Source organism: Python bivittatus, unplaced genomic scaffold (assembly GCF_059951505.1).
Source record: "Python bivittatus isolate LINGU-HERP-01145 unplaced genomic scaffold, Pbiv_v1 ctg000320_np1212, whole genome shotgun sequence".
NCBI classification, from domain to species: Eukaryota; Metazoa; Chordata; class Lepidosauria; order Squamata; family Pythonidae; genus Python; species Python bivittatus.
The window spans coordinates 7,592,629-7,736,807 of record NW_028277052.1 but is presented as its reverse complement, the minus strand read 5'-3'; the positions used below and the strand labels follow the sequence as shown (position 1 = coordinate 7,736,807).

Below are 144,179 nucleotides of genomic sequence, written 5' to 3'. Positions count from 1 at the left end.
GTGCAACTACCAAAGAATGCCTAAATTCTGATTTGCAGATGGTTAGCACGGTAGAACTTTAGCACATTCTCATCAACACGTGGACAGAATAACATCCTTATTCCTAACTTTACTAGTATATTTTCTGCATTACCAAAGAAGAATTAGTCTAGGTAACTTTTAATACTACTCCAATACTATGATTCCATAAATTCTAAAAATGAAAAAGCTTAGCCACCTGTCCTTGCTCAGTTATCAGAGGAAGATTTTGTGTCAGCTGTATTTCAACTTCTAGGTTCCATGCCTTCCATCCCTACTACTGGACTGAGGAACTATTATTTTATTTTATTTATTCCATTTCTATACTGCCACAATCCAAACACAGTGAGGGCTCTCAGCATAAAGGCCCTTGGGACTGAGAGCATATTCTCTTGGTCTAGATCTAGGTTAGGCAGATTTTTAAAAATTTCTCCTTTTCAGGCTACAATTCTTTAGGGAAAGCTTTTGAATGCTGCATGGTCGATGCAGCTGAAATTTGGCTAGGTTTTTTACAATTTTGTCTGTTGTGCCTCTTTGCTTAGTTTATGATTCAGTGTATTGTGCAAGCTTCCACAAATGGGTTACTTCAATGATCAAATTAACTGTCTTGCACAAATGTTCTTTTGACATCTTTTCCCCTTTTCAGGTTGCAAACTGAACTTTGCAGCCTTAGCCTCTCTCCTGAAGAGTTAGGCCAATTAACCTAAACCCTGGAAAAGGCCAAATCAATAGCAAAAGAAAGAATTAGGTGCATTGATTGCCAAAATGATACTACCAATGCTCCTGAATTCTATCGCCAAATGTTAGATAGCCACAAGCCCCCTACTGCAGGATATCTACGTATATAATCTAGCCCTAAGCAAATATAGATGGGCCTTTTCCAGAGCCCGCTTTAGTGTCCTCCCTTCAGCACTGCTGGCAGGAAGATTTCCTGGGACTCTTTATTTACAGAGACTTTGCCCTTGTGGATCCAGGAAGGCAGAAACTCTTGCTCCTGTCCTCTTACGGTGTCCTTTTTATGATGCCCCAAGACGTGCTCTGATCTCCCCATTCATCTCTAAATTTGAGGGTCATACTGATAAATGTTATGTTTATGACTTTTTAAGGGATGCTGACTCGACACTCACATACCAGGTGGCCAAATAGCTTCATCGTGTTAGACAACTGTGCAAAACTTTTAATTAGTTATGTCGTTTTATTGTCTTATTGTTTTCTTCTTTCCCTGATAACAAATTGTTATATAGTTTATTTTTACAAAGACTGGTCAAAGACCGTAATAAAGATATTTGATTTGATCTGATTCAGGTTGCAGGCTGCTGATTGATTAGTCGATTGATTACATGGTGTCAAATCAGTGTCCACTTTTAGTGATCATACAGAGAGACTTTCTCCAGGATGATTAACTTGGCCTTTTAAGGTCTCTCAATGGTGCATTCATTGCAGTGGCAACTGGGTCTATCCATCTTGCTGCTGGTCATTCTTCTTTCCAGATTTCCTAGCATTATGGACATTTCAATGGAGTACGTCTTCACATAATGTCCAAAAAATGATCGTTTTAGACTGGGCACTGAGTGATAATTCTGAATTGATTTGTTCTGTGTTCCATTTGTTTCCTTTTTGGGCTATCCATATTATTCTCAAGAATCTTCAGTAACAAAGTTGAAAGGTGTCAATTCTCTTTCTATTCTGCTTCTTCAAAGTCAGATTTTTTGTATCCACAGAGTGTCAACAGGGTACAAACTGCTGGGAAAGAACAAATCATTTTAATGTGAACTTTGGCAGAGGGATTTTGAAATGAGGGAGAGGACCACATGGGATGGGAGCTACCCACCTCTGAACTAGATTAGGGACTCTTAAAAGGCATCTGCACTGATTTCTCTTGATTTCTCTTCCAGCCATGCCTATGGTTCTCTGTCTCGTGCATAGTTTCCCATTTAAGTGCATTTTACTCTTTAAATAAGATCCACTGGGATCCTTGGGTAATTACACTTTCCCATTCCTCTTCTCTGCACTAACCATTCTTGAGTAATATGCCCTGGCCAAGGTCCAAAGTTGAACTGAAGGCTCCTAAATCACATGGGTTTAATTTCATTATGCCCAGCCCTTGGGAAAAAAAAAGAAATGTAATTTCTTTCCTCTAAACAAACATCTTCTCCTAAGCACGTATGTGTGTGTGTGGTTGGTAATGAATTTATTTAGGAACCAGCAGAAGAAATAAACTTATTTATTTTTCTGCCACGAGCAATGAATTCTAGGAAAGGGGGAAAATATTTCTATTGTTTCTATATCTTTTTAACATTATTTATGTCTGGTAGGCTCTAATTATGCCTCCATTGCTATAATGACTCATTACCATATAACATAATCATGCCCACCACATTACAACCCAGCTGGACCACCACAATGCACTTTGCATGGAGTTGCCCTTAAATACTCCTTGGAAACTGCAGCTGGTCCAGAATGTGCAGCCTACATGCTTACCAGCTTCTGAAATGAGGAGCACATAACACCAGTTTTGCAGGTCCTGCACTGGTTGCCACCTGATTGACCCACATTCCTAAGCCTTGTCTGGAAGTTCACCAGTTAAATGCCCCTAATACTTTTATTTTCTCTCATTAATTTAAATAGGGTTGACAACTCTTATACTAAAGAAGCTGCTTCATAGGGCTATTTTCTTCTTTATCGCAATGTTCCTAGACCTTCAAGTTCAGTACAGTTTGTGCTTTTCTATCTGTGAGGACACTGAGTCTTTCTGCAGAATATTTTCTTTCGTAAGATGATCAGTCTGGGTTTCTGGTGAAGCGGTCCTTAAGCTGGAGTTTTTGCCATTGGAGAGTAATAGACTGTAGACGCTTGGAGACCTTTCTCTGCTTTGCAAGGTTAACAGTATGAGTGGAGATTTGGGACAAAGGGGACCTTTTTCCTCACAGACTTGCCTTTTCTCCTCATGGGAGTTGCCTTGCAGGATCTCACATGCTTATAAACCCCAAATGAGCATTCCCTATTTAAACTCCCTATTTAAAAAATGGCCTTCTAATAAATAATATCATCCTTATGGAAACAACCATAAATCATGCCAGGGAGTGAAAGTTTGATACAGAGTGTGGAGTATTGCTTGGTTTTTTTCTTCTTTAAATTATCCTTCCCTATTTAAATTCCTTCCCCTTTCTTTTGGCATAAGATTGCTGTTCCCAGCCTTTGGAGAGCAGAAAATGAAGCCCATTTTTGCCAGCCCTCCATTATCACTGCAAATATTCATTTGATACAGTATGAGCTTGGTGTGGGAACCCTCCTTGCTACCTTTTCTACAGCTACAGAAGCAAAGGAGGCAGGAACAGAAAGGAACTTGCTGTGAAAAATCACATTTGGACAATAATATGACAGCTGGATAAGAGATTTAGGATGCCCTCTTCCATATTTGAAGGAATTAAGAGGTGCATACAGTTTGGCAAACGTTATTTCTGTCTGAAATTACCAGTGTGCAAGGAAAAGATCTTGACAGATGTGACAGATAGGAATTTTCTGTCCTTTCCAGGAACAGGAATTTAATCCGTTACCAATTTACCCACATTACCATCCCAATCATTTACTACTTAGTTGGAAAGTCAGTGCCCCTTTTTTGAAGAATAAAAAAGGTTTTAGCTATTCAATTTATTTAAAGTAGGCTTGGAAGCTGATCAGAAATTACCTAACACAGTTGGGTCCAGTGAACATTTCTTGAGGAGGGGATTCACCGTCTCCTCCTTCAAGGCAGGTGGGACCATCCTTCCACCCAAGGATGAATTCATCACAGCTTGACATCTAGTAAGACATATGGAAAATAAAATGCTTTATCAACTTTGAGGCATGTTTTTGAAGAGAACATCTTCAGGGTTTTGCCAGTTTTTTATATTTTCTCATCATTTCACTCCAAAATTAATGAATCAGTACAACCAATTTTGGGGGTTGAGTGAAATGATGCTGACATGTTCATTGGCATTTTATGTCCCCCTGTAGTGTTTGTGGAGAAATTCCACTTCAAGTTGTACAAACATTGCTGCCTTTCCCACAAGAGCAGATTATTGTTACCTTTTGCTTCAATATATGAGCTGTGCTCCTATTGGGGGAGAATAAACTCACACCTTCCCAGTTCTTCTGTTACTGGTATGGTAGCTAAGAAAAAGTGGAATAGAAACAAAACTGCTTCCATACAAACACAAATAGTTTAGAAGGCAGTGGAGGCTAATTGTTATGAGGGGCACAGAAACAGCGTGCAAAGACTTTATGAAGGAGAGAAATGTGTTTTTCAAGATGAATGTGGTAGGTAGGATGAAGCTGACCAGTAACTGAGCACATAAAAAACAGGTGGAGTTTTGATCGTTCCATTGTGGTCACCATCTAGACATTTTTGACCACTTCCTGTGGACATCCCTCATCTGAATATTGATTAAATGACAATTCTCTCTGCTCAGCTATTAATCAAAAAGCACAGCTGTGTAAGCTTCTAGACCTTACATGTAAATATGCCCATCTTCATAATGATATCATACCAGAATAAATCTGGCAATGGTCAGAACTGCCCAGATCATTCTTGATTCAGTTTTAAGTGGATATGGAAGGATTGGGAATCTAAAAGGCTCCTTCCTTCCTTCCTTCCTTCCTTCCTTCCTTCCTTCCTTCCTTCCTTCCTTCCTTCCTTCCTTCCTTCCTTCCTTCCTTCCTTCCTTCCTTCCTTCCTTCCTTCCGAATACAGTACTTATTTGCCCCAACTGGAGAGATGGTGGTTGCTTTTCCCCCCCATAAGGATGGAGAGTTTTCAGACAAAATTCTGCAAAAGGACTTTTTTCTAAGGTTGATGGCCAGAAAAGGAAAACAATCTAAGACATTTGTAAAAAAATGTCTTTCGAGGAATGTCTGTTTCAATGGACAGAAATATATAGGAATGCATTACTGCGTGTATGTGTAAGATTCTATAGTTCGTTGCCATAAGAAAGCTTAGAAGCAGATCCTATTCTTTGCTAAGTGAGCCTAACACCTCTTCCTACTGGCTTAGTGGCTGCATGAAGGTGCCTTTATTTGAACGTTTTGAGACTGAAATGAATTCTCAGCTCCAGAATCTCTTGGCTTTAATGTCAATTGCTCCACTCATTTTATCAATGCCAGGAACATGAAGAGATAGCATAGGACATTTTTTAGGTTGAAGTGGAAGAAAACATTAATGGATCAAATGAAGGAATAAAATGTCATTTTATGGAACTCCAGTCTTCCCTCTGCATTGCCACAGTCTTAAGACTTTTGATGCAGATCTTCCTTTGAGACTTAAAGCTCTGGAGGTCTCCTGGCCCAGAGACTATTTGGGACCTGCTTTTTTCCTGAACTACCTCCTCTTTTCAAAAACTGTTCACATTAGATCCCTTTGGGGCAAAAACTTCTCCGTGTTTGGGCTGCAGCCAAGCGTATGCTTCTTTGTTTGAGAAAAATCAGTCCAGCCGTTCTAGAGTTATTTGCTTTATTTCATTTCATTAAAAAAAGTCCATACTGCATCTATTTCTTTCTGTTTCTGAACTCAGACACTGTTGTCATTTCTCAGCTGGGGTGGTTAAATAAGTAACTAACTAGCATAAAACAGTTTGACAATGGGAAAAACAGGGCTGATTTGTACAAATATGCACCTCAGCCATTGTATCTCACAGCTCAAAATGTGATGACTTGGCACTTCTTAAGGTGGAGGGCATGGACTGCTATTCTTATAAATATGTGGCTAAAGGTTGTGTAAGTGGAGGTTTCTCAGTGGCACGTGACTGCTTGTTATAGTGACCTGAGTGAGAACAGCCACTACCTCGTACTCCCCATCTTGAACTTCTACCTTGCTTGCCGAACATGCTCAAAGAAGCACTCAGGTTGCTGGAGAAATTCCACCAAAAGAGCAGTCCCCTGAATTACTTGTACTGGGGGTGATGACCCCATGGACTGATTCCATAAAGAAGAGTTTCAAATCAGGCAGGAACTAAGTGAGGAGAAGACTTTTGCCCTGGTTGCAGCTGCAGATGAAATGAGTTGAAGAGCAGACGATACAGGAGAAAGAGGCTATGAGTAGCAGTTGCACTGATGCCTGGACCATTGTCTTTCTGAACAACAGAGCTTCAGATGAGGATAGACCAGAAGTGGGTGTAGAGTTGTTGGCCAGTTCTCTGAGCTATAATTGCAGAACTTTTAAGGTTTAAAGAAAACTTAATCCATATACAGTAATACCTCGGTTCACGAACGCTTCTGTTCACGAACAATTTGGTTCACGAACAGCAGTGTTCGCAAAATTTTGCTTCCATTCGCAAACTCCACATTGGGTGATGAACACAACCCGCGGCCATCTTCCCTGCCCTGACACGTGGTCGTGGCTTCCTCTAGGCGAGATCGCGGTCGCAGACAGACACTTGCTGTGAAGCTTTTTGGTGTCGCCTCAAGCAAGGTTAGTGTTTTCTCTCTTCATACTGTACTGTACTGTACTTTGTTTCATATATTTGTGGTTAAAAAAAAATACATATGGTTCAGAACAGATTAACCTTATTTACATTGAACCTTATGGGGAAATTTGATTCGGTTGGCGACCAATTTGGTTGACGACCACGTTCGTAGGGGTCAGAATGGATTAACCTTATTTACATTGAACCTTATGGGGAAATTTGATTCGGTTCATGACAAGAATCGTGGAATGAATTTACTTCGTGAACCGAGGTACCACTGTATATAGATTAAGTTTTATTAAGAATTTTGATTATAATAGGAAAATCTAACACAAACTAAACTTAAAGAAAGAAAAGAAAATAGAAAGGAGTAAAAAGTGCACAAAAAAAGAAAACAGAAACAGAAAAGTAAGAATGTAATAAAAAAGGGGAAAAGAAATATATAAAGAAGTGACTTCCAACCTTCATCACAACAAGCATAAACAAATTTAGTGAATTTTCACCCCTCTAAGGTTACAAACATTTATTTCTTCATCCCATATCCCATCTCTTATCTATAAACAAATCCATAAAACATCATAGTTTTAGTCCTGGTGTCAGCAGAAATTCCATAAGGGGTTGCCAGAAGTAACAACATATCTTGTTTGAATCTTGATCAAATAACCCAACTTTATATTCCTTCCTTATACTTCTAACAGTTTTAATCTTTAGTTCATTCAAATATTGCCTTCATTTCTTCTTTGTCCCATGGCACAGAGTTCTTTAACAAGTCTCTTTTGTAAATCCAATAGGAAAAAAATTATCCAGGTCACTCTCTTGGTTTGTCATTTGTATTTCCCTTTTAAATTTTAATACCTTTTGAAAGAGCTGTCTTCAGTTTGCCATACCTCCCCTGGAAGTCCCGATCCATTTTAATTCTATATTTTAAAGTTAAGTGTAGGAGAGTTTATGGGAAGCACCCCACACTAGGGCTTTCCAGATGTATTAGAATACAATTTCCATGGTTCCCAAAGTATAGCCCTTATATCGTCTAGTGAGATGGCTGTTTGTATATTTATTTGCAACTGTGTTCACATGCCATCAGAACTGGCCCTGTCTTTAAGCAGAGTAAGAAGTGTCTCAGGCACACACTCTTGGCTATCCTGAAAAGGCAGCAATTTGTTAGTCAATTTATTAATGGTCTATTTTTACTTCTCCACAATGAATGAGAGATAAAATCACTAGATGACTTCAAGTACTATGCATTTTAATTTGGGTGAAGATGTCCAACACAACAAAATGTTGCCATTGTCCCCTTTGCACCAAGTGACAAAAATAGTTTGCAACTGCTTTGGTTGTATCTCTTCAATGTATGGAGATGATTTTAAGCTCTTGTAACAAACCAAACCAAAGATATGATTGAAATGCTCCCAACGAATATGCACAGCAGTTGTTGGAAACAAATGGCAGAAGAGGTCAATTGCTTTTACGTTTTCTTAATAAGCTTCCTGGGTATCTGACTGTCCACTGTTGCAGAATGCTGGGCGAGAGACCATTTGGTCCAGTCCAGTGAATCTCATTATGTTCAATTCGAGACAAATGTGCTTCTACCCTGAAGCCCTTGGGGCTATATAATGGCCCACTGTCCTAGGAACAGAGAGAGTTATTTTGTATTCATGCTCTGTACACCCATCATACAATGAAAATATTTGGCCTCAAAGGAGTCAGCTAATGGCTCTTGACTTGAGAAGGAACACTACCACCCCCAGCATGCCCCCTGAGTTCCCATCTCACTGTGACCCACCATCTATTTCTAATAAAGTAGAAGTCATACAGTTCAGGCCGCTACACATGTCACAAGACAAAGAAGACATCTTTGTCATTGTAGTGGGGAATAATCTAGCATGTTGTAATGTTGCCAATAGAATATGGTGTTTCTTATCCTACAAGGCTGATATATTCCATTGTACATTCTCTTTTTCCCCAAGTGGTATGAAGTTTCAGGGTCTGCTTTTTACCAAGTTGCCCTATTATGGGAAAAGTTCTGGAATCTTGAAATATCTCTTTGTTACACACACACACACACACACTAACACAGAGAGAAAGGCTGAGAGAGATTGTTTAAAAAATAGAGTGATTGCTGCCAAAGCAAACACCATTATTACGAATCCTCTCAGGTTCCTTCTTCTGAGCCAATGGCAAGACAAACACACACATAGACACAAACAAAACCAATATCAAAACCACAAAATTAGAACAAAAACAAAAACAAATACCTGGGAGCCATTGAATAAATTTCCTAGATTGAAGTGGTAAATAGAAAATCCAAGTACTATGCTATTTCAGACTGGGGAAGTCAGAAGGGAATCACTTACTATATTGTAGTACACCACCATCCTCGCCCTACAGGAAGATAATGATATTTTTGACCAGCATGAATACAACTAAAACCAAAACATGTAAAAGCTTAATCCAAACATATGTTTTTATGTATACATTTCTTTCTTTCTTTCTTTCTTTGGCCAAAACCTTGATCTGAAATCTATTGTACGATTTAGTCAGCGCACACATATTCTTAAATCTAATAGTAGTTTCCATCTGATACCTGCCCCAAATAAAATCTCCTAGGGTCAGACTCCTTGGTGGGGGATAATGGTTAATGCAAGGTTAGAAGCAGAGAGACTGTTCCAGTCCACCCTCAGATGTGAAAACTTATTGGGTAACTTGGGGACAATCAGGAAAAGGGAGGAGACATGAAATACTGGTCAATAGCTGAAAACTGATTGGTTGATGGTTCTCCACCAAGAAAGGCCAAGTCCTGGCTGTCAGATCTCTGTGAATCCTACAGATTTATGACAGTCACAATATTCCCAGCTCTCAAGTAGAATCTGAAGATTTGGATGATGGAAAACTTGGTCCATGGAAATGTCTGTGCAGCCTTCCACATTCAAAGCCCCAAATGTCTAAAACTTTATGAAGCAGGAGGTTCCATTAATTTGAGTTCTTGCACTGGACCCTGGGCTGGACTTCGTGGCTTAAATGGCCCCTTTTAACTCTGAGATTCCTTGACTTGCTAATTTCATGGCTCGTAATTCAGGAAAAAAAAAATGCTGTGAGATTTGCAAGGTTGCCAGATTGAAGATTGACATCCTATGCATACTTCTGGGAAAATGTACCTAGATTACAGTATATGTTAGGAATGGGGGATTAACACTGGCAGTGTTAGGCTGCAATCCTATGACCTCTTAAGGGAAATACATTCCATTGAATTCAGTATTCAGTATATTCTTATATATTAGGTAGTTAGTTAGTAAGTTAGCTGTTAGGTAGTCTCCATGCTCAGATGGGAATGAGTAGCACTGAATATAATATCATATGACATGTAGGAACAATTAGTTTGGGGCATTTGGAATAGATGAACTTTTTGTGAGATTTGCCCCGTTCGACAGAGAAACTCTCGTGACACGTGTGGTTCACAAAGAAGGTTTACTCATGCGTAACGTAGTAGTCACAAGCAAAGCCAGGACTGGCTTGGTACAATTGCATCACTTGTTATATTCCCCCCTTCCCGCGCTTTTTCCCGCCTCGTGATCGCGTTGCGGCTGTGGGCTATTAGGCCCCCCAATGTCCCCCCTGATCGTTCATGATGGCAGGGTCGGTCAGAGTCCATTGTCCTTGATTGCCAGTCCCCCTCCGGCTGGGTTGGTCCCTCCCTGCTACGTGCAGACCCGCGGGTTCTGTGCTGCGTTGCGATCTTGTTTCGCTGCCCTGCGGCCCCGTTCCTTGCTTGCTCGCGCCGTTATCAGTTCCTAGTTAAAAGCTTCCGCTGCGGTTTTCCTGTTTAGCTGGCCGCAGGTGGCTCGTTAATTAGCGGCGCTTTCGGTTCCTCTTTTCCCCGCTAGCTACCGCCGGTGGATTCCGCGTGGTCTGGTTGCGAGCTTCCCTGCAACCCCGTGCTTCCCTGAAGCCTCGTGCTGACCGAACCTGACATGCCGCCCCCCTGACGACAACTCCCCCCCCTCGGTCCTATTTCGGCTTCCCGGGGTATTTACTGTAAAAGTCCCGCACTAGGTCCGGCGCCCTTATGTGGGTTTTACTCACCCATTCGCTGTGGGACTTGGGGAAATGTTTCCATTGCACTAGGAGCTGGGTCTGCCCCTTGTGCCTCTGGGCGTCCAGTATCCGGTTGATTTCGAAATGCTGCTCTCCCCCGACCATGATGGGTGGTGGTACTCCCTCCGCCTTGTGCCAGGCGTTCCCCGGCTGGTGCAACTTTAGCAGGCTGCAATGGAACACCGGGTGGATCTTCCCGAGGCTTTTCGGGAGCGTCAGCCTGACGGTCACCGGATTGATGACCTCCGAAATGGGGAACGGCCCCACAAACCTCGGGCTGAGTTTTTTCGATGCCTGGTGCGTCTTTAGGTTTTTGGTTGACAGATACACCTGGTCCCCCACTTTCCACTTTTCCTCGGGGAGCCTCTTGCGGTCCGCGTGCTTCTTGTAGTCGGCTTTGGCTCTTTGCAATGCCGCGTGCGCCGCTCGCCGGGTCTCGTCGATTTGGGCGAACCAGGCGTCCAGGGAGTTGATCTGGGATTCCGGCTGAGGCAGCTCCGGCATGGGGACGAAATCTCTCCCGGTGGCTACTTTGAACGGAGAGAACCCGGTGCTCTTGTGGACGGCGTTGTTGTATGCCACCTCCGCGAATGGTAGTAGCTCCGCCCAATCGTCCTGTTGGTGCCCCACGTAGCAGCGCAGGTACTGTTCGAGCCCCCCGTTCAGGCGTTCCGTGGCTCCGTCCGTCTGCGGGTGCGCCGCGGAGGATAGGGCTTGTTTCGTCCCCACCCGCTTCAGGAACTCCCGCCAGAACCGCGCGATGAAGTTGCCGCCCCGATCGCTGACGATACGTCGAGGTGCGCCGTGGAGTCGGTAGACATGTTGCACGAACAGTCTCGCCAGCCCCTCGGCCGTGGGGACTCGCCGGCACGCTACAAAGTGCGCTTGTTTGGAGAATAAGTCCGTGACCACCCAAATGGCGGTCTTCCCCTTACTCTCCGGGAGCTCCACTATGAAGTCCATGGCGACCTCTTGCCAAGGGCCGTCAGGTTCCGCTACCGGCTGGAGTAGGCCTCTAGGTTTGCCTTTGGTTCCTTTCGCTGTTGCGCACACCGGGCAACCCCCCGAGTACGCCTCCATGTCCTTCCGGAGCGTGGGCCACCAAAACTGCCGCCGGATTAAGTGGAGTGTCTTTACGAAGCCGTAATGCCCCGCGCTCCGGCTGTCGTGGGCTCTCTCCATGACCTCCGTCGGCAGCCCTCGGGCACGTACAGCTTTCCTTCGTGCCACCACAACCCCTCTTGGCCGGTTAGCGCCTCTCGGTTCTGCTTGAGCCAATCGTCCCGCTCCGCCGCCTCCGCGAACCCTTGCCTTACTTCAGACGCCGCGTCCCGTCGCTCCCCCTTGGTCTGGCTTCGGGTCACCGCCTTTGCAGCCAGCCTGCTGGCGGGGATGACGGAGTCCACGATCTCCTCCCGTAGGCTGGCGTGTTGGGGCATGCGAGACAGTCCATCCGCTAAGAAGTTGCGCTTCCCGGGGATGTGTTTCAGTGTGAACCTGAACCTCCCGAAGTATTGGGACCACCGTGCCTGTTTGGGGGATAGCTTACGCGGGGTCTTCAGGGCCTCGAGGTTCTTATGGTCCGTCCACACCTCGAACGGTTCAGTTGCCCCCTCCAGTAGATGCCTCCACGTGGCCAGCGCCCACTTGACCGCGTACGCCTCTTTCTCCCACACCATCCACCTCCTCTCCGTCTCGGTGAATTTGCGGGAGGCGTAGGCGCACGGGTGGATGGCCCCCTCCGGGCTGGGTTGGAGCAGGACTGCTCCCGTTGCCACGTCTGATGCATCCACTTGGATTATAAACCGCCGGTCTGGGTCGGGATGGCGCAGGATCGGCTCCGCGGTGAACCGCTGTTTTAGTTCCTCAAACGCCCCCTGGCATTCTGCAGTCCACGCGAGTGCCATGCTGGGCTTGGGGGGTTTCCCAGTGCCATTGGTTTTTAGCAGGTCGGTTAGGGGAAGGGCGATTTGGGCGAAGTTCGGGATGAACTGATGATAGAAGTTCGCAAACCCTAGGAAGCTTTGGAGTTGCCTCCGGGTTCGCGGCGCTTCCCAGCCCAGGACATCCCTTACTTTCGCCGAGTCCATCTCAATTCCCCGGCTGGATATTCGGTAGCCGAGGTAGTCTAGTTGCTCTCGATGGAACTCGCATTTCGAGAGCTTTGCGTACAGCTGTGCCTTCAGCAGTCTCTGGAGCACCGTGCGCACCAGGCTCACGTGCTCCGCCAGGGTCTCGGTGTAGATGAGGATGTCGTCCAGGTAGACCAGGACGCCCCGGTAGAGTAGGTCGTGCAGCACCTCATTTATTAGCTGCATAAATACCCCCGGGGCCCCTTTTAATCCGAACGGCATCACGGAAAACTGGTAGCTTCCGAGCGGGGTGTTGAACGCCGTCTTCCACTCATCTTTTGCGCGGATCCTAACTCTGAAGTAGGCTTCGCGCAAGTCCAGTTTTGTGAACACCCTCCCCTTCGACAGATGCGACATCAAGTCCTTCATCAGGGGGAGGGGGTATTTGTACACCGTGCTGATTGCGTTCAGCCCCCGGTAGTCTACGCACATACGGAGCGAGCCGTCCTTCTTCTCCCGGAATAACACCGGGGCCGCTAATGGTGACTTCGCGAGTTGGATGAATCCCCGCGCTAGGTTCTTGTCTATGAACTCGCGCAGGGCCCCCATCTCCCTCCTTGACAGGGAGTACATTTTCGGCTTAGGCAGGGTCGCTCCTGGCTCTAGCTCGATGGCGCAATCACTGGGCCGGTGTGGTGGGAGCTGGTCGGACTCCTTCTCCCCGAACGCTGCCGCCAGGTCTCGATACTGCCTCGGGATTCCGCCGCCCGTCGGGGGTTCCCCGGGTCCGGCCCCTCGCTTTGCGGTCGCCTCGCCAGTCGCCGCTGCCTCCCCTCACCTCGGGATCGTGGCGGGTCTCCGGGGTCCCGGCGCTGCTGCTGCTGCTGTTGCCGCCCGGGTCTCGGGCCCCATCTGCTCTCGCCCCGTCTCCCGGTGTCCCGGACCCTCCGCTTGTCCGCCGGTGGTTGCGGCTGCCTCCGTCTCCACGGCTCGGTCCCCTCTGCTCTCGCCCCTCGCCGGTCTGTCGACCCCGAACCGCACTGCCTCCGCCGTCCAGTCGACTCGTGGGTTCCGCCGCCGCAGCCACGCCAAGCCGAGTACCACCGCGTAGTCGGCCACCGGGACCACCACGAACCTCAGTTCTTCCCGGTGACTCCCGATCGTCATCTGGACCGGCTCGGTGTAATACTGAGCTGGCCCCCCCCCTGCCAGCGTGCCATCTAACTGGCTGAATGAAATGGGCTCCCGGAGGCGCCTCAGCTGTAGCCCGAGCCCCGAGACCACCGCTGGGTGCATCAAGCAGTGGGTGCAGCCCGAGTCCAGTAGCGCCCGTAGCTGCGCCTCCCTCCGGATCTCACCCCCGGACGTGTATCCTCACCCGGAACGGTGGGCAGTCCTCGTCTCCTATTGGGTCCGCGCGCCTCGACTCCCCTGCTCGCACTGGGACGCCGTTCAGTGCGAGCGCGCCTCGTTTCCCGCCGGCTCCGAGTCCTCTCCGGAGGATGCTGTCTCCGGGGTCGACCACCCCCGCGTCCTTTCTCGGTCACCGCCGCCACTGCCCCCTTCCGCGGTCGGTCACCGGTCCTTTTCCCGTTCGCACGCGGGGTTTTGACTTCGGGCCGTGGTGGGGCGCCTTCCCGCTCCGTCGGGCACTGCGCCACTCGGTGGCCTCTGCCTCCGCATCGGAAGCACAGATTCGGGGCTCTGGTCGCCTCTCGCCTCCCGGTGGACTGCCGTCGACCGCTCCGTCTCTCCTCGGGGTCCTCTCCCTCGGCCGGTCCCTCGTCTGGTCCCGTCGTCTTGTGCTCTGTTGGATCTGCCGCCACGCCGATTCCGCCGTTCCGGCCAGCCAGATCCAATCCTTCACTGTGGACGGGTCGTCCCGCCCCAGTGCCCGTTCCAGGATCTCTGGGTTGAGTCCCCTCTTAAAATACTTCACCTTCAGGGACTCCGGCCAGTCCGCGAGCTTCTCGGCCAACCTCCGGAACTCCAGGGCATATTCCGATACCGATTTGCCCCGCTGTCTGAACTGTAGGATGTCGTCCTCCGCCCGCTTGGTGCTCAATGTGTCCTCGAATCTGTCCCGGAGCGCCTGCATGAAGTCCGGGAAACTCCGTAGTTCCGCCGCGTTGGCATCGTACAGCCCGATCACCCAGCTGGCTGCTTGGCCATCTAGCAGCTCGGCCACGTAGGATACCCTGTCCTCGTCTCTAGCGAATAGGTGACCACCCCTCTGCATGAACCCTGACGTGCGTCAGAAAGTGCGGCAGCTGTTCGGGGTCCCCTGAGAACTTCCCAGTGATACCTCGAAGTCTCAGGGCGTCTGCCGCCCGTTGGTCCTCCGACCGGGGCGCCGTGGGTGGTGCCGGCGGGGGTGTCGGACCGCCCCCCCTGTCGCTCGCCTCCTCGTTCACCGCCGGTGGCCCCACTCTCTGTAGTAGGGTCTGGAGCATCGCCTCCACGGCGTCTAGGCGTCGCTCGACTCTCTCCTCTAGTCGGGCGAATTCCTCGCTCCACTCACGGTTCCGGAACCCCGAACCCCGGGTCATCGTAACACCTGAATCGTCTGGTCCTTGGTTCACGCCCATCGACCACCGCTCGGATGGAGTGCGCCCGGCCCTGGCCGCTGCCCCGTCGCTCCCGGGCGGCTCCGACCGCCCTTCCGCGAGCCTGGATCCCTCGCGCTCCAGCTGACCCACGGATTCCTCGTCGCTGGTCATGCCTGTATTGAGAAAGAAAACGCTCCTCGGTGGTACCGGGTAGCGCTGACGGTGAGTCCTGGCTTTATGTGAGATTTGCCCCGTTCGACAGAGAAACTCTCGTGACACGTGTGGTTCACAAAGAAGGTTTACTCATGCGTAACGTAGTAGTCACAAGCAAAGCCAGGACTGGCTTGGTACAATTGCATCACTTGTTATATTCCCCCCTTCCCGCGCTTTTCCCGCCTCGTGATCGCGTTGCGGCTGTGGGCAATTAGGCCCCCCAATGTCCCCCCTGATCGTTCATGATGGCAGGGTCGGTCAGAGTCCATTGTCCTTGATTGCCAGTCCCCCTCCGGCTGGGTTGGTCCCTCCCTGCTACGTGCAGACCCGCGGGTTCTGTGCTGCGTTGCGATCTTGTTTCGCTGCCCTGCGGCCCCGTTCCTTGCTTGCTCGCGCCGTTATCAGTTCCTAGTTAAAAGCTTCCGCTGCGGTTTTCCTGTTTAGCTGGCCGCAGGTGGCTCGTTAATTAGCGGCGCTTTCGGTTCCTCTTTTCCCCGCTAGCTACCGCCGGTGGATTCCGCGTGGTCTGGTTGCGAGCTTCCCTGCAACCCCGTGCTTCCCTGAAGCCTCGTGCTGACCGAACCTGACACTTTTTACCATATGACTCAAGGTAAGATCCTTTTTGGGGGGGGGGGCAGAAGGAAAACAGACTTTTCCTGAATTGCTCCCAGGCTATAGCATGTTTTTTTAAAGATGGATGCATTTGGCCTTCATTCTCTTGGCATTTAGAAAATGTATAAAAACGCATCTCTTTTGCTAGGTGACAGTTGTTAATGGATTTTACTATTAATGCTCACTGGAACATTAATTTTAATTTGGGGGGGGATCCTTTTTTTTTTTTTTAACCTTTTAGGGTCTTTAAAATGATATGTTGTTGGGAACCTTGAGCCCCTGCTAAAGTAAAAGGTGGGTTATACCTAAATTAAATAAGTAAATGGCAACTCTTTACATGAAAGGTCATCCTGGAGATGTATAAACTGCTTTAAGGGAAGTATTGATTTAAAAGGATTGCATAATGGAGTCAGCACTTGCATTTTTTTCCCCCTAGCTTGGTATTTTTAAATGAAAATGGTCCTCTTGTGCATCTTCAACTAATACTCACTTAACTGGGTTAAGCCACCTGTTCTTCATGGAGTTCCTTTCCCCCTACACACACATCGACTCCTGGCTTGGTTACCCTTTACTTCCTGCAACATCTCCACAGATAATAAAGACTGCCTTAATCCCATCTCTTCCTTGCTGGAATGCGCAGACTCAGCAACAGAGAGACACAGAGATATTGTGAAGCCTTGGCCTAGGACTCTGTGAAAGGCTGCAGTTGTTCTCTAGCTCTGCCGTGAACTCTGCTGAGAGAGGATGAGATCAACAATAAGACAGAAGAATGTGGCCTTCTTAAATATTCTGCATAATTTAAAAAGGTGGGTCACAACCGAACTTCCAAATGCCAAAGCGCGTTTCTTTTTTTCCTTCCCCAGTCCACAACATTGGAGTACAATTCGTGTTTGCTTAAGTTTTAGATTCAAAGAATCCAAATGCCGTTACTAACAGCCTTAAACTTATTTATTTATTTACTTACTTACTTATTAAGTGTATATGCCGCCCATCTCTCCCAGGGTACACATTGTGAGATATATCCAAATTTACATTCTACCAAGGCATAATATAATATCTCACCTTCATTGCGGGATCCTTGATCAGCTTGATTTAGGCAGTGATAAAGAATGTTGACTACCTGTAGAAGTTTTTTTAAAAAGTCATTAGGCTGATTTGCAGGATACTTGCAGTAATGTGGGGATGAACACTATCACAGATAGTGTTCAACAGGGGCTATCAGGGTTTCTACATATCATAGCAGTAATAAACAGTTTCTGGGGAGACGGGCAGCATATAAATTTAATAAATAACAACAACAGTAACAACAGCACTGGAAAATAAACCAGTCATGAAAATGTGCATTTTTTAAAAAGCTAAAACCGTAAAAGCTTTGACAGAATGGTGCTGTATTTTTTGCTATCCATTCCCAATAGGGCATCACAGAACCACAGAAAAATCCTACCTGGGTACACACGATCATGGTGGAATCTTTCCATGGTAATTTCATGGAGTTTCTCAATGATGGATTTGTTTTAGCTACGTCTACTTCCCTTTCCATTTGGGCCAAAAATAAAAGAAAAAGAAACTCTAAACAAAAATCCATACATATTTTTGTATATGCATTTTCCCGAGTATTACTCCATAATATACAATGCATTTTTGTGTATTGTTCCTTTTATGGGCACTTTTCCTTATATATTAAGGAAATATAGTTGAATATACAGCAGCTTAAGCTCATGGTGTCGTTTCTCTACAATATTAGACAATTCCCCACACTTTGGGTCATCTGCCAATGGGATAATAATCCTTTCCATTCCATCTTCTAGGTCTGTAATAAAGATAGAATCAAATTTACTACTTTTAATAATTTAATTCAATTTAACTTATTAATAATGTACAATAAACTTAAATCAAATTTAATTCCGGTCCTAGCATCACCTATTTTGGGGGGAAGGCTGCTCAAAGGCCAAATTTGGGCCGAAAATATTATGCAGCCCTGCCCTAGATGCAAGGTGTCCTTTTGGCTTTCTGATATTTATCCAGATGATGAATTAATGTTTTCAACCATCTCTCTCCTTCTTCCTTCTCTAAATGGGCATTGAGAGATTAATGTGTATTAGAATTATCTGGCAAACAAGAAGAAAGAATAGGAGGGAAGAGGGAATCAGCTGTCTGGTTATTTTACATCAAAGCCATCTGTTTAATTTCCTAGACCTTCTGCTGGATTTCATCTGGGTGGAGTAGAGCTACTGACAGTGCAAAGGAAGAAATGAGAGTGAATGAGGTTCATGTTTCTGCAGCAGAGACAAGAGTTCCTTGATCTTGCATTTTTGGACAGTCTGCTTCCTCTCTGTCTCTTTTTGCCAGTAGGGATCAATCCTTCCTCTTCTTTCAGCAGAATGAATTGTGTTGCCTTAGTCATTTAGACAGTTCTGCCAGTAAATGGAGGAAGAAAGAGAATGAGAAACAATCACATGTCTTGATTAAGGTTATTATGTAGGTTTTCCAACATCAGAAGAAGGCCATTGATAGAGGATTTGAAGTCCTCGCTTTGGTTCCTTGCACAAACCGATCTTGACAAGTTGGATTTATATGGCTCACTATGCTTGTTTACCTACCTGTAAAAATCCAAACTACATCCACACATACACACAGTGAGATAATAGAGGACTGTGAATTTACAGATGGTCAACATACAACATGATGGACTACACTCTGGAAGGTAGGGTAGCATTTTGAAAATGTTTCCTTAAAAGTCCCTGCAAGTAGAAATAGTAACATAAAAAGAATATGGATCTAGGATCTTTCTCTTACATCTTCTTTCTTGCTGAGAAATTGTATTTTTTAATATGAAAGCATATTTTGCCATTGTTACCCTGCCTAATTTATGGAATCTAACAAAGGCTTCATAATGACATTTTCCATTTATTAAAAGTCTCCTTTTCACCACTACTTCTAATGATCTGTTTCTTTATAGAAGACAATCCATTTAGGAAAAAAAAGAAAAGATGGAATAGTTTCATAATGGTAGAACTAAGAACCCTCTGATTGGAGGAATCTTACTTGTACAGGCCTCTAGGACTCAGAGAGGTATCAAACTAAACTTATCCCAGGGCTGAGTGCAGCGGCTGTTGTCTTGAAAGAAATTTGAAAGGAGGTTTTTAAGAAGTTGACAATTTATTCAATGCGTTATAATAATATTTTTTCCTAAGAAAATTAGAAAACTGGGAACTAGCAGCAAGGAGGCCTGCGGTTATATACCAAAAAAAAAAAAAAAATCTGTCTTGAATCTTCAATTTGGAATTAGATCTGGAATGTCTAATTCTCTAAGCCAAGCATGATAAAGGATGCTGCGTCTTCATTTTCCAGAGAAATACCAGGCGCTATTTTGAAACACCAAATTATTTACTTGCCTTTTTTTTTCCTTTGCAAAAAAAAAAAATCTTGGTATTGTATGTCACATATTCTTCTAATGTGGGTGGTGGAAAGAAGACAGTTGTGACTCGTACACCAATACTATTGTAAACAGAAAAAAGCTACTGCTGCATGAGATAATAACCTTGCGTACATTCATTTTTTTTCTACAAGTGTCAAAAGTGTTTGTTAATTTCAGTGATGTTTGCCACGATATAATTTATTTTATTTATTTATTTATTTTATTTATCAAATTTGTCACCACCCATCTCATTAAAAAGTGGCTCTGGGCGGTTTACAGAAGAGAGAAAATCAATTAAAATACAATATAAAACCATCTTAAATAATTAATAAATTAATTCCAGGGGATGATAAAATTGGCAAACAGCTCGGGGAGTGTCATCAGGGCACCAGCCACCGCCAGGATTGATTATAACTCTTGTTGCTCCAGCAAGCTGACAGAGCCAGGACTTCAGTCCTTTCTGGAAAACTGGGAGGGTAGGGGCCCGCTTGGGAGAGAATATTTCAAAGGATGAGGGCAACGGCAGAGAAAACTCTCCTCCTGGGCCCCACCAGCCGACATTCTCTCACTGACGGGGTCTGCAACATGCCCTCTCTGCCTGACCAGGTGGGATGGGTTGATGTGATGGGAGTGAGATGGTCCCTTGGGTAATCTGGACCCATGCCATGTAGGGTTTTAAAGGTGATAACCAACACCTTGAATTGGACCTGGAAGCAACCTGGAACCCAATGCAGCTCCCACAGCAGAGATGTTATATGTGCCACCCTTGGGGTACCCAAGATTGTCTGCGTGGCCACATTTTGAACCAGCTGTAGCTGTAGTTCTTGGTAGAATGATTTTTTCCCCCCGATGCTTGGCGTTATGCTCACACTGACATTAATATGATTGGCTGTGTTGAGATATGATTTTGCTGATGGTAGCATAATATTATACATGATATGGATGTACCTTGTGGGTCAACAAAAAGCAGTGATGCTGCAATGAACAAAGGAGTTAAAGAAAAGGGATGGCAAAAAGAGAATTGTGGCTAAGAAACAGCATCAGAACATAGTTCATTTCTTGGTATTTTGTTTCTGTTTAGAGCAACAAATTGGGTGAATTGGGTCTGATTCAAGTTGAACTTCCAAGCCAATTCAGATGAATCTGTTCAGTTTGATCAGAACATTCAGACTGATTCAGAAAATCAACTTGATTTGGACATTTGAATCAGTTCAGACCGAATATTTGAATCAGACCTCATTCTGTCTGAACCAATTTAGACCACTGAAGTACATGTACGGTGTGCATCAGCAGAAAACACCCCAACTGGTCTGAATTGGTTCAAGGCTCTAAATCAATCCAAACAGATTCAGAGCATCAAATATTTGCACAAGTCTAGTGTATAGCCAAAGCGGAGTATACCTCTGGATAGACTGCTATTTTAATAGAGCGAAAGAAAAGAAAACATTTTTCATCTTTAAATTCTTGTGCTAATCAACATAACTCCATCTGGAAATACTTTGGGAGAGAAGATAACAGCCAAAGGTCCAGGGTTGGTTTGTTTTTATAAAACAAAACATTATATATATACGTACGTGTGTGTGTGTGTGTGTATACATACATGCATGTGCACACAGATGATATGATCGATGTAGAGATATAAAACTCTATTGCTTGTGATTATTATTGAATTAGCAATATGTTGAAACATAAGGGTGGTATAACTAAAACGAAGTCTTGCTCTCCTTATAAAGAATAACATGTAAGAAGGAATGGTTAAAGACTTGTCCACTTGGCATCTCCAGTTGGAAAGATGTCACCAGAAAAATCTCTTCCTACAACTAAGGAAGCCTGCTTCCAGACTTACATCATATCATCCTTGTACACGTGCATGCATGTATACACATGCACACACATAGAAAGTAGCATTGCCCAAGAAAGCTAACAATGGGTGAATCTAGTTATATTGGGCACATTCCATGAAGAAACAAACAAAATGGGTTCTATCTCCCCATATTGTTTTTAAAAAATTCCTGCTATACTCATGGTTTCTTTAAAAAGAAACTCTGTTTCCCCTCAAACCAAATGGGGTCTCCCAATCTTGTTCCCCGCTCCCCAGTTTTAATCAGAGAACAGCATGTAGGTCAAAACCCAGCAAATATTTGATGTCTTGTTTCCTTTTGCAGAGAGGGGTGCAGTTGATCACCCAGATCCTTGCCTGGGGAAGGAATGCTGCAGCCAATGTATCAAAGTCTTAGAAGGAGTCCTATTAATCTTGACAGCTCTGGGATTTCATGCTCCATCCAGCCTGTTTTGTCTTTTAGTTCCAGCAAAGCAAAGAACGAGTCTCAGTCCCAAATACCAACATTGCAAAGGAATTTACTCATGGGCAAGCAGGATGAAGTAACACATGTTATTCATCCCCACCAGTGACTTTATCCAAGTCCAGCCTATCCTCTCACAGCCTTATCATATTGAGCAGCAAGATCTGATTTGAAGTTCTGCTTGTGTTTGCTTGAACTCATTGTGCAACCAAAGATTCTTCTGCTAAAGCAGAATTCCTGACCATGCTGATGTCACCTTACATCTGAGCAGACTCAAATACAGCCTCCAACTGGATTTTTCTGTTCAACTGTGCAGGGCTAGGGAAGTGGGGGTGAACCCATTGGACCACTTGGATTAGGGCTCTGTCCCTCTTATACAGGATAAATCCCCTGCTTAGGTTCAACACTTTGTTGACCTCTTAGAGTCACCTTGTGTGAAATGGGCAGCTATATACAGTAAATATGATAGATAGAAAGATAGATAGATAGATAGATAGATAGATAGATAGATAGATAGATAGCCTTAACTAGACCAGCAGGGAATCTGGAAATGGGAAAGAATGAATGCAGGCTGGGCTTGTATAACACACTTAACAAAATCATAAAAGCCCTAGCAGCTGCATGTAGACAACATGTGAAACTTGGTGAATTTTAATTAATTTGGTTAGGGTTTTTCGTGGCTTAGTGTGTTCTGCAGACCCAGCCCTTCTGGTTAGTTTGTGGCTGAACATGTTGTGCAAACCTAGAAAAAGATAAATTCAGATAGCAGGTGAAGTGCATTGCAACCCCTTGGTATGTCCATCATTAAATGGGCCTTATGTCATTGTGAAGCTGCATATACAATGCTTATTTCATAGGACACAGGAAGCTGTTTTCTGGGTTCACTCCTGTGCCAAGCTATAAGATGGCCTGTTTGGTTTTGGCTGAGCAGGATGTGTGAATCCTGCCAATTATAGTTCAGCTAATGAACCAAGATTAAATATCTTGGCGGAGCAATACGTGTCCACCCCCTTGATGGTATCATTTAAGATGGTGCTGATTAGCTTGGTTTAGGGTCATATCCTGCTTCTGAATTGAAGTGTCCTTCTACTATCCTTGAATCAGCAGAAAACTGCTCACAACTGCACCATCTGGCTTTTTCCCAAGGTAAAGGTGACAAAACTTAACAGATTTTACACATCTTGAAGTTGCCTTGAGAGCTTAAAGGAGAAAAGACTGTTTTAACACTGGTAAGCTGAAGATGACTTATCTCACTCATGGAGTGGGGATGAATTGAAGGCAAACTCATGGGCCCATGAAAGAAAGACAATACTGCCAGGATACATTTGGGCTGTGGTTAGGTGCAACTGTGAAAAACCCAATCTTCTGATTTATAGTGGCTCCCCAGGGTTTAAATCAGAACTGAACCTAGGATTTTCTTCATTGAAAACATGTGTTCCACCACTGAAGCACAGCTCTAGAATGGAGGTGGAAGCAGAGGGAAACCATAAAAATAGTTTTTCCATATAAGCATTGCTTGGTCCTGAGCCTGACTTTGATTTTACATACTCCTGCACTGATGAAAAAAAGTTTGTTGCTATCACATGCAAACTGGCTTTCTCATGCCAAGTTGGACATTCTAGCTTTTAGATCACTTTCAATGTACATCTTCTCCGATAGGAATCGACCACTATAATCACCTTGTGGTTAGAAAAAGGCAGTTAAGGAAGCTAAGGTGAAGATATGGTGGCAGAGTTGTTGGAAAGAAGAATGTTGGCCAAGATTTCACCTGGCTTTGCCTGGACTAGTTTGAGACAAGAATGCCCAGTGCAACCTTCTGAGTAAGTACCTTTTTTTATCAGAGCCTCAAGAACTTTGTCTCCTTTATAATGGCCCTGCTTCAAAAAGCCAACCCCCCCCCCCCAAAAAAACCCCACCTTTCATAGAAGACTTGCAAAGAACCAGGCCAGCCTTGGGCTAAGAGGCTTTCATTTGCATTTTCAAAGAGAGGGAAATTATATATGTATATTATTTGGCCAAGAGGCCATGTTTAGCTTGGCTGCATAGTTTGATGTAGAATTAACACATATGACAAGAATCTCCCAGCTCGGCACAGGCATTCCATACAGGAAAAAAAAAATTGGGGGGTGGGAATCAAGAAGGAGGGAGAGGGGGAGGGAGAGGGGGAGGGAGAAAGGGGAATGTAACTATAGAGAAAAGGAGCTGAATTAGTGTCAGTGCTGGGATATCAGGAGTTCCGAACTCATGAAATGCAACTTTCTAGAACAGGGATTCTTAACTTTTTTTTTTGTGCCATAGACTCCTTTGATAGTCTGGTGAAATGAATGGGCTCCTGCTCAAAAAAATGTATTTAAATGCATAAAATAAACTATATAGATGTAGACTGTATTGTGAAGGAGACCAGTTATGCTCAAATGTAGTTATCAAAATATTACAAATATGCAATATAGTAACATATGTATTTCTTTATTAATGCACCAAGTGAATAATAAGACAATACCCCTTTTTAGCGTATAAATACTATATTGTAATAATTTTAGATAGTGGGGTTTATTGAAGTTAACAAACATTTTTGGAGTCCAGAGAATGTAAATTACCTTGTTGCCTATATTACTGAAGGAAAAGCTAAATTTCAGTTAGAGGTTAGAGAAAATAAGGTTGTGATTTTTTTCCCCATCCAAGGTCATGGACCCCACATAAAGAACCCCAATCTACAGAACTGGGAGAATTATTTGGAATACTGGGTCAGAGCTTCAGGTAGCCATCTCAAAGACCGAATGTGATGTGAGCCAAAATATGATGGTTTGAAAAACAGTAGGGATTAAGTGAGTGGGCCAAGGGAAGTTGTGGTTCTCCAGGTATTGCTGAACCACATCTCCTCACCATTGGTTGGGGTGAGTGGGAATTTTAGTTCAGCCACACCTGGAGGATGAGAAGTTTCCTACTTGTGATGAGCGAGACACAGGAGCAAGTCAGGTAACTTGTGAAGCAGAAAGGGAAAAGGTAGAGAGCTAGAGGAGGGACAAACAGGCCAAGGGATTAGGGACAAATTATTAAGACAGTGAAGGAGAGCTAATGACTAACTGTTGTCCGAGTCATGACTTAAGGCTGGTAAAAGCAAGATGTCACAGTTGGGACAAACCTGATGTGCTGGTCAAAAATAAGCATGAATTCTTCTCTGGGAAGTTATTACCATTAGCAGATGTATTATTCTGTTTGTTCAGATGAGAACAATTTTCTCTCACTCCTGCTTTTGTCAAGTTTTGATCGGGAGACCTCCACAGACTTCTTGCCAACAACAATACCTGGGAGGAGCTGACTGGACAAAGATGCATATTTAGGATTGACTGGCCCAAACCCTAAATTCACAGACTGTAGTTTAGAGCTATAGATTACAGATTTTTAAAATAAACACATCTAACAGGTCGTTAAAAAATTATTAGGTGGTCCACATCAGTATTTTTCTTGGAAATAGAAAAAAAGGGCAATCTCCCTATCAATTCATGTCGTGCTGAAGACCCTTCGGTTGACTCTGATGTTGACAAATGCTGCTGGGGGTCTCTGTTATAACATGAACCAGACTGGGTTTTGTGGACAGGTCAAGCAGCTGGAAATATTCTTTATTTATTGATGTACAGCAGATCTCCCCCTGCCAGAGCCATTAGTCAAAAGTATACCCCAAGTGGCTCACACCATCAACAGGACTGGAGAGATCCTGCTTGAAAGCTTGCAATCCAAAGGGAAGAAGAAGAATGCATATTATTCACAATGGCTAAGGCTAAATATACTGTTATAATGTCTAGCTGGGAAGGTTGTTAAAGAGAAGCATTTCAAGATGCTAGGACAGCAAATCTTAACTCTGCAAATAGAAAAAGAGGGCTCTTTCTCCTGGCTGAATTAAAGGGCTACCACAAATTCTTAACCCAGGAGAAATCAACATTGGCATAACAGTTGCTGCTCCATTGGCAGTCCTTATTCTGCCAGAGGCATAGTACCGACAAATGGTGCTGTCTTTATTTATAATGTATGGTGCACGTTAAGGACAGAGAATGAGGTATTATTCTGGCTCTGTTTCCCTCCCACCAACCAAATAACTCCGCAAGCTAGAAAACATCCACCGATTACCCTCCTTAAAGTGGAATGGGGATAGGACTGGGAGAGGAATTGAGTTTTGACAAATGGCTAGACTGACAGGTTTAGCCATCAGTCAAAACCTTTCTGGTTTGGCTCAAGGGTTTTGTGCAGATATGTTCAAATGGAGCCTAACAAGGACATGGGTTTAGTGCTGTTCGAAATAGTGCTACTATGGAATAGCGGTAAGCCTGTGTCCAGAAGTGCAACAATCAGCTGAGAAGAGCCATGTTGTGAAGCAGCAGAGAAGGAACCAACAGTCTCTGTCTCCCACTTCATTGTATACACCTCTGCCCTCTCTGCTGGTCAGGTGCTACTCAGAATGATCTAGACCTCCAAGCCAGAGATTGGTTTGGAGATCTGGAGGGTGTAAGAGAACAGCTTGGTTTTGAAGAGTTGGATACCTACTGCCCAAAGCAGAATGGTCCTGGAACACAATGCTCAGGGATCTGAGAGAGGGGGACAAGAAGTGCTGGGCACAAGCCATCCCTTGGGGTCACCTGACTGGCACCCACACCATGATTTGTGAGGCACATCAGATTGTATCCACAGCAAACCTGTGCTGGCATAAGAGGAAAATCATTACTTTAATGTACAGCTAAGAGCAACTTAAGGCTGCCTTAGGCATGGGCTGGGGATCAGATGAAGGCAACCTCATGAAGACATAGCAGAGAAGAAAAATGCTGCCAGGCACATTTCTGCCACAATTAGATTCAGGTAAGGAAACTTTCAGAGGCATGGAATGTTTTGTCTCCACTTGGAGAGCTAAATTTGTCTCATTATAAGGAACTGTGTTTAGAACAGGGACCTTTGGGGTTTTAAAAATTGCAGCTGGCTCTTTCTATCTTCCCAGAAGCCATAGTGTTATTTCACATTGTCAGTTCATGGAAAACTAGCTTCTAGGAGATTAGGGTATTTCGTCAGTGAGTCTGCCTTCCTCAATTTGATGCCATCAGTTCGGAGCTAGGGTAACCGTTAGCTGCCTTGGCAGAATTCTGGGCGCTGAAGTCTCCACCTATTTAGAAATAACCAGATTACAGGCAAAAGACTTCAGGCATTTTGCTGGATGAAAAACCGACCGATTTGCCCGGTATCTCATTCTGCATGGAATGTGGTTACAAGCAGGACATTCCAAGCCTGTTTTCTCACTGGCCATTAGTTAAGTGCCATGTGGAAAGGCACACGGCATGTTTACTGGTACTCTAACAAATTAGCTTCCCCTTGAGAGTTGTCATAATAGGCTTCCAAAGCTTTTCTGGCTAAATGACCCTATTCTAAGATTTACATATTTCCTGTGACCTCAGATAGGAGCAACATTTACAGGGTCATCCAAAAGCCACAGAATAGCTCATTAGGTCTCATTTAATGGACTTGCCATCTTCCTTAATGGATCCTGTGATTTTTTTAGGGGTGGGTGGTGGTTTCATTCAAACGCTAAGCCTGGATAGCAGGACCACCCTAGCTTCTGGATTCAGAAATTCCACCACGCTAGGGGGACAGCTGTCCAACACATGCTTCCAGCTTAAATCAAAATCTCCATACTCTTAGTTAAAACAGATCAGAAAAAAGATGCATAGCAGCAGATGTATGAGTAGCCATTAAGAGACCATTTTGTATACTTAAATGCTTGCTCATGATTACTTTATACATTTAAGTAACCTATTCTATCTTGACAGTTACTAGTAGCACTATTGGGTCCAAGATAATTATTCAGTGGGAGGGAAAGAAAAAAAAAAGAAGAATTCATGTTTAGCTTACAGGAGAAAGTGTTTTGGAGTTCAGTTATATGGAGGGGGGGGAGGGAGCCATGCTTCTGCTGCCAAAGATTAGATAACTCTAAAATATATATTCGTTAGTTAATAAACAGACACTACGAATTATATAACGAATACTTGCTGCTCTCATCAAAACAGAACCTAAATCTACTTCAGCAGCCTGCTATGATATTTGTTATGCCTGTCTAAGAAGGTGAACAGCAGGAACGATAGCTAGATATAGCACTGGGCTGAAATCTGTCCTGTAAATTTTCATCCTACCTCATTCTCAGGTTATACTAACATTTCTTTAGAATGTCACGAATGGTGTTTTGGAACTGGCATTATTTCTGCAGGATGGAGAAGAAGGGGTGTTGCTACTAGCATTTTGGGTTACGCACTTCTGAATCCCTTTGAAGCCTTCCCAGCTAACCTCTCTCTGTGATCTGAAACAGTTGCGTGGGAGGAATTCCATCATGATGCCTACCTTTGAGCATGAAAGGAGGCATCAGAAGCCAGGAGGCTGTGATTACTGGAGACACCGTTACACAATGGACAGTTTCATCTGGGCTGGCAATGTCTTTCTAAAGTTAGAGTTGGGGTTAGAGACCACAAGAAAGAGGTACACTTTGTCTATCCTTCTCATGTACTTCCTGAGCGAAATCATCTTTCGGTTATAGTTATAAAACCTGCTTCACTATCACTAATCATTCCACAGGTCAGATTCTTGTCCTCAGGAATACTTCAACCCCCTATAGTTAATTAGCTGCTAGTGATATCTGTTAATCAACTGTGCTGACCCACTCAGTTTTGAGATGCTGCAAGTGCCAAGGTGGAAGAAACATATCCCGAGTCACCTTGTCAAGTCAAACACAAGGATGGCAAATGCACGTAACATCATGCAAGTCAGCCAACAATTGCTTTATTGAGCTAAGGATTTGGGATGTGTTTCAGCACCAGAAAGCCATCTCTAGTCATTTCAAAGTTGGAACCCAGCCCAGAAATATAGAGAATTTGGCCAAGGCTCAAGTGTTAATACCATGCGCTTATGAGAATCTATATGCATTTCAATATACAAGGCATCAAAAACGTTCATACTCATATGTACATAGATATATATGCAAGAGGATGGGGATCAGAGAGACATTGGTGTGATTTAAAATACACATACAGATTCAGAATAATAAACAAAGGAAGGGTGACTTGGAGTGCCGGACCATTTTTACTGAAGCCAAACTACTTCTTCCCATGAGAAAGTTCTTGAATGAGACTTACAGAAAACTCCAAAATACTTGTGTTTCATTAGATGGGCTTTGTAGCGGGAAATGGAAAGGGAGCATGCACGGTTGCCCTCAGTCCAACTTCTTTCCGTAGGCATCAGGGAAGGGATAAACATAACTCTGAATGGAACTGAGGATGAACCGGGATAATTCCCAGAAGAGTCATCCAAAACTCTTGGGATGAGACAAATTGAGCCACTCACTTTGATTCCAAATCTCAATCCACAGAAGATATTTTGAAGTTAATGGATACAAATGCATTAATCCGCTTAATTGTGCTGTTACAGATTTGAAATGCGGATGGACATCCATGAAATCCAGTTGAGTTGTTGCTAAACAGAAACAATGTTCTAAATTTGTTAAGTAGGAACAATTTCCTTCACGGATCAACATAATCTAGGTTGTCCCACATTATGGATTAATGGACAGTTAAATATCATTGTTTCCCCAGAGCATGCTGGGAATGATCAGATTTCTGTCACTGAGTTCCACAGTCTCTTCCAGAACTGCTATTTTCTAGGGAAAGGAGAAGATTGTTGAACAGTTTAAACCAAACCAAAGGATATCACAAGCAGGAAGCAGCTGAGCAGCAAACAGATGCAAAAAAATGGCAAGTATGTGTTGGAACTCCATCTTCTATTTCCTATTATTCAGATGAGTTTTAGAGAAATGGGCCAGGACATCATTAAAATCAAAGGCAAATTCATTCATTCATTCATTCATTCATTCATTCATTCATTCATTCATTCATTCATTCATTTTATATAGCCACCCATCTCAGACCAGAAGTTCTCCACTCTGAAAGCTGCTCCTTGAGTCTTCTCCAAATTCCCTGCATGGATGCTTTGAAAATCCAAGGATAAGGCTGGTTGGGAAAGACGTAGTGCCTGAAGACTTCTGTATCTCTTTCTGTGGAGGAGATATTACATCTGCAGCAGGTCAAGTAATCCAAACTTCTCATATAGCAAAACATGATTGCTAGTGTTGCAGAAGCTAAGTGGAAAGAAAAATGTTGCCATTAATTAATCATTGAGTGGGAGGTAATATTAATTGCTATGAGCATCCACGAAAAGCACCTCAATTAATAGCCCAGGCAGATATTTCAGTCTGATTCAGATGGTAAGGACAAGAATGTAAAGAGTGCATGTGGTAGAGGAGGAGAATTACACTTCTTTGTGGGTCAATTATTTTCATTTCCAAATTTGTTTTTAATCATGCATGGTCCATTGACTCATAGATGGGGGCTGTTGCTTGTCCTTTGAAAGCAATAAATATTGTACCACCCAGTGTAGCCAACTCTGAGGGTCCATTCAAAATCCCTGGACTTTTTGATTGATGTGAACTTTTTGATTCATTTGATTCCTCTGGTGCTGGAGTTACAGAAGGACATATTTTCACCATAGCACTTGCCTCCCTCTGAAATTAACATTGCTGCTTGCCAGTCTCCTTCCTTTTGTATGTTTCAAAAAAAGAGGGAGATCCCCAGTGCTTCATAAAATCTAATGAGACCCAGGCCTGAAACTTTGCATCTGACTAGCTTTCCTACACCAGCCAGCCCTTGACTTATAGTCACTGAAAGGAGCTGGTAAAATTTTCTTCAGCTGATTAATTGCTCCCATTTCACAAGGCTGGTGGCCATAAGTGAAGTGAAGTGAGACTGAGATTTGCAACTGAGAACCTGAAAGGTTATGATCAATCACCACTTGAACAATTTATTAGGATGGTAGGAATGATTAGCATGTAGGATCTTGTGCTGGATGACCGTAGCTTAATAGTAGAGCATCTGCTTCACAAAAGGTTCCAAGATCAACTCCTAGTAATTCCAGGTACATCTAAGAAAGACTTTTATTGAAACTTTAGAGATATGATGCTAATGTCCATGTCTGGCTCAATGTATGGCTTCAACCCATCAGGCTAAAGAATGTTGATTTTTTTGGTGACTCACTACTGCTGAGAACCAGGATGGTGGAACAGTCCCCAAGAATTCTCAACAGGGAGAAGAGAAAACAAGTTAATTCAATTTATACTGGTTGTGGGGGGAAGGGGGGGGTTGTATGATACCCTCCCTCTCTTCCCTTGCTTTCTGCTTTGTGGGCCAGGTGACAAATCTGTGGTGTTCAGGGTCCTTGTTCCAGATACTGCTGCCATGTTCCATCAAATCCACATTAAACTGGGGATAAGGGGAGCTGTGGAACTCTGGGCTCAACATATGGAAAGAGGGTTTGTTGTTTCAGCTACATTAATTTAGGTAATGTAAATTCTTTTCTTTCTCAAAAGTTCCTTCTGCTCTAAGCAATAGGTTCTGGGAAATATCCTGTCATTTCAGGTTCTTGAAGCATGTCAGACGGAAGGCATTTTAGGAGCCAGTCTGGTTTATGTAGCTTAATTCCACCAGCTCAGGACTTGAGATGGGAACAGCCAAATTCCATAGAAATCAGGGCAGTTGCCTTCCATTGAGTTAAACCACAGGTCAAGACAGACTCACCCTAGTTTCCTAGACACCTAGACACTGACTAGATTCTCAGTGGTTTGCTTAATTTTGGTTCTGAGTGTTCAGTTAGACCAGAAGTGTGGGTAGTTGTTGGCATTCCTTGTTATGCCTGTGTAACGTCTCTACTTTGCAAGTTGCAATGGCTCTGGATAGGCTTCTGGGAACAATTCAAAGTGCTAGTTATCACCTGTAATGCCCTCCATGGCATAAGATTGGGTTGTTGCAAGGACTGTCTTCTGCCAAGAGTATTTGCCTGTCCCACACGCTCCAAGAGGGAAGCATACTCTGGGTCCCTGTACTAAAACCATGTCACCTTGTGGGACCCATGTCTTCTCAGTGGCATTCCCTGTCCTTAGGAACAATTTCTTCTCTGATATATGGTTGACTGTGACCCTGCAGACCTTTAGAAAGGCAATTAAGACCTGTCTCTTCTCCCATGTACTTGGGTTCAGATGAGTAGTGTTCTCAGTTGGTGAGATATAGTATATTTTAGACCTGATCACCATTTAAAACAATACAACACTACAATACAATACAATTTGCTCTAGGGGTATGTATTATTTTTCCTTTGTATTTTTGTTTAAGGAGTTTGTACACTGCCCAGAGTCACTTTGTTTGAGTTGGGTAGTCGTATAAATGTTCTAAATAAATAAATAAAATATCTCATGCTTCACATAGATTTCTGGGCTGAAGGCCAGCTAATTCAAAGAAGACATTTAATGCAGATTTTTTAAAAAAATGCTGAGAGAAAGTCAGAGGTTAAAAGATGAGACTGAGGCTGACCATTATTTACAACTGTTGCGGTTATCCCATCATTTCCAATCACGATGCCATTGAGATACTTTGTGCCAACCTTAGTGGCTAAATATAGGAGGTAGAAACCATAGTTTTGTCTTAAAATACATGCTGTGGAAGAGTTTATTTTCCATCTCAAAGGAAGCTATCTAGCCACCCAGCTTGCTTCTCATGAAACTTTGCTTTCCTCTCATGAAGGCAGCTGGCTTCTGCACTTTCTATGATTGTTTTGGAAAGGTGATTTCACCAAGTTCAATGTGACGTGATTGGGTGGTAGTGGCAAGGAGACAGCAAAAAAAGCTGGGGTCACGTAATCTTCCTGTGTCTGGTACATTTGTCATTCCCTTCAGTTGTGACACAGGATGCTCTCTCCTTATCAGCATCAAAAGTCTATTCCTTTTACATCTCCCTCCTGATGCAGCCTAAACACATGGATGTTTTTGCATGAAATCCTGCAATGCAAAATGGTCTTGGATTGAATAGAACATGGTCTAGTGTCCTTAATTAAAATGAACCTTCTCACTTCTTCCTTTTCATTCTTGTTTTGGTTAAACTGGTAGACTCTGCTAAGTATAAGCTTCAAGTGCATCTTAAAACTGGCTTTAAGCAAAGCACCATGGCTGCTTTACATCAGCATGTTATCAGGGCTACACATTTCATAGAGACATTTCTCCCTTATCTTTGACTATTCCACTGGAGACATCTAGTGCTATAAAGAAGCCAATGGTGTTGGCATTCCATGACAACTGAGATACTTGGTCCTCACTGAGATTCTTGGGGTCCTTTTCCTAAAATTGTCCCTTCCCCATCATTTTGGCATTTCTGCAAACCTGGGGCTCCCTTTGAGTCTTTTGGTTGCTTCCTTTTGAGCATGGGTAGATTTTTTTTGGCTGTGTAATGCTGCTGCTGGAACGATGGATAAACAAATGACTCAGAATCAGGAATAAGAATTTCTATAAATCAAATGAAATAGTAACAAAACTCCTGGTTTTAGCCATATCCACATTTCCCCTTGGTTGTTTGATAATGTTTTAAGGGCAAATAATTGAATTTTGCAGCTGATAGGTTAACCAATCTTGCTAGAAGCCCAGAATTTGAAGATGACTTAATCCAGCAAAGCAATGAAAGGGAAGTAACACTCTCCATTAAGTCTTGCTCAGTTCAAAGCAAGGCTAATAACATCTGAAAATGACGTGCCACCAAGCACCAGGAACAGAACTCAAAGGTGAAGATGATGTGGCCAAACCCCACTGACAATAACAATAAAGCCACTTCTTAATGTGAGTGCTAAATGGGGCCTGATGGAAATGATCTTAACCTTATAATCACAGCAATTCTTTTTATCGCTCTCCAAAAGCAACTGTGCCAAGATTCGTTTGGACATATCACTCACACTTGAAGGTGCAAACAGGGAAGGAAAAAATTCCCCCACAGAAAACCCAATCTTCCATTTTAAAGAAAAAAGAAAAATGACCCCATATATTATGCATTTTATTCTGATTCATTCTTTTAATATTTTGTTTGGACTCCTACGCTTCAGCACTCCTCTCTGAACACATTTTTGGGTGGCTTCCACCATTGTTCTGGGAACTGATTATTTTTTTATTTTAATACATTTTAGATATACAAGCAGGTCCTCCATATTATGGTAACACATTACTTAGCAAATGGCTGGCAGTTTGGCTCTTCAAAAGTCATAAGAATCAAGCATTGTTTTGTGGCTCAGCTGCATAATCCAGAATAAATACGAGTCTGAGAGTGTACACATTTATTCATTGCAAGCCTGCTCTGTTCATGAATGATGGCGGAGATGAAGGATCTCTTTTTCCTTCATGCACATATTCATTTAAAATACATATGAACTATATTTTATAAAGCATTCCATATTGCTTCTGTGATGGTTTGGAAAAATCTGGGCATCCTTCAGATGAGTGGATTTCAATTTCCAGAATCCCCCATCAGCATGCCTATGCCTGTCTATATTACCTAAATAGACAAATGAAGCATAAGACTTCTTTAAACAAATCAACAGATTAAAATGCACTAAAAACTTGGGATAATAAAGGAATCCTTACTGAGGGTGGAGTGGAATGTACAAATAATCATATTAGGACGGTTTCGTAGCTGAGACCTAGTAAGATGATTGATTGATTGTTTATGTGCCATCAAGTCGTTTTTGACTCCTAGCGATCTCATAGATTTTCTCCATGATGATCTAGCCCTAACCTTTCAAGTCTCCCAATGGTCCACTCATTGCTACTGTAACTGAGTCTGTCCCTCTTGCTGATGGTTGTCCTCTTCTTCTCTTTCCTTCCACCTTTCCCAACATTAGAGCCTTTTCCAGAGAGCTGGGTCTTTGTATAATGTGTCCGAAGTAAGATACTTTAAGTCTAGTCACTTGTGCCTTGAGTGAGAACTCTGGGTTGATTTGTTCAATGATCCATTAGTTTGTTTTCTTGGCTGTTTGTGGTATTTTCAGGAGTCTTCTCCAACACTAAAGTTCAAAGACATCAATACTTTTTCTACCTTGCTTCTTCAAAGTCCAACTTTCACTTCCATAAAGTGTCACAGGGAAGACCATGGCTTGCATGATTCTGATCTTTATAGGTACAGACACATCACAGCATTTGAATATCTTTTCCAAGGCCTTCATGGCTGCTCTACCAAGTGCTAGGCTACAGCATATTTTTTTTACTTCTTTTTCCTTTACTATTGATGGTTGATCCTAAAAGGCAGAAGCTCTCCACCACTTCTTTATCTTCATTGTCAGTTCTAAGGCTGGTTGTTCTACCTGTTGTCATTAGCTTGACAATTAAATTACATTTAATTTTAGTCCCATTTTTTCACTGTGCTCTTTGTCTTTTCATACTAGGACTTGCAGATCCTTTGCACTTTTGCCTATCAGGGTAGTGTCTTCATGACTTGAAATCAGAGCTTGTCTTACCACTAGGTGGATAAAGGTAATTGCTTCAATCACTACATATTGATTGCACTGTATTACAGTACATTTTGGAATACTGTAGTAGCTTCCAAAATGTTTCTCTGTTGGAGAATAGAGTTGTCTATTCCAGAGAACCTGCTCTGGGCAGCTTAACTAGCCTAATGGCACCATCAGTCTTGAAAGACCATCTAACAAGGAGTTGTACCTACGTAGGTACCGACTTTTCCTTCACCTCATTCAACAAATGTTATGGGACCCACCCTGCCAGAAATGCACAACATGGCTTCCTCAGGAGAGATACTTGACATCGTTAAACATCATGACATCATTGCACAAATGACACAAATTATGAAATTTGCACCCTATTTCCATCTAATGTAAGTTATGTAATTTGTGTCATTTGAGCAATGGCATTGTGAGCGATGTGACATCATTGTGGCCTGTATCAGATACTTATGAATTACAGATATTATAGACTTCTTCTTCTTCTGGACAGGAATTTTAAGCAAGCATAAAGACTTGAAACTTACTTGGCACAAAACAAATAGTTGGGATCCAAACCATATAGTTACACATAACCCCCATGTTGTTTAACAGTACAGCTGACTTTGGAAACCCCATAAACACATAATAGCCTAGTAATTTATGCCTTTTGCTTGGTTAAACTAAACTTTTAGAGCAATCAAAATGTATATTTTCTCACTGGATATCATCAGCCCTGCCTTTCCACTAAGTGTGTTCAGCATGGCTTACAATAAAAGAAATAAAATACAAAAAGCAATATGTCTGCTTTTTGAAACAAACAACAATGACCTTAAGCAAAAACCATAATTTTAACTTTTTGCAAATACCTTAGTACTGAATGTAAGCCAATAATTGGCTTGGTGGTGCAAAATACTGTAAATGGTGCTTGTGGAACACACACTTAGGATCAATTGAGAGTCCCTGCTCACTAAGAGAAAAGCAGTTGATTTCGTTCTGGCCTGATATCTGGTTGCACAGCCAAGATCTTTTTCTTTATTGTATCTCAGCTTCTAGTCCTGGTTCTGTTCGGAACTAGGTCTGTTGAGTTTTCCAGATTATAGATTATCCATGCTTGAACTGATACACTAGCAAGCACGTGACTCTTGAGAATTGAGGAACACCTGAACTTTCCCCAGAACAAATTGAATTACATGTTTCATGCCAGAGCATGGAAGCACTTTTTCCTTTAGGGTGTAAATGTAGAAAAGTCAGGTGGAATATGTTGGAACTTCATGATCCCTTTCTGCACTAGGATTTGATCACTGCCAGATGATGTTCCTACATCTAGAGATTATAGATGCACTGTTCTCCCTGTTCAGTTCTATGAACTCCTGGAGGGGTAATTCTTAAGAAGGTTCATACTTTTTAAAAAAAAAATACATTGGGGAAGGGTTGGTATGTGTCTCCTGCTACAACATCGTCCACCCTAGCAGTCTCTGTCTAAACTCTTGCTTGTCCTCCTGCACGTTTAGGAGATATACTTTGGTTGTTATGGCAATGTAGCGATACAGGACAGCTGACTGGGGCAGCTGAGGAGCTGTTCATGTGACCACATTTCTTATGATTTCTTGGCCCTGCTCCTTGCCTGGAATTGAAGCAGAGCTGGGCAATGTTCCTGAGGCAGACCACAAATTCACTTAGGTCAGCAAACAAGCATGTTTTGAACTCCTGCAGAGAAAGATGTTGCATTCCACGGGGTTTAATTTCTTATGTCTTCTGCTGTCAGACGTCACAGCGTCATTCAATTTCTCATCAGTTCTTTAGTAAGACTGCTGAAGACAGCTTTCTACTGCTAGACTAAAATATGCCACTTTTGCACAACAATGGGGCAGGCTAAAATGGGTTGGGTAGTTTGTGGTTCAGAGTGTTATGGAAAGACAGCCATTATCGGAAAATGCTGAATCTCACAGTTGAGTTAACACATGTGATAACTTCTTTCCCAGTTTATCACATGGGAGTTAACATCTGGACAAAGGAAGTGGATATTATGTACCTTATTTACAGCTACAAAACTTATTGTTCAGCATTAGAAAAACAAACATATGGCTCCAACTGTTCAGTGGTCTGCAGAATTGATCAATATAGATTAGCTATGGATGGCTGTAATGAATTAGGGCTTCCATTTATTGATACGTTTACTGTACAACTTTATATATGTCTCTGAATATATGTCCTGTATGTTTTTGGTTTTTTCAGCTTTATTTCTTGTTGCTTTTTCTTTTTATATTTTTGTGCATTCTCTTTCTTTTTTTCTTTTTTGCATTTAGTTAAATGAAAAAAAATACTTTGGGAGATTGGAACACAGCCATTATGTTAGCATGCTATATGAACATAGGAACTGTGTTTTATTAATCGAGGTCTGGTGTAAATCCACTCCTTTTAAGTTATCTGCTCCTTGAATTCCAGTTCCTTGCATTCACTCAGAACTTAACATCTATGGGAAGGATAGACAACTTGGTGTACCCCTGGCAAGCTGGGATTTATGGTTTTTTAGAAACCCAGATATCCAGATTTGTTTCTTCTTGATCCCTGATCAAAGGCTCCTAACATTGCAGTAGACAATTTCACTACTGTATCACTGAGCCTTAATTTGTACTACAGGTTATTATATAACTGAGAGCCTGTACCTAAATAAATTTGTTTTTCTATTACTTTCTTGTTCTTCCCTCCCTCCTTCTGTGTCTTTTGTAGCTGTCCCTATCCTCATACTTACAAACAACATTATTTAAAATCAAAATAGTGAATTTGGAAGAATGATAATAACCGTCAGTTTACATACCATCTCAGCACCACTAAAATATTTTCCAACCACTTCAGACTAAAAAAAAGAGACTCATACAGAAATAAAACCTCATAAAATTTTCCTCCAGATCAAGCAATGGTGATGAATGATAAATCATATGGAATTAGAAGTGAGTTATGAAGGGGGCAGATTTGGGGACCACCCCAAATTATGCAAAATGGTTAAAACACAAAGAGGCAGTGGAGAAATTCAAAAGCAGCTTTGCAAATCAGGGGAATGAACGTTGAAATAAGCAAGTGCTGGATCCACACGCTGGAACAGCAAAAAACTAACTTTACCTATATATTAATGGGTTTGATGGTTGTTGATAATTGCTACTGACTAGTAGGAGGCAACCAATTTTGCTTTTATTCAGACTCATCAGAGCTAGGTAGTCTCCATATGTTCAAACACCTTTACCAGGACTTGAATTTATTCAGCTATTGGTCAGGAGCTTGCAAGCAAGGATATCTATGGATGTTACTATCGATCTCCTTCCTTATATATAGGATTTGAGCCAGCAGACATTGGCCATATCTTTACCTGCACCTAACTATTATTTATTTATTGCAGTTATATCCCTCTGCAAACCAATGATGCTCAACTTACATGATATACGATGTAGAAAAACATTTAAACATCCAGAGTAGGATTATTAATGAAATATGGTAGCAATCCTAAAACCTCAAACCCAAAGACATAATAGTACTGAAATAAAATGCCAGAAAAATAAAATAAAATTAAAAAAAAAAGTTGGCACAATGCATGAACTCAATTAAAACACTCACCAAAATGGTTCCATTGTTAATGTCTTCCAAAAACAAACAAGGAGACACACCTCATCCCCATTAGGAGACCATGCCAATGGAAACATGTTTTCTGTTGGGCCCCGGTGATAACTACCTTCCTAGTCAATCACTACAAGCTAACAAAACCAGTTAAGAGTGAGGGAAATCATGGTTCAAATGGCTCTTGCAAAATTATTAGAAACCAAATTATGAAAAGAGGTGCTTCTCAGTTCTGTAAAGAATATTTCAGTCCATCCTTTTTTAAAAAAAAAATCCACCCAACCCTCTGACGTTCTCCTTAAAAATAGACTACACTCCTCACTGCTGGTCCTCATCTCAGTCTTTCAGGACCAAATACTCTCCTCAGGCCCCATGCTGAAATGGTAGTTCCTGCCAGGAAAATGATGTGTGCATAAGATAGATTTCATTAAATTAAAACAAACAAATATATGGATTTTTTGGTTCAAGCATCTGCCTCCACCTCTTGCCACACAGGCAAGTTCAAATGCCTATAAAAGGCAATTGTACTCAACGTGCACATTACTTGGCACAGTAGGATCATTTCAGCAGATCGATGGGAAAAAGATGGGGAAAAAGATGGGGTGGGGGTGGGGGGCAGTGGCTTTTTTTGGTGTTTAAAAGTGAGCTCCTCTTAGGCCGTTTTAGGCAGGGCAGGGCCATAAATTCCCCCTCCGACTGTAGATATCCTTGAGGGGTGTGCTTCCAGCTGATTGATTGTTTTCCACCAAACAACATAATTATCAGATTTCTGAGGTTGGCAGTAGAACCTTAGCTATGTTAACGTAGTGAAGGCCAAGACACTCCTGAAGAGTCCGAATTTAAATCAATTTGCCAGACTGGAAAGCCTTGCTTCTTTCCTGAAGTTGCAACTGCTTAGTAGCTTTTAAGGCCAGGTGATTCCTTTTCATCCTTTTTTTTCAGCATATAGGCTTCCTTGAGGCTCTGCAAGTTGTCAAGAGAGACCTCCATCCTTGTTTGCATTTCTTTGAGTCTGCGTTTCATTCTAATCTGCTTCTTGATCCCCCAGCCTGCCCCCCGAAAATGCAAACATGACAGAGTTTATTTTCAGATGTGAAAAATGGACTCTCTAGATTAAAACAGAAACAATGCAGTGATAGTGGGGAGGGGGGAGAGAGAGAGAATGAGATGGACATCTCAGATCTGGTGATTAAGCCCAGGAGGGCTTGTTAAATTAGGATTAACTGATCAGCCACAGAGGAGGAAAGGAAAATTTCAGCTGGACTTTTCTCTTGATGCCCACTCCCTGACTTCTTTTCCATCCCTAAACCCTTCCAGGCCTGAAAATATATACACTGTTGTCATAGTGACTGAGAGGAGATACACGCATGTGAGAAAATGAGGCAATATCTTTTCTCAGAAATTGCTTGAAAAATGTACACCTCTGTATTGCTCATAAAGACATATCCACCTTGGGTACAACCACAGGCAGAAGTCGTCTTTCCCATCACTCCAGTGAGTAGCATATGGCATGGTGCTTCTCGCTGGGGAGACCCTTTTCCCCTTTGCAAAATAATCAGATACGTTTTGAAGCTAAATTTGAAATTCTGTAATTGATTGCTGTCCTGTAAACTAGGCTTGAAAAGCCACTTTTGAGCATTTCCTGAGGATGTGGGCAGGATGGATATTAGCATAAATTTAACCAGTTAAAAACAAGTTTCAGCCAGCATGCCATCCTTGCAAAAGCAAAGCAAAATAAAACAAAACATGATAAGTTTGAGTAGGCAACCAATAGATCTCTTCTCCTTGAATGCTTAAAAAGCAATTACATTACAGGGCTCGGAGTTACTTTAACAAGTAGGTGCTACGGATCTGGTGCTTTTGGGGCCAATATTGAATGATTTGTGGGCAGTCTAGGAAGGGCTGGAAAAAAGACTGATCTCATCAAAGAGTTTGGTGCTGCTACAAGTGTGCACGAGCATGAAACTGAGCAAACAGGGGCAGTGGTTCATGGGGTCACGAAGAGTCGGACACGACTTAACGACTGAACGACAACAAGTGTGCAAAATCTAGATAGATGGACAAATAGGAAATGGACCACATCGCACCAGGCCTTCCTGTCCTTCACTGCCTCCCTGAGTTTGCTCAGTTTCATGCTCGTGCACACTTGTAGACAGACAGACAAACTGGATTAAGGCCAATGCCCAAGCACAGCCGAACAGTGGTGCCTCTTGGCTCTTCCATTGTTAAAGTGACAAGACATTAAGATTCAATAAGTGCTGAAAACTAAAGTTGAGTGTGGAAAGAGTTAAGGGCATGATAGCTAGGGGGAAAGAAACTCTGTGATGCCCCCCCTCCCCGTTCCCTTGGTGCCCTAAGCCAGTGCTTATTTTCTGAATGGTTAATCCAGGGTGGGCAGGATGGATGGATAGATAGATATAGATTTAAATCACCTCAAAAAGTTGTATAGAAAGTACAATTTCTACTGATCCTTTATTGTGACAAATTTCCACAGATTTTTCATTCAAGAATTGGACCAGAAATTTGCGGTATCATAAACCTTAGTTGGATATCATAGTGGGGGGGGAGGGAAGGAGCCTTCCTTCCTTCCTTCCTTCCTTCCTTCCTTCCTTCCTTCCTTCCTTCCTTCCTTCCTTCCTTCCTTCCTTCCTTCCTTCCTTCCTTCCTTCCTTCCTTCCTCAATGAAGTACAAAGACCAGTGGAATCCCCATTCAGTCCTGAAACTTATTGTGAATTATAAATTAGAGTGAACTTACTCTGGTCCACAATCCTTAGTTGGATATCATAGTAGGGGGGGAAAAAAAGGAGCCTGCCTGCCTGCCTGCCTGCCTGCCTTCCTTCCTTCCTTCCTTCCTTCCTTCCTTCCTTCCTTCCTTCCTTCCTTCCTTCCTTCCTTCCTTCCTTCCTTCCTTCCTTCCTTCCTTCCTTCCTCAATGAAGTACAAAGACCAGTGGAATCCCCAATAAGTCCTGAAACTTATTATATGACCTACAGAAGCACAGTTGTGAGTAGAAAGACAAGAGATGTCACTCCCCAATACCTGTAGTCTTTATACCTGAAAATGTCTTAAGAGCGAATCGATCAGAATTTGTATTTTACCATAACGTCTTCATCTGAACTATCTTCATTCTATCAACAAGAAGTTTATAAAAGCTCTCTCTGATTTGGAATTAGTTTCAACCTTACTTAAATCCTCCAACATAATTATATGTTCTGCTGCAGCACAGAAAATAGAGCCACGTACTTGACTGTAAGCATCCAGTGGGGTTATTCAAAGGCCCCTACTTTGGGTGCAGATAAAGAAGGGGACATTCTATCTTTGGCAGCCAAGCAGCAGGTTTTCCCACAGAAGAAAGTTCTGATTTCATTTGCTCCCTCTTTGCTTTTTTGCTTCCTCAATCTGGCATATGTATGTTTCTAATCTACTGCTAAGCATGTAAGTTCTGGATACAACATGGGTCTGGTGTTTGCACCAACATACAAATACTGCCGAGCCCCTTTCTGCCCATAATTTGACTGCGCTTTCTTTGATAGATACTGCTGATGGCTTAACAAAGAAAGTGGACTTTGCTGATCTCTTTGCGCTCTTCTCATTTCTGATCCTTGCAATCCGGAAAACAACAAATGATAATAATGTCTGCAATATGATCTACCTCAACTGTTTGGCTGTGGGACATTTGTGAACACAGATAATGAACAGATGTGGCGGGGCCATTGGGCATCTAGCAAGAGGAGTCTGGATAATCTTGCTTCATGGAACTGGGATGAAAACTGAGGCAGGGCCATTAAGTTTTTATGATTTCAAGCAGAGTGTCTGATCAACCTTTTATGCTTTTAATAATGGGGTGCAATTTTGGTCAACCCAACTCTCTTCCTAGTGGTCAGGTTTGACCAAGAAGCTCAGGCCACAAACCTTTTGGTGAGAAATTGGTTTCATTGCAGCAGAAGTCAAAACGCCAATACTAATCTTGACTTTGGACGCCCTGAATGGTTAGGACAAACTGTTAAAAATGACAAAGTCCACTGATTTGAGGTCAGCTTCTTGGTCCTTCTCTTACTGGTCTCACCCTTTGTTTGGACTGCATATAAATCAGTGTGCGAGAGATGGATTTTTTTTTATTTTTTATTTTTTTGCCAGTTCATGGGTATTGGGTAAGAAGATGGTCCTGGAAGACCTCAGCATTGAGGTTTACTTGACCTTTTGGAGATTCCAAATGTATTTGCTCAACTGGAAGAGCTACAATTTCTGTGGCTGCATTGGCAGATCGTGAAGCTGTCAGCGCCCAGTGGGAACAGAAAGTTGTTAATGCCTAGACACGTATAAAAGGGAAATTGAAGATAAGTAACAGACTGGGAGTGGTGTGTCTATGTAGTGGGAAGAGAGACGTCATCTTCTAGATTAACGGCTAATTAAAATACACTTTGTTCATATTTCAAAGGAAGCAAAAGGTCTTTGCCTTTGTAGCTCTGCTTATTAATCCCTGAGATTACAGGATCTGTTCCATGTAGTGGTACCAGGTCAATAGGTCAAGAAAACCAAAGATTTCCTCTTAAATTAACCTTTGCTTACAACAAGGAGACATCTACTCTACATGTCTCCCACCTCTGTTTCTTGACCCTTGGATTGTTAATGTTGAACCCACAAATGTCTGTCATGGAAAGGGATGGCTGTCTAAATAAAATTCATCACAGTCTGGTATTTGATGGGTGGTGATGAAGATGGCAGCAATAGCTTGATTAAAGGCCTTAATGCATCTATAAGAAATTCCTTTTCTCCCAGGTCAGTCTGAATGGAATACATCTGAGGAACTAATCCTCTAGTAAGATATGTAAAAACTGCTTCCCATTTTCATTTGCTTCTCAATGTCACCAGTTAGGGACCTCATTTCTTTGGTTAGCATCAAGGGCAGTTTCAACCCAGGCAAAAGTCTTTGTAGATGAAAGCTGTACCCAGGGGAATTTTCTTAAGAAACCAAGAGACCAGGGTTTGCTTCAGGTTTGGAAGATATGACTTATGGTTGTTAGTTCACATTAATTGAAACCTGCATAGATAGCTTTCCATGATTTTATTTCTTACCTTCTTTTTTACCCCTATACCAACAAGTCTTTTGAGACTGTAGAACTACCACTTCCTTCCTTATAGCAATATGCAGGAAATCTTTTTTGTTTTATTAGGAAATCTAAGCATCACCTTTCTGCTTATATAAATGCTCAAGATATTCCAAGCTTTTCTGAATTTAGGGTTTTCATTGGTAAAATTATCAGTGAAAACCCTGGTTCTCTGCTTCAAACAGCAAAATGCCATAGGGCAGCCCTGGTTGTCAGTACTGTGTTTATTAGTACTATGAATGGATCTCCATATGTTATTTTTTACAATACATGAACTCTTGGAAGCATAAATTGATTCTATTGTTCCTGCATATCCCTGTGAATATTTTGGTAAAAGGTTTTCACGGAAACTCACATGCCTTTATGTTTAAATTTCTCCAAATAATTCATTTATGTACGCCATTTCTCCTCATATACTGTATGTATTTTTGTGAGCCATTATCTCTAACATATCAGCCATTTCTATGAATTTTTCATAGTCTTTTTAAAATGCAAATTTATATGCATTTTTCTTCCAGCAGAGAACTGCATCACGACATTTGGAGAATTGCAAACCAAAGGATAATTGTGTTCTGCTTCAAGTATTAATTTGGAAAACGATCATGAGATTAAGATTAAAATGTAAAGCAAACCATGCGTAGTACCAGCCTGGCAACAGGTGCCCTATGACATAATAAATCAACAGTACTAATCATTGTGGATCACAGCATTAAAAATGCAGAAATGTGTATTTCAATACCATATTTGCTGTTCTCCCCTTCAGATGTTATTTTGGTCTGTGTCTCAACAGACCACCTGAAGAAACATTGTAGAAGATTTAAAGATTGCTTCTAATCGACAAGTAATTTTGCTTAGTTGGGGTCATCACTTCTGCACTGAAACAGAAAAGGCCATATCTTACGTAGCCTTTTCTCCCTCATAAAATAAAGTTAGGCTAGGTACCTTCAATATCTTCGCAAGTCAAGGTGAAGGTGGAGATGGGGTGAAGGGTGTGTCCATGTTCCTCTGAATATGAAGGAAGGAACCCTTTGTTCATTTTGTTAGAGGAGGAAGAATCTGGAGTATTAAGTGAAGATCTGTAATTTCCCAATGATTTTTGTGGGTAGCCATTGTTTTTACATCTGGCTGGACATCTGGAAGGAGGTTCAATTGCATTTTCATTTCAAATTTGCAAGATTTTCCCACCCTACTCGCCATCTCATTCCCTCCACCCTTTCTCCAGCCCTGTTACATTGCTGCTTTTTTTTTTTAGCCTTCCAGGGGGTGAGGGGAGAGGACGACTATATTTTTAGCTCAGCATGGTTTTTTTAGTGTGTGCGAAAAGCATCTCTCCTGATTTCACTTGTAATGCTTTCGTTTGCTTTGGCTGCTGGACTTTGGCAGCCTTTGGGGCTGAGTTTTGAGGCTAGTACTTACAAGAACACTTTGATTACCTGGGTGTTTCCCACCAAATTAGTTTCCTCTTAGGCATGATCCAGATCTGGGACTCGCAATTCTTGGCAAGCGAAGTAGACTCACATATGCTGTAGGTCCGGTTCCCACTCCAGACATTTGGAGTGTGACTACTTTTGTGTTCTAAACATGCTTTCAATATCCTGGCCTGTATCACTGTTTGCTTGTTTCCTATTTTATCCCAGACTGGCTAGAGCAGGGTTATCCAACCTGGGCAAGTTCCAGATGTGTGAACTTCAACTCCCAGAATTCTCAGCAATGCCCATGCTGACTGAGGATTTCTGGAAATTGAAGTGCAAAAGTCTGGAAGTTGACAAGATTCAGAAACATTGACCTAAAGCTGCAGGACAAAGTCTCCCAAGTGGTTTCATGTGGATGACAGGAAGGAAGTAATAAAGGTCAAGCACTGATGTCATGGCAAAGGTCTGTGGTCATGATTTGCTAATGAATAAATAAATAAAATTGACTGACTGATTTGCTAAATCGGTTGAGCCAATTAGGTTTGGTGTGGGCATACTTATTATCCAAAGCTACTTTCTTAGAAGTCTTCAGATTCTCTATATACGTATTATGGAACCACAGTGTATTTTTGTGTTGATTCAAAAGCAGCCCATTCTGAGCATTGAACGGCAAATGTTGATTTCTCCAGCATTTTCTGCTTTTCAGATTGGGATTATTTATAGGAATCACAGCCTACAGCTTGGGCAGAAGGACATAGTTGTTTGATGGTGTGTTTCTAATGTGGTTACCTGGACCCCACCCCAGCAGAGTCATAAAAAAGCACACCCTTTCATACCTTTTTGCAAATTGCCTATATTGGAAGCATTTTATGTTCTGTAAAGTTTAAATTACAGTGTTGATTAGTCTGTTTATATCTAAAACTTCCCTCCCCGCAAATGTCATTTCCTGGTGCAGTTGTTCTTTCTCATGAAGTTCATTAATACACCTGCTCATTCGTGATTTTTTTAATGAATAATCCTGAATTATCCATGAAATATTTAAGTGGCATCATGATCTCATCCAGCATTAACCGAGCATGAGACAAGCTTAGCAACCAGAAAAACATCAACAGCCAGGCTAAGGAAAACACGAGCATACAACACACACAGAGAGACACCACACACACAGACACTTTGCACATTCAGCAGATTGGGAAACAAAGGGATCATTTACCTGATAAGAAAGCCAATCTCAGAAGAGACAAAAGCTTATGTCTGCATTCTACTCCAGACAAGAACATTTGGCTGGAAATGGACATTTCCTTTCCATTTATTTTCTATCTGTCTAGAAATTCTCTCTTTTTCATGGCCTGTGCTTCCTGACAGAGAAAACAAGCCAGAATGTGTCACACTGATAGCCCTGAAGATGTTTAAGGATGCTTGCAAAAGTATCCTTACCTCAATTTACCTTCTGGTGTAGCCCTTTACATGAAGATTTCAGTAGGCCATCCTTCAGTTGCAAACATGAAAAAGGGTAGTAGAAAAGTGGAAAGGAAACGGAAAAAAGAAATCATGAAGCGGTCAACTGGAGCATATAGAACAGGAACTTGGGAAGTCCTGGGTTTTCACTGCAGCACTAGTTCAATTTGGTCTTTAGGTTCATTTTAAACCTGTCCACTGATTTTAGAGGAGGGAAGAAGCATTATTCTTCCTTTCGTCATCATCAGAAAAAAATGAAAAAGAACCAAATTAAGAGAAGTCACCCAAGGGAACCGAAAAGACTCCCCCAGCTGAATTCTTAACCTTTTTCTTAAAGCTTGTATGCATTTCCCCTAAAACGTTGTATAACTGAAGGAAGAGCAAAAGACATGCTTTTCACAAGCACGGAAGGAGTGAGCTGAAAATGAGAGGATGCTGTGTTTGCAAATGAAATTTAAAAATAGAGAATCAATGAGGCAGTGACATCCAAAGAAACTGTTCCAGATGGCAAGAGTACCAAAGGAGATGTTTTGGCACCAATGGTAGCGAGCAAGTTCGGTGCAGGACACATTCTTTATGGGAGGATCCACTGGAGAAACGCCAAAGATGGCTTGGAGGACTGAAGTGAGCAGGAAGAAAGATGTATGCTTCATTTTTTTTTTTTAAAGTACAATATTTGCCAGGCTATGAAGAGATGAGTGCTTGTTCAGTGTTGGCCACAGGACTTCAGCCTAAAAATTCAACTAGATTATTGCATGCAAATAATTCCTTTCTTCCAAAATGTTTACTAAGATAAAAATGACTGGCCTATCCAGCTGCTCTTCTCCCACCATAAATTTAATACACTTCAAAACCAGTTCTCCCAAATAAGATCAAGATGTTGTACTGCTTCCTCAACTGTAAAGAGAAGGGAGATGATGCAGACTTCAAATCTTCCACTGAAAGAACCATGGCTGCTGTATAGCCAATAGCCCGTCTTTGGGCTGCCTGCAGAGATGTGAGTTCAACTCCTGATGGCGATCACGTGCAGAGTGTCATCTATGCACTACATCAGTGGTGGGGAACCTCTGGTTTTCCTAATGAGGTTGACATAAAATCTCTCCTGGGCCATGCTGGCCGAAAGGCTGGGAATTGTAATTAGCAGCATTGGGCGACTCCTCAGCCCTGCATTATGGTGCTGGCAATTCAAATTGTATTCAAATTTGGGGAGGAGTTTGAGGGAGAAATCCAGCTCACCAGGGCTTGCAACGATTTGTTTTCAGTCTCTGGAAGATATGCTCTTCTGTATTCCATTACACAGCAGTGTCTCAAATTAACGCTGCCCACTGAAGCCTAATAAAGTGATTGCTGTCAGTTCATTCATAGATTTTCATTAGAACCATATGGCTTGCTTGGGATGCTAAAAGATCTTACCAAACATTTAGAGTAGGGACATTAGCTTCCATCTTTTTAATAAGAGAGATATGTGAACAGGACTGCTAATCCTCCAGCAATATGCTTCTAATAACCCCTTGTTGCTTGCTTAAGAAGGCCAATACGGGTTTGGAAATGCAAATGCAGGGTGAGTTTGGAAGGCATGCTGCATGGTGTTGCCAGTTGGTTGGAAATGGAAGATGCATTAAGGCATCTGCCAAACTTTTTTTTTTTTTTAGATTTTTGTCATCCTGCCTTTATTACTTTTATAAGTATTTCAAGGCAGCAAACATACCTAATACTCCTTCCTCCTTCTATTTTCCCCACAACAACAACCCTGAGAGGTGAGTTGGGCTGAAAGAGAAGGACTGGCCCAAAGTCACCCAGCCGGCTTTCATGCCTAAGGTAGGACTAGAACTCACTGTCTCCTGCTTTCTAGCTCTGTGCCTTAACCACTAGACCAAACCTTTCTAGGTTGTCTAACAATAACATGGTATGTATTGTCGAAGGCTTTCACGGCTGGCATACGAAGGCTGGTGTGGGTCTTCCGGGCTGTGTGGCCGTGTTCTGGAAGTTTCAATAAAAAAGAGGAGAGTCTAAAAATCAACAAAACCTGGCTACCAATCCTGAAAAATACAGCCTGCAAAAGGCCAACAAACTCAGCTCAACCACCAGGACGTGTGAACAGTTCACACAATGAACATGCTAATCACCCTCAGCAGCCCCTCGTTAACAACTCAATAGAAGAAAAACACCCTGCCTAATCCCCAGGAAGATACACACACATTTGACACCAAAACAAGCAGCCACTCGTTAACCCAACCCCCCCACCCCCTAACCCCCTAATCCCCCTCAGTCCCCCCCATTAGGAAACAAAACTTCCAGAACACGGCCACACAGCCCGGAAGACAATAACATGGTATTTTTCATCAAACGACTTAACTGCTGAGATCAGAATGCAAAATTAATCTACTGTAAGTAACTTGCATCATTTGTGTGATGATGTCATGGCATGCGTGACATCACTTGCCCCATTACTCCCCTTGCAGAAACCCATGTATGAAAATATGCAGACTATTCAAAGGGTGATCACCCCAGAGATTTATATAAAATCAGGAGTGTTTTGGTGGTAGTGAGAACCACTGCCTTATTTATCTTAAAAATAAGAAGAAAGGGTAGGAAAAAATCCATTTTCCTCATCTTTGCTTCTTTCAAAACTGAATAAATGAATACCATCCATCTTATTAATGGCTATCAGATATGATAGATGAATGTAGCTTCCAGATCTGATGGTAACGTACCAGTAAATAACAGAAGCTGGGGATAATGAACAGGCAAAAACTACTGTTATACTATCATCCACTAAGAGAATGGAAGAATGTAATTTAATTTATTACATTTATATGCTGCCTGACTCTCAGCAAACAGCTAGGGTTGAGCCAATGTTCCTGCTCCTGATCTTTGCTGGATTTTTTTTCCCTCTGCCAATAAATGTGATGATACGATCAAGGTATTTGGCTGGGGGAGAGGGGAGCTTCACGACCTTGAGCTCCATATTGAAAATATGAAGTGGAAGCTTGGATCAACAGTTGGTTGAAATACCTCTTACCTGTAAAGCCGATTTTAAAATAGCAGAAAAAAATGAATGCAAAGTCCTTGAGCCTCCTTGAAATCTTGCACCCCCTTCAATTCCAAGAGCATTGCTTGCCCTTGTTTTCAGCAAGGATTTCATTTCTTCCCACTCCGCCCAAACCTCCTAATGTTGGGATAAACCAGGTTGGATTAGTCAGAAGAAAAGCATTTTCTAAGCAGGGGCAGGAGTTCTCACTCACTTCCTTGGGCCATCCCTAGATCCAACACCAGCATCAGCAAGAATGAAACCAAGATTGCTGGGCTGGAAGAGTTTGCCTTGAGCTTCTGCTTGGAGCCACACCACTCCCCTGCCTTGTGTTGGCTTCCTCCATGCATTGTGAATGGTGGTGTCTTCCAGCATTTGAGAAAAGTTAAAAGTCTTAACCTGAGTTGGGGGTAGCATCAAGGGATGGGTAACACTGGGAACACTGCAAAGCCAGCAGCTCCTATTCTAATCTGTAATTTGGTCTTCTAACAAACAGTCTTATGATGGAGGGGCTAAGGGGGGGGGGGAGACAAGGAGGGGGAAAGGGGAAATCTGCCAGAAATATTCTTAATGATCCTCTGTGGGGAGTGAATTTATACACTCAGCTGTCCCTTGTAACCTAATCTCTGTGTGAGATTTTTCCCAAACCAGTCAGTCCCTTGTTTTCCTCACCCAGCAAGTATGCAAGAAATAGAGAATGGGAAGGGAAGGGTGGGGGAGAAGAGAAAATGTGTCTCTCATATTTTTCCCAGGATGCTGCTGAAAAGACTAAGGGGGGGGGGACACGGGGGGAGCCAAAGCAGCTGGGGAAAAAATGGGGGGAGGGAATAAGACCAAGTTTGTACTTATATATATATATATAAGTATAAAAATCTGCAACCTTTTCAGGTCTAGCCATTGATTGGTCAGCTTGCAATACGTATAACTTTTTGCCTAACTCCTTGTATTTTTTTTACCATGGCAACATCACAGTTGGCCTGTATGAACCCCTGAGGAGGTGGACCCATCCAAGCCAAGCTCCTTCATGTGCAAAGTTACCAACCCTTCTAAAATAAGGATGAGCGCTCTTATCCTTTTCTCATTCATACTGTTTCAAAATATTAAAGAAAATTAATTTAAAAGCAAAAGCTTGAGCAGCTTGAGCTTCTAGGCCTTGACTGGCCCCAAAGAACTTATTTTCATGGTCCCTTAAGCTTCCTCTAACCAAAAATCAGCCTGCCATTTTGAGAAAATGGCAGAAAAGAGTAATGTCAGCTGTAAGATAGGCTTAATGTAGATTTAGAATAAAGCTAACCCTGAAAACTGTCTCCCCAACCAAGCAGTGAGATTAAACAAGAAATCCTAGCCATACATGAAAGAGGTCCATCCAGTTTGCACCTCCATTTAATGAAGGAGGAGAAATATATGTCCCTTCAGATATTGCTAAACAACTCTCAGCATCTCATGTCTGCTGGGAGCTGCAATCCAACCATGTCTGGATGGCCACAGATTCCCTACCCATTTTAGCCCCCTCCAAAAGTGCCGAAGACAGGTTGGAAGCTTAAGTTATGTCCTTTTAAGTATAGACAAGTTGGCTGTTCCTCTGAAGTGAGTTATGTTGTACAGTAAAGGACAGAAAGCAGTGGTTGTCATAAATGTACTAACATGTAATTCTTCCCCCCTGCCCCCTGCCCTGGTATGGCTCTAATAAGCCAGTAAAAATGTGACCATTCAATGTCTGAAGCTACCATATGTAGTCTAGCCCTGCACTGTCTATTCAGACGTAGGGACGCAAAAGAAATTTCCCATGAATTTTCATGGGAACAAAATGATGCAATTGGCCATATTGGACTCCTTTCTAGGTGTCCCCATGGTATGATCAAAAAAAGTCAGGATTGCACCATGATGGTGCAACTGAAACTCAGGCTCTTGTTTATGTACATCACACAGACATGATACACATAAAAAACAGATGGATCTTTGATTGCACCATCATCTTGACTTTTTTGACCATACTTTGTGGACACCTCTGATTCCATTACAGCTTTGACTCATAGCAGTGAATGGAGTCCAAGAGAAATGATTAAGCATCAGTAAGAAATGGAAAAGCAGAATTTCCCGCATGAAATAAATGTCAACAGTACCCACTGGGTTGAGGCTCAGTTCTCCAAGGATTCAACCCAATGTCTTTCCCAGTCTTGCTTCTTAGCTAGAGATTAACTACTATGTAATGTTTATCTCCTGGCAACCAAACTTTTGGTAATGTTGGCAATCCAAGAATTTCTGGAAATGTATTCTTATGTTTTGCAGTTTATAATTGAATTATCTGTTGGGTGAGTTTTTAATCTCTGCTGGTTAATATTTCCATCCTTAATCCCTTCCGTTGAACTTCATTGGTCCTCAATGGCATTAACATAGCACCTCGATTTAACTGGTTGTTACAAAGCACCGCAGCACCATTGCAGTCCTGCCTTATCTCTGATCAGCTGGGAAGTTTTTGATGCAGAAAAAAGAAAATTAAACACACTGAAAACTAAGAGGAACTGGGGGAAAATCCTTGTACCGTTCTTTCTTAGCTTGGGTAGATGAAACTTGCCTTTCACTTTTAGTTCAAGAATTTACACCATCTTCTAAGAAAAAAAAAATAACATGTAGATAAGTATAAATACAGTTAGTTGGGCGTTTTTGTTTCCAAATGCTTACTTGCTCTCTGGAGCGATGCGGTCGCGTGAATGAATCATATGAGGATTGCAGCTGTATTCTCTGCATATACACCTTTTCCATAAACACACTGAATAAAAAAAGGGGGGAAAACCCAGATTTCATAACCAGTTGGGATCATTTCAGTTTAATTTTGAAACTGAGTCTGACCTCAGAATGTGATGAGTCTGCACAATTCAGTATTTGCAGGACTACAGTGAATTGAGGAGCTTCAATTGGGTTCTTCTCCTCAGACATTTCTGGGCAATATTTGGAAGGATGGCTTGAATTTCCACATCAATTTGGGGAGGGGGATTTTTGCACATACACAAAAGTTTGAATGCATCCCAATCTGGGTTTTGATTCAACATTCTGATTTGATTCAGTGTGGAACCCCTTCAGTTGAGCTGCGTGGGAATCAAATTTCTGATGTGTAACTTTGCCTGGTTCTAACTTTTTTGGAGCCAACAGACATATTTGGAATAGAGCCTGGATTCGGGAGGGCACCAAGTTGGAGAAAGCAGCCCTAGGTAGACTTCCAAATAAATCACAGTTGGTGATCCCTTGGGGGACCCCTCTAGTCATTCAGCAGCATCACTCACTATTGCTGAGCACACACAGGGGTGGTGTAAACATGGAGCTGTTGTCATTTGCTGAAGCTGGTGCTGACATCCAGGTGATGTATGAGGATCATTAGTTTCTCACTGGAACAGTTGCCCTCCTAGCCAGCCCTCCAGAGATGCCTGGGACCAAACCCAAGAACACTCTTCCTGAGCAAATGGAAACATTATATATGTGCTGTTGGATTTCCCCCAAAGTCACGCCTGTCACAAGCATTGAGGTGCTCGGTTTAGCAATCCGGGTAGAGATTACAGGCTTTGTGGGCTGGTCCTCTATTCACAGCATAGATTGACGTGAGTTGAGTAATCTCTTACTCTCCCTGAGAGCTCTAGTGCTATATGTGTTTTGGGAGGTATGTGTGGGAAGGGAAGAGGAATCTTTTGTTAAATTTTCAAAGTTGTCATCAAAGTACACTTGCCAGGGTAGAATGGGTGGGAAGGATATTATGACATTTAAACCCAAAGAGAATGATCATAATTTTTAAAAATTCTGCATCTGTATTAAGGATTTACTCAGGGCCACTTTTTAAAAAAATAACTCTAGGGTAAAACATAGCAACAAATGATTAGGAGGTTATAATTTAGGAATCCTGTTCCAAAATCCGCCTTGCAGTTTCTCAAATGTTTCCTTCCTCCCTTAAAACCAAAACTCAAATAGAGGCTTCTGTTTTTCTACCTTATTCTCAGGATGCTTGAAACTTTCTTTCAAATTTCTCTTGGTAGTATTTTGCAGCTGACTTAATTGTTGGAAGTGACGGAAGTTTCTAATCCTGGTGGTGTTTCCATGTTTCCATCCTTCTGAAATGCCTGGCTGTCTATACTGGCCAAAATCCATCAGGATTTCTCCCTTAAAGGGTTTTAAACCAGAAAATCTGGAGACAGGCTCTTAGGATGAAAGACCAAGTGTTTATACACCCTGCTCACCCACCACCAAACTAAGTAATTGCAGGAATATTGCCCTGCATCCATGAGAATTTCATGAAATTCTATTCTTCTTTAAAAGAAAGCAGTGCTCCTGTTTTGGTGGGGAAATGATGAATTTGAAGACCATGATCAGTGAGGCACTTAGGGTTGCAAACAAGGGAGGGGGGAAAAAATCACAAGCCACAGGTTGCTCACCCCTGTTTCTGAGCTCACCTTCCATGCTTCTCTGTACAACAAAATAATTCAGAACATTTATGTACCAAACTCTTTCCTCTTTATAAGCAAACAGAGAGAGTAAAAATAAGACTGGTTTGTGAGTGACACGACTCTTTTGGCACACTCCTCCTCACCTCCCAGAGGTCAATAACCTGAGTCATCCATGCACAACCCACAGCAAGAATGACATATACAAGCATAGGATAGCAACAATAACAACATAAGCAGATAAACAAATACAAAGGTGTTTTTTAAAGCCTCAGGAGCAGGTATTAAATCCTGACATTTTGGTGAGCAGTCTAGACAAAGGTCGCGGAGTGCAAACAGAGTCCGAAGAAAGCAGAAATGGATGTTTTCTTTAGCAGGGGATGGAGGGGAAGCAGGAGCTGTGAGGAAGCTAGAGGGTTGAAGCCATTTAGGAAAGTTCTCCTGACTGGCCTCAGCTACGCATAGCTGGGTTAACTGCCCTCTTTTAAAATAAAACACAGTACACGAAAGGTGACCTACTCAGTCGCAAGTTGGAAATATCACACGTGCCAGAAACAGCAATATTAGGGCAGGGCCCCTTTGCCTTGCAAATACTTTCCCAAGGGGGAAAAATGTGGCAATGCTAGGATAGAGAGAAGGCCCACAGGCAAAGCTTGATTCTAATAGGACAGTCTTCCAGATTTCTTTGATGATATCTCCCATAACTTCTGGCTGACTGGGAATCATCCCCAACTCATCTGGGGAGGACCATGATAAGGAATTCAGCAAATCAAGAAGGGAGGTTGCTGATAATGGCTAAAGCTCAGCCCTCTTTGGGAAAAGAGAGAAGCAAGGGGGAGTAATCACCAAGCCCTACCCATGGAAGGATCCACATCTAAAACCTGCTTTAGTATACTTTTCACCTGAGATAGTAAAATCAATGAGAATGTGGTTCCAAGTATTAGTTCTGTAAGATGGGCTTCAAGACACACAGTGTTACAGTGGGCCATGCCTTTTCCTGGGCAAAACCTGCTAGACCACTTTTTCTTGAGCCTCAGAGAGTCTTAATGATGTTTTGTGTAGGATTAGTGCCCTTTTTGTGGTGTCATGTTTAACGTGTGTGACAGGCAGAAGCTCCAGGCAAGCTGCTGGATGTGAGCCATTCTGCTTGTTCATCTAGCCTACCATTGCTTGCACTGGATAACAACTGTCCTCCAAGGACTCACACAGAGATCTTTTTCATTGCCCTCATTCTGATCATTTTCAGCTGAGGATGCCAGAGACCAAAACTGGAATCTTCTGCATGCAAAGGAGAGATTTCCCAATTTAGGGATCCCCAATTTATGGGATCTTGATTTCTCATGCCAGAAAATGAGTCCCATCCGAGGAGAAAATAGGGTCTTTGCATCTTTTCTGTTTTCTCACTTATTACAGACCCAATGCTTTCTGCAGTTTTTTTTTTTAGCTAGAACATAGAAGTAACTTTTTGGGGGTGGGGAAGGTATTGCTGAGGTCAATTTTCTATGAAAGGGGTGTCTCTGATCACAAACCGAGGAGGAGGAGGAGGAGGAGGAGGAGGAGGAGGAGGAGGAGGAGAAGGAGAAGGAGAAGGAGAAGGAGAAGGAGAAGGAGAAGGAGAAGGAGAAGGAGAAGGAGAAGGAGAAGGAGAAGGAGAAGAAATAGAAATAATCTGAGCCACATAATATGGTAAGCACTAGATGAATAGCTTGGAAACTGATGATTCCATGGATTTCCAAGCAATGTATAATTCTGCCAGGACCTTCACTTTTCATTTCCCATCAGAAGTCCAAATCCATTTTTTAAACCAGAGGAGTGAAAACAGAATTGTCTTCTATAAATGAGGATGGGCTCAGCGCAGCCATCTCCAAAGACCATGGGACAGCCTTGAACATATTAAACTTGGATGACTTGCAAGTTTGTGGCCTCTTAAGACTTGGCTCAGTTTGCAGGGTGTTGCCTGGTCATTTGCAAAACTGTGTGTGTGGGACCAGAATTGGCAGAGCTCTAGGACATTGCAAGCCAAGACGTGAGGTACCCTGGCAGGGCTGCAGAGGAGTTCAAAATTGGAAAAGCAGACCTGCTTCCAGGCCAAGACTGGATTGCATTCTTCAGAGATATAGCTGATGAAATCGGAACTGCAAAAGTTGGGGGTGGGAATGGGGAATGTTCATTGCTATGACAAGAGGGGGGACTTTGTTAGAGAGGCTCAAAAATTAGGGGAAAGAAAGACTCTGTATCTACACGCAGACACATAGAAGCCTACCAAGTGCTGTGGGATAAGGCTCCTGAGAATTCTGAGCAAATTCCCCCAGACATTAAAGTACCACAGGGGAGGGAGTACAAAGTGGGTGGGGTGGTTTGGGGAGAATTTGGGGAGTTTCCTTTTTTTTTAATTATGTGTCTATTTGGGGGGTTACACTACTGTTTTCATCTGCTCCCCTCCTCCAAGCAGCAGTAAACTTTGCTGTCAGTGGTCAGCAATTGCAGTGAGACCTTAGAAGAAGCTTGGAAGACCACAAGAAAGGAACATGGAGGCTCCTGACAGATCTGGGGGTGCAGGTTGGCCATCCCTGGTTTGCATGCCCACCTTGACATGCCCCATTGGGTGGGGTCTGTGGCCTTTGATTACACGGAAGGTGAATTAATGCATTAAACCATCAGCTTCATGGGAAAGATGGGTTCTGAAGAGATGCTGGCCCTGCAAAAAAAAAAAAAAAAGAGAGAGAGAGAGAGAGAGAGAGACACACACACACACACACGCACGCACACACACACACACGTGGCTGCAATGTTTATTGAACATATTACTGGAAGGAAGCAGGAAGACTGTGCTAGAGCCCTTCCTCATTTTGAGACTAATGTACCTATTTGCTTTGGGGAAAACTGAGACTATGTTGCACTGGGGAAAGAAGTAGGCAGAACTGAATTGGGAAAGCCCCATGAACCCTGGAACTGAACAAATGGAAAAGTGTGCAATCTAAATAAATAAATAAATAAATAAATGTTTTGGATGTTTAGAGCCCACTTCCTTTGAGGTAGTCCAGAGAGGAAGCCAAAACCATGAGTACTAATGCTACCTTTATTGTAAGGTTATAGTAACAGAATCTTGCAAACCTGAAAGCCCTTCTTGCCTCTCTTACTTTTACTTTCCAGAGAACCAGGGAGAGTCCCTTCTGAGATGCTTTCTCCACCTCCATCCTTCCTTTGGACTCAGATCTCTCTTATCGTTGTCTAGGCTGTGGCTCGTCCTCCCGTCTCCCAAAGTTATTCTCACAGCCCATTACATGCGGCCAGCCAGCCAATGTTGTGCCAAAACAATGGCAATGCGAACGGGTCTGCTATCTACAATGACTGTGTGGTGCAGTGAAGATGCTATAAGTCCCCAGTGGGTAAGTGACCGGAGTATGAGAATCCCCAGGGGCTGAGAGATTCTATGTATTAGGTATGACGGATTTGTTCCACACTGCAACTTGCATTTGCCAAAGCTGTGCCCACTCCCACTGAATGCAAGATGCAATGAGAGAACAGATACTTTGCATGGCAAAGGTTACAGATTCAGTTTTGGGGACTCCCATGTTGGACTGAGAAACATTCCTGTCCCCAGCTCTAGTGAGCTCAGAACAGACCAAACATAAGGAACCTCTCCTACAGGCTGAAATTCCATTTCAGCTCTTTCAGACCCCCTGGTAGTTTCATAGCCTAACTGTAAATGGGGCATTTAGGAAGGGAAGTAGCCTCACCCTGCACTCCATTTGATCTTTAGCCTAAAATAGGTTTTCCTTGGTGTAGACACTTGGGCAAAGCCCTCTCTTGGCTCCCACGTCTAGTAAGAGTTTGCTGTCTATGCCCTCCTCTGGATGGGCTTTGGATATGCCACCTACTGTGCCAAATTTCCCCTGGTTGCCTTGACAGTCAGGCAACCTGCCTTAATGAGCTGCGGGTAGCTTAACAAACATAAACCAGTCTTCAGCTGAGACAGAACAGTTCTTGTGCAGAGAAGGGAAGCACTGGCAGGGCTCCTCTGATTTTTTTCTTCTGAATCTTCTTTCTGCTATGGCACGGTGAATTTCAGTGTTGAAGGGTAGGCTGAATTGATTGCTGTTGACTGATGCTGCTCAGAGCAACCACCTGCCGCCAAGTATCTACTAAAAGTGTTGGGAGGGCAGTTCAGTTAGCACTTCCGGTCAAAATTCTAGAGTTGCCATCCCGTGATCTGTGAAGGGAGTCAGATTGTGGAAAGCTGATCTAGAATGTGGATGATTGTGGTCAAGCCCATAAGTGTAGGCCATCAATAATGAACTGAAGTACATTCATTCTGCTAGAAATGGCTCAGTACAGAGGACACAAGCATCTACAAGGGTTCAAGCTCTTCCCCTTTTGCGTGTACTTGTGCTATCACAATGTACATATGAAAGACCTAGAGCTTGTGTTTCAATATCATGCCACTGTCAAGCATCAACTCCTGCTGAAATGCCTTTGATAGAGGGCTATAGAGGCGATACAAAAATGGACATCTCATTAATGAAACCTTTCCTGATTTTTGCAAGTAACAATGAGTTAGAATGGATTCACTTTATGGATGGAAGGTGTGTCTGATTTTTATTGGAATAAGTGATGTGTTACACTCCCTCCAAAAATCAAGTAAAAAATTGGAAGCAAAGACATAGCTTAAAAATTCTTAAGGGAATTGATGAATAGCTTAGGACTTCTGAAGGGAAATGATGAATAAAACTTGAGAAACTGGTATTGTCACAGGAATCCTTGTGATGTGAAATGTTAACGAAGGGCTGTTGCAATCTGGTGTCTTTCCAACTCATTGAAATATAGCTGCTAGAATGCCAACAGCCACGGCTAGGTCCTATGCAAATTACTATTATGTGGATGAATTACTTTCATGTTTTATTCATATTTTTTTGTTCCATATTAATATACAACTTTGAAAAGCCCTCTTGAAGTGTGTTTTAAATGCATAACATGCCTATTTTATCTCAAAATACTTAATTAAATAGTTTGATACATTTGGACCACTGAAACATGTAGCCCAACACAGAAGATAGGAAGAAGGCAATGGCAAAAGTCTTCCATATTGTTGCCATGAAAACTGCATTGTTGTGTCCATGCAATCCCCAGGATGTGAGAGTCATCTGAGAGGGTCTTTATCATTTACTACTCAGAGGAGGTCCAATAGCAGGACTTATGCTACTTAGGTGGAAGTCAGATTTCAGCTTTCCATTTGGTGTTTATGGATGGGATAACAATCTGCTTTGCAATGGACTTATTCCTGGAAACAGTTACATCAAACCTATAAAAGTTTGGGATGTGTTGAACTCAAACACTGCTGCAATATATTTGTCAGTTTGTATTAACTGTGCAGCTTAAGCTATGTTCTGCTAATGGACCACCTCCTACTGTCTTAGGCATGTGCCAGTGATTTAGTGATCCCATGGAGATCTGTAATTCCAGCTTCACTTGGCCAATTTGAGGCTAGCATAGAATGACCTTTTCCTTTTTCCCTTTCCAGCCATTCTGCTGGTTTATCTCCCTCCATGCCCACATTGCTCTTATCTAGCTGAGACTCTTGGGGGGAAGGGGCAGTTTATTCATATTTATTCATTTTTTAATGCTTATGGGGCAACCTGGATCCTTTGCAGAAAGATGAAACAGAGGCTGATTTTACTGCAGGTCTATTTTATGCTAGATACCTTAGCCCTGAAAGCTGTAAACCACAGCTGTCACACACATTTATTCATTCAAGAATTGAATAAGCTTATTAAAACATTTACCTGGTTTTGAATGTTTTGTACCACAGTAGCCACACTTGGGAAAATTCAGAACTTAGAGAACAATTGATTCTCCTTCACATCAAAGAGCAAGAGTTTTCTTAGATCTGATTGACATGTTCGGTTTTTGATAAGAGCTCTGAATAAGACAAGATCTACCTTTACTGATAACTGGAAACCCCTTATACTTTTTGCATGAAACATAAAACTTGATTTATGGTTTTGCTGATTAAACAGAATAGATTATAGAAAGAAGAGAAGCATGTTGTAACCTTAGAGTAAGAGGTAAGTTTGAAAATTGGAAGCTACTTCTATATACTTTCTTTTCTATTCTTTCTTTCCTTTTTTCCATTTCTTTGACCAACTTCCTCCCTTCCCTTCCCTTCCCTTCCCTTCCCTTCCCTTCCCTTCCCTTCCCTTCCCTTCCCTTCCCTTCCCTTCCCTTCCCTTCCCTTCCCTTCCCTTCTTCTTATTTATATTAGTTTTAGTTTTTATATTTTCAAAAATCTTTGATAAAATTGTATTAGTGGGTGAATCTTGGTTTCACTTTGGTGAAGGAATGTTGAGTCCCTTCCTGCCATTTTTGCTTTCCTTGTTCTTTCTGGCATCAATGCTCCTACCAGTTGCAAACTGGTACAAGCCAGTGCCAGAAGGAAATTGAAGGCAAATAAGGAGGTACTGACTTCCTTTTTTTATATATGTTGTAAAACAAATCAATAGCAATGGCAGTTCCTTCCTTGCAGAAAACAAAAGGAAAACATAAGGAAGTCCTCTAACATCATGTGCTTGTAGCAGTGATCTACTGTAAACAAAGAAGATGCACTGAAATTTCACTGTATGTGGTACCTCAGACTAATATGAAGCTGAGATTTTCTAGAGAATACCTATTTTCATGGGTCCTCTTAAATGGATTTCCTCCAACAGAGATTGCACAGATATTCTTAGAAAATAAAACTAAGCCCCAATGCTGTGTTTTGAAATTGTATGGTAGAAGGGACAGTAGGAAGCAAATTCAAAAGTTTGTCATCTGCTAAAAGAGTATTTGGGGCTGAATACATCTACCATAGCAACCTTTTTTGAAAGCATTCATAACAGGCATTAAAAATTCCAGACAGTTCCAACCATACCCAGCTGGCCTATCCCTGATCTATTCAAGTCTTCTTTGGATTCTTCCACTAAATAGGAAGACAGACTTATTGACCTTTTCCAACTCTATGATTCTACACAAAATATCCTGATAGTGTCATGATTTTGAATGGCCTTGCTTCAAACAACCTAGAAATTCTGTCTCTTTTAAATAATCCGAATATTTAACGTAACAGCAAAGGACACTTTGGAGTTCAGCTGCAGCCATGTGTGAATGAACAAACACATGTTGGGCTATTTGGTTGCTCCATCTACCTGAATTCTCAGGGTTCACCTGAGGAAATGAAGGGAGACTGCTGGGCATGATCCTTTATCCAACACTTTTATTGAAAGGAAAATTCTGCAGACATCATCATGTAATCTAGCCACTGATTTTGTTGAAGGAACTGACTTCTTTCAAGGGGTGAGACTGAACTGAGAACTCCTGCTCCTCAAGGGAAGTGATCAAAATGAGGTGGAATCTCTGTCAGTATAACTGAAAATATTTGGTTTTGGCAAGGGTGCTCTGCTAAATATTAGGCTTAGTTCTGTGAAGTGTAAATCACACTGGCCTAGATAAGAATGGAATGTAAGTTACCCAAGAGACAACTTACAAACTTGCTATCACCAGAGATCAGTGTGTTAACTCAGAGGAGCTGGAGTCCTACAACAAACCACAAAAGGTTCAGATGCCAGCCTAGCGTACAACTTCCCATGAGGGAAGCATCATAACTTAGGGGAGGGGGAAGGGAGAATTGGACTGTTCTTGCTCCCATCTCAAGACTTTCCTTTGTTTTCCACCTTTTGTTTTATTTCTTTATGTTCCTGGGCTGGCTGTTTTATTCGCAGACTTAAAGGAAAATGTTGAGAGAAGCCATCCCATGACTTAATAAAAGATAAGTTTTACTGAATAAACATTAGTAAAAGAATCCTCCACTGAAGACAATAATTGGCACCTGTTTGATGACAACCCTAATCCAGAACTACTGCACCATGAAACACATAAGGCTTTAATGCCAGACTTTAAATAACTAACCTATCGGAATCGTCTGAAGGAATGAATCTGTCAGTTTTGTATTTTTGCCCATTTGATTTTTTAAAAATTACATACTTTCCATCTTGTACATTTTAAAAAATGGCAAGTTTGAATGAATTTTTAATTAAAAAATAAATTCAATGAATTGAACATTTTTTTTCATCCATTCTGTCTTGTGGGTAAGGCATTAGGTCTGAACATTAGAAGCATCTTTTCCTTTGTCTTTGCTTTGCTTCTGTCTTAGGTTGTGTTTTCCCCACAACCAGGATTAAAAATTGGAAGCATCAGTGAAAAGTTTCTAGACATTGGAGTGGCTCTACCCACTGGTTTCGAAACCATAGAGCATATAAGACCTTCCCTGGACAACATTTCTTAGTCATTTTCATTCTTGGCTGTAACATTCCTCTTCAATCTCAATATCTGGGTCCTGAGTTCTGTTTCCTGAAGCAGACATGCAGCCCTGACAATAGTTATTCCATATATAATTTGTTGAGGAGAAGGTCTCAGCCTTAATTAGAACTTTGCCCTTGAACAAATTTCACAGCAGACTGAAATGACTGTGAACAAGATCTGAGTACTAATAGTATGTGTCTTACCTTTTTAATTAATATGCCAAGGTCTGGTTGATTCTTGCAGCTTCACATATCTATAATAACAACTTATCTGTTAATTCAATGAACATACAATGATTCATCTTGGACATATTTTCCAACCACAGGCCACCCTGAATTCCTTGGAGGAAAGGTAGGATATAACTGTAATCAATAATTAAACTCATAAATTTTATAAATTATAAATAAACTTATTGGTCTTCCATTATTTGCATGGCTTCCAAGTACTTATTTTTTCCATAACACCTACGATTAAACAAATACGGTCTCCAAAATGCATGCCAAAAATAGTTAGATGCTAAATTGCATGCTTGAGGAAACTAAACTTTCTCCAACTTCAACTCTGTTGGACTTCAAGCCCCATAATTTCCACCAAACATGGCTAGTAGTCCAAGCATCTGAAAGGCAACATATTGGGGAAGGCTGGAGTAACTCACTATAGGCCAAACATAATAGATAAGTTCATCATCTCAAAACCAGTCCACAAGCCTATTCAGACACAGAATCCATAGCTCTACCACTCTATAAAAACTCTATAAAAGCAGTCAGAAAGTGCTGCTGCATCAGCTGAAGCTTGGGAGTTGGAAGTCTGGTTAGGCAAAAATTTCTCTGGCACTTCCATGAAAACCAGTTTCAGAGGGGTCCCTCTTTTGCAGTGCAGCTGAGCTAGAAGTAAATCAGTTCAGCTATTGAAGAGAGATGATGGTGTGCAACTGATTTGGAAGTTGTGAAAACACCTTGCACAGAAGTACCCTTAGATGTTGGACCATGAATGATGAGAAATCAAGTGAAATCACCGCAAATGAACTTATGTATTTATAATCTTTCCCTTTTGCAGGGAAGGGGGGAGGAGAGAAGAATTCCATTTAATTTGTCAACTTCAGCAGTGAGATCCTTTCCCCCCCTTAATTTAATAGGGAAGGGTGAGACATCATGCTTCTCTGACAACTACAAGCCAGCAGTGTTAATTTTGGAAAGCTCCCTGAGCTGTGTCAGGCTTTGCACTGGCACGTTCTTGTTATGCCAGCTGCTTTAAGTCAACACACCTGCCTGCAAGATGGGACTGGGGGGCTGTTGAGGCAACGGGGCAAGCATCCTCATGATTATGAGAGTGACACACGGGTTCTGGAATGACCTCATGGGTTTACTTTTGCTGAATGATCTATTATGAAAGAGACATTTGTTTTTGCAGCTTGTCAGAAACTTCCATTCAGGAGATAGAATATACCTGTGTCATACAGGACCATGCTCAAAAAGAGGAAGAAAAGGTTTTGTGCCCAGCTCGTTCTATGCCACGGATGTCTTTTTCTATTTTTTTTTAATTATCTTTACACCATTGTTTTCTTGCCCATCCACCACCACCCAAAAGTCAGTGGAAGTAAGCAAAAGTCTTGATGATTTACTTTTAACTACTTTTGGTACGGTTTCCTCTTCCCCCATCCTGCTTTCCCTTTCTTTTTTGAAACTGCTATGACATATTTGCATATTGTGAAAATGGTAATTTCAAAAATGGAGAAAAGTGACATGCTTTGAATCCATGAACTCCCAGGTCAATTCCAGCCATTTTGGTTAACAACAAATTGCGATAGCAATTGGCAGTGGGGGATGGGGGCAGGCTTTTTTTCATTTTGCATTTTAATGTGAGCTGAACCCCTTTCATACTTATGAACCTGCATGTGTGAATATGATTAACATATTCTTAGACTAACAATATCTTAATAAAATACAAGTGATCCTTGTTTAAGAACCACTTGTTCAGCGACCATTTGAACTTACAATAGTGCTGAATGAGTAATAGTTATGACCAGTCCTCATAATTATGTTGGTTGTAGCATCCCCATGGTCACATGATCGCGATCCGGGCACTTGGCAATCAGCTCACAATTACGATAGTTGCAGTGTCCCGCAGTCATGTGATTACCATTTGCAACCTTCATAGCCAGCTTCCTACAAGCAAAGTCAGTGGCAAAGCCAGCAGGAGATTGCAAATGGCCACCATGTGATGTTGTCGTTTAATGACCTGCGGTGATTCACTTAATGATGGCAATTGGAAGTGCTGGAATTTCCGTTGCTAAACAGCACAGTCATGTGACATCACGCTTTGTGACTGCATCGCTTAGTGATGGAAATTTTGGTCCCAATTACCATTGTTAAGTAAGTGAATACACATAACAGAGCTGTAGGAATTATATGCATTAATCTGATCCTACATAAAACATAAACATAAAACAATGAAACCTTGAAGTTAGAAAGCAGTATTTGGCAACTGCATATAAAAATCATACAGATGGCTAGGTATCTTTGTAAATAAGGTCCTTAATAGCCTTAAGCAGAGGTCAGTATAAAATTCGGAGTGTACCAGTTTCCCTAGCATGCCATAGATCACTTAATTCAGACTGGGGAGATCTGCAATGAGATTCCTTTTCAGTTATATCAGGAAAGTATCCCCTTACAGTTGTTGAAATGTTCAAGAATTAATTTGTAATGGAGCCACCAAAGATTGATGGGCAGAAATGGAAGACTTTAGCTTTTAAAGAAGAATTGTCTGCAGATAGGGAGGGGACAGACTTATAAAGAGATATTTTGGAATCAACAAATAAGCAGAAAAAGTGATGGAATGACAAATTGGGCTAGATGAAAATGCCACTCTCCTGTAATGGAAGAGGCAGAAACAGCTGAAAGAACAGAACATTTGAGTCTCATCCAACTGACTATTGACCAAGCAAAAGTAATTTCCACAGGAGTAAGTGATGGACTTACTCCTGGGTAAAAAGGCTATGAAATGAAATTTGAGTAAATTTTGGAATTAGGAGCAGAATTCATGAATCCTGGCTGTCAAGCATCTCTTCCAACTATATTATCCTCCCTGCATCTGTACTTACACTAGTTGGGATAAACATTATAAGGAGAATCAATCTTTAAACTTCAGGGAATAACTCGATCATCAGCTGAGGTCAGAAAGAAATCCTCCATTTCTTCCTCACCTTGACTTAATGTTGTACCATTTGCCAAAATCATGACACTTGTCTCTACAATACACAACACCAGCCAGCTCTAGAGGCAGGAAAACATAATTCCAGATATTAAAAATAGAGCTAACTGCAATCCTTTTCCAAACATTCAGTTCAAAACTATTTCCCTTTGACAAACATTAAGTTATAAGACCATGTTCTTTTGAAATGTGATGTCAGATCTCTTTGTGTGATGGAATGGAATTATGAAGGCCAGGCTCAGGGAGGTAAACATTTTCTTAGCTCGCCAGAACAGCGTGGGAGGAACAAGAGGATGAGACTGGCACCTCCCTGAGGAATTCACACTGTTGTGGCTGGATGACTTTGGGAGCTGGGGTTTTAGTCTGGGAAAGTTCTTATCCGCTCCACCTCACCTCCGTACTTCTCTGGCATGCTACCAGGTGAATGTAGCAACACCGGCAGCGGGGGAGGTGGTGGCTGGGCTACTGGTCCGAGCTGCTGTATTAATTGTCCCATAGCTGCTTGTAGGTTATTAATTTGTGCATCCACTTGCTGTTGATGCTGTAGCAGGGCTGCTGCCAATAACTCTGGTGTCAAATTAGCTCCCTGGGGATCCGTTACCATGATTCAAACTCCTTCGTCTTGAAGGTAGTTTGAGTCTGAGAAGATTGATGTCAGGCCTAGCCCAAGGAACTCCAAGAGACAATGCCAATTCAGTCCAGCTATGTTTATTAGCTACAACCTCTAGCAAGAATCTTCCCAGACTAAAACCCCAGCTCCCAAAGTCATCCAGCCACAACAGTGTGAATTCCTCAGGGAGGTGCCAGTCTCATCCTCTTGTTCCTCCCCCGCTCTTCTGGGGAGCTAAGAAAATGTTTATCTCCCTGAGCCTGGCCTTCATAATTCCATTCCATCACACTTTGGCTTTGAAGAATTTGATGTCATTGAATCTGCTTCCTTTCGGTTGTCCAGGGTGATATGTTACAGCTGACACTTGTCAGCCATTGAATATGACGTAATGACATCATAGTGTGATTTTCCCCATTCCTATAAACAGCAGCCAGTATTGTGGCATGCAAGGCTGCTGTTCATGGAGATGCTTTGATTTGCCTTCTGGAGCAGAATTAATCAACTATAGGTACCATAGGATCATATCTTCTCCTGCATGTCCTCATGGACATTCTAATATCAGATAATTACAAGAAATGCAACCTTCTCTGTATCTGTTCCTGTCATGTTGGGATAACTCCCCAAAGAGAGCTCTCTGACCCTTGTCTGTAACCTACCCTGGATTACGCATCACACTAAGCCAAGATGTGTTTGGTTTGGTTTCAGTTGAATGTGTTGTATGAATCCAACCATAGCACTTTGTAAGCCATGGTGCTTGGCTTAGCAGGCTGTGTAAACCCAGCTAATGGTGGTTTAATCAACAAACAATGGTTAAAGAATCCATGGATTAGCACCCATAACCATGATTGCTTGATTTAAGTGGCTTTGGGCTAGAGCAGTGTTGTCCAAACTTGGCCACTTTAAGATGAGTGGACTTCAAGTCCCAGAATTCCCCAGCCAGCCATGCTGGCTGGGGAATTCTGGGACTTGAAGTCCACTCATCTTAAAGTGGCCAAGTTTGGACAACACTGGGCTAGAGGTATACTCAAATAAATTGTACCTGTCTTCAGCAGTTCCTATGCCTTTAGATTCCCAAATACTGCAAGAACTAAATTCCAGATGCTATTTTCTAGCCTAGCTCCTTTAGAATTGCCATTTGCCAGTGCTTTGATAAGAGCCACAGATAAATGCAAGTTGACAAGGCAGAGAATAATTGTAATAATGAGAAAAATCACAAAGGTATAAGCCGAAAAAACATGTTTTCTACTTATTGGTGTCTATCCATCCTGGTCTTTAAAAGAGGCAGTCTCAGCTGCTTGATTTTTTCCAGAGCCCAAACTATGCATCACAGCTTGGCTTCAATGTATGCAATAATTTTTAATCAATAATGGCGCACCAGGCATATTCTGTGATTAAGAAAAGCTGTTTTACAATGAATTGTAATTACAGCATTATTGTTGGCTTAGTCTGAATTTTGGCGGCCAGTGAAGGAAAAAGTATGTCTGAAAATAAAACAAGGACAAGAATGTGTGATTTTCACTGCTGTCAAAAGGAGAGTGACTTGCCATCACAACTTCTCAAGAGCTGGTTAGGAACCTTCTCTGTACTTTGAGGCACAGATGTCAGAGTGATGTCGACAAGGGTCTTCTGGAAGAGAAAGCACTATTGTCTGGTCCACTACAACAGGCAAGGCACACACTTACAGCATGGGGAGAATGTCTCTCTCCATCAGCTTTCTAATAGATTTCTAAATGGGCACAGTTGTGTATTCCAAATTAATGGTACATCAGAGGAAAATAAGAGCCAACATGGTCTGTAGGGCATACTTGTGGCTTGGGTTCATTCAGTAGAAGAGAAATTAAGCAGTCCATTTGTAGTACTCACCATAGTCCAGCTTCCAAAACCATTCATGTATGTTAATGCTTTCAACTCTGCTTTCAAAGCTGAATTGCTTTACTTTGTCAAGAAACATTTTTCCATCGTAAGTCTTGGCTGTCAAGACACCCTACTTTTTTTTTTTTTAAGACATCATTTAAAAAATATATTTTTTTGTCCAGGGAATTGGCAAAGCAAGTTTTTTTCAGGGTGATAGTGCTCTCGTTGTTCTTGGGGATGGAAATTGTCACTGCAGCTCAGCTTCTTGGAGTAGTTCTTTGGAGAGATTTTCTTGGAAGCCTTGATTTCTTGTGTGCAGATTGTTAATTGTAGCCAATGATTAAAATGACATCCAACCAGTGACACTCAGGACAGCATTTAAACTGCTGAGAATAAGGGAGAACACTGCTTGGATAAGGCAGAAATCACAAAAACAGTTTACAAGTCATGTAAAGCTATACATTAGCTCAGGAAATGCTCCCAGCGTGGACACATATTCATGGACGCTGCACACTTATTATTCTGTTGAATGCCTCTTTTCTCATTGGTGATGAACTCCATATGTCTACTTCCCCCTCCGTTCTTTTGGCACTGCTATATCGTATCTCGATGTAACTGCTTATTCCCTTTTCATACTTGCTTATTCAGAGCTGCATATAATGAGAAAACAGGCTTCACAATCCAAATGCCAACCTAGAGACAATGAAGAAGAAAAACACAACCAGGGAGGGCCGTGGGATAGTGGGGTGGGAGAGAGGTTTCATGGCCAAGGATTGTGCACAGGAAGAAACTCTTCTACAAGGAGATGTTTATATTACTGGAATAGCTGAAACTTGTTTTGCAACTGTGTGATACATCAAAAACATAGAAATGTGTGGAAGGAAGGTGAAGAGAAACCTTTGACCTTGTTTCCACTGATGCACAGTTATGGATGGAGGTAAGAGATGGGAAGGGAATGAAGAAATAGAGTTCTGTGGAGGTAGAAAGGACTGTACCTCTTCCAGCCAGACCCTTCCACTTCTTGTTAAAAGTAAAAGAGAGAAATCTTGCCTTTTATGAACTATTCTTCTTCCTAAAGGGAAATTTGGGGACCATCTACATGGAGAACATTAAGAAATGGGCTACCGTACCTGAAATGTAAATTGGTGCAGTGCATAATCATCTGATAAACTAGAGGGGAGCCCAGTGGCACAGAACAGCTTTGCCAGGTTTGAGATTGGCTTCCTCAAATCTGGAACCAACCCTGAAATCCGCCACCCCTCAATATGTACTTTGAGGCAGCCTGCTAAGAAATCCCATCTATGATGTCATTTTCTCCCATGCAAGAGGTCAGAATATGAAGAATGTTCCTCAAATAATTGAGGGAGAAAAACAACTCCACCAGCCTGGCTGAAAAAATATCCCTTTTCATCCACTCCACTAACTTCCTTAGTTGCTATTTGAGGATGCTGACCCTGGTTCCAAGTTTGCTTTTTCCCTAACCCCCTATTAATTTTCCTCTAGATTTGTTGTTCTTCCTGTTTTTGAGCTTTCAATTCAAGGGCATCACTTGCATTTTTCACCCCTCTGGAATAACATTTGAGCTGAAGATCATCTCATTTCTTGCTTGTAAGTTTTTGTGCTGGCTCCCCCTGTCCATCTGATGAGCCATATCTAGAGTAGGTCTACTTTTGCCAGAGCTCACCATCAGGAAGGAAAAGGCAATGGTGGTTTATGGCCACAAAATCTTCCTTAATATCATCAGTGACCACTTCAGTCTCAAACAGAGCATTATGGTGTGTGGAAAGAAGGCACCGCCCCCACTGGCCAACTCCCTACTGTTGGCTAAGAAAAAGGAAATACATCCCTAATGTGATGTCTTCATCCTCCACTGCTAATCTAGTGAGAAACAATGTTTGCCGCCAACGAAAAGATTATTAAGCTGAAGAGAAAAGTGCATTGCTGCCTATTGTAGCAGGCCAAAGGCAACAGAAGAGAGATCTGCAACAGTGGACGAATAAGGAACATGGAACAGCGAGCCTGTGCATCATGTCATTGGTAAGAACAAGATTGCCCTCAATATCATTTAGCACAACAAAATCACCAGGTCAGGATGACTTGATTTCAAAAAGGAAAGGGCTGCAACTCACTGAGAAAGAATACACTTCACATCTTCCATCCTTGGCATCTCTGGGAAAGACAGATCTGCTAGAATGCTCTTGAGAGGCAGTGGCTGAGTTCATTTATGGTTTGTTTAACCATAATTTGTTTGATAACTCATGTTTTCTAAACCACAATAGCGGGGTTTGCGTATCAGGCGAGAAGCCAAACCTGAACAAAACTCAGTGTGGTTTAGATAATGTGATGTGTGACCCCATCAAAAATCTTCAATTTTGAGCTAGCTAGATCCAATCATCTGACTCCAGAGGAACTTCTTGTGTTTCTAGACGAGCAAGGATCTTGTAGGATAATGAGCTTACTGGATTTTGCAAGAGGAAAAAGCATCTAGGACTAGCTTGAGCAATTCTAATCACTGATGGGTGTATCCAGTCATAATAAGTCCTACATGAGCTAATCCCTGAACAAAAAGTATGTGGAATTAGGAACAATAATATGGATACATGCAAGTATGAAAATATGTCTTTCTTTTTGCTTTGATAAATCCAGGCAGATGTACGAATCTGAATTCTATTGCATTCAGTGGGAGAATTGGGTAACTTTCTCTTGCTGAAACTGCTAAATGATGATCTTCCTTTTAGGATTAGAGTGCAGGTAGCCAGATGCTGAATTCAGAGCATATATAAATACAATGAAAGTAGGAATTGTTATACAGAAATTCCCACAATGGAGGAGTGCATGGTGAAGATGGCAGAACTCGCAGAGATGGCAGAATTGTCCTGTTTGATTAGAGACAAAACAATACGGACTTTTATAAAAGACTGGAAACATTTTATGGGCTTTTTGCTGAAAACGGATAAAAATGAACAGGTGATTTTGAGGTCTGCTCATTAAAAGGGGTTGAATATGGGAAAAAGGGAACTGTATAATGGAGTTCTAAAGGGGGAGAAATGATAAAAGTTTGTTTGTAACTGCTGTGAAGAAGATCGGAAGCTGCTCCTTTAACTTTTCTTTTTCCTCTTTCTCTATTTCTAACACTTTTCTTTTTTTCTTTTTCTATTTTCTATTTTTCTTTTATAGATTTGTTCTTGTTTATCTTTTAATTACGTAACCACCTTCACTAAACATTATATCAAAAAGTTGGAACTGTTATATCTAATTGCCCTTCTTTCCAAATCCTCTGTTGTTACTCAGTGGCTTCATTACACTATTCTTCCACTGGAGAAATTTCTCTAGGTTTGGCCATGCTAGATATTAATTTTGCATCCCAGAAAAGAGAGATTTTGTATGTGATTGTGACCACAGATGTGTACATGTTTGTGGGTATATACATGTGCATGTATGCATTTATCCTAAACCCATCATTGGCATCACATGGAATCCTTGGAATGAGCCTAAATCAGAACTATCTGAGCTGATTTGATTTCACTCCCATCCACCATTTTCCTCCACCAACATCAACATGGCAGAACAACATTTCCATGATTACATCTTCCTGGCTATTTTTTAAAAAAATACGACAGATGATAACAGATGATGTTAATTTTTCTTCTCTTCCTTTATCTAAGTATATCCACCCACTGAGTAAAGCTACTTAAATTCATCCCCCTTGTCATTGTCTTCTGTCAGTGATTACAGAGATCTCAGAGCTATAGGAGCCAACTTATTTCTTGGCTGATTTATTTATTTTTCCAGGCTTTGGTATCAACTCCATTTGCTTCAGGGAAACATTTTCCTTCTCATAGCATGATGAGTAATTTCCTGTTTTCACTTCTTGTTCCAGAACAGGGCCACATATTATAAAATCCTTTTATACCTCAAACTCTAGGATCAGCTTGTCCTGGTGTAGTTTTAGAGCTGACAAGAGGCCTCCAGTCTAAGACATGGGTAGGAATTCATATTAGAAGCGCCACAGCTTTCCAAAAGCCTGGTTAGGAGACAGGACTTTAGTAAGACATCTCCTGCTTCAGCAGGCTGTAGACGGTGGGCTTACCTTTGGGTAATGGGTGGAAGTAGTGACCCACCCAAATATCACTAGCTCTTCCTCAGTGGAAATTTGACCCACCATTCCAGCATTTCAACACTTCAGGGAATGGCAGAAAGGTTGCCCAACAAGATTAGAGAGGATGAGTCAGAGGCAATGGATCTTTCTTGCCCAACTCTTATATCATACCGGCAGTTCAGTCAATCACTACAGGTATGCATACAAGCCACCTCTTTTTGAATCATGCAAAAATAAAGTATTGTGGTTGTGCATGCACACCCATGTAGAAGTGCTGGGAGCAGCTCCTGAGGCAGCTGCATAGGCCATGGCTGCTTGAACAAGTGGAGAAGATGTAATTTTTGTGCACTTGCTATGTTGCAAAGTACTTCTCTCAAAGGACTTGCACAGCCTAAATAGGCAATCTGATGGAACAACTTTCCCCCAGACTGCATATTCCACAAAACAAAGTTAAGATCCTAAACACTTTTTCCAGTCCATGGGAATTCTGGTAGGATCTTTATTGAGAAGATTAAATCAGAGTCAGGTTTACCCAAAAGATGATATTCTATCTTTTTCTGCAATTTGGGGGAAGTTCTGGGTATATTCTTAGAGACTTCAAGTAATTGATCTGGTTGTAACCTCTTGAAATGGCCTTCTTAGTGACACTTGTTAGAAATATACATGGTACATGACAGGCCTGTTCGTGCATGTTGCAGGAGGGAGAAAATGGTTGGATCTTGTCTATTTTTCCCTTCAGCTGTTTCTAGGAAGCACTCATGGTTTACCTGGCATGAGCTCAGATATTAGAGTTGAAGAAGATTTTGTAGACTATATATCTCAGCCCCATGCTTGGTGACAAACATGATGAGCTCCAGCATCTCCACCAGATAGACTCATCAGTTTTTGCATGAAGATCTCTAGGTTAGAACTGCTCTCTGCTCTTTTAAGAAGTGATGTAATTACGGAAGCGGTCATACTTACAAGTTTATCTCAACGGTCCAAACTATATCCCCTCCCTTCTGAGCAACCCATTATCTTTAAAACTGAACTTTAGAACTTCATCTGGGAAGCAGATTATGTCTTCCTGTCTTTGACAGCCCTTCAGATATTACGAAATGTACATCTTTTTGTTTCCCCTTGTTACGTTCCTTCAGCCTTCCCACATGGGATTTGGTTTTTGTACCACAGTTATTCTTCATTGCCCCCTTCTAAACTATTCTGATTTATCTGTGTTCTTCCTAAAGTGTGTTGTTTAAAACTAGAGACGTACTATAGGCTCTCCAAGAGCAGGAGACTTGAAAAGCACCACATTAAGACACTGGGCAACCTGTGGTGAGAGAAAGTTTTATTCCACATGGCATCTCTGAACTTAGGTTTTCCATGGAAATTGCATTATCTCCATTTAGGATTGAAGGGTAAACAGTCAATGCATATGCCCTATCATGTCCTATCATTTACTTATCTACATTTGAGGTCTTGGTGGTTTCTAAAATCCTCCTTATCTCATAAGAAGGCCCATCTAAATCCCAGAGAAAGTGCTCCAGAACTTTTCAGAAATACTTGTGGCAAATAGCACATCACTCACACTGAACCCTCGTTTATCATTTCTGCCTTTTTGCTAATGCTTGCACACAAGGTACTGCACATTGTCCAGCTCACATCATTAAAACCCTGTGAAGATTCTGAAATGATTATGCTGAAAATGGGAGGACATTTAATGTTTCCCAAGGCTGTTCAAAGATGGCTTACTTAAATAAGTCTGGTGAATGCTTTGCAATATTTCAAGTCATGCATTTCACTGTGTTGTGGGGTTTTCTTTGCTACCTACTACGTTTCCAGATCCCTTGTCTGCTCACCACATAGTACAGATGAATCAGAACTAGTGACTTCTCATCCTGAAGGCAACAACATTCTTGCGTTATAAATAAATAAATATTTGTGAAACAAATTAACCGGGTCTTTGCTATATTTTTAATTCACCATTCTTAGGGTGGGTTGCATAGGTACTCAATGAAATTATAGTTGCTTATGGTCAAAACTGATCGTGAATGGTAAATGTATTCCTAATACATTGTCATGTATGTAATTGGTCTGAAATTATATTCATTCATCTGTTCATATCTGTCTTATTTTTATATATGGATGAGGAGTGGGCAGAGGTCTTAGGTAGAGATGGGGGAATATGAAAATTTCTGTTTGAATCAGTTCGTTGGCTATACATTTCTGCCTCAGCTTGCAAACTGGGAGCACTTTCACAAGCCATCATCATAGCCTCCTAAACCTGCTGCAGCAATTCTGCACCATTGCATAAGTGTGTCTACACTGTTACTCTTTGTCTTCCCTCTGAGTTGGCCAGAACTTCTTCAATGAGAGGTTACAAAAAAAAAATAAAAGCCAGCTGGCACTATCCTTGTTCTCTTGCTGTTTGCTTTCAAAAAGTCACCTTTGGGAGTGGCTGGAGAGAATGAGAAGATGCTAGTGGAGTGTCACGGTGCCTTGAAGGATAGAAGAAAACCCCAGGATGAGGAGGGAATTTTTCCCTGGTGGGAAACTACCCATTCTACCACTCCAGAGGAAACACTATAAAATTTCCCAAGGCCATGCTATGTAATAAATATCTTCCATAAACACTGCCTACAACTTTAACCCCGACTTTCCTGAGTACGATAAGCTAAGGGCAGGATGTAAGGGGCATGGTTGAGACCCTCCTGCTTAGCAAGATAGTTTCCCAAAAGAAGCTCACCATCTTAACCTTTGGTTTGCCATCTGGATAATGTCAGAGAAGACATGGCTCTTTACTCTGGGAATATTAACCTGGAGATGTTCAAGCAGATACCCATCCTTTGTGGATGCTTTCATCTGAATTCCTGTATTGAGCAAGGGGCTGGACTCAGTGGGCTACATTACTGTTTCCAAATCTGATTCTGAGTTAGTGGGAAAAAGCAAGGGTGTGTGTGGGGGGGTCGATTTTCAAGAGGATATACAAACGCAAGTGTAACAGTTCCACGTGCTGGTGGAGAAAGTGATCCAAGCCCTTAATCTGTTCATCACAGGATGATTTCAGCAACTTCTGCAAACTCTGCCATCATAGTTGTTCCTATTTCAAAATTCCTACTGTATTAAAATTTTTTTCTGCAATGCATTTCCTTTCTTAGTTATTCTATGCACGGGTTTTATCCTTTGGATTTCTACTGAAGGAAGATGTGCTCAGCAAAGGATCTACTTGGTACTGGGAAGCATCAAGAGGCATGTGGATGCCAGCAATTGATGAGATTCATACACAGAGAGATTAGGGGATGAAACCGTGGGACATATTGTTTTCAGTTGTTAAGGAGGAGAGTTGAGAGCTGAGAAGAACACCCCTAGGCTAGAATGAGAACACTAGGTACTTATATTTCCTCAAAACAGAAACTTTCAGCAATATCAAGGGAAATACATCAACTTGATGATACACAGCTAATCACTGTAATCTTCATTTATAGAGACCTTCTCAGACCATTATTCTTTAACCTAGAATCATGGTCACTAGTTATGGAGGTAATGACCATTCTGTGGGATGGAGACCTAACACTGAATTAACACATTCTGCATGTGCATCCAAATACTTGCCCCGAAAGGTTTTGTGCAGATCTGGAAGCCCTTCCCATTGGCAAGGGCACCCTCCATTAATTCAATAGAAAGGGAGACTCTGGAAAATAACCATGGAAAAAGTGCTGGGTTTCACCACATTTTGGTAGCTGAATTCTGGCTCTGAACATAGGTTTCAGAGCTGATGTTAGGACCTGTCACTACTTTTACCTTGGGGAAGTTATGATATTATCTAAGTAGAGGGAACTCTATGCCTCCTTGGTTATTTTTTCTTGAACTCAGGCAACTACAGGTCTTTTCTTCCGATGTGACTTTTGCACAAGTCAAATATGTCTTGCTTTGCTTTCTTGTCCTTCTGTTTCAGTCTTTCACATGCAGTTCAGCTGTGGGTTCCCAAGCGTCTGGCTTTTCTGAGTTCCCATTGTCATCTTGTCAGTGGGCCTGGTAATACATCCTCCTTGCTGCTCTTTGAAATCGCTAGACAGATGCAAGGAAGAGGCCAGGTTATCACATAAGCAAGTATGATGAAGGAAATCCGGAAACACTCCACATTTCCCACTCCCTCATTGATAGAACCTCTTCCTCTGAAATCAATTAACTAAAATGACAGGTATTGGCATTCAGAAGAACCTAAGAGCCCTTCTGGATTAGACCGTGGATGCATGTGGTCCAACATACTGTTTTTCACACCATGTGGCCAGCTGGATGATGCTGGGAAACCCACACCCAACAACTCATACCTCGTGTGTCCCTTGTGCCATAAACCATCACAGTTTCCTTTAGCTCTAGCTGCTCCTGGACCTATCCTCTAGGGTGCAGAACAGCAGTGACACCAAGAAGGCTAGATTTAAGGGAGGAAGTCAGGAGTCCTGTCCACCCCAACCAAGGAAATATTAGGGACTGGCATTCAATGAGCTGGCAAGATTATATGAGCTTGGCATTAGCAAGCTCCATATTCAGGAAGTTGCTTGGGTCCATGAGAGTAATGCTGATGCTGATCACAATACCATCCCTTCCTGCCTTACTATGGCCATCCCCAGCATTACCTCTGGCACCCCTCTACTACAGCAAGCATTGGACAGAACCAACACCTTGAGGTTTTAGGGATGTTACTGGTAGTCCCACATCAAGTGGAAACATGTTAGCAGCAGGAGAGGGAAAAACCTGTAATTGAAGTCATAATGATTAAGATCATTGATGTAAATAATACACCAGGCAATAATATAATTCCCACCTTACACTGAATCTCCAAGCCCTGATGAAGACAGTCCATCAGGAGTCCACAAGGAGACAGTCTGAGATAGGCAGGCAGAGATCCTGGACCATATTTTTCAATCTTCTTGGATAGCTAAGATTTGAGCCTGCATTACTTCACTTCTTGTGTGTGTATGTGTGAGGGCATGCTTATATTTCCAAGGAAAGAATAACAGAGAAATGTCCAAGCCTTGTGGTTTTTCTGATGGGTGGGAATAAATTCCCTTACCATGACTTGCGTAGGTATTTCTTAAACCCCAGCACAGAGTGTGGGAGATATTGAGCAATATAGGACTATAAGGATGAGCCATGTATGCAAACTACAGCTCTAGAGCTGCCAAACTATAGCTGTTGTAAAACTGCTAGGTGGGGGGTCATTTGCACTCTGAACTTGATGCAAGGCTGAAAAAAACCCACATTCTGAATCAGAACAAGTCACATTCTATGACTCCAATTCCATGCCCTCTAGAATTTACGCAGTTCTTGCACCGATCCATGTAATTGTTTCTCAGATACTATGGAGGTTTGTAAAATTTGTAATTGCAGACGAACCATAAACAGAGTACAACTTGTGCTTTGCACAGAGAACTTCAAGAAGAAACATCTGGATGCTAAGAACAGTTTGGCAATTGTATCAATTTTGAGTTGAGAGGTAGGTACCCCCTTGTCCAGGCCTTTTGACAAATACTGGACAACCAACTTTTAGGAATACTGTAACTTTGGGTTTCTTGTGCTGGACAAAATTTGGACTTAAAGGCCTCCAAGATCCCAATCAATTCCGATTTTGGAGATGTGAATGAATAACGTGAAGCATTATTGCTACAATATTTGATGATTAAAAATACACATGTAGGAAAAATGCTAGGAATAAAAAAAAAATATGACTCAAAATACAAGAAAGAGAAGCGTGGGGGGGGCGGCGGAATATATTTCTTCAAAAAAGCAATGTAAAAGAAAAGGGAAAAGCCAATTTAAGATTATATAAGAGGAAAATTGAGGAACAAAATGACCTAAACTTTTAGGAATATATTTATATTTTCAATGCATGCTATATTATTTCCTCGTTTCCAAACTGCTTTCCCTAGGGTCTCCTATCAAATATCAGGTGGTATTAAATCACTGATCCCAGCAGTTCTCAGGAAAAAAAATTGTACTAATGTGTTGGCTTTCTTAACATAAGGGCCAGATCAAATCCACCAGGACTCAGGCAGGCAAGATTACTGACAGATGAAAAATACAAGGGAAAAGTGAAACAAAGAAAGGAAAGGAATCACATTTTTAATTAAAAGCCAGATCCTATTCTCAATAACACCATTTGGTAATTTGCTATACTGGCATGTATATAAACCAAATAAATAAATAACCTAACATAATGTTAATTTCTTCACTCACTGTTACCCAGACTGGAGGATTGGTGGCAGTCCATGGATGAAGTCAAGAGCATAAGGTGAGTGAAATTTTGGATATAAATGAGTTGAGTCACAGTTCCTTCTTGTTAGATGAAGAAACATCTTTCTGTCAATAGCCTTCAAGTAATTTTTGGCACCAAAGAAATCTTTCCAGAGTAGGAATGCTTTGGAAGGCCCTAATTCCAGGTGGTCACCTGCTATTACATTCTGGAAATTAGCCACAGACCTTTTGATATAAAATTCTTTGGCAGGCAGCCTTAGGGTGGAGATGTGTCCTACTCTATGGAGAACAGTTCTACTACTTGAAAGGACATTATTTTCCAGAGATAGACAGCATGGTCATCTTTCCCCATAATTAGCCAAGCAAGAAAAAATAGTCCTCTTAGGCTGTTGATCAATATTTCCCACTCTAGAAAGGTTGGACTGATATTTGGACATCAAGTCTCAGAATTCTTAGCAATGGATGCCCAAAGTTGAGAAATCTGGGAGTTGAAGTCCACACATCTGGCAGTTGCCCAGATTGAGGAACACTGCTGTAGATGAATATGATTGATATTTGTGTATTAAATATGCAACTTAGCATAATTCACATTTTTCTGCAACAAGAAGAAAAACTGCTTAGCTATACCACCAACCCAGTGCAATGTCCACTCCAGAAAAACCCAAGGTCCCTTTGTGAGTAATTGCTAATCCTTGAGAAGAAGTAGCTATCTTGGATGGCCTTTGGGGCAGGTTGAACACTGACTAATGCTCTGATGAATATTTTTCTTGCTTTAATAAAAGGCTGTCTTTCTGTTTGATGCTTCACTTATCTGCTGCTCTTCCATTTGGGGAGACGTGGTTATTTTATGACTTTGTTGTTAGCTGTTTTGGTTTCTTTTACAGAGAGCCTGGAATATTTTAAAACTATCCAAATTAATTAAACTAAATTCAAGAATAGGGAGGAAGGAAAATAGGAGAAAGCCAGGATGCTCCAGAAGAACAGGCACTGAATTTCTTCACTCTTCATCATATGCTTGCTCTGTTAGATGACCTTAAGAAATGGCTTCTAGCACTGAACAGAACTTAAGTTGCAATGAGAGCTAGATCTACTTTAACTTCATTCTTCCTTTGTGGCATTGCACCTACTCAAAAGATGAGCAACGTACCCATATTGGGATCCCTTCTGGCGTCAGAAAGGTCTGTCAGCACACATACCCAAGGCCAGGTTTTGCAAAGGTGTTTTGGCAAGTAAAGGGAAGTGTAACAGCCATGAATAATTAGCCCCTCATCACTCTAGGAGCAATGATCTATTTTCAGGCAGGGTGGAGGGAAAACATTTTTTGGAAATGAGAACAGCAACCGGACAGGAACAGACTGTACATAAGCAGTTCTTTAAGCTGGTTAGATCTCTAGCAAGGAGGGGTTGGGGGTGAAAGAAATGTTATTGAAGAGATTCAGCTAGCATTAGCAGAGGTGATGTTTACTCTGTGCCAGCTCATGAAAACGTTAGTCCACAAAGCTGTCCTCAATCTGCAACATCTGTTGGCTGATGTCACCTTGCATTTACCCTAACGACCTGAGTTCCTTGGGTGAGTCTTGTGATGTCATCTAGGTCCCTCAGCTCCCTTAGACTTGCAAAAGGAATGGACTCCACACCTACACAAACACCTAGCTGCCGAGGCATAAGCCTTCTTCTGTTTCTTCAAATCACAAATTATAAGAAAGTCAGTACAAAGCATACGTGGCACACAGAGAGGGAGAGACACCTCCCTCCCCAGTCCATGAAGTCTGCAAAGTGTTCACCATGTTCAAGATTTACAGACTTTCCCCATCCACTAACCATTGCTGCATTTTTCCCTTGGTTCTTATGGCTGCTGAACAGGCCCAGAAAGAAAGACAAAGGAAAGCACTTCTGCATACAAGGTTTTATTCACATTTAATTTTGGATAAAGCAATGAGAAAACTGTTTGATCACTGACCGGGGTATTTTGAGGAGTGCACCCAGACAGCCGTTCAGAAACCTTCAGTCTGAAATACATACATATATACGTACATACATACATATAATACTTGTGGACCTCTGTGTATAAAGAGATAAATAATGGGGATACTCAGGAAAAAAGTGGTCCTTCAGTTGCATAACTGCTAAAGCAGGATCATCCAGGATTTGTTTTCCTTTCTTTCAAGACATCTGAAATTGATTGTATAGTTTGTACAGTAAAACATTATCAACATCACAAGGAGTTCAGAATGACCGCATTGGAAATGAAAACACCCTCAAAGAGACACAAACAGAGGCCTGATATTTGGAACTGTTGGTCTGCAGAAACATTACCAACACATCATACATTACAAACAAAGATGTAGGGGAGAGAAAACACCTCTGTAGTCCTGACTGTTTCACATTCAGGTTTGGCCTAAATCTACCAGCCTTGCAATGGATGTTGTCAGAAGTGGGTTGGTTGGGTATGGTCTTGTTTAAATGCTTTGGAGCATTAGAGGAACAAATCCAAGTGGCTTTTCTGAAAACCCATCTGTTGTCGCTGGCCTGGAATGCTTACATTTTTAGAAAAAGAATCCTTGGTACAACAATGACTCAGGACTCCATTCTCTGCCAAGAACAATGAGTCCCAGACTAGAGCTATATTTTATTCCAACCCCCCAGCCCCCCAGTCCTGCAGTTATGTCCCCAAAACTAGGGATTGGTGCCACAACTTAGTGACAGGAACCATAGCTTTACAGCGCGTGACAACGAAGATGTCAGTGCATATTAAAAACTTTCGATGTCACTTGCTTTACAACTTGAGATACAGGTCTATTATAAAGCTACTTATTTTCCCAGAACACAGAAGATGATGGAATGAGTTGATTCAGATAGTACAGTCCCTGCCTTCAGATACTTTTAAGCATCACCCTGTGAGCATCCATCTTGTCAAGGAAGCAGGTCAGGAAGGTCTGACATCCCAGCCCTTGACTTCACCATTGCTCTTCTAAGTTGTGTTTCTTGACTGGAGGACTGGAATTGTGCTTTGAAGGAAGGTGACCTTAAGAGGATGCCACCTGAGGTTACAGTTGGGGGTGAATATAAAATTCCTAAAAACATTATTCCTTCTCAGTAAATCCTGAAATAAATTGCAACACCACAGGCAACATATTTTATGAATTATTATTTTTTAAAAAAACAATATATTAATATAGAGCAGTGTTATTGGCATGAATTAAGCATCAAACACATTTATGGGCCAGGGGATTAGTGTATTTTATTTTTTATTTATTTATTTTCAAATTTGTATACTGAAAGGATGGGTGTAGGACAGTCAGCTGAGCAGAACCTAGAAGGAGTCTTGAGGAATGGTCCCATTGAGCCTTCAAGGTGCCACATCAGTGATGCTGACATGTGTGCAGTGACATCATCATGCAAATGCTGCAATTCCATCCTTGTGGCTAAATCTTATCCAAGCTGCAGCACCTGTGTGATGGGTCAACACATCCATATCATCATTACCTTCCCCGCATTGTCTACCCCTGTGGACATGCCCAGGCTCAGAGGGTCCCCATGATCATGCATGGACTACAGAAAGTGGAGAGGAAGCATTTTTTTTCCTTCTCTGCAAATATTAGAACCAGAACTCATCCAATGAAGCTGATCAGAAGGAGAGTTAGAACAGTTAGAAGAAAGTAACTCTTCATATAACATATCATTGACCTTTGGAATCATTACCATAAGATGTGGTGATGGCCACTAACCTGCATGACTTTAAAAGGGGTATTGGATAAATTCATGGACTTCAGGCCTTCCAGGAGCTTTTGATCTTGAGACTCAATGTTGCTCTGGATTAGCGACACCATCTATCCATTATGTAGAGTCCTTTGGATTCAGGCAGTAAATAAATCCCATCAACCAATATCAATCCATATGTTTATGGTTGTGACCCCAGGTCATAGCAACATGACAGAATAAAAAAGGAATGAAATTAGCAGCAGCAGCAGCAACAATTATAATAGAAAAAAAGAAAAACCATGCAAGAGAATAAAATTGGAATGGAAAAAATGCTATAGTTTAAAGCTTAAAAAATTCCTTTCTACATTTAAAAGAAAGTATAGCAAAGGTACTGACCAGACTGCTAACAGTTGGAAACACATCTGCAAGAAGGTCGTTCAGTAGTTCAGCATCCTACCCCTTAAGTTTGTTTACCATCAGTGTTTCCCCCTGGTTTCATCATAGATAGAGCAGTAAAGGACGCAACGGATAAGGCCCTCAATAAATGCAATTGATCGATACCAAGTGCATAAGAGGCATGTGTCACCATGTCCTGTTGGAAACCGTCCCAGAAACATCCACTGTAAGAAATAAAAGGGTCCAAGGACATCTAAGGCAGGAAGGAAACATATGCCATGTACAGGTGGCTCTCTTCTTTCTTCCTAGCTTCTTTACTTCTCTGTCTTTCTTTTTGCTTACCTCCTTCCCATTTCCTATCTTCCTTTCTTAAAAAGCAATGCAAGGTAATTGAGTTAAATAAGCTGAGTTAATATTATCCCAGGTCATGTCTTTCCCCTTTGATCACATCCAAAAAGGCAATGGGCTAGTAACTTTGGCAGTTCTGCGAGCTGCACCCAAAGTTTCTGGAAGCCATATGCATCCCTGGGGCTTCAGTTGTGTACCTTTGCACAACTGAACTAGGGAAAAAAATGCATGAAGATGTGGTTTAGTGTGAGCATCTCTTAGACCTGCACATGTCCCATGACTGGATCTAATCAACGGTTTTGTGTAAGAAAGAAGGGGGGGAAAAAACCAGAATGAGTTCTATCCAAGTTTATTTTCCCCCCTCCACCTCGTTCTTCCCCATCTGAGCTCATTATGGTTCCGAGTCCAAAGCAACCGTTTGGTTGCCAAATCCATCCTTCCAACACCTCCCAATCAGCTCACTGTGAGCTGAAGCTCAGAGCAATATGATCAGGGTGATAGTTGGTGCAGCTGTTAGAAATCATTGCAAGACCTAAAACAATTAAAATTGGATGAAGGAGGAGTGACGGAAAGCTGCGTGCTCAGTTCCTTTGCTTGGTCTTCTGTGGTTCCATTTCCAGTAATGAGCAAGAAATCACTGCAGTCCAAAGAACATTTGCAATTGCAGATTACACACCCAGACACACGTATATGCATATAATTTTAAAAGAATCTGATGGAATATAGGAAAGGAATTTGTACTGGCATTCAGACTGATTAAAATATGCTTTAAATATATGCTTTTGTTTTTGAAACAAACACAAAAATCACTTTTCCAATTGGGCTTTAGTTCAGAAGTGACTCTATAGAACATAATAATCAGATTACCATCTAATTTGGAGATAACTGGCTTAAACTGGATCTTGGTAACAGCTCTGTGAAATATATTTGGGAAAATTAAACTGGTTTACAGAATTAGCATTAGGGGTTAAGGAAAATCAGAGAGAGAACTCCTGAAGTGCTTGCAGAAAACAGTTACAGCAACCTCTACATTTGACAGAAATAAGGGTTGTTTCCTATATCTATGTCTTAATTTCTATTAACACTGTATAAGTGTGCATTTATTTCATTATGGTGACAAATTTGGTAGTGTGCATTAGGACCCTGGATATATGAGTTTTGGCATAAGTCAAACCACTTTTGTGTTGAAGTCATGTTTCGTTTCTGCCTGGCAAATGCTGTCTGGATGGACAAATAGGCTGCATTCACACATCATGTTAAGCCATGATTTTAACCATGGTTGGTTGAACAAGCTATAATGACCATGTTCTCACAGAATGTTAAGCCAAAATGAGTGGATCCATGCATCACGTTAAGCCAAAAACCAACCAACCATATTATGGATTTGCAATATATGTGAACCCGGCCATAGTCCCATCTGTTAAATCTGATATGGTCTATATTCCTGGGTTGCTGAGGGATGAACATTGTGGGTTCACAATGCACTAAGGTTATAATGAGACTTTGTTCCTTTTGGCTTAGGGAAATGTGTCGTCCGACTATGTTGCTTGTAAAGCAGACCACCATGATTTAGTCAACAACCTAGGGTTGAAAGAAAGTATGGCTTATGAAGATACATGAAATTAGCCATATTCTCTGCTACCAAGCGATGACCTCCCAGGGTTCCCTTGCACAATGCATAAATTATGACCATGAGCTCAAACAGGAAATGTTGCAACAATACACAGTCTCCCAACACCTCCTACTGCGCTCTCTTCACAATTTAAAACAAGAAAATGACTTGATGGCACATAATAATAATAATTAAAAGATTTCTCAGATTTCCTTGTTCTTCTTTCCTTGATTTCATGCCTTCAGTAGCAACAACCCTTTTTAACATGGAGTTTTAACATGGAGTTAACATGAACCCAAGAGTTTCCTCTTTGTCATTAGTATTTTAGGACATCATAATGACCTCTGGGGTGTCCCCAGAAATTCTCTCTTGGTGAACCCCCAGAAAATCTAGAAAAGAATAAGTACATTTTTTTAAATGCCACCCAACTCATTTCTCTTCTTATGCAGTGCCTGAAAATCTTTCCTCCTGTTTTGGGCTATCTGGATTGCCTCATATTTTTCTTATAAGTACTGATAGGAGTGTAATATGTTCAGCAATTTTTTCCCTGGAAACCAGAGATTTCTGAGCCAGGAATATCCATCTGTTACTAGGAGGATGTGTGTAAGCAAGGTGTGGAAACGTGTTTTTTGCATACTGGAGTAATCTGGTTATTACAGCTGGAAAGGAAAGGATTCTCAAACTGTTCCTGAAACCTGCTCCCAACGTTAGAAAGAGGGACAAAGAAACATTAATTTGCTTAATCCCCACCCTTCCTAGCTCATGATCTAGGGGTAAATTAGGACCAGGACTAGTCTGGACTTGATTCTTAATGTTTTAATAGGATGTACCCACATGATTATTCCTTTCTATGCTGTAAAAAAGAAAGCCAGCTTGATTCTAGATTATTCACATGGGGGCGGGGGTGATCTATTGGGAGATTTTATTTTTGAACATGGATCAAGTGTATAACTTGCATCTTAATAATCACCACTAGTGTTGTGTTAGGAGAAAATTGTAGAGGTACTGGAAAGAAAGAAAGAAAGAAAGAAAGAAAGAAAGAAAGAAAGAAAGAAAGAAAGAAAGAAAGAAAGAAAGAAAGAAAGAAAGAAAGATGGGAGGGAGGGAGGGAGGGAGGGAGGAAGGAAGGAAGGAAGGAAGGAAGGAAGGAAGGAAGGAAGGAAGGAAGGAAGGAAGGAAGGAAGGAAGGAGATATTAATCTGGGAAAGTTCATGGGAAAGTTGGATTAGAAGTTAAGTTCTTCTTAGCATATCACCTTTTGGGAGCTTTGCAGCAGACACCCCCTTTCCAACTTTCCAAGCTCCATCATGCATCCAGAAATGCAGAGGCAAAAGCCCTGCAGCTGATTTCAGTTTCATCCCACCCTTTGGGAATTCTCACTGCGCTCTAGGACTTTCTCTCTCATCTCCTCCTTTTCTTTTAAAAAAAATATTGTTTTGTTTTGCTGCTGCCCTGGACCATATGAGCTCTGCTACCATAGCAACTCCACATCGCTGCCTCCCATCTCCTTCTGCCCAGCACCTGGTGAAAACCTTAGAAGTGAATGAAGGAAAAGCATAATCATTGGACGACAATTGTTGCCAAGTATACTATTGATCCATTCAAGAGCTCCATAATGCTAAAACCAAGGAAACCAAAAACACGCATTTAAATGTTCCTTATTAATCACAGACTCCCCCCTCTCCCTGGTATGTTGTTGTTGTAGCCAGGTGTCTCTCCAGGAACTTTCAAGCTCTACTTGTGAAGGGAAGGTGCTGGAAATATCTCTTTGCGGATGGTTATAAAGGATTAAGACAGTGGGCAACCTGCTGTTTCACCATTGAACACAATCTGCAGCTGCCTAGATACATTCTGAGTACTGATAAGCCAGACCATTCATCTAGAACTTAGCAGTCTATAACTAAAACAGAAACAAGGCCCTTTTGAGCAGTCCTTGAATAATAGAGAGGAAAGAGATGACTACGCTACAGATTTTCCCTGTGGTTAGCATCATCCAGGGAGGGTGGTCATTACTGGGAACACACCAAGGAGAAGAGGATGCCACTGCTTCCTCTCCTGATGGAAGCCTACGAAACTGCATCTTGCATTAAATGGAAATCTCATCCTGGCATCTTTGGATCCAAATGGGAGCATCAGTAGAAGAGTTTCCCCCTGAGAAGGGAAAGGATTGAATCCCCCTCCCACCTTGCAACAATCCTCAAACAAAATATCAAATATTTCCCCAGGGTGTTATTTGACCTTTGCAGGAAGAAAACCTGTGCCTGTGAAATGCAAAGGTTTGCCTTTATATTTATCGCTTGCTTTATGTAGAGCAATTTTTATCTTGCCTTGCAGCCAAAACGGTACCTTATGTAAGAACAACAAAAGCAAAACAGACCGAGTCTGACAGTCTGAGCAGTTTTTAGGAAGAATCTACCAGACTGAGTCTTATCCTGATCTGCTACCTCGGCATTCCTAAGTCATTTCGAAGAAAAAATAAACTTTGTGGAGGACATTGAAAGCTTGACTGTTCTAGCCCTGATTCCCATGATATCCAAGCCTTTATTTTCTTAAACTCTGGGCGTGTGTTTGTGACACAGGATGGAGTTTAGGCAAGCATAGGCAAAAGGCCAAATGCCTTAGGGACCCTTTTTCAAAGAACGATAAACAGCAGAAGGCTGCAAACCAAGTTCTTGAGAAGGTCTGCATAACATATCCTGCAAGGGGGACTGATGTGGCCTGAGCCAAATTGATTTGCAGGGATGTTTTGTTGCAAAACAGAGCCAGTCTTGTCTTCCTGCAGTCCTGGCAGAAATATTCTGGCAAGGACCCCGAGGAGAACAGAAAAAGGTGAGGACGGTAGAATATTGTTTGCTTATTTTCAATTATACAATGGAGGAAAACATTCTGAAATCTGACCGTACTCAGATCTGAAATCCCTGGATCTGCTTTCTGCTACTCTGGCGGTCAGACTCTGGTGGGGGCCATGGGGTTGCAGACTATAAGTTGCCTGGAAGATCTTACCATCCCAAAGAAGTTTCTCCTATTTGACAGAAGTACAGAAACTTACAGGTAAACCATTAAATCAGAGACGCACAATTATTTCTAGGCTGAAGGTTATATTCTGCCTGAGTGTAACATGCTACAAGCTGTAATGGTGGGACTCAGACCAAAACTAAATTAGATTCCATTTCATTTGTTCATAATTCAATAAAGTTAGTTAACATTATTCCCCAACTGTGGATTTCATAATTTTCCTCTTTTGTCACATGAAATGTGACAATTAAGTAAGAGATTTCTGAGCCATACCCAAGGCTTTGTGGGGTGTCTGTGTGCAATCATAAAAAACTCAAAAGCATCATGTAATTCACCTCTTGTGTAACCATTGGAAAACATTACTGCCTCTCCTAGAGCCACCATCAATCAGCACTACTTTTAAACAAACCATGTTTTTGTTTAGGTTGTGCTCTAAATTTTCTAGTTAACTGTTTTGCTTTGTTCTATCGTCTATTTATTTGTCTGTCTGTCTATCAATCTGTCTACCTACTTATAATCTCCTGTGAGAGTGTTAGGATAGAAGTTTCTTTTAGCTGCAAAGATGTAAAACCATTCTGAGTAAGGTCTTTATTTTTGTCCCCACCTCACTCCCCAGATTTGTACCAGGCCCTAACAACTTTCTTTACCTGTTTCCTTTTCCAATTCCTTGCAATGGGAAGTAAGCAAATAACTTTTTTTTATGACAGGCCACCTGTCCTTGACAAGTCATACTATGGACTCTTCTACAGTATCTTCAACCAACAACCTCTTACTTTCACTTTCTCCATATGCAATTTGTTGTTGTTGTTCAGTCGTTAAGTCGTGTCCGACTCTTCGCGACCCCATGAACCATATTGCGCCAGGCCTTCCTGTCCTTCACTGCCTCCCTGAGTTTGCTCAGTTTCATGCTCATTGCTTCAGGGATGCTATCTAACCATCTCATACTCTGCCGTCCTCTTCTCCTTTTGCCTTCAATCTTTCCCAGCATCAGGGTCTTTTCCAAAGAGTCCTCTCATCACACCATATGCAATACCTAGAGCTTATTAAGTACTGCATGAATATATCCCAAAAATTGCTTGCTTTTCTTTCATTATTTCCTCCTCCTCTCTATCATCCTCATCCTCAGTAATACTTATGATTTCCTTGGCCAGTAGTCCATCTAGTCAATCTGGCTGTAATTGCTGGCTTTTGTTCTTTGGTCCCCTAGATTCCCACAGCCTCCAGGCTCAGAGATTTGGCTTAGCAAGGAGACAATGTCTTCCGCTTCATTCATTTATTGTTTCTGGGTGAAATCCAGTGTCAAGTGAGTGGAAGACTGCTTACATGATGGAATGTTTCTTCCTCCTTCCCCTCCATCAGCGATACAGGGCCTCCAAATCTCCAGGGCAGATGCTGTAGGTGAACATATTAGCAGTGCGCATACATTTGTTGATGAAGCACAGCAAAAAAATAGAAATCAAGATGTGGTTCTATGATTGCTAACTTGGGTTCTTTCTGGGCAGATTGGTAAAATATCAAGCATATTGTGTGTGTGTGTGTGTGTGTTTACTAAGTATTTGTGTGTGCTTGGCTTTGAGGAGATCGAAATCACCAGATGAAGGTAATTTTATAATATCCTCCAGCTGAACTAAGATGCAGGGGATGCAAAAGCAATGATGGTGCAAAGCTGGAAAGGTAATTATGTAAATCTAGATCCTTGCACAGCCTGGTATATGCTTCAATTTATCCATGTGGTCGCAAGCATGCTTTTAATGGATAACAGGGCTGACTGATCACATGCCAAAGAGATCTCTTGAGTGATCATGTCCTGATGTGCACAGATGGACACAAACATGCTCATAAATAAGGACACATCCCCCCACCTTCAGGCGTGTGTGAGCACACATTATCTTTTTTCCTCTTCTCTTCTATTTGTTTTGGCTGTCCAGGGTTTTTGCTGTCTGCTCTGTCCAATAGATACCAGAGCTGCGATAACTGGAAGACAGCTGTTGAAGGCCAACATATATTTATTTTATTGTGGGGAACAGCTGTTTGGATCTGGGGAACAGGGGAACCATGTCATTGGATTCTGTCTTCGAACTCAGTGCAACTGGAGATTTTATTTGGAGAGTTTATTTCTTGGGTGACACTGGATAGATGTTTGCCAAAAAGCCCTATTCATCCCTTTTTTCCCTTAAAAAGAGGGAGGCCAAAGATTTCCATTGATTAGGCTTATAGTAGGAAAAAGAGATGTGAAAATAACTCTGCTTTTTTATTCATCTGGAAATGCTTTAATCTGAACAGTATGTCACTGAAGACATGTTACAATGCAATAGGGGATCTTTTTCCAATGGGATAATCCTGATTCAGCCACAGTTGAATGATCCTTTTTCCTATGGACCTTTCAGCATCAGACCTCATTTTCCCTGGCCTTCTAACAACCATTTATTTTTCCTTTCTCGAACTTCATTGCTATTTGCTATTACTATAGCAGCTTTTTTTTTTTAATCTCATACTGTGCTGTTCTCTGGATTGGGAGTTTATATGGTTTTTCTCTTTTTAAAACATTGCTTTAATTGATTTGTGCCACATCCAGGGAACCGAGGTTCTTAGAGATGATCCGCAAAAAACCTTCTTCAACCTGGGTGGGTTCCAGATGTGAGGATTAAACTCCCCCAATTCTCAGCGCTGGCTTTGCTGGATGGGGAATTCTTTGACTCGACACACATTTCACAGTTCACACATTTGGAGCGCATCCAGGTAGGGAAGGCTGGTTTTGAAATACAATCAATAAAAGAAGAGAAAAGCTAGCGAAGATGAGTTGCCATCGGAAGTTTTTGTGCCTTTCCTATGGTTAGCATGGCAAGAGTCCATTGCTTGTTCATGGATTTCTTCACTCTTGGTCAAGTGTGTATGAGAGAAGAAAAGTTCTCTAGTAGAGTTTCCTTGCCTATTAGAGTTTCTCTTCTCTCTTTTTCAAGGTAAGAGTTCTGATATGGGACATCCACCCAGACTCGGTAAGGCTGTATTCTTCATTAATGTAGTATATTTAAATGCTACAAAATGTAAAAAGAAGCACACTTTCTGTAGTCCAGGTCCTATTAATTGATCAGAAGATGCAAACTCAGTTCATGATTACTGTGGCAAGATTATTCTATGTACAAAGTTGGAAAGATTCAGCACTACCTGACAGGTCTTGCTGAGATGGATAAACTGACTTCTTTGATGAGAGAAAAGACAGTATCTACATTTATTGGTGACTGGAAACCTCTTATAGAATTTTTGCATAAAAACGAAAAAAAATGAACTTGTGATTTATAGTTTTGATGATTAGGCAGAATAGATTATAGAAAGAAGAGAGTCATGATGTAACTTTAGAGAGAGGTTAAAATAAAGTTGTACTTACAACTGCTGTGAAGAATATCGGAAACCACTTCTTTATGTCTTTATATTTTTCTTTATATCTTGCTCTTTCTTTTTCTATTTTCTTCTATTTTTGTTTCTTATTGCATTTTTAGCTTTTTATGTTATTTCTCTCTTTCCTTTTCACTTTTTTCTGTTTTAATTTGTTGTGGCTCTTGCTATTGTTCTTAAAACTTTCAATAATTGTCTGTCTGTCTGTCTGTCTGTCTGTCTATCATCTATCTATCTATCTATCTATCTATCTATCTATCTATCTATCTATCTATCTATCTATTTTTAGAATATATAAATATATGAAGATGCAAAGTGATTGTTTAAGGAGCAACCTGGAGCTTTCTTATAGCTCCAGAAATGAAATGGTTGAGGTTTTGTTTTGTTTTGTTTTAAAACCATAACTAATTAGACTAGTTTTGTGCTTTGGGTCTCATTCCTTGCAGCCCCTGGTCCTATTATTCCCATCAAGTCTGACAAAAACCCAGTAAAAGTTCAAATAGCATTTAGATGTGCATTTTAATTAAGGACTTCCATTTTATCCTGTATCACCTCTGTTGCTAGTTGGTTTCATCATCCTGGCTGAAGATTAGCCACTAACCTATGGACTGAGAAGAACAGATACAAAGAAAGTGACTCTGAAATACTAAAACTAGATTGTTGTTCAGTTTTACTAGCTGTGGGTCTGTTTTCCATGAAGCTCAACACGAAATCTCAAAGGGTCCACTAACCAAAAGAAAATTTTCCAGTTTCACAGTTGTGGCAAAATATGGGTGTGTTTGTAATACAGATGTGAGCTGTGAGTTGGAATATCTGTGCATCATGTGCATATGCATATATATTCTTGTATTGTTCATTTTACAACATTTGGCAAGCCTATTTTTACTTTTCTTTTTTTTTCTAGGCAAGCCATGCACTTGGGTCTAAGCCAATGGGAATAATTCCTGCTATGCTGGCTGGATCTTGCCTTTTTATTCCCCTTTTCTCCCACCCCATGTCTTAGCATCCCACTCATCTTTCCTGGCAGCATGCAAGATTAAATGTCTGGGCATGGAGTGGTGGGCAGTCTCTGGCACCGCATGAAAGCCTCAGAGAGTTTTGGAGATTGGAACCCAGCCTGTTCACACCAACCTCTCTGCTCAAGACACCCTTTCAAAGCAAATTCCAGCCCACCAAGGCTTACAACCTGCTAGCGAGATGACTGAAGCCCACTTCACCTTGCCACTAGCTGAATGGGTGGCTGCCATTTTTCTCCCAGCTACTCGATATGGCCTCTTGAAAGCATATTGGCACTGTATGATACAAGAGGCTAAAATGGTATCAGAGGCCCAGAGCTTAGGTTAACGGAACATGCCATGTGTTGAAACGCAAAAGTGTTCCTCCTGCCAGAAAACATTACATACTCTTCTCATAGGTTACATTCCCAGCTTAAAAATGAACTCTTGGCAGCAAACAAACAAACAAGCAAACACACCCTAGGACTTAAATAATGAAAGTTTCAGCTTTAATGTGTCCAATAACTTTGGGGTCGACGTGGCATGAAGGAAGCAACGGATTTTGTATATATAACGCTTGACGGAAAACTTACTTTGGTCAAAAAACCTCGCTCACATTTCACACGCCTCTCTTCTTTTTCCAGATTAGCAACATTTAAAATTCAGATGTAGCCAACAAGGGGTTTAAAAGCAAGATATGTCTCCTTTATGAAAGTGCTCTAAGGCTACAGCCCTGAGCCTACTTATCCAGGAAGGAGGTAAGTGAATCAGAATCAAAATGTCTTTCTGCAGGTGATTCAGAAATGCTTAGATGAATCGTGTCTGATGGTGGAGAAGAACTTCTTTTTCTAACTCCTAGGGTCTTGGAATTAAGATTGGGAAAACTGGGCTCTTGTGTTTTCTTCTAATGCAGCCTCCACGGATCTTGGATGAAATCAAATGTTGCTCTAACTCCATTCAACTTTCTTTCCCTAATAAGGATGTGGGCAGACCATTTCTAACGGTGCTTCCAAACCCTCCCTTTTCAAATTCTCTAAAGAATTCTGAAGTTCAGAAGTGCCTGATTGCATTTCTGAAACAGAACTAATGTGAAAGTCACAGATGTTGGAAGTGAATTCAGTGGCAGTGTTTCTACGGTACCTCATGACCTCATGACCCCAAGACAACTGGACTGCTAGGTTCCATATAGATAGAGAGTTAAGGATTCATTTTGTCTGTGTCCCCTCTTTGTCTATCACTCTGTTTGCATGTTGTCTAACAGATTGCTAACCTCTGGTCCCTCCCTTCTGCCTTTGTTCCAGGCAAACACGCATTAAATACACGCTGTCCGATTGTCCTACTGATAGAATGTAAGTAGTTAGGTGCTGGGCTTTGTCTGGTCCTAAATGTATTTCCTTTAGGTAAATCTCCTTTCTGTTATAGTGAAGTCTGCTTCACAATCATTGCCCAGGTCAGATCCCCATTCCCAGGAACACCCACAAGCACACACAGAACATTTCAACTTCTAACAACATATACAATCATATCAGTATTTTATGTTCTCTTTCCTTTTTCCTGCACTATTTTACCAAAGTATGTACCAGTGTGTGTATCAGTAACATATTAGGAGGGGAGAAACACAAAGAGAAAGATGGAATAAAAAACTCTGTCGCCTGGTCACACTGTATTTCCAGAATCCATGCTAGAAATTTTCTTAAAATAATCCAAGAAATCCTCAAGTGAGATTGCACGATGAATAAAAGTGGTTCATGGTTATGATTCAAACCATACACAGAACTGCCAATTAACCAAGCGAATTCCTATTTTATGAGAACTGGTATATTTACTGTACAGTTGAATACCTCATTATATCCCTAATTACTCCAGCACAAGCTCATAATTTGCCCAAATGGGTTAAATTACTCTATCTCCTGTTTTCCCCTCTCTCTCATTTTCTGCTTGTCATCTGGAGGGCAGCTAATTTATTAAAGTACAATTAAGCAATTCTCATTCTCTGCAACATCCAAAATCAATTTATTTGACTGCACAGAATTGCTCATGTTCGTGGTGAGCAACCCCATTTAATAGAGACTCACCTAGGATTTCATTTAGTGACTGCTACATGACCAAGCAAGCAAGCAATCCAATGGTTTAAGTTGTAAGAAAGAAATCTGGAACCTGAAATGGAGAAGATACTATTCTGTTGAACAGACCAGAATAGAAGACCAAGTTCCCATTATTTATATCTAACCTGGCCAATCCAGAAGCTTCATAGTGCTTACTAAGCCTCATTCGACCTTGAGGTAGGGCCTTAATCTGGACTATGGCAACAATCTATTAAAAAATTGAAGTGTTCCAACTTGAATTCAGCAAGCAAAGTGGGGATTTATCTGGCTGAGCCTGTCCTCTGCATATACTCCTTTTAGCATTTGGGTGGATGCTTCTACGTTTGTACAAGTGAATTCCCCTTCAAATTGTACAGATCAAAGCTGCAGTCATAAGGGACAAGGTTATATCTATTCCTTTTTTCACTGAATGAGAGTTCTAAAGCTTCTTTACAAGCACACCACAGTAATGATGTCTCAGCATCAATCTGTCATCAGACAGACCCTGATGGACACCTGTCTTCCACAGTACATTCACCAGCTGCTTTGTTCTCCCAACAGCCAACAGCTATTCACTGTGCAGGGAAAGCCAATGAGCACGCTGGCCGGTGCTGCTCTTTCCCATCCTGGCATAAATAAGAGCAACAGCACTGAAATAAATCAAGTAACACCACTGGAAACCAAGGAACACGAAGCAGAACAAAATCAGTGCCAGTGTGGTTGAGATCCCAATCTCAAAAGAGAAACTAGATACTCTAAGTTAAAAAAGTATTTTGGCTGGCCTTTAAGCATCGTGAAAAGAGGAGACTGGGAAGTGTTTATTAGCAGCCATAATCTTAGTCAAGTAACACTCAGGGAAATATAAAGAAACCTTCTTCTTCCCCAGTGCTGCCTCCAAAGCCAAATAAAGAAGGAAATGGAACTTCTTTCAAGATTATTCAAGGCAAGTGTTTGGGGTTCTAAAAATACCCCTAATTCTTGAGAAGCTGCCAAAAATTCCAAGTATGAAGTGAAAAGATTCATCTTAGGTTCTCTCTCACAACAGACAACATGTTACTGTAGAAAAGAAATTCCCATCATGCACCTGGCCACTTGCCCAGGGCTATAGGATTTGGAGGCTTTCAGAGATCATGTTTTAACCTCCCAGAACTGTGCTAGAAGAAAAAAAAAAGGCTTTACCTAATTTTGAGGTGATGGTTCTGGAGATCAAAGATGAATGTAGGATCTTGAGCTGGGTGCATTGTAGAAAAATCTGAAGCATGTGCAATTCCCCCTTGATCGTCCTTGAAGATCTTGAGGCTATGGTATCTCAAGGAATATCTCCGTCTAAGTATCATTGTCAAGGTATCTCAGTCCTCTTCAGACATGCTGCTCAAGATGTTTTCATCAAGTAAGCTTCTAATAGTAAGTGCAGTTCAAGGGAGCAGATTCCCGAAGAAACAGAGGAATCCCCTTCATTCTAGCCAAACATCTGTCTGGGATACTTTAACTTGGATTCCTGCTCTGAGGAAGGTGTTGACCCAGGGGTCTAAATGCCCCCTTCCAACTCCAGCATTCCATAAAGCGAGATAGGTGTCTTCAAGAAACACATCTTTCTCAGCTTGGAGGGCCTTTCCTCAGGAAATGCTTTCTCTGGAAAGAAACACCTGGAATCTAGTTGATGTCTTTTCAGTACTGGACTAAGGCCTGTTCTCTATGTTTTTTTTTAATAGTATTGCAGTCAGGTCAACTCCTAAGCACCTAGTGTTTTTATCTGATTTATGTCTTTGCTATTGATCAATTGCATGTTATTTTTTTTAATGTTTCCTGTCTTATTGTTGCATTGTTTTATTGTTAATTTTTTCTGTGCTTTTACATTTTGAACCACCCAGAGTCCCTGGGAGTTGGGCGGCATGCAAATAAAATAAATAAATAAATAAATAAATAAATAAATAAATAAGTTGAAACTCCCCTCTCTTTCTCTTACCATCTCTCCTCTGTTCTCCATAGCTTTTCTTTTAAAATTAAGCATTAAACAAAAACAGGAAATCAGGAAAGTAGAAGAGCATAAAATGTTGGTGGTTCCATCAGTGTCCCTCAGCTTTGGATGTGGGACAATATCTCCTCCTGTAAGTTAGCGTCAGAAGCTCTGGTTTGTTTGTATGTGTGTTATGGATATTTGCCTGATGGATGAATGTGTGAATCCAGTCTTCAGGTCCAGTTTACATCTCTCTTTCATTAATGGTAACACTGCAAACAATTGAGAGGCTCTGATTTGTACTTCTACTCTACCAGAATGCTCCACAGTCAATGACGAAAGGACTAGGAAAGGTTTTACTGTGGGATAAAATTGGCAAACTGCTCTCAATTGGCAGTGTCCCTCAACTGGCTCAGCATTCCAGATAGTTTCCCATCTGTGTCCAGGATGTGGGCCAGTCCCCGTAAAGTGCTGCCTGAACAAGCTATCTTGCAAAGATTGGGCTTCATAGTTAACCTCTGTGGAAATTATTTGTGCTTTCTAGTGTGAAAATTAATAATTACAATCCTTCTGATTTCATTCCACATTGCAAAGCTAAAACAAAGCAAGCCCTATCAGGAAATTCTTTTTTTTTCTTCTTCCTCCCACTGATCCTCTGACAGAACAACGCTTTATGTATATTCTGCAAAAGCACAACTGAAAGCAGAGAAGAAAAACAGAACCTGATCTGAGAGGTGTGGGCAACTAATCTCCAAGCTAATCTTTTCTGGCACTGAAAGATGTTGAGCCAGATAATTTTTTCAGGCTTGCAGTTGCATGGGTAATTTAAGCTTTGAGGAAACAGTCAAAAGGGGGTTCAGGTTCCCATACATGCCCTTTCCATTTTCAAAACATGGGGTTCCCCCAAGTCCAAATCCCAAACAGCCTTCCAGACATAACAGTCAAAACTCACTAGTCCACAATGGGAGTAGCTAAACTTAACTGTTGAGACAGGTTACCCACCAAACATCCAGGGGAGAAGCAAGTGTGGGCCACCAAACCAACAAGAATTTTAGAGCAAAATTTTGGAGAACTTGAATTAAATACCAGTGAAATGCCTGTTTTTATGATGGAGGTATGGTAGAGCCTTTCCAGGCAGAAGGTCTCAGGGTCCATTACATGGGTAGCAAGTGATAGATCACTTTTGATCCCAAAAGTTGTTGCCAATCAGGTAAACACTACTGGGTTAGGCACACTTCCTGTGGGCCAGTTTTTCCAATTCTTTAAATCTGCAAGGATCTCTAGGAGTATAACGTGTTTCTACGGCCTTACTTTTGGGCTATCTAATAGCAAGGCTGAAGAAAGCAAATTTTGGCCATCATGCAATAATGTCCTCAAATGCAGTATTACGTTCCTTGCCATGGCACAATTATATGAGAAACCAAAGGGGTGAGTTCAGGGATCTCACGCAGATGGAGAGGGTGAATCTTGCTGCATGCTTAGACACTAATGTATGGTCCACCTTTTCAGCTAAGAACCTCGTTAAGTCCCATTCATCTCCTCCCTTTTTATGTTTCTTAGGTTTATCTCTCCCTGAAGCAGCAAAACTAAGTCCAGATATTGATACCTCAAACTGTAAGTGAAAGCTACTCTGAATGAATGTTCCCTACATGTAGAAATCCCTGCTGATAGAAAAATAGTATACACGCTACTGCATGGACTGGAAGCATGCTCCTTTAGAAGTTTTGGATTACAACAATCGCAGTTCTTTGCTCTTTAGCCAAGAATTGATGGGACTGTTGAGATATGAAGTCCAGAGGTCTAAAGAGCTTCAGATACCCTATTCCTGATTTATTACTTATCATATTTCCTTTTCACCCTACCTATACTGGAGGTCAAGACAATTCAGTCTTCTGGGATGTTCCATTGTGATATGGAATATCAGTTCAAACAATGTGGTAAGCTTTAATGTGGTTTCCTTGGTTTAGACTTAGTGTGCTGTGTGAGCCTAGCCAATTGTGGTTAAGTCAACAAACAATCGTTAAACAAATAATGGCTTAGCTTGATGTGTAAGCCCATCCCATGTTTTGAAGGCTAAGAATTGTGGAAGTCAGAACTATCAAACCTAAGAAATATTAATTCCAGGATAGATAAACATGCAGATTACATGATTTTTTAAAAAAATGCTTGGAATAAATAGCCAAAAATAGAGCACTCTGTGTAAGGTTGGCCCATTCTCTAGCCAGAAACTGTTTCACTGGAAAAGCAAAGCCTGAAAACACGTGTCTGTGGACTTTTTTTTAAGACTAGAGTTTCAGCCTGAAGAAAGCAACACATGCTAAGGATGCAGGGATTTCAAGTTGATTTGTAAACTCTGCCAAAGTCACTAGAGATTATTATGGAGATTATGGCAACAAGAGTTGCAATCAATCCTGGGGGTGTCTGGGTGCCCTAATGACATTCCCTGAACTGTTTGCCAATTTTATCATCCCTTGTAATTTATTTATTATTTAAGATGGTTTTATATTGTATTTTAATTGATTTTATCTCTTCTGTAAACCTCCCAGAGTCACTTTTTAATGAGATGGGTGGTGACAAATTTGACAAATAAATAAACAAACAAATAAATAAATAATTTGTTCAAGGGCCTCCTCAAGGATGTTTAAAACCTGTTTTGGAGGGGATTGGCAGTGTATTGGGAATATAGGCAACAGAGATAGGATACGGATTGCCAATGGGGACAGACAATGCCATGCAGGGACAACTTTAATAACGGGTAGATAGCAATTCAATTCAGCCGTGGGAAAAATTTCTAAGTAGATCTTAAAACCATTTGAGAAAGGCTGGGTCATCAGGCTTTTCTGTGGAACCCTCCAAGGCCCACGTTGATATTTCTATCACAGCTTCCCTTATTTTGGTGGGGCGGGGTTCCTTTCCTTTCTCTCTCCCTATTTCCTGTTATGTTGAATCTTTTTATATTATAGACCAAGAACTAGGACTGTTCTGAAGTTATCTGGGGAGTTTTGTTTTTTTTCTACATTTTATGTGCCCCATACAGGAGATTTTTCTTCCTGGCCCAAATCAATGTGCTAACCCACTTTGGTGACAATAGGCAGACACATTAGTCTCCCTTATGAAAATTGCACCTGCGTATCCTCAGATACGGAGGTTGAAACTGTATCGTGTATGATTAAAATGCCCACTTTATGCACAATGGCGAATGGATCTTATACTACCTATTGTTAGAAAGCTGGTTCCTTTTGTGACCATGAGTTGACCATTCTTCTTCTTTGCCACCATTTTTCAGAGACCTCCAAGAAGGCTGCAAAAGTTTTATCAATAGCTATAGTTTATAGAAGCTGTCTGATGCCATCTTCATTTTACTAATTGTTCCAGGCCTGTCTTATACTGTTTTTTACAAAAACTATAAATATGTGTTTCATCAAAAGAGCCAGTTTGGTGTAGTGGTTAAGGCATCAGGCTAGATACTGGGAGATGGTGAGTTCTAGTCCCCTCTTAGGCACAAGCCAACTGGGTGATCTTGGGCCAGTCCCTCTGTCTCAGCCCTAGGAAGAAGAAGACAAGGTCAAACCACTTCCAAAATCTTGCCAAGAATACTGCAGGGACTTGTCCAGGCAGTCACCAGAAGTCAACACTGACTCGAAGGCAATGTGTATCATCTATCTATCTATCTATCTATCTATCTATCTATCTATCTATCTATCTATCTATCTATCTAATCTGCTATATTTAATGCATTAATTATTGGTCTTGAACTATAAATAAACTTCAAACGAACCTGGGGAGCCTTTCCAACAGAAAAGCAAGGAATTAATATTTTAAAGAAGGAAGTCATCAAGATGTGATTCTCTTTCATCCCTCAGCTTTACTCACAAGCAGAGTTAGCCCCAGTACAACAGTAGGCCCAGGCCAAAATATTCAGCATCTAGTCAAAGGGACAAACATCCTTAAAAAAAAGAAAGAAGAAGAGTTTGGCTGCTTTGCAATCTGAATTCCCAATCTACAAGGAAGTCAATAGAACGAATTCTGAGAAAGGAGCAACCTGTGAGGTCTAGCACTGACATCAAACGTGAACATCCCATCCCTGGAGGCTAGATTTGACAAGAAAAGCGAGAACAAGCAGAGATCAGCAACAACTGCCAACAGCTGAAGGCAGGTGCTACTTCTGCACTTGCAAGACTGTTTTGGAGAGGAATAATTGATGCATCATATATATATATATATATATATATATATATATATATATATATATATATACGCATGTGTATATTTCCAGGAAAGAAACACAAAATGCACGTGCTGCTGCTGATGCTAGAGTAAGGAAAAATAAATCCAACACCTCCATAAGCTTTAAAGTTTTAGATAGCTGTCAGTGCAGGTTTATTCTTCTCTTGATCTCAGGCAATGACATTTATTGAGACAGTTGGCTCATTTAGCTCTATAGATGCTAATCACAGCTTGGGTGTGATCACTAAAGACAAGACATAGCATAAAAGGAAAAATAAAAAGGGAGAGGGCATAGGTGTCCATACATAACTATGATGGTGTCAAAATGACAAAACGTGCATTGTGACATCATGGTCATGCTCTTTGAACTTGCACGGAGATGACACCGATAACTATATAAAGGGCAGAGTCTGTATCATAATGCATGTACAACCTTTAATATCTGTCAGCTCCATTACAGTATCTATCACCATTGACTATGCTCTCTGGGGCTACTGGGAATTGAAGTTTGGCAACAGCTGAAGGACAACATCTGTATTCATGGTTCTCATCCAAGAGCCAGTGTGGTGTAGAGGTTAAAGTATTGGTCTAGGACTGGGGACTCTGAACCCTCAGCCATGGAAATTACTGGGTAGCATTGGCCCAGTCTAAATCCAACCAACTTCTCAGCGTGGTTGATCTTGGGATAACATGAAGATCTCCCTGGAAGATCTTTGAGCTCCTGGAGCCATAAATCATCATCATTTGGCTGCTAACAATTTCCCAATTTTCAGTCTTTCAAACCATCTGCTACCTAACCCTCTGAAGCAGCGAGGCAGGGGTTTGGCCTAAGACACTTAAGTTGCATGTGTCTTGCAAGTGCTTTGTGGTCCCTTCCAACATTTAATTGCAAGATATCATAGTATCCCACCCCACTACTAAGAGATATATGTTCATACTTTTTGAACATATGTGATTTGCAATCTCACTTATCTAAAGTAAGCTACATAAAGTTTACCTATTTAGGGAAAAAATGAAACAGAACAAAAACTATGATGTGACTCTCCTAGGAGTGCGCCGCAATAAAGTAAAGACGTAGGACTGCATGAGCATTATAAATTAGCTTTATTCCACCTTTTCACATAGTAACCCTTTACAAAGATTTTGGACTGCATGTCTGGATTGCTGTAATTTCCCTTTTATGGAAAGCTGAACTAGCAAAAGAAAACAAATCTAACTTTTTTTTTTAATGGAATTAGGCATGCAACCTGAATAGTGGAATGGCATGGCCACTTATGCATCACTCCCCATACCTTTATTCGGTTTCTCTGATGGCTAATGAAGGAGAATTGTGTACAGGAACATCTGCACAGTGTATGGGCTAGACCCCCCCAAGTCCAGATGGGAGATTCCACAGAAGGTCGTGGAGAATAACAGGGCTAAGATCCCGTGGGACTTTCAGATCCAGACGGACAGGCAGGTACTGGCCAATCAACCAGACATCGTGGTAGTAGACAATTACCAGAAGACAGCAGTTGGTGATTGATGTAGTGGTGCCAAGTGACAGCAACATCAGGAAGAAGGAGCACGAGAAGCTGGAGAAGTACCAGGGCTGAAGGAGGAAATAGAGAGGATGTGGAAAGTCAAGGCCAAAGTGGTCCCAGCGGTGGTAGGAACACTCGGGGCTGTGACTCCTAAGCTGAGAGAGTGGCTCCAACAGATCCCAGGAACAACATCAGAGCTCTCTGTCCAGAAGAGTGCAGTGTTGGGAACAGCTGAGATACTGCACAGAACTCTCAAACTCCCAGACATACCACCCATAGGGGTGAAAGAGGATTTTTTTTTTTAATTTTGTTATAGTTCAAGGTGAGTATTACAGCACTTCGTCTCTTTCTCCAACTTTGGAGAAGTTGAAAGTTGGAGGTGGATCTTTGGAACAGCTGGAGGACCAGGTAGGGGAACAGAATGTCCTGGAGAAACTCTATCTATGTGGTCACCAAGAGTCAAAACCAGCTTGATGGTACATTAATCACAATCATAATCATAATGTGTAGACCCCCGGTGAGGCACTACCTTGATGTGGTTATGGGGCTTGAGTGCTCCAAGGCAGATGAGAGCTATGCCAGAGGTTCAACCATACTGGACAGGTCTCATCAGAGGAGCCAAATGAAGAGTGCCTCTCCCATAAACAATACCATGAGACATAATTTACAGAAATCTATACCAGATATTTTCTACAAAAGTGTAGAAAAGAGACATGGCAAGGCAAAGTTTTACATTCCCAGTTCATTAAAAACTAGGAGACAAAGCAGATAACAACAAGACCTGGCAATGGCTAAGAGCAGGAAAACTGAAGAAAGAGAAAGAGGGGCCAATTCTGGCTGCACAAGACCAAGCCTTAAGAACAAATGCATACAAAGCCAGAATTGAGAAGGCAGCAACAGACAGCAAATGCCGACTCTGCAAAGAAGCTGATGAAACAGTGGACCACCTAGTTAGCTGCTGCAAGGAGATTGCACAGACTGACTACAAACAATGGCATGACAAAATAGCAACAATGGTGCATTGGAATATGTGCAAGAAATACCATTTGCCTGCAAGCAAGAATTGGCGGGACCACAAAACAGACAAAGTAAGAGGAAATGAAGAAGCTAAAGTGCTCTGGGGCTTTAGAATTCAAACAGACAAGCACCTGCCACACAATACCCCATACTTAACAATTGTTGATAAGAAAGACAAAAAAGTCTGGATACTGGACACTGCAATACCTGGAGACAGCAGAATAGAAGAGAAAGAACTGGAGAAAATCACAAAATATAAAGACCTGCAAATAGAAGCAGAACAACTGTGGCAAAAGTAAGCAAAGATAGTAGCAATAGTAATAGCACCTTGGGTGCAATCCCAAAACATCTGGAGCACCACTTGAAGACCCTCAGCATTGACAAAATCACCATCAGTCAATTGCAAAAGGCAGCTTTACTTGGAACAGCTTCCATCCTGCGATGAAACCTTTAACACCATCAAACAACAACAACTACCTATTCCAGGTCCTTGGGAAGGACTCAATTGGTGGACAAAAATGCCAAATCCAGTCTAAACATCTGGCTGACTATGCAACCAACCATAATAATAGAGTGTCTGCAAAAAACGGCACTCAATATTGGAACTACTTAACATTATAGAAAACAAACCAACCTATTTCTGAAAGATCTGTGGCTGTGCTACCTTGTCCCCATTCTGTCGCTTTTGGGATTTCCCCCAAAGCTGCTTGCGATAAAGCAGAGCAATACTTTGATCTTTTCACTCTTGTTCCTTGTTATTTTTTTCCCCACTGTATTAAAAGTTTCGTTGTAATAGCTTCAGCCCAGTGAACAGCTGTGTGTTTTTCTTGGTTGTTTAGTACTCTTGAAAGACTTTTCTGTACTGATGGAGGATGCGAATAACAATACGGAGAATTATAATACATTGTGTAATTGTTCTGTTTATTTTGGACTAGTAAATTTCAAGATAAACCAGGATTAAGGCACAGAGAAGCCTATCATCATCAGAGGAGTCTGTAGGGTGTGGTAAAAAAAGATGGATACACATAAAAACCAGGAAGAGATGTGGCAGATGTCACCTTGATTGATGATGTTGATGAAGATGATGATGATGAAGATGGTTGCTAAGTGATGCTAAATCGGATGGCTGTTCTAATAGATGAGGAAACATTGCCACCCTGTGGTCATATCCACTGTTGGTGGAGCTTTTGTATAAGAAGTCAAAGTGCTCTCTCTAGTGGTTCATATCAGGAAGAGTTGAGAATGAATTCCCCCCCCCCCCCCCCAAGAGAAATGGTTTCTGTTCTACGCCTATTTCCATTTAACTTCCTGCAAACATCTTCAGGTCAACCCTATAAGGAGAAGATGCATCTCTGAAGCTGGCTTGATTTATTTTTGAAAGGTCTCACTTTGGACATTCAAAACATCAACGGACAGGGAACCTCGTACATTTTTGAAGGTGTGAGTCCTTTCGCAAGGAATTGAGGAAACAGGAATGTCCTCTGATGACTTGTTTCACTGGAAGAGCGGAGATTTATTTTTCTTTGTAGATATCGTTTACTATTTAAAAGGAGACCTTTCCCCATTCTGCTTTGTTTATTTGGTACCAGGTATTGCTCAACGGGATAGTAGACTGAGAAATTAAGTTCTACGGTTGATTTCAACTTTATTGTCTTGCTTCATTTGCAAGTTTGATTATTTTTCTAAAAATCCCCCCTCCCCCCAGCTTTTAAAACACTTTAGAGCTTTGCCTTTCTAAAGGGCCAAGATCTATGATCAATCACTGGAGGATTATCTCATGAGGCTAAAGCATTTTTAAGCATTGTTTGTTGACTAAAATACAATTGGTGGGATTCATGTATCACGCTAAGCCATTAACATGGTTTATAAACCACAAGGATTTTGTACAGTCTGTTAAGCCATAATCAAAACAATCTCTTGATGGATTAAGTATTATGTGTGAACACATCATTATGTAAACCATGATTTTGCCTTTAGATTTACTGTCTCCCTTTCTTTCTTTCTTTCTTTCTTTCTTTCTTTCTTTCTTTCTTTCTTTCTTTCTTTCTTTCTTTCTTTCTTTCCTCCTTCCACATGACTTTTTCTAGTCTCCTTTTTGTTCATCTTGGTCCAGTGAAATTGCTAAAATGTTCATCCAGTTGAAAAATAGTCTTACAAAACATTTCCTAGGATTGAACAAATAAATCCTGAAACCAACATGGTCAAGGCTGTGAAATGGTTTAGGAATAGCTTTACAACCATCTTATATAAGTATGTATGTATGTATGTGTGTATGTACTCTGTGTGTGTGTGTATATACATACACACGCACACACACACATATACATTTTCCTGGCCTTTTGGCCCCAGAATATGTGTATGTATGTATATGTGTGTGTTTATTCCTTATAACTAATTGTGTGTGTGTGGGGGGGGGGATGGTTTGGCCAGCTGGTAATAACACTGTTCATCTGATGGATGAGCTGTCAACCATGAAAGCATATGCCAGAGTAAATCAGATCACCTTTAAGATGGCACAAAACTTTTTTGCAATTGAGTAAGTTAATTAATCCTCTGGCATCTGATGAAGAAAAAAAAAAGCCCAAATAATTGAGCACAAATTGCTCATACAGGATTTTAAATCAAAAGGCCCTTTTTGATATCCCTTTGAGATGAAAACAGTAATGTCATACCATCCAAATGTGCGGGTCACTTGTTCCTGTCATCCTCTGCCAGCATGGTTAAGGAAAAAATAAAGCCCTGTAGAGCTTAGCATCTGCAACAAGGAAATGAACAATATTAAACCTTTAGTAGGCTTGATTTACCCTAAATAGCTATCATGTTTTACTACTTTAACTTAAGAATAGCAATTCCTTTTTTCCCCTATTGTAAATCATGGTAAACCACATTTATATTTTCCAATAGTCTGAGAAACACATCACAGAAAATTGCTTTTTGGGTGCATCAGAAAAAAAGAAAAAGATCTTGTGTTGCCCAAACATTTTAAACTAGTTCTATGGTTGATTTTTAAGCATTGTTTGTTGACTAAAATACAATTGGTGGGATTCATGTATCACGCTAAGCCATTAACATGGTTTATAAACCACAAGGATTTTGTACAGCCTGTTAAGCCATAATCATTAGGCATTTTAAACTAGGAGGAACACAACACTGCTGTATCATGCATCACATTACTGGTCCATTTAGTTCAGTGCTGTCTGCATGATAGGTAGAATCCTTCTGAGATTTCAAACAGTAAACTGTCTCAGATCTAATTGGGGTACTACGCTGAGCAGAGCTCAAGTAACTAGAATGCTCTAGTTTCTACCTTTGATCTAAAGTTTCCATGCAGGAAAGAGTTGACTGTTAGCTATTCTTCTTTTGGAGAACTCCAGTTAAGTCCTATGCAAGATACTTCATGCAAGTCTGAGTCAGCTCTAAATCTTGCAATAAGACCCAATAAAGTTTTACTGCTTAAAATGCCGGAGAAGCCCCAGCTCACTTGTAGAGACCGCAAACGTCGTGTTTAGGCTACGCAAAGATTTGATTCAGAGATTCAGTTCCAATGCTGTTTCATCAAATCCCTTACTCAAGTCGACTTTTGGAACTGGATCAACACTTCGGATTCAGGACGGAAGCATTCAAATTGGTTGGACTAGTCGGACGTCTTTTGTGCATGTGCAAAAAGCCGTTCTTTTCCAAATCCATCTGGACAGTCAAATCAATGTCAGGACATTGAATCTGTGTTCCAGAACCACTTTGATTCAGATTGAAGTGATAATCCACATCAAAATGATGAGGTGAGAGCTCACTCCATACCATGCTAATAAATGACCACAACTAAATAGCACAGCAGTCTTGGCAGACCTTGTCAGTGCTTGCAACCAAGCAGGACTGGCTCTGATTAATTTTTGAATGAGAGACTCCAAAGCTGTAGGCCAGACTGGAAAGTTGAAAAGCACATTGCAGAAGAAGGCAAGGACAAACCACTTCCATATTGCCGCTAAGAAAACTTCATGGACTTTATCATGAAGTCATCAGGAATCAAGCTTGACTCAAAGGAGACTTCCCTTTCTATTTCCCACAAAATTGACATTTCTAATCCCTCTTTGCTGCTTTCTCTTTTTACACACCATTAACTAAGGCCTTTCCCCACCAAGTGGGGTCTCCTCCCCCCACAATCTCTCCAGGCTTTGCTCTCCCTCCCATTTCAGGATTAGAATTAAAGACATAATATTGGGCCTTTTAACTAGAGGAGGGGAACAATGGAAACAAGGACAACAGAGAGAGGCCCTTGTTCCAGCCCAAACGTCATCCACCTCTTCCTGTGGAGAATCAGGAGGCCCTTGTACCCCAGCAACCAGAAGGTGCAAGCTGGTTATGTGTTTTCTAGGTAGGCCGTAGCGACTTATGGTGACATTTTGTATTTCAGATTAGACAGTGAGCCTCAAAACACATTAAAGACTTAGGCTCGGTGGTTGCTGGGGAGACAGGTACTTCATCCAGCCACAGTGTTGAAGGCAACCTGCTGTATCAATGAAAACAGCCCCTCAGTGGGGCTTTAATGGTTGATTTTTTTTTCCAGATTAAGGTTATTAAGGAGACTCCCCTACTACCTCTATAATATCCCAGTTTTCTCACACAGGACCCCAGACCTGACAGAGACTGAAATCTACCACTTCGATTATCTCTACTGGAGAGGGAACTCCTAGCTGGCTTTTGTGCTTGGTTTATTTTTCATTATAGATATCCCCCCTCATAATGTGAACATGTGAATGGGTACAAAGGGGTGGGGGTGGCTGAAGCCCACACAGTGAGGGAGAAAAGCCTTGTGGATTGTCAAAATCAATCATTGCAAGACCTTAGTTTCTATGGCTGATGTACCAAAAAGATGCACATCATTTTGGTCATCCTCTGTTTTATCCTCACCTTGATATTCTGGAAATCAGCTGAAAGGGAGCCTCATTTGATGAATCTTAGGGTAGGATGCAGTCAATCATGCAAAGAATAAGCACAAAGCAAAAGGCCACTTGGAAGCAATTTTAAAGGGTTTCGGCTGATCATGTGAACTTCCTTGGCAGGGTTTGAATATCCCCATAAGGCATAATTCTAAAGCGTTCTGGTTTACCATGAGCATAATTACTCCCACTTGATCATCTAGTGAATGAATCCACAAATTTTGGAAGTTCCTCCTGTGATACGTTCTGCATCATATGGAACCCAAGATTCTTTGTCTCTCCCAAATAAATCAAGGATTGGAAGCCAAAGCAAGTATGACTTGTAGTGTAGCACACATTCCTACCTATAAAATAGCTGAAAATATAGCTAGATTTGCCGTTCCTATTCTTTTTTTTTTTTTTAATTCAGATCTGAATAAGGGTTTCACCACAGTGGACAAATGATTTTTCCCAGCACAAAGTTCTAATACATATTGTGATTCGAGCCATTCTCCCCTGACATTCTAAGGACAAAATATGGTATTTGGCAGGCCAGATAGCCACAGTGTATAGATCAATGCAGAACAGTTCTTTAACTTTAATCATTACTCCTGATAGCCATCATCTGTATAAGTAGGCCACACAGCTAAGCACACAGCTCTTTTTTTCTCTTCTCTCTTTTCTATGGCATGAGTAGCTGAACTGTGAGTCAGTTCTTTCAGTTGTGAATGCTTTTTAAGGTCTCCACCCCCATCTAAAATCTGCTTTCATTCTGAGAAGATATCTGTTTTCCTGGTGTTTGGGGAAATGTGCTTCAGAGGCCCTGGCTGATGTTGGAACTTGATTTCTGGAAGTGAATATGAAATTCTGCACCATCAGTGTACTAGCAGAGAGAGAGGCACGTAAGCTTGTAAATATTAAACTTGAAGGCACGTTCACCAGCTGGGAGTTTTGAATAAAGAAAGAATCAATCACCTATTCTCCAAAAGTGATTCTGCAAAACGAGGAGGTAGAGAACAGCTGAGAAAAGACACACCCTTATGCTGACTGTTCTTAACATTGAAGATCCAATACTGTAGCAGCTTTCCCCCAAACTGGCACCACCAGATTTGTCAGACTGTGAAGCATCAGGCATTGTGTGAGACTAGAAATATATAAGAGAAAAGCTAGAAATATATATAATCTTCTAAATCCACAGATAGACAGATTCTGATGGAGGAAAGTTCTCCAGGCTTTTCCCACAAGGGATATAGAAAGTTGGCCTTCCCAAAAGATCAACATTCCTGATTTCTAATTTCATCAGCTATTAAGCTAGAAGTAATTGAAACATTTACCCTGGACCCTACAATTGCAGGCAGTCCTCAACAAGTAAACACTGGTCACATCCAGACCCTAGGGTTTGGGGGTACAGAATCTCAGCCTCCTCTGCTATTATTTCCAATCTTCTCCATCCTCCAATGCTTTCTTGTTCATTTGTACATGGCTCTTAACAGCTCTAGACTTAAGAATTGCATTATGAGGGTTCCCAACAATTATTTTGTGCTCCTCCTGAGCATAAAGCTCATATGGCTGTCAGCTGACAACCACAACGAAAAGCAGAAGCGAAGATATTAGATGGTTTTGGCTCTGACAAAACATCAGGGTCAGAACAGCTATAGCAGACTTAAGTGGCAGAGCTAGAGATTACTGATGTCTGTCTCCCAGGTCTAAACAAGTAAATAAAAGCAAAAAGGAGTTCATTTGGGATAGTGTGAATAGAGAATTTTAAAATGTCCTAAAATAAAGGAATATGGAATTGTGAGAACTGCGTGCTAACCTGCATTGAAGATGGTGTTGCACAGAAAAAAATGGTTCAGGAAGCAATTACTTTTCTTTTTTTCTTTTTTTGCCAAACGCACACACACACTTCTGTGATCTTTGGTTAAGATAACTTCCTGGGTTCACTAAAGGTCCAGGAGGCACTTCCAGCACTTGAAGTAAAAAAGTGTAGACTTCATTAAGCCTTTGTTTCGCAAAGGATCTTAAAGATCTTAAAGTTGAAGGTCTTTGATCCTGGCTGCTTCCGAATTCTTCAGAATTAATCACTGGGTACACCTTCTGGCCATCTGATGCACAAGTATCTTGGGAACGGGAAGAAAAACCCATCTGGTCAAGTGATACTTAACTACTTTTTTTTTTTTTTTTAACCTGGCTTTGAAAAGAAGAGAAAAACAAACGAACTTCTTCGAGGCCTCTTTTGTTCTAGTAATGCTCCGCTTCGGTTGCAGAAGTATATAAATGTCGAGGCTCAAGGTGGTTGCTGGGTTTGCACTTTATGAGAACCCTAGTTTGTTTTAAACCATAATGGCTGGGCTCACCGATTAATGATGAACCATTATCCGTAGTTTTAAAAATGACAGTATTTGGGCTGTACACCATGTTAACTCAAAAATCAAAGGAACTATATTTTGGTTTCATATGATGAATGGACAAACTCAAAACAACATAGGGATTGAATGTGTGGGCATTATAATCCGGCTCATTCTGTTTATACTAGTAGGGATGTTTGGTTTTTTTCCCCCCCCCAATTTAGCTGCCAAATACAGTGGTACCTCGGGTTATGAACTTAATCCGTTCCGTGACTCTGGTCGCAACCCGAAGCAAATTTCCCCATAAGGTTCAATGTAAATACGGTTAATCCGTTCCACCCTCTGAATTTGGTCACAACCTGAAGCAAATTTCCCCATAAGGTTCAGGCCGGATCAGTCACACGAATACCACGATCGTGCTTTTCTGTAATGTCCTTCTTCAGTTCAATCGTCACTTTTTTCTTCAAAGCCTTATTCTTGCCAAGCCTGCTCTGCATTTTCTTTGGAGCCATGCTGACAAGCACACCAAAAACCTTCCAAAACGCCACAAAACACACCACAAACCTCACCGAATGTCTCCTAGCTACCGCGATCTCGCCCACAGGAAGCCGCGACCGTGTGGCAGCAGGGAAAATGGCCGCGGATCCAGTTCGTAACCCGAGGCGGAGTTCGCAAACCGAGGTAAATTTTTGCGGCCGGAGCTGGTTGTAACCCGAAAAGTTCGTTAACAGAGGCGTTCGTAACCCGAGGTACCACTGTATGTTATTCCAGTGCTTCATCCCAGTTCTAACTTCCACCTAAATGAGATGCTGTGATTGGAGGACAGATCACAGATGCCACCTTTAATTCCTTGAAGGCAGGGCCAATAAAAAATGTGCACACGTATCATCTCCCCATGGAGATGTGGATGCAATCGTCATCATCCACTTTAACTTTCTTCTGGACAACTACACCTCTCCACATCTCTCATTCTTGTCCATGTTGACTGCAGCTTGTACCTGGAGAGTTCTAGGTTCTCCACCGTGAGCCCAACAGCACAACTGCCAGTGCCATTAAAAGACTGACAAAAGCAAAAACACAGAAGCAGAAGACACCTAATGAAGAGACAATTGATATTATTAAGGATAATTGAAAGAAGGGAGTGGAGATGCTGGGAGATCCCATTAAAACCACAGCTCCATGATCCTTGAACTAGAGCAATGGCGCCTACCCGGCTGTTTAGTGCAAAGTTCCCCATTTGGCCTGATACTGATTACTCTGCATCGGATTCCTTCACAATCCTCGAGAGAGTAAGTGCTTAATTGCAGAACTGTTGACACAGGAAACGGCTCCGTCTAGCCTGTGGTGGATATTTGGGAAAGGAACGGCTTTTGCGGCTTTCCTCCCATCATGGGTTATGCAAATGTTCCCTTTAAGGGTAGGTAATGGATTTTCAGTGGCATCTGGGATCTTTCTCTGGCGTGCCTAATCTGGAATTATGTACGACCCAAGGATTTTGCAGTGTAGGATTTCCTCTCATTTTAAAACAAAGTGAGTTGGGTTTTTTGGTTTTGTTTTCTAAATTGTGGCCAGGACATTTTAGTACCCCAGATAAACCCCTTCTTGGCTTATAGTGCTTGCCTGATCCTGCCTCGGGAAAGACTGGAACCTGGACCCAGTTCCCTCTGGAAATGTGTATATATAACACATTGCCATTGTTAATCGGTAAGGGACTTGTAATGTGCATCTGTATAACCAACTTCCCCCACACCTCCTCCCAGTTTCAATCCTATATCAGTCTAGTTACTCTAGGCATCTGATGAGGTGAGCTACAGCTCACCAAAGCTTATGGCTTTTGACATTTGTTAATCAGAAAAGGTACTTTTTGGGGGGGGGGGTTGCCTTTGAGTCAGTGTTGACTCCTGGCAACTGCCTGGACAAGTCCCTGGCGTTTTCTTGGCAAGGTTTTTCAGAAGGGGTTTGCCCTTGCCTCCTTCCTAGGGCTGAGAGAGGGGGACTGGCCCAAGGTCACCCAGCTGGCTTTGTGCCTAAGGCCGGACTAGAACTCATGGCCTCCCGGTTTCTAACCTGGTGCCTTTAACCACTACACCAAGCCGGTTCAAAAAAGGTACCACCAGACCTTATAATAATAGGTTACACTAGGTAATTTACAGATGGAACCTGTAAGGACAAATCAGAAGCTTCAGAACACTAACTTTGGCTGCTGAAGTTCAGAACTTCTGGAAGATAGCAGGTGGGGATGGAAGTATTACCTCTGCCATCCATTATTGTGCAAATTGATTTTAACACAAGTGTGGAAGTCCTGATTTTTCACCTGGACCTTGGCTGGGGAGGAGGAAAAAGCTACAGCTGAAGGCACAGAGTTAGGGCCATTGTACTATTATTTATGTTAAGAAGGTTGCTTACAAAAAGACTATTTGGGAGCAACCAAGAAGGAAAGCAGTGGGGACCAAAGGTTTAAAGCCACCCAATCTGATTCCAACATGTAATTACAGTTATAGCACATATGCAAATAGTGTATGCCAGCGTTTCTCAACCTTGGCAACTTTAGGAGGGGTGGACTTCAACTCCCAGGATTCCCCAGCCAGCCATGCTGGCTGGGGAATCCTGGGAGTTGAAGTCCACCCCTCCTAAAGCTGCCAAGGTTGAGAAGCACTGGTGTGTGGTATGTTTATCTAAATAACAGCTATCATATTAAGGAACAGTGTACATCAGCTAATTCTTTTCTGATAAAAGAATGACAGTTCCTGAATGTGATAGTCTATACATGTTTTGGGATGCTGTATGGAGAAAGAAAAAGAGAAACTCTGAAAAACCTGTTTCCTACTGTGGTGGCGACCCATTTAGACAGAGAGAGGAGCAGACGTACGGTTGCTGGAGTCAAAAAAGCAAATGCTGAACACCAAAGAGAAGGGAGCTTGACTCAATGTATTCACTCCTGCCTTTAAGCCCCTAGGAACATGGTTTAAAACAAAACCAGACTCTTCAAAAGTTTCAGTTGTTCAAACTATTCTCTGTTCAAACTATTCACTCAAATTATAATATCCTACTAAGCAGATAAGCCATCTTAGCAGAGGCAGGTCATACGGCAGTGATTCTTGTTCTTCTCCTAACAGGCATGTTAGGTTTGCCAGCATCTGTTGACAGGGTTTAGGTAGTCTTTCCCTTTTACAGTATCCAGCCCCCTTTCTTCCCTCCTGGCATTCCAGCTTGAGGGAATACCTCTGCCTGGGCAGCAAGCTGTTCAAGGCCAAGCTGTAATGAAGAACTTTGATGCGACTCAACAAAGAAATCCAGCCCTTTCTTCAGCTTTCTCATCTGGTGTCCACCATCACCCATCTCTTTCTTCCTCATCAGCACAGCCTTTAAACTCAGTAGGCACTGAGTCTGAAAATACCCATTACCTGAAGCTTACTCTCAAGGAGGCAGGTGTTTTCCCTATGTTGGGTAATCTTTGGCCCTTTCCAAAGATGTCAAGAGAAAACTCACACAAGACGTAGACAAACACCAACTTTAATGTTGACAGGTATTCAATTCAGAGAGTCCCTCCACTGCAAATACACTTGAATCTAGGCTGACAAAGACAACAGGAAACGCTCCACATTTGGGAATCCATGGACATTTCTTCCACATTGGACTGGATGCATCTATATATGACTAATCCAGATTCATCCAGTTTGGTTTGGCTTTTGCAGCCATCCATCACAAAAGAAGGTAAATCATCCCAATTAGCCAAATGAATATTAGCATCATAGATGATTTAAAAAATACCAATAAACTTGTTCAAACCCACTTGATGAGCTACAAATTGGTTGAGTTGGGTTCTGTTTTCTCTCTAGACACAAGTGACTTGAGCCAATCCCATCAATTTTGGAAAGCAGTCGAACTTTCACTTGGTAGTTCTAAGCTTCCAGAGACACTACAGATCTCAAGGACAAATACAGGATGCACTGAATAAAAAGCAAAAAAGAGAGTAATTGCTGCTTGCTGCTCATTGCAATGGTTTTGTTGGGAAGAAAAATCGAAGAGAGGTCATACCATGGAATGCCCATATAAATACAGATAACACTGGGGGCACCAAAACTTCCTGCAAATTAAACAAAAAAAAAAAAAACTTGCAGAAAGTAAAATTACATCTATCCAAGAATGTAGATAAAGTCTTATCCTATTCTCTAGATTATTCACCTCTACAAGAAGAGGTTACTTCCTCTCATTCAGAACTGCTTTGCAATTCCTCCAGCTTATGGAACTGATATTGTTTTATTATGCAGCTAAACAGCTCTGGAACATTCATTGTAGAGTCACTGGTCTCTATCAGAATTCCATTGACTGGTCCTTCTTCAACAGGTCCTGGATCAGTCCAAAGGCAATGCATCATCTAAGATCATGCCTACGGGTTCTCTTTGCATTCACAGTATGAATTAGTGTGTTGAGGTACTAGCTCTTCCAGGTGCTCCACAGACTGGAGTTGGTTGGGCTTCCTCCACTGAAGAACCAGGGATCAAAAATTCCAACAGGATGTCTGTGAGACAGTAAATCATGTGCCTGAAAAAAAGGAAGGATCTTTAGATAATGCAACAGTAGATTCCAAGTGTGAATATCCAAGTAGATGAAAACTCTAGTGTTAGAAATGGCTTAACAGTGCGGTCTGTTGAATAATAAGGTCAAGACACCCTCACTTATATTGATTATATGGATAAACCCATGTAGTTTTCTTGGCAACAGTATGGAGGTTGCCACTGCCTTTTTCCATGAATTTTTTTTTCCTTCTGAGATGTTCTCCTATCCAAAGACTAAACAGATCTCAATCTGCTTTGCTTTTTCAAGACCAGCCAACACCGGCTAGATACGGCCAACTATTTATATTAGCTCCATTAATCTCATGCTCCAAGAGACATTAGAATTTGATGCATCATATTAACAGCCAGTATCAAGCTGGGGAATGGCATTTCATAGTGTCACTTCATTTACATTGAGCAGAACCATTACGGGGAAAGACCTTACTGGTGGGAGAAAAAAAAAATGGAATGGCTTAAACTGCAAGCCCTCCATTTGTAGGTCTTGTCTACCCTATCAAAGCTAGCGTTCCATTTTATCTCTCAAGAACCTATGCTATTTTATTCAATGGCTCTGCCCATTGTAGATGTTGACTCAATTACCTGTACTGATACCGTATGGCCAAGTTACCTGTTGATGCTCGGATGCTGCATGGATTCCAGGACAAGGTTCCAGCTCTGCTGACATTTACTGGTACCTAGAATTTCTTGCAGTGACTCTGCAGGAATCAGAGACTAGTATGAATTCACAAGGAAAAAACTGGTAACCGTACAATACAACACACGGCATATTTACGGAATATCAGTGTTTTGAGTTTGACATCAAGGATTAATTCTGCTTCCTCCAGAGCAGAGCCCGTGTTATGGAACAAGCTGTCTCTTGTTTATTGAGGGTTCTAGGAGGAGATTCAAAATGTACTTTTTTACCAATCCATTTAATGTTTTGGAACACTGATGTTTTATTTGTTTCTTGTGATTTTTTAAAAATGTTTTAAAGGAACGTGTGGCATGTACACTATGTCTTTTCAACATGGAAATAAATAAAATGTCTTTAAAAATGTTTGGAGCTGAAGAAATTGACAAGACACCTTTTGTATGGGGGTATATATTTTTCAAGCCAAGAGCCCCATTAGCTTTTGATGGGCATGCTTATGGTTTATTACTATTAGCATGCTGAATTAAAAAAAAAATTGATGGGAACAAAATGTGGCCAAGAAAGATGCCCATTTGGGAGCAATTTTGCATGCTCATGGGTGATAGGTTTCCTATCACTTTGTTCAGCTCTTGTTTCTCTTGCATGGCAAGGACTGTTAGCTCTTCAAGGTTGTCTAGATCAGGAAACAGACTCCAGAAGACTAGAACTAAGCTTTGTTGAGTTAGCTCTATTAACAGAATCTTGCAAGGCTGATTATGTTTTTTTCCCCTCCCCAATGAGTCAGGAAGGAGCCAGACTGAGTCTCTTCCTAATACTACCTCCTCTCTCAGGGATCAAGGAACATTTCTGCCCTTTTTGTTTTTGTAACGGCTTTAGGATTTTCCCTCAAGGCCATCTCCATGGCTCTCTACAAGGAGGAAACCCCTTACGTCTGGGCTTTACCCACCGGGCAGTATTCCCATTAGAATCTGCATGGCCTGCTTCTTAGTTACAGCCTTCTGCTCTTCCGTCCTGAGTGGTTTGGGTGCTCCGCGCAAGACTCCTCCAGGCCAAATGGATTCCTGGAGCAGCCGAAGATATTGCACCCAGTGCTGGGTGCAGGTCAGGTTGTCCACTTGGACTTCCACCCACCTGTAGGGGAACAAAATACAGATATGGGAACTGTGTTAACGAGTGGATGCTTTTAGGTACAAGAGACCAAAGCTGTAGAACAATTGCCTTTGGCTCTACTGCTGCTTGAACACCCCCCCCCCCCAGCTTTTCTCAATATGTCTCTCACCCACCCCTGATGCATTAAGCTAGAACAGTTGCCTTTGTACTTGATAACAGGCATATCACAGACAGTAAACAAACCCAAATGAAGAACGCTGATGACCCAGACGTAGGAGGACTGACTTTAGAGGTACTTGAGAAGGTATTTTCACAGCATTCAGGCAAGCAAAAATACACTGATCGTGCCTATAAAAAGACAAGCAAGCTCCCATTGAGCCACGTCTCATCCTTCAAAAGAGAACATGACTACACTGGATCTCAGCAATTTTGAACGAGACGGCATTTAAATAAAAACAAAGAGCAGAAAAGAAAAGTCTTGAACTTCTGGCTGCATGCCATTAATCAGTCAATTAATTTCTGTACACTAAATCTACCAAAAATTTATGGCGTGTTGACAACTGCTCTTTAAAGCATTCATAATACAAATAGTTAAAACATGGGCAGTAAGTAACCAAATTAAAATAATCAATCCTAAGTATAACGATACTAAGAGATAAAACATTAACAAACAAAAAGCCATAACAATGAAATAACAATGATGGCCAAGTTAGTCCCCAAAGGATCTCTAGAAAGACATTAGAAACAGAACCAATCATAATTGTAAGGGGACTCTATTCCACCAAACTGGGCCATTCAGCAATGCTGAGTATCTGTCACAGCCCACACTACAGCAGGAGAGCCCATGTGGGGTAGTGGTGAAGGTGTTGGACTAGGAGCAGAGAGATCCAGGTTCTAGTCCATCCTCAGCTTTGAAAGTTGACCAAGTGACTTTGGGCCAGTCCCTTTCTCTTAGTCCAACCTAACTCAAAGGGATGTCGGTAGGGGCATAACATGAAGAGAGATTTCCTAAGCAATTGGAGAAAAGGTATGATACAGGCTGAATCAACAAACATATAAATAAATAGAATACTGATCCCCCATCACGCTGTCCATGGAAACAATGACACAACTAAGAAAAAGTAATAGAAGCATCTTTGGACAAATGTTTCAGTGTCCACACTGCAGCAGTAAATAGGAGCTACAACAATTCTGTGATTCATCTGGAGGCAGAGCTCCACGTGCACAGGTGTAGAGGAAAACAGAGATAAAGTTGGTGAAGAAAAGCTAGAACTGATAAAAGAGACAATAAATAGTATCTCAGCCTTGGGGAAAGGGTAGCACAAGAAAGAGACTCAAATGAGCCCACCTTGATTCTGCATGGTATAAGAGATGACGGAGGGAAACTCTCTCAGGCTTTCAAGATTTTGTTATTATACCCCACATCAACAAACTAAAGTTGCCCTTGTTCTTGCAGTGTCTGTTTCCTGACCTGGATTTCCTCCAAGGGCCAACAACATCTCGTTCTCATATATGTCTCTTCCTTTCTCCTCCTCCTTGTATAGTCTGCCCTTTTTGTAAAACCAGAATCGGTGTGAAACAAGTGAATTTGTGAGTGTGGATCAGAACATTTGGGGGAAAATCATCAAATCAAAACTTTATTACGGTCATTGACCAGCCTAAGGAGAGTGGGGTACAGTCAATTAAAAGGCATAGAAGATACATCAGAGTCTAAAACTATATGAAAATCTAGAAGATATAAAAGATATACTGTATGTAAAAAAAACAAGAGTCTAAAAGAATCTAAAAGAAGGGGTAGGAGCATTAGATGGACATAGGGGGAGGATTAATTTTTCTCTCCATAACAGTGTTTCCCCAGAGTCAGTGGATTTTCAAAAAACTTCCATAGGTAGAAATGACAGCCTTTCCAAATAGGACTGCAAGTCTCAAAGGTCAGAGAATATTCCATGGCCACTAACCACAATCAGAACCTCACTGGATTCTTTTAGGCATATGGACCCCCAATCCCCCCACTTTTAGAGCGGCAGAGGACCCTATAACTGACCAAACCTGTAATCTGTTAGTTCTCCTCTAAAGACTTCTGTAAACAACAGGGTTTCTCCAATCCTGCTAATATGCCTCTCCATTGAATATGCTGCTTGAGCTACAAAACAATTGTACTCCTACAGGGAATGATGAAGACTCCCATTTCTATAGCTATTAACTTCCTTTCCTTTGCATTTGTCAAAAGACTGTTTTATTAAGCAAGATCACCACACTTGGCATCTGATTGTGCTACAGTTTCCTGATATTCATTCCTGCCTTTTCACTTGTGCTGCAAAAGTTTGGAACTAGCAGCAATGCACAGAGTAATAAAACTCAGCCGAACAAGTTATTAAGTAATATGCAAGGGAGACTAGTACAACCATCCCCAAATTAAGCTGCTTATAAATCAGCACATATGAAGCACACTGAACTTTTCAAGACAGTTAGCCAAGACTTGAAGAGAACTGCTCAATACTTTACGTGAAATGTTCCCTTCCTCTGCCCTGTAAAAGTTTACAATGGTATAAACCATGAACAAAGTGTCCTGTACCCCTGGCTGGAGGACAGGGCAATGAAGTGTTTGTTTAGCAGACCCTCAACCTTTTCTGACCCCAAGAGTTGGGAGAGAAATGTATTAAGCTTGTGATGGCTTTGCCAGCTTACATCTGGAAGAAGGAATCCAAGTCTTAAGCCTGACTCCGCTTTTCCCTTAGGTTAGTAAAGAGAACCCACAGAGCCGAAGGCAATTTACTCCAACGTGCTGATGGGACCCTCATGCCCTGCTGGAGGCATCTAGAGTGCATTCTTGCAAAACAGAATGATGAGATAGGTGTGGCGCTATGGAACCCCAGGCCCTTCAGATGTTTCAAGATTCATCAGCCACAGCTAGAATTGGCAATAGGTTGATATGTTCAATAATATGAGGGGGTTCTTTATCTTAGATCATCTTTAATTTGATTCATAGGTCTCTTATGGAGCAAGCCCACCATCTCAGGGTGACAGTAAACTATATGCACCTAAGTTTGGCCTCTGTTAAGAAGAATTGATCTCCTGGCTCCATTTGGTCAATCTGCAGCCCCTTCTTTTCTCAAACAGCATTGCCCAATTTTGGAAGCATGTACGGGGAAAACTGCTATCGTGGTTTCCTGCCATTTTGTCACAGGAGATGCATGAGAATTGCGGGTCTGAGTCTATAATAATATAATTCAAAATGGAGAAGCCCTGAACTCTCCCATTAAAATGCACATGCTTGGCGTAATCTAGTCTTTTCTGTTTCATCGTTTGATCCACTTTGCCTTTCTCCTCCACCCCCAGCCCTCCCAGATTATGCAACCCAGCTTTGTTTGCAAGAGTTCAACATAACACAAACATCATAACAACAAATCAAATTTATAATAAGCAAACTTAAAACAAGAGCCCAAGGCAGATGGACAATTTAGACTTTCTCTCCACATTTAGCAAACTATGAGTGCATATGAGGCCAAGGGAACAAAGTAATACCTTTTTAGCCATGACCCCATCATGCTATGAAGTCTCTTACAAGTTTACATTGTTTTGAAAGCTATGCATAAGTCACTTAGAAAGGCTTTTAGATGCCTTGGCTTATGTTTATGAGCACATTCCTTAATCTCCTATTTGACTGATTCTGAAACTCATGTTTTTATTTTAACTGAGTGACAACCTACATTTAATAGCTTACGGGTTTTATTTATTTTTTTTAAATCACATGCATGTGTATATCTTAAAGACTTCTTTCATGAGTCAAGGAGTGCTTCTAGTAAACTAAAGGACCACTCACTAATTTGGTTCAAATCAAAAGCTCCACAGGATGAAAGGCATAACTAAAGAGGAGCAGAACCAGCTTGTTCTAACCCTAGCTAACCAGAGAGGTGCTCTGGTTTTTAATTTAAGTTAGAATAAAAGAAGATCTTACAGATGACTGTGAATTCATTCCTCCATACTAGTGGTCAATTAGTATTTATTGATCGTTTTTAGCTTTGTTGTACACCGCCCAGAGTTGCCTGCGGTAAGATGGGCGGCTATATAAATTGGTTTGATAATTAATTAATTAACTAACTAACTAACTTTACAGACTAGTTCACCCCAGAGAAGAGGTTTTCCTTTTGTAGCATCAGATTCCTGTGTTATACATTAACAGAGAGGAACTGATAAGTCTGCTAGCTGCGCGTGGGAAATCAAATGTTGCAGAACTTTGCATGAGAAGGCCACTGCTTTCGAAACATTTGTTTTAAAATCCTAGTGATTTCGATTAATTTAACGAATGCATTTAAAATAGCAATGAAACCAAAGCCTGCAATGAACGGTTGACAAGCAATGTATGAATACTATGCTAGTGGTGTTTATTTTACACTGGAATGATTTATCTATTACCAAAAGGAGCATAACGCAAATTGCATTTGGGATTTCAAGAAATTCAATCGGCTTGCTTGACGGATTTCCTCCTTTTTTCTCACTCTGATTACAGACAACACACCCATATTCCAGGTCTCTTACATCTGGGCTAAACAAAGGAAGAGCCAACTGGCCTGTTTTGGAAAGTGAGATGTGTTTGGTTTTGGACCTGCGTGCTGCCAACTCCCTAAAGAAATGATTTAAGGGAAAACAAGCAGATAAAGCTCAATACGGCTGTTTACGTGTGGGGCTACTCATCTGTCTTAAATAAAGCTCTTCCTTTTTACTATGGTTTCACAACCCACCCCATCTGTGGCAAGCAGGAACACCTCTGGCTATTGCTTGTGGTCCACCTGCCAACGTGACGCAGGCTGATCGTAATATCACGTAACTTGAAGTAAGGGAGCCAAGGCAGCTGTTCTTATACACAGTGCAGAGAATCCTCTTTGCCCAGAACATTAGAGCTTCTGGAATAAAGGCAGAAAGTTTTTGGCCAGGACAGTGGACAGGTTACATCTGGCACTGCACAGGAGCCAGGCTGACCCAAATGAGTTTGAGCACTGACGTCGTTGGCTTGTGGTCACTGGAAGACGCAGCTGGAGGTGCCAACAGCTCTAGGGACTTGAACACAAGGTGTCCAAAGTTCAGATTTCAAGATGTTTCACCTCCTTTCACCTTCCCTTAATCCCAAGCAGAGGATGATGCTCAGAAGAGAACAAAGGCCCTGCTCCATACAATCCAGGCTTTTGGGAAGACGTTCTGTGAAAACTCCAGTTCAGAACAGGATTGCAAACAAGGATCAGTAGGGATCGCTTATGGAGTTTCCTCAAACTAAAGCTTGCCAGTTTAGACCTGTTGGTCAACAGGCATTTGATCTAACCACAAAAGAGGCTATTAAACCGAGTGCATGGATGATAGAAGACACGGCTTAAATGATGGAGAGTGCTGGATCTCTGTATTTCATTTGTTTGTTTGTTTGGGCAATCTGCATCTCCCTAAGTCCTTTTTGTTTTTTTGCAATCCTCAGAGCTTGCTTCATTGCTAAATTTACAGGTTAAGCTTTGTCACCATGTCCCTCGCTTTGGTTAAATCATGCTCTTCATAGCTTCCAGCATCTAGGGAGATTTGGACAAAAGTTCAATAACAAATACAACTATGGCTGGAAAGAGGACAAGCACCTTGCATGCTTGGTATAGTTTGAGAAATGACAGAGAGAAGGGGGAGGAACACCCAGGTATTTTCCAGTCCTCCCACTCAGGGTCTGGCCAACTGGAAAAGAGGCATCCATCAGGAGCCAGAATGGTGCCATTGATCTGAATGAGTCACTCTCAAGTCCAACCTCACTGCCTCAGGCATCTGCGCAACAGGAGCCCCAAGAAAAGCCTAGGGATGGCCCAGGTGTACTGGCAGGTGATGCTGTGTCAAAAGCTTGCCAGCATCTTCAATGGTATCAAAGTCTTTTTCTTTCTTTCTTTCTTTTTTTGGCCAGTGCCTTTGGCACAAGTCCACAAGCTGCTTTTGCAACTGCAGAGGAATCTTCTGCTTCAGAGGGGCACTTCAGTCTTTCCCACTCACTTTCTTCCCCATAGCAAATAGGAAGAAGGTAAACATCCACTCTGGGGCATACTTGGAGAAATATCTGGGCTAAAGGTGCTCCCTCTGAGATGGCTGCTCACAGATCAGAGCATCGGGTCATTCCTCTCCATGGTTTCCATATTATAAACTACTATTGGATCCCTTTGCTTTAAAGCAGGGATGTGCAGGTTTTTTTTGGGGGGGGGGAGGAAGAGGGCCATATTCAGTCATTGAATGAGCACTGTAGTCTACGATCTCACCCTTTTCCTCTCCTTGATTAATCCCCTACAGAGTCTCTTTTAAGAAGGCATACAGACTTAGAACCTAATCACTGAAAGCAACAGCAAGGCATAAGGTTCCTTCAATGTTTACAAGCTAACTTTCATTCTTCCAGAAGGCACCCTCACAATCCAAACCTAGACGGACCAATATGGTGGACAGCTGGACATCCTAGTGGAATGTAACACGAACAAAAGTAGTTGTTTATGGAACTCATGTGTCTTTCCCTTTGCTTCACAGACTGCAATCCTACGTATCAGCACATAAAATTTCTTGAAAACAGTAAGACTTGCTCCAGAGTAAATGTGCAGAAGATCCTACCATTGAGCACGGAAACACTGCCTCCCCTCCCCTCTGGTTTCAGTGTGAAAAGCTTCCTGCTCATATTCTCATTCAACAAGTATTAGCAGGCTACCAACCCTGCCTTCCTCAGCACAGAGTTCCTGGGTTGAGAGCTAATTAAACTGGCCACCCAACTTGGCTTAACCAGCCCCACCAGTCCTTCCCCCTCCAAACAATCTGAGACTCGGCAAGGAGTTGGGGGTGTGCAATCGGACAGGGTGGAACAGCAGCCATGGCGATGTAATAGTTGTCGTGGTAACTGGGAGCCCAATTGTCCTCAGTGACTTTACCTCAGTGGGAAATGACCTCCATTGTAGCAAGGCCAAAAAACGGATTACAGAGGTGCTGGGAATGAACAGCTGCAAAGGAAAGAGCTTGAATGGAGTAGCTGGGGAGGGGAAGAAGTTGGGGTGGAGGGGTGCCCAACCCAACATCTTAGGACTGATGAAATTACTGGATAATGCAAGCTTGGCCCAACCATGAGAAACTGTTCTGAACATCTCGCGCAGAAAAAAAATGAGATAAACATCAGTGGCCAATACATTTGAGAGACATTGCCCCAACTGAGCTAGTTTCACCTGTGCACAGGGGAGATCAGCAACATTACGCAAAGCTGAGACATGGGCCAGGTTACATCTGTTAACATGCATGTGCAATTTAAACCTTATACTCTTGCACTGACAATTAGATGTAAACAGTGCAAAACAAATAGATAAAAGTTAGGAATAACAACTGCAACTCTCCTCGCTTAAACAATCTGGTATCACATCTGTCCATGACCAAAAACAGACAGATGGCCTATTGCATTTTTTGGGGAGGGAGAAAGAGCTGCAAGAATATGAATTTGGAGTTCTCTGTAAAGACTGCTTTTGATATACAGCAGTCTCTGGAATTCTTTCATAATGGCTTCTTAACTTTTCTAACAATAAATTATGTATCAGAAGTTCTTGAATTCTGGTGTGCCTATTTTGTTGATTTTAGCCCAGCGTTCCTGAGGAGAAACCTGCCAGAGAAAAAGTGGTGGTAAAAAAAAGAAAGCAAAAGAGATGAGAATGCAAAAAGACAAGCGTAGTTCTCCCCGTGGGGGGCCCTTTGCTACTCTTTACATAGCCTCCACTGAGTTTTCTAATTAATGAGAAGCCCTTAATAGGAAAAAAAAAATCTGCTAGGACTGAACATTTGTCCTGGTATTAATGAGCTTACTGAATTATACCCTTATAGCTCAACGCAAGGGCCATTTGTAGAACTTCCACTGTAATCTTGCACAAGGACCAAACTACCATAGAAGGAATACATCCAATATGGCGGACGATTTTTGCTAGCCATCTTGGAAAGCAGTCGTTCAGTTCCTTTTGCTACATTTTTGTGATGTAGTTAGAACTATAGGAGAGACTACGACATCGCCTATGTCAAAACCAAAACAGGTAACTACACAATTTGAGAACTCAGGTTCATAGGCAGCAGCCAGCAACGTTGCAAAGAGCTCCCAGACAATTCCAGAAACTGAAACGTGTGAAAAGGAGGAAAACTACAGAAATTACTATTCTCTAACTACAGAATAGTCATAGTAACTATATTTAAGTCGAATTCAACATAAATGAAATGGAATCTAATTTGGCTATAGACCTGGCCTCTTCCACAACTGGAGTGCACCTCTGGCACGCCATCCAAGGACCACAAGTGGCCCCCAGTCCAGAAACAGCTGTGCTCCCCTCTCTATCCCACTGCCTACATCCACAGCCTGCAGTTATCCCTGAATCGTCTTCTTTCCTTCCTTGTGGAGAGTCCCAGAGCTGCGCTATTGTGTATTAGAATATCTGTCTTAGCATCAGCAGCAGTCTTGAACAAATGGTTCTCGGTTTCCTGCCAATTATCTGCAAAATGTGTGCCTATAATCTAATAAAAATTACCCTATAAAATTACAGTGTAACTTGACACACTTCCCCTCTAGCAATCCACTTAATTATTAGGAGTAAGTAAATTGGACTGATTTATTAGGCTATGTTCAATCTGAATACTATCGTATGGTTTGGATCAATTGACATAACACTTTCCACCTGCAAGAAGCATTCAAGCCAAATCCTGGGATTTTAAGTTTCTCCTTGAAAGTAGCAGAGCTCCTTGGGAACCATCAGTTTTGGCTCATCAACTTTGGGTTTCTGCGTCAGATATAATGTTCCCTTTCAAGTTGTCTTGCAGAGTCCCCATGCTGGAACTATTTTATTTCCTGTGACACTCATTTTCTCATTCCCTGCTGAACTCTGTGCTCTGATGGTTGTATCGAGAATGAAACCCTGTCTGTCACATCTTATGTCAGTCAGGACACCTTTCATCAACCCAGTGTTTTTGAAGGTTGGCTGTACATACAACCAACCTAGAACAGTGGCTTAAGCATCATTACTATAACATGAGATCAGTTATCTTTTGTAACTAAGAGCCCAATCCACCTTTAAATTACACACCTAACCTACCTTCCCTTTTTTTCAGGAGGACTGTGAGAGCAACCCTCTAAGAATTCCCCAGCCGGCATGAAGCCCACACATCTTAAGCATTTGTTCCATAGATTCTTCCCATCCCCTCTAAATATAAGAAATTATAGTCCACTGCAAGTTTCGGTGTTGAAAACAAGTTTGGGCCACACTAGAAAGAGAGAGACATTTTTTCCTTCCTGGAGATGGCTGATGGAATATACCAGCAGCTCACTTTGAAGGCTACATTTGTGCTTAAGTTCTCCTGTCTGAATTGCACCGCTGGTACATATGCCAACTTGTTCTGATTTACGGCCAAGAGGACAAGCTGCGCCCTCTTGTGTCTGCAAGCACAAATTTCTATACCAGTGGAAAACAAAAGGCTAAAACCATTTTTACTTCTTCCCCACAAGCCTGGGCCCTTTTCTTAATTTCTTTTATGAACCATGGAGATCTAAAACAGCAAATTCTACCTCCCGAAGCATGAAGATCTAAAATGGCAAATGCTGTCTACTGACTTGGAAATAACACCTTCATAATTCCCCAAAATGCAAGAGCAGTTAAATTCAGGTATTGCACTCAGTAACCTTAATTTTATTTGGGGTGGTGGTCACATTTCTTTTGTGGCCTACGGGTACTACATTATGGATCCTGGCTCATACACTGCTCTTTAAAAGGTGTCAGTGATGATGTATGGCTACATAAAATAAAAGGTTGGGAACAGTTGCTAGAATCTTTCTCCATGGTACATTAGTCTTGTGCACTGAGATAGATCTTTGGGATATAGGAGCATTAAAACCAAATTGAGCTTTTATTGGCAACCTGAAATAGAATTGTTGGTGGGGAGCGTTATTTTCTAAACTTACTTGCCCACTGGAAGAACCAACTTTACTGCAAGATGATTCTGCTTTTTTTTTTTTTTAATTGATTGGTATCAGATTTAAAGGTGAAAATGATCATTTCTACAAGCAGGTCTATAAAGAGAAGATGTGGTCATGGATGGCTATGGGGAGGGACCGGGCTACGTAATACCCAGACTTATTTTATTGCTGTCTGAGGGGGGGAGGGTGGCGCTGGGCAGCGTTTGTAAGCCAACAATGACAACTTTGTCTGCAAAACTACATATCCATGTCACATCAAATGGTCTGGGAGAAAGCAAGACCAATTCAGCCACCGGATCAAGTGATGTTCAGCTTCCTATCTCAAGTTAAGGATGTTTCTGGTTTATTTTAAATCCTGTTTGGAAATGGACACTGACCCTTTAAAACACACCCTTCAAAGATCCCATTCCTGCCCCCGCAAAGAGGCTTCTCTGCTTGAACCCTGCTCAGATTTCCAAGTGCAGACAGCTAGGATGTGACCAGACATACTCTCTTTATCTCTGGATTAACAGTTTGCATAGTTCCGGGATCTCAGATGTCACTTGGGAAGACTAGGGAAGGGAATGGGCAAAGGGGTATTGTGTATTAAAAAGTGGAGCCCAGATTGGAATAGCTCAGACCTGGATCCAAGAGTCCCCACACTGGCACCATTCAGATATGCTGGACTACAGTCCCCATCATTCTCAGTCAACAGGACTCCAGGCTGGGGGAGGCTGATGTAGCCTGCTTAGGAAGGAAAGACTGTGTTGTCCCCTTTGTTTGTGTTATGTGCTTTATTAATGTATTTATTTGACTCTGTTGACACTGTTTCAGACAGCGACTAGTATCAACACCACTCATGTTAACATAATCATTACACCCAGGCATGTCAATTTCCTCTCGTTTGCAAGCAGGAAATTGGCAAAAAGAGAAGATCAGAATGAATCCAGGACATCTGCAAGGAGGAAGAAAGAATTAGGAATGTCCACTTTTACTTCTGGAAACCATCAACACATCCCTGGAATGTCATGCTCCAGAGGGAAGCAGAACATTCTGGAGTTTTCTAAAAGTTCTCTTCCAAGATCAACACATTTTGCATATTCCTAAAAGTCTACACATTGCATGGACACTCCCTCCTGCAAAATGATGATAGAACCCCAAGACCTTTGCGGCCATAACTACATCTATTTGTTCTTCTCCCTCTTGGAACTGGCAGTGGAGATTGCCATTTTCATGGCTACACAGAAAAGGTTAAGGTGAAAGATGATAAAATTGAAGACTGTTGGCCTACATCTCTGATTTTCAAACCTTCATTTATTTTCATACTCCCATATGTAAATGCCACCCTCTCCCTCCCTCCTCCCCGGTTCTTCATCATCAATGGGACCATGAGCAAAGTCTCCAAAAATGGGATTAACTCTAGCTGGCCTGGAATTTTTTTGCTTCCAGGAAGTCTATTTTAAGGGACGAGTTCTCAGCAGCAGTCGCCTCCTAAGACTGAGAAGGTGCCTAGCCAAAGGATGGAGATGCCTTTCCTCTTGCAGAAGAAGTCAAAGGCTGGGACTCTCAGCTCCCAACCCTGCCTCCCGCCATCAAACAAGCAGTGTCCTGTTTCTCCCAGGCTTACACATTATCTTGTCCTGTACCTCTTCTTTCCAAATCAGATCTCACCATTCTATCAGATGAAACCTTTTCGCTGTTCCTCGAAATCCATCAGGGGTTTGCTTGGCGAGCCTGGAACCTACAAATCTGGTTTCGTTGGTGTTAGAACTGGAAGCTGCCCTACTGTGTTAAGGAGCAGAATCCAAGAACATTATGTTCTCCTTGTGCACACACCAATTGATGCATTGCTATTATTCCCTTTTAGGTGCTGTCCCATCTCCTAGAATCATGGAGTTGGAAGGTATCACTAGGTTGGTCATCAGGCCAAGCCCTCTGCAATGTGCGGAAAACCAGTTAAGCCTTCTTTAAAAGGTGACTGTCCACCCTCTTCTCAAAAACGTCCAAGAACCAAAAACCCATCTACCTGCCAAAGAGGAGAGTTTTAGGGCAGAACACAGAGAGAAAGGGCAGACACCCCATGCTGTGGCTGGCGGGACCTATATTTTTATCTCACAGCTGACTCACAGGCTTAGAGAGAGTGGCTGAGATGGTTGGGATGCTTACAGCTTGCTCACCTGATGGGGTCCAAAGGCCATTAATAGCCAGGAAATGCTATGGCTCGTCTTTTGCAAACAAGTATCCAAAGATTCTGATACGCCTTCCCCAAAGGCCTAGATTTTTCACTGTCTGTAAAACGACAGTGGTGGGCAAAGATCTTCATCTATGCACAGACAGACGTTCATTCCCTACATTCCATCAAACTGCAGTGTGACCCAGAAACAGAACCCGGGGTGAAGCTGTGCAGATGTAAGAGATGGGAGGATCTTGGCTTGGTTTTTCATAGCTGCAATCTCCAACAGACTTAGCGCATATCTCCATAGTGCCCCTACAACAGCTACTCTCATGCTAAAAAGTAAAGAGGTACAGTAAAAGTTCCAAGGGGAGGAAGGGTTGTACCTTCTCTTTCCACCACTCCTCTTCTAAAGACAGGCATTTTGCTAGCAACGAAAGCAGAATGTCTAGATTGGACCAAACGGGATTGTTTACAGATCGAGCAGAGAGCCCACCCAAGCTGAAAATCTTTTCTTAGCTGCAGATGATCTCATTTCTTGGCTGGCTGCTCAAACCATCTCTTTACCATCGTTAGCCACCAAAAAAAGGATCACTCTGTGTTACGTAAGGGGACAGGCCTGCCTTTTCAGAGAAGGGGATACGCCTTCCTTCCTAGCAAGACCTTTTTCGGTCATCTGCTTTTTCTCTCCTGGACGTTGCCACAGAATCAGATCATTGGGAGAGATTTAGAACAGGCTCAATCAGCCAGTTGACTTTCCCAGCCATGGAAATGAGGCTTAAGGCCACCATTTTGCTGGCAGGGCGATTTTAAGGTGAAGGACACCCTTGTTTGATAGATGTCGAAGGAACGGCCATTGGTGCAGAACAAGGGCTCCCTTTGGGGGTGGACTTTCTATATGCAAAGGGAGTTTTATACTCACATAGAAAGACCTCATTCTTTACAAACTCCTTCTTGCTAGGAGTTTTTGCAAGAAGCTGTTCCAACTCTTGTCATCTTGCGTGGAATGCAAGCCTATTGTAATTTGGCTATAAATTTATTTCCTCATATTCTTCTGCAGCCTTTGAATGTAAAGATCCAGGACAGCACTTGCTTTCTTAAAATCTGACATTACTGCCAGGGTCTTGAATTCAAGGCATTTGATAAATAATAGCAATAAAGAAGAGGAGCAGCAATCATTATTGCTACTAGAATGTGGCCAAATGACCAAAACCAAGATGCTTGATTCTTGTTGAGTTAGAACTCCTCCCAGAGAAAAGAGATGCTTTGGTTAAGGTCTAACCATACCCTATAGAACTCACTGTGCAAAAAGGAAAGGTGAGTTCAATTCTTGGTAACGCCATAGCCAGAGCATTTTCTTGGAAGGAGCACCGAAGTACTTTACCACTACTTTCTTTCTTTTGTGTAACCTTCACACCTTGCTCAGTTGAGATCAGCTGTCATCAGCCAGAATCTCTATCAACTCAGATGGGGAGAGGAGTACAGAATTAGCCAAAAAAGAACGTTCAAATCTAAGCCAGAATGCCACATGCCTACTTACACATGATTTTTTTCAGGGGGGGGGGGGAGACATAAGGAAGTAATTTTTCAGGAGTTGTCAAAAGTCAAGCTTGTCTAGTAACTTGCTCTCTGTGGCCATTTCTCCTCCCATATTGTCTATCAAGGCGATGTTGGCCCAACAGAGTGAAAAAAGTAGAATGCAGTATGGTTGACCAAAGACTTTCCTTATTATTTATTTATTAAACCAATTTATATAGCCGCTCATGTCACCACAGGCGACTCTGGGCGACATACCACAAAGTTTCCCTTATTATCTGCTAGGATCTAGTAAATGACACACATATTCCTTGTGAATTCCTGATTTATTTCCCACTGTGCTGTGTTGTGCCTAACCATGGCTAAACCTGGATGGGGGAATTTGCTCAAAAGAGCAGAAAGATGTGGGGTCCTGATTACCCCACTTTTTCTCTGAGTCCAGAGAGACTCACCCCATAGTAAATCTGGATCGCCTTCTCCAGGCCATATCAGCTGAGCCTGTTTTAAACTCATCCCTCTCCCTTTAAATAGTCTAATTCACAAGACAGATCAATAGAAATCAGCAACCAGGATCCCATCATTTCCTGAAAGTTCATACCACAGACGCTTTGAAGGCCCAGCGAACACAATCCAAAATTTTGCAAACTGCGATGAAGCATTCATGCAAGAGCTTAAGTTTGCTTCAGAGAGCCAATGTTGGCAGAGATTCAATGCTCCCCCATTACTTTCTGCCCTGCAGCCATATTGCCCTACTGGGATTCTAGAAGCACTTTGGCCCCACGGCCAAGGGGGAAAAAAACAAGCAAAGGAGGCAAAAAAATATTGGGAGAGGATGTTAAGCCCCTCCATTTTGCAGGCTACTTTTCCTAGCCTTGTGATCTACAACAGCTGAGCCCTGACCAAAACCGGCTGCCAAAAACACCATTCCTGTCTAAGCTACGATGTTGTACGGGGAATGTACAATGTTGTACGGGGAAAGCTCTGCTGGGACGCACTTTCACGTCATGCTCCTCTCTTCAAAGAAGCACACATCTCTATCAGCATGGCCCCAGGCTGCTGACAGTCCAGCATCTGAGCCGGCCATGACATTCCACTGAATGGCCTCGTGCCTCTAAGCATCTTTCTCTCAAGGGTATCAGCTTCCAGCTCGTTCACTCCATTTTTAAAAGTTCATTTCAGAGATGCAGCTCGCTCTTCCTGACCTGGTTATCTTTAAAAAGAAAATCAGCAGGCTTGTACCTATTAGCATCCCCTTGACCTCAACGTTTTTTGGCAACCTTTGCCTCGGATAGCTCAAATAAGCCAGACTGTAAATATGATGTCCTTTGTACCCCAGACAGCTGTCCTTTGGGGCTGCCTGTTATAGGATAGGAGGGGAGGGGGGAGAAGCCACAGAGCATCATCAAAAATTCAATATCCACGTTCTCACTGAACTGGTAAGTTAATAAATGCAAGCTTCTGTTGGTAAATCTGTGAGGACATTTCAGTGGGTGATGTTTATTTTGGACAGTATTTTTGGCCCTGGTGTGCAACTTCTTTTAGGAGCAAGAAAAAATTAGGAGACCACTGATTATCTGGGAAGGCAGGTGATAATTTAAGAAAATAAACTTTCCTGTTGACGCATCCCATTTTTGGAATCAACTCAAAACCATGGTTTGCTTGACACCCACATCAAGAGCAAGCCACCTCTCTAGAACCAAAGTTCCAACTGTGTTCCTCCGGTTGCACACTAAAACCTTACCTTTGGATCAACGTCCCAAAGAGCAGATGTAGGATCTTCTGCATATTCTCTGACCACAGCCAACTCCAATGGTCTACCATAATCAGACAAAGAAGGTCCAGAATGACGTCTGCCAGCAAAGTCTCGGATCCTGCAAACATAAGAAGCTTTTAAACCAGGTCTACGACTTCACTATCATCCGTTCCCATAAGAGTATCTTCACTGAAGTGTTCCATCTTTTTCTAACGTTGCCTTTGTAAGTTGAGATACCAGAGATCCCATCATCATGAAAAGCATGCACTCAACCATTAAGCTTTTGTCCCTCCCTCGCATGCCAACTCTTTCTGGCTTCTTCCAGATTAGCCACAAGATTACCATGGGATTACTGTGCCTTCTTAAAGGCAGTAAAACCGATCAGTCAGCAAGCGAGGAATTATTGATCGAGCCGATGTTTGGGGGACAGAAAGAAAACATTAAGGAAATCGGGGCAGTAGGCCTCAACTCAGCCTGCAAACCTAGATTCACTGCATTCGCTGCAGGTATTATATGCTGCCACTGCCAATGTGAGAAGCCACAGGCATTCAGCAGAAGCTACAGAGATGTCAAAACACCCCTGCTTCCTACAGATATCCATACAGAGAGTAGGCATGTACCCCCATGACAAGCTGTAAGAAAGAGGAATGACAAAATCAAGGAATGAAATGAGACTCTCAAGCTTCACCTCATGGTCAGGATTGGAGCCATTTAGACAAGCTCGTAAGAAATCAAGAACTTCTGGTAAGTAGAATTTAAAGGAAGCCATTATCAAAGATTATCAGCCACTGCTGTGATTCACAAGCAAAACAGACAGACAAACAGATCTATCGCACGCATACGTACAAAACCTTATTGTTTCTTTTTCCACCCTGCCCTATATCACAGACTCCTTCGCCCCCTCCGTTGTGGGAGCTGGCCTGGCTTTATCTGTCATTTGATAGCCTAATGTCAGACTTGTTATGGTTTTCACTGGCTGTGAGAATTGACTCCCACAGAAATGGATGGAGTAAGACAACTACTTTTGCGGGGGAGATGAACAAGGGAGATTTGGAATAGGCCACAAAAATTGGTATGAAGAAACGGGCACGGTGTAATGGGTAAGAGAGGATGAGCTGAAGACCAGGAAGTGCCTGGTTTGATTCCCGTGTCTGCTCTAAAGAGATGCCTGGGAAAGACCAAGGGAGTAAGAATGGAGGGGCTTCATTTCTTTACAAGCTTTCTCGTCCCTACAGATGAAGTCCCAAGCTAGTCCTTACACAAGCAGTCCAATCTCAGCCTCCCTATCTCTTTACCTTCCCACAGCCCTGAAATGCATTAGGCATTGCCGGTAATCTTTTTGCTTGCAGAACTACAGAATTTGGTGGGGAGGAAAAGCCCTCAATTGATCATTGTAGTTCTGTCCTTAGGTGGCTTTATTTCAAATTCATGCTATTCTGCTGCCACCTTGTGGTAGATTCTAGATTTGGCAGTGGAGACCATTTTTATTCCGAGAGCTCTACCGCTTGTCAGCACTGAAGACTTCTCATTACAGAAAAGGCAGAGAGGTCTTATAATGAGCTTTCATCCAATCTGTATAGGTCAGTGCTGTCCACATCAGAGAATTCCAATTATTTTGAGCTGATGGACCCATCTGGAACTGTGCGTGTTTTGTGCACTTCCACAAAATGGCTGCCACAAAGGCTCGTCCTGCCCAGTCACAAAATGCTTGCCACAGTGGGGTTCGGTTAGTTCCCCAAATGAGTGTTTTTCAGGTCTGTGGCACAGCAGTTCCCAACCTTCTTTAACCTGTGCCTCTAATACGCAGGACGTTAATGGTGGAGCTGAGGCTTGCAATCTCTAACCTTTGGCGGATTGAGAAAGGTTGGAGAAGGTTTACACACCCTATCTCAAAGAAACAGTATAGGAAGCAAACAGAAGCAGAAGGAAGCAATGTCTGGAAATGGAGAGGACATACCAGAATTTGCATCTTCGTCTCCTGTTTGCTGCAACACTTCTATGGGCTTTGGGTCCAAATCTGAGGAATGTTCTTCATCTCCCTCTCTCTCTGGACCTTCACTGGACATGGTCTCCAGAAACTTCTCCTGGTTTTGAATCAAGGTCTCCATCCTTGCCAGGGTTAGGAATTCGGAGACCTAGGAGAAGAGGCAGAACGGAACAAAACGGAAAGAGGTTCAATGCTCTCTTTCTGCTAACTACTGTAATTATTCCTTCAACACTTCTCAGTCTTGAGCACGGACTTACGTTAGTGCCTTCCCTGAAAGAATATACAATCTTCTCCTGTGTTCCGGCCACATTCAAGATTTTACCGGATGTGAACTTCAGCCTAGGCCTGTGAAAAGAGAGGCAGGAAAATACAATATTCATTCATCTAATCTAGCTTTTCTCTGAGGAGCTAGATCACTCCCATGTATGTGTTGCTTCCAACCGTTGGCCACTCAACAAGAATTCTGTTATTATCAGCAGCTGCAAAAATGTCAGTAGTGTAGCTCTGTAAACAAGTGAGAGAAAGCAAGCAGTGTGTGGCTTCTCAAATTCTTCCCATCCACTTTACCTTATAGCAGTGGCTGTAGGAGGCATCTGTATTGTCTTCTGTGTAATTAAGTCACATGTTGCATCTTTGCATTTGTTCCTCCTCTGCCCTCATGTTGTGCTTGTGTGTGCACTGGGAAGGTTGCATATGGTCTACTGGGTCCATATGCACGAGCCAGCGCATGACCTCCCAGGGTCCTGTGACTGGGAGGGAGGAAAGGGACTTGGAATGGGGCTGTGGCTAGCATTTGAGGGTGTGACCCAACTTCCTTTCCTATCAAGGTGCGTTGGGGGAATAATATTTGCATGAGATCAGATTATGCACTGAGTGCTATTTGCATTAGATAAGTATATATAGAATTGCAACTGTTTACTGTTATACTGACATATTGACTTTTTTTCTTTGTTGTATTTTTTTCACTGTTTTTGTTAAAGCCCTTTCTGTGTGTGTGTGTTTTTTCTTCTCAATCATAAAAATAAATTTAAAAAAAAAAGATGCATTGGGGGATTTTTTTCAGGGATGTTTTGCCTGCACCCTTTAGCCAAGTGTTTCTCAACCTTGGCAACTTTAAGATGTGTGGACTTCAACTCCCAGAATTCCCCAGCCAGCAAGGCTGGCTGGGGAATTCTGGGAGTTGAAGTCCACACATCTTAAAGTTGCCAAGGTTGAGAAGCACCGCTTGAGCCAGATCATTCCATAGTTGCTCTTCTTTTGCTGGCTTCTCCAACTACACAAAATCCTTTTGGGGACAGGCCAAAAACACCCTTCCAATGGACCATTTTAAAATAAAAAGATGGACAACGCACGGTGCAGGAAGCGAGCTGAAGTGAGTGCAGTGGGAGTTTCTTCCAAACAAACACGTACACAGAATCAGGCTGGAAACATGATTGCGAAAGCCGACTTCCTAGACAAAGCAGGAAGTCTGTTTATTGCTTAGGAATGGAATGTCCAGCCAAGATTCTGAAAACATAATGATCTTTTTTCCCCATTTGATCGCTTTACTGAAATAGGATCTCTTCTTATTTGAGAAAAAACAAAATATTACAGATATGAATACAAGCACTACAGCTCCCTCAGTTCCAGCAAAGGTTCGGGAGTCAAATCAATGGATTCGGTCACCTTTCGCAATAACCACCGCTAAAGACCAAGGATGATTAATCAGCTAGTCCTGAGGAATAGCATGTAGTATCTTTGGTGTTTCCTGTACTTGAGGATCTCTGAGGAACACCTGCAGGGCTGGACCCTTGTCTATGCCTCAAAACATGATCTTGTAGGGATTGATTTTTGCAATCCCTGATAGTTCATCCCCTTAGTCAAATCAAGCAATAAAGGTATTCATGGACTGGATGACTTCAGGCTGCAGAAAGGAGCTGCTACTATGGATTTACACATTTGACCTTAACAGGAAGACACTTACTTATTGGCCTTCTTCCCATCTGTCTGCTGCTTTCCATCTACTTCGGCCTCGCTCAGTTCTTCTGTAGGGCTCTGTGGCTCTGACCGCGGAAAGGCCGTTTTCAACGTATCCACAATGGCGTTCATTACAATCTGCGATACAAAGAGACCTTCGCTGACATAAAAGACGCTGCTGCTGGAGAACAGGGTTGAGAGTATCTTGGACAGCAAGAAGAACAAATTACCGTATTTTTCCGTCAATAAGACGCCCCCATGTACAAGACGACCTCCACTTTTCCAACCCAAAATTAAGAAATCAATATTTTAAAGAGAGTGCAGAACACATTTTTATTTAGTAATTAGTTAACATTTACGTGATACACTCGGTGGGAGGAGGTCCAAACCGTCTCTCTGCAGCTCTATTTCCAGGCTCTTTTGCCTAACTGATTACATTCAAGCACGAGTGAAACTGCCGATAGCTTGTCTCTGCAAACAGACTTCCTCCAATTGGTTTGTTCAGCATCAGCTGACGTCAGTTCCATAAAGCTTATGATTGGAGGAAGTCTGTTTGCAGACTCAAGCTATTTCACTCGTGATTGGAGGCTAGCAATAGGAGGAAGCCTCTTTGCAGAGACAAAGTATGGGCAGTTTTGCAACTGCGCGATTCTCGGCTGACTTCCTTGAATAAGACGCCCTTCAGTTTTTAGCGTAAGGATTTTAGAAAAAAGTATCATCTTATAGTCAGAAAAATACGGTATTCCACACTTGATGGAGCATAACAAGGGAGTACCTTGGAAGCGCTGATCATAAAAGTCAAGTTTAAATATTTTGAACACGTAATTCAGAAAAAGAGTCTTTGGAGAAGGTTGCTTGGAAAACTCAAACATAACGAAAGAAGCTATTGGAAGCCCAGGTGAGCAGATCCTGTAACTAACTTACAAGAACTTAAAGAAGCGATTACTGATAGGCCATCTGCTGTCCATCAGGTCACAAGTGAGGTGCACCTGAACAACCCTCACTTACCCACCAGCGACTAACAGCTTTTTGGGGGAATTGGCTTGAAGCTAGATTACTTGCCCATCTGTTTGTTTTAATCAGGTCTAGGAATGTTTCTGACAACATCCAACACATTACCTTATCAATCCTGGAGACCACAAATGGTTTTTTGACGAAGGCAATTCTGGCATCTGTGTTCAAAGCGAGGAATTCCTGCATTTCCTCACTGTTGGCAATCTCAGGAGTTGCACACAATTGCTGCAACAGGCAAGCAGGCAAGCCGTGAAGCAAGAAAATGTTCCCACCAGAAGCTTAGGACATAATTTAGAGCTGAGGGCGGCACTCCGCATTTTGAGGGGAGGGGAGTGCTGAAGTAGGCAAGATGATAAGGCAAAAGGGGGGGGAATCACATCAGGGATGTTAGCGGGGTTGTAGCTTTCTAATTTTTTCTGGGAAGCATGTGGGGAGGGACCTTAGATTCCCACCTCTCAACTGGGTCAAACTGATTTTGGGGCTTACAATGGAGTTTTCATACGTATGTTCCTCAATGGAAAATGGCCATGTCATGAATGGTCAGTGGCCATGGTCAGAAGAAGCAACAGGAGTGTAGGTTGCTTGTTCCTGGCTTAGAAGACATCCCAATGCGTTTAAAACAGGGTATATAGCACTAGCATCAAAGAGTGACCCCAGTGAATGGACACTCAACCCTTAAGCGTTATTTATTTATTTATTTATATTTATTTATTATTAAACTTGTATGCTGCCCAGCTATGAACTACTTATTATCTGGAGGTACCTCCTCATCTCCAGCTGCAAACACTCAATGACGTGGGTGTGTGCTTTGGTGGGTGGGGCATCATGACATCATCATGCAAATGACAGAACTTACGTACTTGGGTCAGATGTCATGACGCCAGATTACATCATTGCATCATTTGCATCCTGGCGCATGCATCTCCATTGGGGCATCGTGGTGGCTTGCAACAGACGCCTGAAGCAACAGACTTCCCTTGCAGAGATTTTGCATGTATCGTCATGGATAGTGGCAGGGAACCATGGGAATGGTAGTCCAAAATATCTGCACTGACCAGTTTACCCAGTTCTGCTTTTGGCTGCGTTTTTTTTTTTTTAAACGAGTTCTTGTGTATCTTTATATGAGTTTTTAAAAATAATAAACTAGGCCAGATCTAAATGAGGAGCAGGAAGAAAGGAGAAATTCTTACCTTCAAGAACGATTCCAAAAGACTTTTTCTGGCTTCAACTTTCTCTGTATCCATGTTACCAAATGGAAGATCCGGAAACAGTTTTTTTGGACCTTTTATGTCTGCCATTTTTTTAAAAAAGAGTAATTTTACTGCAATGTTAATCATAGTAGTTTGTCATTCATGATTAAAATGTTGATAGAGTGGCTTTCCGAACTGTTTGCAACAAACAAGAAATGCATCTTTCACAGAGTGGGTTTTACATCACCCTAGGTCATAATATGACTGGCTGTTTCCATGGACGGCTTTCTATGAATTTGACCAATGTGAGTTGCAAAGCGTGTCGAGAGGGTTGTGAGAACCTGGCCCATTAGGGCCATTTCAGAAACATGGTTATATGTCATGGCTTAGCACGCTATGTGAACAAGGTCAACGTTATTGGACTAAGTGCCATAGAAAACTATATTTCGAATTAAAACAGAGCCTGTGAGGAGAGATTATGAGTTAGATATAGAGCTAGCCTAACTTTGCCTTTGTATGCTTTTATTCCACTTTTCTGGCTATACGTTCATTCCTTGGAGACACCTATGCCATGGACAATATATCCAGAGATCTTACAGATGGTTCATTTAAACCTGTTTTCCCCCACTTGGTATCAACCATAATTGCCAGTGGATAAAAAGGGCGGAGGGGGGGACGACAGAAAATTAAAACAAAACAAGACATTCTACATTTATTCACTTGACTAAGCCCCACTGCGCACATAAAAAGAAAAGAGAATTCAGGACTAACTTTTTATGAACTTCCGTAGATCTGGTTTCTCCTCCAGCCTGGTTTGTAGGTTCAAGAACTCACGGTACCTTCGGTTCACCGTATGGTATGCCACTTGCTGGAGGCTGTTAGTGTTGTCACTGTCCAATGTTGTCTCATACTATGGAAAGAAAAATACCACTATCAGTGAAGAAGAACCTATTTGCCAAACTAAACCACGTGTAATGGCCTAAAGCTGACTTGACTTCCAGGGGTGAGCAGTTACAGTCAATATTCTTAGCTGAAGCTCTGTGGATGCACAGAAATAAAGAGTTCAGAGGGAAGAACATGATTTCACCTGAATAACCACAGTCCCTTGCCATTGAAAACTAGAAACTGAAGCCCCGAAATAGCTGGTGGAAATATGGTTGGAGAAAGACATGTTAGACTTCATACCTTCCAATGGTTCTCGTTCATTCTCTCTCTCTCCCTCTCTCTCTTTCACTGATATATCAATGTAGATGTTTTTTATGTCCTACCCACTCACAACATAGAGATATGTGGCTGGACCACCTGTCTCTGCTCACCCCACCAGGAGCAACAGGATCCACAAGCATTTTATCAGGTCCCTTCTATTAGGCATTATCATCTTGTGGGACCCAGAAGTTATGCTTTCTCTGTCCCACGGCCGGTCCTGGGGAGCAGTATTCCCTTTGAAATCTACATGGCCTGTTGGTGTTTCAGAAGGGTTTTCTCGGGCATTTGGGCTGGGATGACACACAATGCTTTTGGTTGGTTGTTTAGTTCTTGACTTCTGTTGACTGAAAAACAGAAGAATTACCTTCACGGTGTACAAGGTGTAAGGATGGAATCCTGTTCCACTGTGCTCTCGAGCAGTGATTGTTCCAGTGATACGCAAATTTTGGATGATGACGGGGCCATCAGGGCTGCTGAGTGGCTCAAAGCTGAAGGTGCCCATAGGGGCAGTGGGGGAGGAAGCAAGCAGACGTGGCAACTGTGCTAGATCTTGAGGGCTGTGTGCCAGGCTTACAGGGGGCACCAAGTCTTTCACCAAGTAGGATGGCCGTCTCAAGAAGGTCTTTTCTGGATCCTCCAAAAGAGCAGTCAAGGAAGCTAAGGTTTCTTCGGCAACTGGCTCTATTTGGATGTCAGGACATGGACTGAGGGAGGCAGCCTGGAGGCTGGCTTCAGATGTGAAACCCTCAGCATTATCCTCTACACACCTGTCTTTCTCTCCCAAACTATCCTCTTGATCCATGCCATCAGGCCCTTCCAAATCAAGAAGGGAACTAGTGAAGAGTTCTTCAGCAGACACCACAATCAGGGATCCAGAGTCTTTTCCTACATCAGACATAGGGGAGTCAACTTCTGAATCTCCACTGGGGAAGAAGGATCCAAGAGTATCAGGGTGAAGAAGGGGTGCAGTCATGTTATCATTATCTTTCTCATTCATGGGAGTGTTCAGCTCTCTCTCAACTGGTTCCTTTGCCTCTACCAAGAGGTCCTCCAAATTATCTACTGCATTCCTGTTGAAAGGTTCAGAATCCCTTGGTAGCGCCATACTGCCCTCGGTAGCCATTTCTGGTTGAAGGACCAGGGGTGATAAATTGGGCACCACGGGCTGGCTTGGGGAAAGGGGCAACACTGCTGGGGAGGTCTCCACCATCTCTGTTGCTCTGGTGGCCTTCCGGGAGAAAAGGTCAATCAACAGCAGGTTGAGCCAGTCGGGGTCTGCCATTTTGTTAATCACGGGCATCAGCACATTGCAAGTCACAAGCTCCACCACCACAAAGCGTCCAGTCCTGCTTTCCAGGTGGGGTTCAGGCACCAAGACCCGCAGCAGCAAGTCCACCATGCGCCGGGTATACTCCACCTGATGCGCAGGGCTTCGAACAGCCAAATGAGGTGCTGAGAATTCACAGTATGCTTGCCACAGCCTACTGGCCTTCTCAGCAGAGTTTCCAAGGTCTTCTGCTTCTTTCCATTGTTCCTGGACCTTCTTGTAGGCCTGCAGGTGGCAACCTGCAAGGAGGAGCACCCTTTGGGTCAAAGCCTTCCTGTCCACCAGGACCATCCTCCTTTTAAGCTCCGAAGCCAACCCCATCATTGCTTTTTCAACCTCCTTCTCAAAGTTCTGCTCGTGGCTTACAGCCCGGTACCAGGACGATACAAAATCCCGAATGATCTTGTGGATAATATTCTGGATCTCCTCTCCCAGCAGCCTCTCGGCATCAGGATTTGGAGGGCAGCCTTCCAGGGGAAGAAGAAACCTCTCCAAGTGAATTCTGTTGCTGGTGCCAACCACCACTCGGGAGCCCAGCCACCCACCCAGTAAGGCCAGCAACCCTGAAAGGATGCAGAGCAGCCAGACGTTGACCAGTAAGTGGACCACCAGCAACCAGCCCAGCACAGCCCCTAAGGCTATCAGCTTCCTACTCCCTGCCACATCGCCCAGCCCTACCCCTTGTCCCCGGATCCTTAGCATCCTTAACCTTAACGACGCTCCGTTTTTCTTAAAAAAGGCCCCTTCTCATTGCGCCCCACGGGTGGATTTCACATTCGTGGTCAGCAATGCGCTCACCAACAGGCCCGCCCGCCCGCCGCCCTCCTGGCTTGCAGGGCGCTACAGCCCTGCCCCTTCCCCTCGGGGTTCAGACCCCAGCCTTGACAGCGGGCCGAACGAAAACGCAGCCGCCGGGCGCTGCGCACGGAGCCGTCTCCCGTCTCCCGTCGGCCGAGAGGCGAGCGAGGCAGCGCAGCCTCCGCCTCCAACGGGAAGAAAACGCCAAGTCAGCGGGCGTAGCTCGCCGCAGCCTCCGGCCGGGAGCGAAGCGGAGCGGCGCTGGGGCCGCCGCCCCCCGCCCACCCCCGGAGGAGGAGTCGCTTCCTGGGGGGCATCGCGGCGAGGCGAGGCGAGGCGAGGCTGCCCGGCCCCCGCTGCAGGCGCCCCTCCCGCGCGCGCGGAGCTGCGTCGCCCAGGCCAGAGCCGGGCCCGCGCGGCGGGGCGCGCAGCTTTGCGATCCCTGCAAGCCGGCCCAAGGAGCCGCCGCCGCCGCCGCCGCGCCGCGCAGCCCTCCCCGAAGGCGCCAGCTGCAGCCCGCACGCCCGGCTCCCCAGCCCTTCCCGGCCGCTAAAGAGCCGCCAAGAGGGAGGGCGCCCGGCGCGCCGGGGATCGCAGTGCCACCTGGCGATCGAGGCCCTGCGCCGCCGAGGCAGCGGAGCGGAGCGGAGCGGAGCGGAGCGGAGCGGAGCGGGGCGCGGAGCTCCGCTCGCCGCTGCTGGGCTCCCGCCTGCCTTCGCGCTCTGGATGCGGAGGAGCCGGGAGCCGCCGGTGCGGAGCCAAGTTGCTCATCCTGATTTTCGCTCCGGGGATGGTCGCACTGGGTGGCTGTATCCCGTGAGACCCGCAGGCCAGCAGTGGGGAAGATTCTCCCGGCGACGGCCTGGGCTAGCCCCTGCAGTTTCCTTGGCAGGGTTTTTCGGGAGTGGGTGGCCTTTGCCTGCTTCCTGGGGCTGAGAGAGAGGGACTGGCCAAGGTCACCCAGCTGGCTTTGTGGCTAAGGCAGGACTAGAACTCAGGGTCTCCCAGGTTCTGGCCTGATGCCTTCACCACTCCACCAAAGGGGAAGATTCTAGCGGGGCTAGAATGAGCGAGACCCAGATTGAAGTGATGTGGAAGCTCATTGAGTTGGCAGAAGATGTAACTCTGGGAAGGGTGGCTGGAAAGAGAGGAGATTCAGAAGTGGCTCCTGCAGTCGGCTGAAATGAATGGGATGGAACCGAACAGGGGAAATGAGGGTTGCAACAAATGTAAGGTCTCGGATGGGGGAAAGGATGTGGTGGTAGGACACGAGAAAGGGCTGTGGGTCAGCTCGTAGGAGCCAGCAAGGCAAATGCTGTTTTGGGGTCCACTAGCAACAGCATGGAATCCAGATCATCAAAAGTCATGGTCCCCCTTTGCTGTTCCCTAGTCATTTGGAGTATTGGTCCCGTTTGGCGCACCTGTATTCAAAAACAAATCAAAATGGCCACTGACATTCTGGAGCAAGCTTGGAGGACAGCTACTAAGATGGGGAAGGGTCTGAGCACCAAGCTCTGTGGGAATGCTTGAATGATATGGATGGGCTTAGCTTGTAGGAGAGACAACTGAGGGGATATGTGATAGCAGTACTAAAGTATCTGAAGAATTGATGTGCAGAAGAGGGAATAGATTTACCCCAGAGGGGAGGACCAGAACCAGTGGGTTTAAACTGTAAGGAAGGAGGCTTAGGTTAGACATCAGAAGGAATTTCCTGACTGCACATGGTTTCCACCAGTGGAACAGGATGCTACATGATGGCACGGTGAGTTCTCCTTTGCTAGAACAATTCAGATGGTCATCTGTCAGAGATGGTCTAGTGGATCCTGCACTGAGCAGCGGGCTGGGTTAAATGACCTTTATATTGTGAGTTTCTCTTCCAACTATGATTTTATGACTCTGGACCAGCCACTGTCTCTCAACCCAACCTTCCTCACAGGGTTGTCGTGGGCAGAGCTGGGGAAGGGAATGCTATGTATGTTTCTATGAGTTCCTGGAGGAAAGTCAGGATATCAATCCAAAATAGAAATAAATCTGAACCAATTCAGTCAATCCACATGTCTCTTTATAGGCCATGTTCCTATAACCATGGCATAGTCCCATAAATCCTGATTATGCAATCTGTGTTTGCACATACATTGAACCATAAACTACTCAAATGGTCTCATCTGAACAATACGTTACGTTGCAGAATCAAGTCTACCCTGTTGTGTAAATGTGTATCTGCTACATCTTTAGCTAATCTGGGTGTGTGGTATGATCACAGTCTGAAATTGATTCCTGACTTAGCCCATTTTCCTGGGTTGGGGCAATACATGAATGATAAATTAAGCCAATGAGCACCCATTAATGCTAAGCCATAAAATAACTTAGATGAAAAGTAAGCTAGTTTAGCTTGTCTTGTGAAGACTGTCACTGAGTCTTTAACTGATCTGACTAAAAGTGTTATTGAGAAAACAACAGGAAAATCCTTGGGAATTCTGTCCAGAAATGATCAGCCTGGGCATTTTGGTGTGCTAGATTACAACTCCCATAATAACTGTTTTCATTAGCTTGCTGCCTGTGTCTGTGGAAAGTGGGATCCAAAATAACTGGAAGACACCAGATTGGCTGCCTCTGCTCTGGCCCAGTTCTGTTCCTGGTGGGTTTCTACACATCTTCTGCTTAATATCTCCACCAAAGGTTGTCCATCACCTCATTTCCTGAGGCAGGTCCTTCTACTGCTGGACTGTTGTTGACATTCAAGAAGTTTCTCCTAAAGTTGTACTGAAATAAGTTTCTCAACAGTTCTCCTTTAGCCAAAATCTCCCAGTTGTGAGCAGGACATTTGGGGAAATCCCAGGTTTCACAGAAATGCAGAAAAACGTTGAAATCCACCCCCATTTGATCAATTAAAAAAACCCTCAAATATGGACTGAATTTGATCACATCTAGAGAACGGTTATT

General features: G+C 42.2%; 1 protein-coding gene and 2 long non-coding RNA genes across 3 annotated transcripts; 2 read left to right on the top strand and 1 right to left on the bottom strand.

Moving 5' to 3' along the window:
• The first annotated feature begins 70,039 nt into the window (after window positions 1-70,039).
• On the top strand, window positions 70,040-84,734 carry LOC148216197 (uncharacterized). The gene is made up of 4 exons (XR_015795841.1): window positions 70,040-70,185; window positions 77,618-77,723; window positions 78,474-78,518; window positions 84,449-84,734. It is a non-coding gene; the product is annotated as an uncharacterized LOC148216197 (long non-coding RNA).
• Window positions 84,735-89,634: 4,900 nt separating this feature from the next.
• On the top strand, window positions 89,635-125,449 carry LOC148216196 (uncharacterized). The gene is made up of 4 exons (XR_015795840.1): window positions 89,635-90,514; window positions 92,587-92,700; window positions 97,544-97,597; window positions 122,742-125,449. It is a non-coding gene; the product is annotated as an uncharacterized LOC148216196 (long non-coding RNA).
• Window positions 113,512-141,147, bottom strand: SNX19 (sorting nexin 19). The gene is made up of 11 exons (XM_007438743.3): window positions 139,476-141,147; window positions 138,677-138,815; window positions 137,906-138,006; window positions 136,821-136,940; window positions 135,709-135,839; window positions 134,003-134,090; window positions 133,716-133,893; window positions 131,747-131,876; window positions 116,172-116,356; window positions 115,202-115,289; window positions 113,512-114,559 (listed from the first exon to the last, which is right to left on the bottom strand). The coding sequence occupies exons 1-11, from the start codon at window positions 141,138-141,140 to the stop codon at window positions 114,436-114,438; spliced, it is 2,949 nt and encodes a 982-aa protein (XP_007438805.2). The 5' UTR covers window positions 141,141-141,147; the 3' UTR covers window positions 113,512-114,435.
• Between the last annotated feature and the right edge of the window lie 3,032 nt (window positions 141,148-144,179).

Coding starts and splice junctions, on each gene's coding strand:
- SNX19 (XM_007438743.3), bottom strand. CDS start 141,140: ATGCTAAGGATCCGGGGACAAGGGGTAGGGCTGGGCGATGTGGCAGGG. Junction 138,816..139,475: donor ACACCTTGTACACCGTGAAG/GTAATTCTTCTG, acceptor TTCTTTCCATAG/TATGAGACAACATTGGACAG. Junction 131,877..133,715: donor AGACGAAGATGCAAATTCTG/GTATGTCCTCTC, acceptor TTATGTTTGCAG/GATCCGAGACTTTGCTGGCA.